Source organism: Ranitomeya variabilis, chromosome 4, assembly GCF_051348905.1.
Source record: "Ranitomeya variabilis isolate aRanVar5 chromosome 4, aRanVar5.hap1, whole genome shotgun sequence".
Classification (NCBI taxonomy): Eukaryota; Metazoa; Chordata; class Amphibia; order Anura; family Dendrobatidae; genus Ranitomeya; species Ranitomeya variabilis.
This window is the reverse complement of record NC_135235.1, coordinates 417,417,729-417,561,907: the sequence shown is the minus strand read 5'-3', so window position 1 is coordinate 417,561,907 and position 144,179 is coordinate 417,417,729. Positions and strand designations below refer to the sequence as shown.

At 44.5% G+C, this 144,179-nt stretch overlaps 2 protein-coding genes across 2 annotated transcripts; both read left to right on the top strand.

Annotated features, from left to right (window-relative positions):
- The first annotated feature begins 1,439 nt into the window (after positions 1-1,439).
- MRPL12 (mitochondrial ribosomal protein L12) lies at positions 1,440-16,896 on the top strand. Its single transcript, XM_077251328.1, has 5 exons — positions 1,440-1,619; positions 6,843-7,020; positions 12,041-12,124; positions 12,217-12,354; positions 16,454-16,896. The coding sequence occupies exons 1-5, from the start codon at positions 1,555-1,557 to the stop codon at positions 16,568-16,570; spliced, it is 582 nt and encodes a 193-aa protein (XP_077107443.1). The 5' UTR covers positions 1,440-1,554; the 3' UTR covers positions 16,571-16,896.
- Positions 16,897-90,444: 73,548 nt separating this feature from the next.
- SLC25A10 (solute carrier family 25 member 10) lies at positions 90,445-125,836 on the top strand. The gene is made up of 11 exons (XM_077251327.1): positions 90,445-91,052; positions 96,210-96,329; positions 105,775-105,889; positions 117,556-117,604; positions 119,510-119,551; positions 120,594-120,637; positions 120,720-120,790; positions 122,091-122,183; positions 124,688-124,765; positions 124,848-124,904; positions 125,016-125,836. The coding sequence occupies exons 1-11, from the start codon at positions 90,963-90,965 to the stop codon at positions 125,115-125,117; spliced, it is 861 nt and encodes a 286-aa protein (XP_077107442.1). The 5' UTR covers positions 90,445-90,962; the 3' UTR covers positions 125,118-125,836.
- Positions 125,837-144,179: the final 18,343 nt, after the last annotated feature.

Sequence of the window (144,179 nt, the reverse complement as noted above, 5' to 3'; positions counted from 1 at the left end):
GGCTGTGTGACAGTCACAGCACATGCATGGAGAGCCCAACAAACAGGCTCTCCATGCATGTGTCGTTACTGTCACACAGCCGCGGCACGTGTCTGATCAGCAGGAGCGCTCCAGGTATCCGGGTTCCTCTGCAGCATAGTCGGTAAGTGCTATAGCTTGCAGAGTAAGGAGGGAGACTATCAAATTCGCTCATCTCTATTACTAGGCAGGGTTCACATTGCGTCAATCGCAATGTAACGGATGCGTTAGCGCACCCATTGACTGCCATCATGTAGAGCATTGCTAATGCATGTCATAATCGGCATGCGTTAGTGATGTGCCGCCATTCTGTGACGGACTCTCGGACGCGGTCTGCAGCGTTTCCGGGTCCGTTACCGCTAGCGAAGGTGGAGCATCTGCGTTATCGCGATTGCATAACGCCATCTTTAAAAGGCACTAAGGTTGGTGCAGTCTGTTTAATGCATGCGTTGAACGGATTGCACCAACACAATATGAACCTGCCCTTAGTAAGCAATGGATCCATGAGACATGGGAGCAAATTCGAATTTGTAGTGATTTTTTTATTTTTTTATTTTTTTTTAGGAACCCCCCTTTACTTGTATGGCTGAGACTGATCTCCAAACACCAATCAGAATAGGAGCAGCTCTGAGTTTCACAAATCTCACACATGGACCCATGTTTTTGACGGATATGTACAGATCCATGAAATTTTATGGGACCGCACACGGACAATATAGTCTCAATGCCAGCTCCTGGGGGAAGTTACGGTTTATGGCTATGTAAGAGGCGAAGCAGGGAGTGGGGCTCACGATTTCATCTCATCGTTCCTTAACAAACTACCAGCTTTATTATTATTATAAAGAAGTATTGGTAAGTGTGAGAACCAGGATCAGGAACTATGGCGGTGGGCCTAGGCACTGCAGACTGGCATGGCATAACCTATGGCACTACAGTGGGGCACAGTGAGGGAAGCTTCGGGGGGATCTGACACTATGGAGGCAGGAGATGGGCTGCTACAGAAAGGAGACAGAAAAAAGGGCGAATGTCACTGATCAGGACTCGCCCTATGATCTGCAGAGATGACTGGGAACGATTGTGGAACTACTCCTCCCAGCATGTCCTCCCCATTCTTCAGCTCATACTAGGAGCTGTAGATACGTTTCTCTGCCCTGTCGCCCTCCAGTCATTATTTGGGGTAGGTACAACGCCTACCGTGCCCTGACAGCTGCAGACCCTTGAAGGCATGCTGAGAGTAGTGGTGTTTCGCCCTCTACCTATTCTCCAGAAGTTGGGAGATGTGGAGGACATGAATCACCAGGTCAGAGCGGTGATGGCTTCACCTCGTCCTGCCTCTGCTCTTCCACTAGCCCTCAGCTGCATGTGACGTCTACTGTGCGCGACGCTGGGAACAATAAAGTTTTCCTTGTCAGGCCGCCGGCGCCGTGCATTGTGGGTAGGTCACAGTGTGGAGGACTCCATGTGTTGCAGCCGGTGACAGCGGGAGCAGTGTGTGTAGCCGTGGTGTCCCGGTAGTGTGCCGCTCAGCCTGTAGCCATGTTTCCCGCCGCCCGCTGCTGCTGCTGGAGACTGCGGAGCGCCGCGTCCTCCTCCCTGTGCAGGTAATGGTGGGATGAATGGCTGCATGGACCGGGGGCATGGACCGGGGGAGTCCGGGACTAGAGGAGCTGTACTGGGAGGTCGGACACTGCCCTACAGGGGCTATAGGAGGACTGAAGTGTGTGGGGAGAGCGAACAGGGACGTGCTATAAAGCAGAGGTGTCAAACTGCATTCCTCGAGGGCCGCCAACAGGTCATGTTTTCAGGATGTCCTTAGCATTCCACAAGGTGCTGGAATCATTCTGTGCAGGTGATTAAATGATCACCTGTGCAATACAAGGAAATCCTGAAAACATGACCTGTTGGCGGCCCCCGAGGAATGCAGATTGACACCTCTGCTGTAAAGAGTGCTGGTGGAGAACGGGTTACCGGAGGAGCCCGGGAGAAAAGTAATGAGCGCTAAGACATGGAGCTATTTTTTTTTTTTTTTTTTTTTTTAAATCAGGGCTAATAAGCATTTGTATTGGGAAATATATGCAAAGCATATACAAATACATGAATATATTTCACTATAAAGATGCTTTTTAGCCCTGTCTTTAAAAAAAAAAAAAGCTCCATCTCTCTTAGTGTTGGTTTCTGATACGCCTTTTTTGGGCCATGTGATATGGGATTGAGGATATTGGTGTAGTGATAAAATAAAACATCCCATATAAACAGGTGTATATTATATTCCCTGAGCTTTATAGGTGGGGAATGAACATGGGATATATGTAGAGAATAGGAGAATGGACACATATCCCATATAAACAGGTGTATATTATATTCCCTGTGCTTTATAGGTGGGGAATGAACATGGAATATATGTAGATAATAGAGGAATGAACACATATCCCATATAAACAGGTGTATATTATATTCCCTGAGCTTGATAGGTGGGGAATGAACATGGAATATATGTAGATAATAGGAGAATGGACACATATCCCATATAAACAGGTGTATATTATATTCCCTGAGCTTGATAGGTGGGGAATGAACATGGGATATATGTAGGTAATAAGGGAATGAACACATATCCCATATAAACAGGTGTATATTATATTCCCTGAGCCTGATAGGTGGGGAATGAACATGGGATATATGTAGATAATAGGAGAATGGACACATATCCCATATAAACAGGTGTATATTATATTCCCTGAGCTTGATAGGTGGGGAATGAACATGGGATATATGTAGGTAATAAGGGAATGAACACATATCCCATATAAACAGGTGTATATTATATTCCCTGAGCCTGATAGGTGGGGAATGAACATGGGATATATGTAGATAATAGAATGGACACATATCCCATATAAACAGGTGTATAATATATTCCCTGAGCCTGATAGGTGGGGAATGAACATGGGATATATGTAGGTAATAGGAGAATGGACACATATCCGATATAAACAGGTGTATATTATATTCCCTGAGCCTGATAGGTGGGGAATGAACATGGAATATATGTAGATAATAGAATGGACACATATCCCATATAAACAGGTGTATAATATATTCCCTGAGCCTGATAGGTGGGGAATGAACATGGAATATATGTAGATAATAGGAGAATGGACACATATCCCATATAAACAGGTGTATATTATATTCCCTGAGCTTGATAGGTGGGGAATGAACATGGGATATATGTAGGTAATAAGGGAATGAACACATATCCCATATAAACAGGTGTATATTATATTCCCTGAGCCTGATAGGTGGGGAATGAACATGGGATATATGTAGATAATAGAATGGACACATATCCCATATAAACAGGTGTATAATATATTCCCTGAGCCTGATAGGTGGGGAATGAACATGGGATATATGTAGGTAATAGGAGAATGGACACATATCCGATATAAACAGGTGTATATTATATTCCCTGAGCCTGATAGGTGGGGAATGAACATGGGATATATGTAGATAATAGGAGAATGGACACATATCCGATATAAACAGGTGTATATTATATTCCCTGAGCCTGATAGGTGGGGAATGAACATGGGATATACACTCACTGGCCACTTTATTAGGTACACCTGTCCAACTTCTTGTTAACACTTAATTTCTAATCAGCCAATCACATGGCGGCAACTCAGTGCATTTAGGCATGTAGACATGGTCAAGACAATCTCCTGCAGTTCAAACCGAGCATCAGTATGGGGAAGAAAGGTGATTTGAGTGCCTTTGAACGTGGCATGGTTGTTGGTGCCAGAAGGGCTGGTCTGAGTATTTCAGAAACTGCTGATCTACTGGGATTTTCACGCACAACCATCTCTAGGGTTTACAGAGAATGGTCCGAAAAAGAAAAAAAATCCAGTGAGCGGCAGTTCTGTGGGCGGAAATGCCTTGTTGATGCCAGAGGTCAGAGGAGAATGGGCAGACTGGTTCGAGCTGATAGAAAGGCAACAGTGACTCAAATCGCCACCCGTTACAACCAAGGTAGGCCTAAGAGCATCTCTGAACGCACAGTGCGTCGAACTTTGAGGCAGATGGGCTACAGCAGCAGAAGACCACACCGGGTACCACTCCTTTCAGCTAAGAACAGGAAACTGAGGCTACAATTTGTACAAGCTCATCGAAATTGGACAGTAGAAGATTGGAAAAACGTTGCTTGGTCTGATGAGTCTCGATTTCTGCTGCGACATTCGGATGGTAGGGTCAGAATTTGGCGTAAACAACATGAAAGCATGGATCCATCCTGCCTTGTATGGAGCATCTTTGGGATGTGCAGCCGACAAATCTGCGGCAACGGTGTGATGCCATCATGTCAATATGGACCAAAATCTCTGAGGAATGCTTCCAGCACCTTGTTGAATCTATGCCACGAAGAATTGAGGCAGTTCTGAAGGCAAAAGGGGGTCCAACCCGTTACTAGCATGGTGTACCTAATAAAGTGGCCGGTGAGTGTATGTAGATAATAGGAGAATGGACACATATCCGATATAAACAGGTGTATATTATATTCCCTGAGCTTGATAGGTGGGGAATGAACATGGGATATATGTAGGTAATAAGAGAATGAACACACATCCCATATAAACAGGTGTATATTATATTCCCTGAGCCTGATAGGTGGGGAATGAACATGAAATATATGTAGATAATAGAGGAATGAACACAGATCCCATATAAACAGGTGTATAATATATTCCCTGAGCGTGATAGGTGGGGAACAAACAGAATATATGCAGATTATAAAGGACTGAACACACATCCCATAAACATAAATGAACATCAGCCGTAAATCACATAAAAAATGGCGACTCAACCATAAATGTTACAAGGATAGGAGAACCATGATTCAAAAAATAGCCAAAAAAGTAGACCAAAAATACAAAATTTATTGAAAACACATAATTTCCATATACATAGTATTACCATATGAGAAAAAGTGACAGATTTGTGACTAAATCCATTGATAGAATAGTGACCTAAAAGCACAGTCCGGGACAGTAACACAATAGATTGTTAACTCATGAACATACAGCAGATGTGCTGTCAGCAAGTGCACATAAGAATGTTTACTGGTATCAAAACGGCCTGGCTTAATAGTATAAGCGCATGAATTAGTGCTATTATAATAGCCATGAACCGATACAGGTACGTGACCTGAAGCCAGACGGGACCTCTATTCCACTCCACATGGGTAATTAAACCTTTTTATCTGCATTGTGTGCACATCGGTTCATGGCTATTATAATAGCACTAATTCATGCGCTTATACTATTAAGCCAGGCCGTTTTGATACCAGTAAACATTCTTATGTGCACTTGCTGACAGCACATCTGCTGTATGTTCATGAGTTAACAATCTATTGTGTTACTGTCCCGGACTGTGCTTTTAGGTCACTATTCTATCAATGGATTTAGTCACAAATCTGTCACTTTTTCTCATATGGTAATACTATGTATATGGAAATTGTGTGTTCAATAAATTTTGTATTTTTGGTCTACTTTTTTGGCTATTTTTTGACTCATGGTTCTCCTATCCTTGTAACACATCCCATAAAACTGCTTTTTGACTTTTTCTTGTTTAGATAGGGAATGGACACGGAAAAAGTATAATCTGTAGTAAAATAAGCACAAATCCCATATTAACAGATGTATACTGAATTCTCTGTGCTTGTTAGGGGGAATGAACATGGAACACGCGCAGCACTAATACTACTTAATAGAACACATGCATAGTGCCACCAGCTGCAGTGGTGCTGAATCGCCCCTTTTAAAAGATACGGATTTTTGCTTCCATTAGTTGTGTGGAAATGTTGCTCTACACAGGACAGGATAAATACAAAGGCAAACATTCAACACCTGATGGGTTTCATGCATGTGTCTTATAGATTGGTTACATGAGATGGGTAAAGCGCTGTCACACATGGAGTATAGCAGCATTTCCTGCACCCAGTGTCAGATTGGGGAGGAATTAGCTCTTTTTTTAATTATCGTTGATAGCTGACATCTACCAAAATTTTCAAAAAATTAAATCAATTATTCAAAAGTGTAAACGATATGGAATGTGTTCATTCCTCCATACTTATTCCATATTCATGCCTCACATAACAAAAGTCCATATGCCGCACATCTGTTTAGATGGGGAGTGTGTTCTTTTCACTACAATCTGCATGTACTTCATGTCAAGGAAACCTATTAGATCTTTATTTTGGTACCAATAAGTTATGTTTATGCTTTTTATCAATTTATTTTAGTACATCCCAATTGCAGCAGCTCTTATCCTGTGCTGCGCTCTGTTACGTACTAAATGCCATAGTGAACTGTAACACAGGCATTGTAGTCACAGCATGTAATACCTGCTAATCATTTAGATAATGGTGCCTAATAACTGCCAACCTGTGGCTGCTCGGCTGAGAGGTTGGCTTCTTCTAGCCAATGCAGTGGAAGTGAGTTAAAGGGGTAGTCAGGTCTGTAGGATAAGTCGATCAATATCAGATAGGGGGGACGACACCCAACACTTTAATTGATCAGCTGTCATTAGTTTTGACGGAGTTCAAATGTAAACATTGAATGGAACTGCTCTGCATAGCTCTGGTCAGTGCATAATGATCGCTGTCAAGTACTGTACCCCCATTCTATGAAATGGATATCAGCGGAGATGTGGGGGTTCTGGGTGTCGGACCCTGTGCTGCTCACAGATGGGGTAGCAAAAACCTGGTGACAGATTCCTTTAGCAGTTCTAATACCTGGTGCTGATAACTGGTTCTTGTTGTTGGATAGGCTAGAGTTATCCGCAAGGCGGTATCTACAGACGTCAAGCGCACTTCACAATGAGCCATTACCCAGCCCGGCTTTGGACAATGCACCCAAAGTATACCCTCCAAAAATTCAACAGCTGGTAGACCAAATAGCGAGCCTCACTCTGCTGGAAGTTTGTGACCTCAATGAACTACTTAAGGTGGGTACAATATATTACCGTATGTATAGAGTTACATAATGCCAATGTATTCCATGACCCATTTAAAAGTGTTCATTGGCACATGATGGTAGGGAGTGGACCTTTCTACTTCTATGATAAGAACATACATGGCCGTATATTAAAAGCCAAGATGCTTCAAATAGAATCAGTTCTGCCTCTGGTTAAAGGGAATCTGTCTCCACATTTGACCTATCTAAACTATTAATATGGGCATACAGGTAATAGACAGGTGAAAACAGTCCTCCCTATGTGTCTCATATCAGATGTGGTGTTGCTGAGAAATCATCTTTTATTTCTTTATATTAATGACCTCTTCCAGGCTCCGGGGAGGGCAGTGCCTGGAAGATAACTCTGCCCCCAGAGATTTTTACATGGAGGGGGAGTTCCCAGTGTGAGGCAAGTAACTAACACAGGACAGGAAAAGTGAAATTTGTCTTCTTGCAAACACATTTTTTGCTTCTCTCTGAGCTCTGCTGTATTGCAACACTATTGCAGCCCTGTCTGCCTGTGAGCTGGAAGCTGAAGCCGAGAGGAACCTGCAGATGTGTCAGGTATAATCACACACAGCTCTGCAGTGAGATCAGGAGAGCAGAGAGCGGACATTGCACATCACACTGGTAACCATTACATATCACACTGGTAGCATTGGTAACCATTACATAGCACACTGGTAACCATTACATAGCACACTGGTAACCATTACATAGCACACTGGTAACCATTACATAGCACACTGGTAACCATTACATAGCACACTGGTAACCATTACATAGCACATTGTTAATCATTACATGTCACACTGGTAGCATTGGTAACCATTACATAGCACAATGGTAATGCTGGTAACCATTACATATCACACTGGTAACCATTACATATCACACTGGGTAATGCTGGCAACCATTACACATCATGCTGGCAACCATTACACATCATGCTGGCAACCATTACACATCATTCTGGTAATGCAGGTAACCAATATATATCACATTGGTAACCATTATACATCACGCTGGTAATGCAGGTAACTAGTACACATCACACTGGTAACGCAGGTAACTAGTACACATCATGCCAGTAACCATTACACATCACGCTGGAAATGCAGGTGACCATTACACATCATGCTGGCAACCATTACACATCATGCTGGCAACCATTACACATCATGCTGGCAACCATTACACATCATTCTGGTAATGCAGGTAACCATTACATATCACACTGGTAACGCAGGTAACTAGTACACATCATGCCGGTAACCATTACACATCACGCTGGTAACGCAGGTAACCATTACACATCACCCTGGAAATGCAGGTGACCATTACACATCACGCTGGTAACCATTACACATCTTGCTGGTAACGCAGGTAGCCATTACACATTACGCTGGTAACGCAGGTGACCATTACAGATCATTCTGGTAATGCAAGTAACCATTACATATCACACTGGTAACCATTACACATCACGCTGGTAATGCAGGTAACTAGTAACTGGTAACACAGGTGACCATTACACATCACGCTGGTAAATCCACCTAAGGCTATTTGCACACGTTGCTGAATTGCCGCGGAAATTTCCGCGGCAATTCCGCAACTCCCTGCAGCGGGTAAAACGCATGTAGAATTGGCATGCATTTTCCGGCTAAACACTAGCGTTTTACAAGCGTAATTAGCTTGCAGAATGCTAGCATTTACCAAGCAATCTGTAGCATCGCTTGAAAAACTGATTGACAGGTTGGTCACACTTGTCAAACATAGTGTTTGACAAGTGTGACCAACTTTGTACTATTGATGCTGCCTATGCAGCATCAATAGTAAAAAGATACAACGTTAAAAATAATAAAAAAAAAATAAAAAAAATCATGATATCCTCACCTTCCGGTGTCCTCGGCAGCCTTCCCGCTCCTCTCGATGCTCTCGTTCCCAGTAATTCCTTGCGACAATGACCTGTGATGACGTAGCATCACACGAGACCACTACGCCATCACAGGTGATTGTCGCAAAGCATCACTGGGAACGGGAGCTGCCGGAAGCAACGCTAAGGCCTGGGCTGGATCCGGGGGCTGCCAGAAGGTGAGTATATAACTATTTTTTATTTTAATTCTTTTTTTTACGGGATATAGTACCCAGGGCCTGGAGGAGAGTCTCCTCTCCTCCACACCCGGTACCATCCGCACATAATCCGCTTACTTTGCGCATGGTGGGCATAGCCCCATAGCCATCAGTGCATTCCTATGTGTGCGGAATCGCCGCGATTCCACACAAAGAATGAGCATGCTGCGTATTTTTCCGCTATGCGATTCCGCCGCGGAAAAATACGCAGCATTAGCACAGCATTGCGGAATCCCATGGAATTCAATGGGCTGTGTTGTGTATGTGTTTTCGCCGCGAAAAACCGCAGCAAAAACTCATACAAACCGCAGCGTGTGCACATAGCCTAAATGTATAATAAGCTCTGCAGGCAGAGTTATCTTCCAGGCAGCATCTCCCCAGAGCCTGGAAGAGGTCATTTATATAAAGTGATAACAGATGATTTCTCAGCAACACCACATCTGACATGAGACACACAGGGAGGACTGTTTTCAGCATTCTATAACCTGTATGTCCATATTAGTTAGGTTGGATAGGTCAAGTGTGCGGCCAGATTCCCTTTAATCCCATAATCTCCCCACTAAATGGCTCTGATCTAGTAGAGATGGGCGGACACCTGGATGTTCAGGTCCGGCGGGTTCAGCCAGTTACAAAAAGATTGGGTACCAGAACAGTACCCTAACCCCATGCACTTGAATGGGGGACCTGAACATCCAGTGTTTGCTGCTCTGTCATGTACATGACAGTGCAGCAAACACCGCTTTTGATCATCGTGAAATCATCCCCGCTGGTCAGAGCCGCGATTCCCACTCTGTCAAAAGACAGCGTGAGTGCTCAGCTGTGATCGGAGATATAAAGTTTACCTCCTGTCACTGGTGTCAGCTTATGGGACAACTGCTCCCATCATCCAACACTTGCTGCCGCTAATAACAGTGAAAACAGGAGCAATGGATAGGAGTATTCATCAGCCGCTCCTGTGCTGTAAATAAATAATAAAAAAAAAAAATGGCTGGGTTCCTCTGTATTTTTGTTGACCAGCCAGGCAAAACTCACAGCTGGGGCTGTAACCCTCAGCTGACAGCTTCAGCAAGGCTAGTTATCAGGAATAGAGGGGTCCCCATGCTGTATTTTTAATTATTTAAATAATCTAAAAAAACATTGTGGGGTTCCCCCCATTTTTGACAACCAGCCTTGCTAAAGCAGACAGCTGGGGGCTGGTATTCTCAGGCTGGTAAGGGGCCATGGATTTTGGCTATTGGCCCCTCCCAGCTTAAAAATAGCAGCCCGCAGCTGCCCAGAAAAGGCACATTTATTAGATGTGCCAATTCTTGTGCTTTGCCTGGCTCTTCCCACTTGCCCTGTAGCGGTGGCAAGTGGGGTTAATATTTGTGTGGTTGATGTCACCTTTTGTATTGTCAGGTGACATCAAGCACACGGGTTAGTAATGGAGAGGCATCTATAAGACACATATCCATTATACTCCTATAGTTATATGGTAAATAAAGGCTTTTATTAGAAGTAAAACACAGTTTTTTGTTGTTGTTTTTTTAAATAACAAACACAGTTATACTCGCCAAACGCCTATTCCACCAAAGCCCTCAAACTCCTGTAATAAAACTAAAATAAAAAAACAATATACCATACCTCTCTGTTGTTCTGTCCCACGGCATAATCCATGTCTGAGGGAAAACAAGTTTTCAACCTGGACGGTGCCAAAATGCGACCGTCCAGGCTGAGAACCACTAATGAATGAGCTGCTGCAAGCGCAGCCTCAGTGACTGGCGGTGATGTCATCGAGGTTACCTTCAGTCACTGAGGCTGCGTTCCCAACCGGGCTGAACTGCCGAGACCTCGGTGACCTCGCCGCTAGCACCATGAGAAAAAGCTCCTTTGTTTTTGATACCTGGTATTTGGCTTTGACAAAACTTTATTGATACAATCATGTGTGAATTGCATGAGTTTCCAAGGCGGAAATCCGCTAAAAACATACATGAATTTTTTACCTGCAGATTTTCTGCATGTAATGAGTCTATGGGAAAAATCTGCATATAAAACTCAGCGTGCCTGCAAGAGACATTGATATGTTGTGGATGTGAAGCACGCACCGCAGGTCGGTTTGTGCTGACAAACTTTCTATATTCTGTAATGAATGTGGACATGTATTTACGGAAAACGCATCGAGGGAAAAAATCCCATCTCTACCACCCCTACCCTGCCTAATATCTGAGTGTAAAGGTTCATGGAAGGCACACTACATTACACGCAGCAGGAAATATTTGCAGGTTTTTGAGTGTGTCCAAATGTTGCGGATTCAGTACAGATTTCACAGTTTGCGGTGCAGAAGCCATATTTCTTACACACGGATTTTACTTGGGTCATGTTCACACATACAGGATTCTTTTAGGATTTAGGTGCAGATTCTGAGGCTGAATCCTGGCAGAAATGCTCACATTCTGCAGGTAAAGCATGTGAATGAGATATTTTACGCTCTCATGGCCTTGGTACAAAAGAAAAGTGCAAAATAATGAATAACATTGATAAATATAAAATCCAAGTGTTCATAATTTTCTGCGGATGGACACAAGTTAGTTTCATTCCATTATAGTAAGGACATATTTGCATACCAATCCATGGCAGTCATCAGATTTCAGGTGCAGATTGTCAGTTAATCAGTGCTGTGGAAGCATGACTTTTCGTCCTAATTGTGTAGTACAGGACATAACCTGTAGAGGTCACTGTGACTCGTGACATCCAAGGCTTGTTTTCTTTTCTGAAAAGCTGTGTCCAAGTAGCTGATTGACTGGTGCCCGTTAAGGCTCCAAGTTTCCTCTTCACCAGTGAGCCATATAGGATTGCTGGCTTGTATACAGAGTTCTGATTTTTTTATTTTTGTCCTCTAGAAAACGCTGAAGATTCAGGATGTTGGTATGATGCCAATGGGGACAATGATGCCAGGTGCAGTTGGTGCCTCAGCGCCTGCACAGGTAATTATGCACTGAAGAATACATTTAAGATCTGTAAGTAGTCTGATGATAAGGATATAAATATTTTGAATGTTGTCTTGGGGTTAATGCAGGCGACAGATGAAGAGGAAGCGCCAGTAAAGAAAGAGAAGACACATTTTACTGTAAAATTAGTAGAGGTGAATGCTACAGATAAAGTCAAGCTCATCAAGGAAGTGAAGAACTGCGTGCAGGGCGTAAATCTGGTTCAGGTAAGGATAGGGCCTTGGTTGGGGTTATTTGCTTGGCTTTTATGTTCCTCGTGTATTTTATGACAAGATAAAATAGGCTGACTGCTTTAGGTACAAACAAGTAAAAATTCTAGCGATCTTTACAAAAAGAGAACGAGGTAGAGGATATGTGGGTGCAGATAGTGGGTGCATAAGGATGAGTAGAGGGGGTCATGTTCTGAGGAATAAAGTACAATTGGGATAGGAAAGGGATCAGGGAATGTGACCGGCTGCCTAAACAGTGTATTTTTATGGCGTACTGAATGGGAAGCTGTTAGCGGAACAGGACCTATTGCCTAACCCTTTCTCGGGATGATAACTTTTTTGATATAGTCATGTGCAACTCTCATGCGCTTATGATGTGTTTCCACCATGAAAACACACACTAAAAATGCATGTGCGTTTTTTACTAGTACTAGGTCTTAGGACAGGGCCATGTATAAGGAGCAGGCTCAGGAGCTGAGCCTGCCTCAATACTACAGGCATCTGCCTAACTACAACTGCTGGAGCGCAGCCAGTCGCTGTAGTTTAACTACTTAAATGCTTCTTCTGTAAATCTAAGTGGCAGTGAAATGACACCAGTGTAGTAAACATTTCCACATGACACGATTGCGGAGGAATGTGTTACAATGGCACCTGCGTGCCTACTGGAGGCGCAGTTGCCACCATTTTTGGTCCTCCTGTGAAGCCTTTGCATGGTTGGGACGGGGTTAAATAATGCTTTTATGGTAAATGTCTTTTTGTTTTCCCACTAGCACAATACTATTAAATAGAAACAAATAGAAATGTTGTAATTTTCACACTGGCCGCTCCAGCATTTTTAGACTTCGTCCTTTTCTTCCTCTTTCCCGACACAAACGTAGACACAAGGAGCAGCTTCATCTTTTCTACTACATCCTCTAATGAGCCTGTGCAATATTCCTTGTGAGCTGGGCCAGGTGTGAGACCACCGATTGTGATGGGTGGACCCTACATTACCAGCTGGGAAGAGGGGTTACCTTTGTAATCCTGCTTTGCTAAGGATTCTTGATGGCTACTGTCTGAAAGGCCAGGAGTTGGGCTAAGCTACCACTACTAGTATTGGGTGCGTTTCTGATGTTACAGCTTTCCCTGGCATTTATGAGCTTAGTTAGGTCACTTTTTTACATGCATTTGCATCTCGTTTTTATTCTGCTGAAATTTTTCTCTGTCATTTTTTAAATAAAACTGCTTTGTGTTGGACACTTCCTGTTATTTAGCTTTGATAACATTTTGATAGTCGTGTATTATTTATTTTTAGTGCCATTGCTTCTTTAGTGCTGTACATGTAAAAAGGGTTACATATAAAATATGAATATACAATACAATGAACAACATAACCATGATAGATTGGTACAGACAAGAGCGGGCTCTAGTCTGGTGGGCTTACAGGATTACCAGTAGTTCTAGTGTGGAAAAGTACTAAAAATGCATATTCAGATTTTCATCATCTCATTTAAGTCTATGGGTAAAATCCACAAATAAGACACAGATTTGCTGAAAATAAAATGGATTTCAAAAACACAGCTCAGGTCAGATTACGTTGTGTTTTTAACATGCACACTGGGGCTGTAGGATTTACATAGGCCTTCTTCACATTGCTGGAGCTGTAATATACTGTGTGTTTTGCACAATGAAAATGCAGTGTCAAAAACTCACCAAATACTCATCATGGGACTGCAGCCCCAGGGCCAGTGTGAAAATTGCAAAACTACTCATTTATTTTTTTTTTAGTAAAGTTTTTGGTGTTAGGGAAAAAAAATTAAACAAAATTATTAGGAAAATACACGTCACACAAAAACTTGATTTAAAGGGAACCTGTCACAATGAAAATGCAGCTGGTGGTGCTGCAGGCGTGATGTTATAGAGCAAATTGACAGCTGTCTTTGTAGAAGAGTACATGTATAGAGACCTGGCCATCACTGATGGGACCAAAAATCCGAGAATGAGCAGAGGATTAAAGGATGAAACCCCAGGTCATTCTGAATCTTTTCTCAGAATACTATGTCCACTTATTCTGCTCCCTCTCCTCCATAACATCATGTCAGCAGATTGGTCTGCATTTGCATTGTGACATGTTCTCTTTAAGCAAGAATTAAACAATAGATAATTTTCTGATGATCGCTTCTTTTTAATACTGGGTGTTAGGAGCTTATTTGAATGATCAAGGTATCCATTTCTTTAAAGGGTCAGTGGTGGTGCAACACCCTGCACCAACCACCAGTGTCAGCGGTGACTAGATGTGATCAGATGCAAAGGTGCATAGAACAGCTGCCAACATAGTGGCCAAAGCTGGGTACTACACATCCACTTAAACCAGCTCATTAATTTCTTCTTGCTCTGTTAGCACATGCAGTGTTCACAACTGAACACTGAAGGGCATGCAATGAAAGATTACGTCCTGACACCAGTGCCAGAGTTAGGATGCACTTTGTGGGCGGAGTTTGTATGGCCCCGAAGAATGGTAAAAATATCCAAATGGCACATCCCCACCAACCTGGTATTGATCACCTGTCCGAAGAATAGGCCGTCAATATAAAAGTACTGGACAGCCCCTTTAAAGAAGACCTTTCACCAAATTTTTCATGTTGAACTGCACACATAATGTAATAGTGGCTGCAGAGCGAAATAAAATGTTTTTGTTTTTAAATTTTGCCTCTGTTGCTGAGATCGTGACAATCAAGTATTTGACACCGAGAGCGAACACCTATTTGGATTTAAAGGGGTTGTCCACTACTAGGACAACCCCTTCTCTTTCTGAATGTTTGCTCCCGTTAAAATAAAAGCACTTATACTCGCCTCCGGTGTCAGCACATCAGGGCGTATGTGAGATTTATGTCATGTGAGCTCTGCCCCAATCAGCGCTGGTGTCTTCACTTTCGGACATGTATGTAATCAAGAAGTAAGTGAGAGCTACAGCTCGCCGCTCACTTCCTCCTGATTACTTATATGTCCAAAGGTGGGGACAGCGACACCAGCTCTGATTGGTTGCGGGACTCGCTTAACTTCAGGTGAGCCCCAGGTACACGAGTGCTGACACTATTGCAACTGCGCTGGCCCAGGAGTTGTGTATGAGTTTTTCTTTTAATGGGGGCAAACATTCTGATCAAGAAGGGGTTGTCCTATTAGTGTTATCAAATAGTTTTCACTGGAGGCATGTACTTCTACCTGTATGATGCTGAACAATCATAAACAGGCAGCAATACTCGAAAGTAAGAGGACCGTGCCCCCATCACAGCTTAGAGGAGATTTCTCCATGTGTGAGACGGGTAATGACTGCCCTGATATCCTGGTCTAACCTCCTGTGTGAGACAGTGTGGTGAAAGGGACAGTGCAGCTCAGCTTAGCTGTGTCACATTACAAACCCCTCTTATAAGCTCTCCTGATAACTGAGTGTGCCAGTAATCACACTTATTTCTGCTGTGCTTAAGCAAGCTGTAATCCCTTTTCAGTGAGAACAGAAGAGTAACTTCCCTGTTCCTGGACTCCTGAATTAAACTATGACCGCCTGCTCTGATCTCACTGCAGAGCCACTACAAGTTGAGCACAACAGACGCAAGTGAGATACTGAGCCTTCTGAGCTCTTATCCCAGGATAGACAGTGTAGGGGACAGTACAGCGGAGCTGACAGTGCTAGGAGAGGAGGAGAACTGATAGAAGGATTTGTAATGTGACACACCTAAACTCCGCTTACCATATATTTATTTTTTTTAGTCTTTTTTCAATGTGAGTATGGGACACAAGGCCATTTTAAAGGAATGCTTTCAAAAGCCAGCTTCTCCCAGGTGATCATAACAAGTCCCTGGAGCGTGACAACCACCCACACCAGAATGAGAAGGCTCCTGGTGTCAGACTTGGCAGCACAACTCCCACAGATTACACATTAATGGCATGGCTGTAAAATCTAAGGTTAAATCTGAATTTGTAAACCCTTCACCCTGCTCACCGAAGACATTGTTACGTATGAGCAGTAGAGTGTGACATTACGGTACATGATCCCATGGTACACTGTATACACAGCTTGCACGGTCTAAGAAAAAAGTTTCTTGTTTCATCTAAACAGGCCAAGAAGATGGTGGAGTCTCTTCCGCAGGAAATCAAGGTGAATGTGGCTAAAGAGGAAGCGGAGAAGATGAAGTCTGCCCTGGAGGCTGCAGGGGGGAAGGTAGTGCTTGAGTGAAGCACTTGGACTCTTTAAGACATTTACTATGGGTCATTATTTCGGGTTTACTTCCTCACTCCTCGGACTCCAAAGACCCTGACGTGGCTCACCAAGGACATAGGCAGAATGTGTGTCCTTGTGGCCAACACCTGAAATTATGGGAAAGCTGCTGTAAGGTCTTCCATCAAGGTTAATGATGGGAACAGCGTTACTGTACATGGTCAGGATGGGGTACAGTTTGTCCCCCTTTCCTCCATGTACGTTGACCTTTTAAAGCATTTCATCAATAATCAATTGTTTAAAGCTTATCTAATCTTGTTTTATACATTAAACTCTTACCTTGAGGCCGCTCCCTTTTTCTTGTTGCATTGCTTCTTTTAGGTCTCTACTATATGTGTGTACATTGGACTAAGCACTTAAAGGCAAAATCCACTCAATACTGTAAAGCCATGGCAAAAGCTGCATTCAGAATGGTACTGGTTTCTGCCACCACTATATCAGTGGTCGGAACCATGGATACCTAAGGTCCTGCAATGTCTGCACGTTGTCTGCCTCCTGCTCCAGCAAATGGTCGAACGAATGAGGAAGGAAAAGACTTCTCCATAGGTGACTATAATGTGCTGTGTGCATCCATCCATCACTATAGACTGAGGTTCTGCAGCAGCTGAGGTGTATTATGTGATATATACAGTATGTAGCTATACACACACACACATCACAGTAGACTTCACAGTACGCATATGTCAGGGCTGATGTGGAGACATGTGAGACTCTCACCACTGTGGATGTGCTGCTTTCCACAGATGAGGACACTGCTGTTATTTCTAGTACAGGGGCATATTACTGACAGCCAATGATTGTGCGGTGGGTAGGTCTTGGCGGTGCCAGCTCTTAGCTGTGAAGCTTGGTAGAGCCGCAGGTAAACAAAGTGGGTGCCGGAATGAAGTAACATTCAGGAGGACCAAAAGCCCAAAACAAAAAATTAAATTTATAGGGGGGGTTGAATATTACAATACAGCACAGATTGGCTTAAAAAAAAATCTGGCTTTTGTGGTCGGACAATCCCTTTAACGTGCAGACTTCATTATTATCAGTGGTGTCTGCCCCACCAGGAATGTTGCTATAATCTTAGCCTGGAGTAACGTTTCTGGCGTAAACCACACCGCCACTATTTGACAGACTGGAGTAGCCACACCTCGCTCACACTTATTTTGGTGGAGGTGCTCGACACTGGCATGAAGACGCCAGAAGTGGCAACTTCACCTTTTCATCGTTTTATTTTTTACGCCAGAAACCTGTTGTAAATACTCTGGTTAATCTGGGCCTTAGATTTTAATGTTATGCATGCACGTAATGTGAAAAACATTTGTCCAGTAAATTGAGCATTGTGACCTGTGGCAAATCAATTTATGTGGATGTTATTGCGGATTGCACCCTTTACAATGTAAAATGTGAAAACGACTTTATTTTATTTTTTTTACAAATATTGTTTTTTTTTTTCTTCCCTACTAGTATAGAAAAAATTAAGCCTGTTGGTATTACCGTCATTGTACGGACATGAAAAATCAGGTTATTTTTACCGTGCAATGAACATCATAAAAACAAAATCCAAATAATGGATTAATTGAGGGGGGGGTTGTTTTTCGCCATTTCATTGCGCTTTTCCCCCTTTTTCATAAGACATTTTACCATCATGAATGGTGTCATTCATAACTTATAACTCCTCCCAAAAAAATACACTCCTTTATGTATGAAAAATAGTCATGACTCTATAAATAAGATAAAGTGCAAAAACTAATTGGCCATGGCAGAAAGGGGATTAGAAAAATTCCAATTTCAGGAATGGGAGGGTGAATACTGCCGGTCATTGTTAGGCACCAGCCTTCCGCATTCCTAGTCACACAGCCTCTTACAGATTTATTCTAATTTCTTGCTGCAGAAATAGTTGCATGAAATCCCAGATTTTGTGAAAAGCTCTGCATATGCGTCTTAAAAAAATAAAAATAAAAAGTTGCACACGGCATTGTCTACACATCTGCCATGATTGCCTACTCCTATAAGCAGAGACGCTATTATCTGATGCCAGCTGTGCCGAATGACCCACTTGTTACTATCGCCCTTCCCATACTGCATCACACGAAACTAGGTTACAGAAACAATACAAGATTGGTGGGGTCCGGCCCACCCTCTCCTCACCTTACCACGTGTAGAAGCTAACTGTGTACATGGATGAAACGTCAGCTCTGTACAATTAGCAGTCGCTGTAAGGACTGCAGATGAGCTCCTATTCTCTTTATAAGGAGCTGATCTGAATATTTGGAACAAGAGGGTCCTAAAAGTTGTCTAATCTCCTTGTTTATTAACTCCTTCCCCTCATAAGATAGAAGATGTAATATATCTGGTTCCTATATGGAGCGAGCTCAGGGGCCGAGCCCGCCCCATGACAGCCATAGCTGGCACCTGCCTGTAACTATGGCAGCTAGAGCATGATACAATCGCTGTAGTTTAAACACTCAAATGTCATTATCAATCTCTGACTCCAGCATTTAAGTTAGGTCAGTACTGGTGGAGGCAATCCGTCTTCCACAGGATACCCCGTGCTGCTACCATGGGGAACCGATGGCTTTTCATGGCAGCCGGGGTCCTGGTAAAGGGAGCCAATTAAGTCTTGAGCCTAGCCTGTGAGTCAACTTCATAAAAGAACATCTTTTTCACTATATACTAATATATAAAAATTTTGTTTTTTTACGAACTTCTAACCACTATAGTTTTTTTTTTTTTATAGAAGTTTATCACTGTAATAATATTTTTTCTGAAAAATCGCATTGCCCAGACATTTTTGCAGCACAATGAGCGCACTAAAAACAAAAACAAAAAAACAAACATTTTTGTGCACAATTCCACCACACTTGGAATTTTAGAAATGATAAAATGAAGGGTGCCGGTGAAAACCACTCATCCCACAAAAAATAAGCCCTCATATGGCTATATCAATGTAAATAAAAAAGTTACGACCCTGGAAAGAAGGGGGAAAAAAAAAATGAAAGCACAAAAATGGAAAATCACTTTGTCGCAAATGGGGTTAAACTGGCTGTATTCAAGCCAGTATGGTAGTGGTGCTGCTGGTGGTGTCTGATATTTATTAGGAGGATTAAGCATGCATGTTTTTTTTGCAGAAATGGGGAAATTTACAGCATTTTTTTTCTGGGATAAAAATAAATTAGGAAATGCTGTGGTTTTAATTCTGAAGTCTTACCCTAACTGCATTCATATCTTTCTACAGGAGGCTTGGAAAACCCTTCTGCCCAATTCTTGGTTTTAGTGGTGATCCCTAATGTGGGACCACACCATAGCATAAGAGTGGTGATACAAATTACACTGCTCAAAAAATAAAATAAAGGGAACAGTTAAACAACACATTGTAACTCCAAGTCAATCACACATCTGTAAAATCAACCTGTCCAGTTATTAAGCAACACCGATTGTGAATCCATTTCTTCTGCTGCTGTGCGAATGGAACAGACAACGGGTAGGAATGATAGGCAATTATCAAGACGACCTCTATAAAGGAGTGGTTCTGCAGGGGGTGACCGCAGACCAGTTCTCTGTTCTCATCCTTTTTTACTGTTTTTTTTTTTCCAGTCACACTTGCATTTTGTCATTGATCTCACTCCCAACATGTACAGTAAAATAAGGAGGTGTCTACAACCCACAGAAGTTGCTCAGGTAGTGCAGCTCATAAAGGATGGCACATCAATGCGAGCTGTGGCAAGAAGGGTAGCTGTGTCTGTCAGCACAGTGGCCAGAGCATGGAGTAGAGACCAGGAGACATGGAGGGGGCCATAGGAGGGCAACCACTCATCAGCAGGACCACTAATTCCTTTGTGCAAGGAGGAGCAGTGCTAGAGCCCTGCAAAATGACCTCCAGCAGGTCACTAACATCCATGTGTCTAATTAAACTGTCAGAAACCGATTTCATGAGGGCCCAACACCATGCAGGGTGATTGGCATTTGCCAGAGAAGACCACGATTGGCAGCTTCAACATTGGTGCCCTGTGCTTTTAACGAATGAGAGCAGGTTCACATTGAGCACGTGACAGAGTTTGGAGATGCCGTGGAGAACATTCTGCTGCCTGCAACATATTCCAACATGACCGGTTTGGCAGTGGGTCAGTAATAGTGTGGGGAGGAATTTCTTTGGAGGGCCGCACAGTCCTCCATGTGCTCGCCAGAGGTACCCTGACTGCCATTAGGTACTGGGATGAGCTCCTCACACCCCTTGTGAGACCATATGCAGGTTCACTGGGCCCTGGGTTGCTTCTGATGCATGATAATTAGTGATGAGCGAATATCCTCGTTAATCGAGATTTCTCGAGCACGCTCTGGTGACCTCCGAGTATTTCTTAGTGCTCGGAGATTTAGTTTTCATCGCAGCATCTGAATGATTTACATCTGTTAGCCAGCATAAGTACGTGTGGGGGTTGCCTGGTTTCTAGGGAATCCCCACATGTAATCTAGCTGGCTAAGAGATGAAAATCATTCAGCTGAGGTAAGGAAAACTAAATCTCCGAGCACTAAAAAATACTCGGCGGTCACCCGAGCATGCTCGGGTAATTTCGAGTAACGAGTATATTCGCTCATCACTAATGATAATGCTAGGCCTCATATGGATGAAGTGTCAGTAGTTCCTGCATGATGAAAGCATTGATGCTTGTTCCACACACCAGAAGCCAACCAAGCACATCTGAGACATTTCTCATTCCATCCACCAACACCACATTGCACCACAGACTGTCCAAGAGTTGACTGATAATTTGATCCAGGTCTGGGAGGAGATCCCTCAGGAGAACATCTGCCGCCTCACCAGCAGCAGGTCCAGGCGTTGTAGGGAGGAAATACAGGTACGTGGAGGCCACACACTCTACTGAGCATCACTTGCTTATCTTGAGGCATTTCCTTATCTTGAGGCATTTCCACTGAAGTTGGATCAGCCTGTAATTAAAGTGGAAAATCAGAGTGAGTATTATTCCAAATCCAGACCTCTGTGGGATATTAATTTTCATTTACATGGATCATTTTTATGTTTTATTGTTCTCAACACATTCCGCTATGTAATGAATAAAGATTTGCAACTGGAATATTTAATTAAGAGATACCTAAGATGTGGTATTTTATTGTTCCTTTTATTGTTTTGAGCAGTGTATAAGAATTGTGAAGAATAAATGATTGTGTATTTTGGGACCTGGACTGTCCAAAAATACACATGATTAAATTGTGGCCACATCACTGGGGCTGACGCAATAAGCAGTACACTCTGTATTAATGCTTACATCTGCATTTCTGCCTATAATATGGGAAACTTTGTAGATAGATTCTGTAATCGATATTTTGTGTCTATTTTGCACAGGCCTGCACAACATATGGCCCGCCGAAGAATGTTGTGTGCCCATGGAGCTGCCTGGGAAACACCACTCCCTCTTTCCTAAATTCAAATATATTTGCGTCTTTCACATTTGAATACTATGTTGCCCCAGGGCAGGTGTAGCGCAGTGCTTGTCATCCTCGAGCCGGACGTGCATCGGTGTGATGAGGCAGCACGATGCTACTGGTACCAGACCGCAGAGATGGGGAGGATGCGGCAGGTACCAGTAAATGCTCCAGGAGGAGCAGAAGTAGAAGTTTGTTGTTACTTTCCAGGGAACAATATGGGGGCCATTATGGGGAACAAGGGGCAAAGGGGGATATTAATGGAGCTCTAGGGGGACCTTTTGCGGCAATTTGGAAGATTCGGGGGATATTATAGTGTATGGTGGGGGGCTTTTTGCAGAGAGTCAGTGTGAGGGAGATACGCAGTTTGGGGGACATTATGGAGAAGGGCTGTGTTTTGGGAATATTATGGAAAGGAGCAGTGTGGAGATGTTATAGAGATGGGCTGTGAGTTGAGGGACATAATGGAGAAGGGGTAGTATGGGGGATACTATGGAGAAAGGCAGTGTGAGGGGCAATTATTTATTCAGGGATGCAGCATTGGAGATATTTTTATTTATGGGGCAGTATAATGATACTTTATTTTTAAGGGCACCATGTCGGAAAGTGCTGCAGAAGGCGAAGAAGGGGGAAGTCTGCAAAGAAAAGACCTGGACATGAAATCTCATCAATGCATCTATACTACATGGAGACAAAAGGGATAGGAACGACTTGATTCAAAGAAGATGTCACCTATGAGGTCATTGATGACATAATGGGAATTGTAGGTTTAAAGTAATACAATTACTTCATTTGCGTACCACCCCCCCCACCCCCACCCATTAGCCTAGGGGGGTGGAAGAAGTCATTAGCATTATGAAATAAAAGACGATTTCTCAACAAGAAGACGGAAGATATAGACATACAGGTAGGACTAGTTTTACCATTCTATCACCTCTATACCCATATTAATAGGTAATATACGGTGTGTCCCAGGGGGTGACAGATTCCCTTTAACCATCTAAGTAACTTTGATTTTTGCTGTGGTATTCCTCCATATAGTAGAAGCAATCAGATCATCGCAGGTTCAAGTCCCCTAAAGGAATGATGAAAAACATTGAAAAGGTATAAAAAAAAAGTTTTAACATGTACAATAAAAAAAATAAAAGTTTGAATCGCCTCTTTTCCCCCATTTAATTATTTAAAAAAAATACACGTCCAGAAAAGTTTAGTCTATCAAAATATAGAAATATTTAAATCAATCGGTAAACAGAACAAAATTTAAAATGACAAAATTGTGTTTTTTTGGACCACAAAAATGCTGTAAGCAGCAATGAAAATGTAATGTCTATAACAAAATAATATCAATAAAACACCATTTCACCCTGCAAAAAATAAGCCCTCAAACAGGTCCATCGAAAAGAAAAATGAAAATGTTACATTAGATGCACTAAAAAAAGTTACTTGGTGTGTTGTCTATGGGGCTGTAACTGTGTTGCAGCCCCGTACTTATTTTCTGAGTGGTGGCAGAGAATTCACCAAACAAAGTGGGGTTATCCTTATCCCGGGTATGCTGATATGTATGTGGTGGAGTGTGTGCCCTGGCCAGGGCTATTGCATGGTTGCATGTGTGCGTCACTCTGCCTTTGTACATCACATCTGTCCGTGTGTTGTTGGGTAGATTGAGTTCCCCATGGCGCTTTGAACTTAGATCATTAATCTGCCTGAGAACCGTATTTTTGTTATTATACACACCTAATTTAGTGTTGTAGTGTCATGTAGGTGCACGATATAGATAACTGGCACGTACGGTGATTGAAGAACCATGTAGTTATCAGGCACAGGCATATTATCGAGCTGATATGTGCCCAAGCATGGGGTAGATTGTTCCCCTTGTGGGCGCATGTGCAGCTCGCGGTTATCAGGGATATGAAAAATATCCTCCCACCCTGGTGGGCTATTTGCCTATATGTCTGGGTACCGTACTGGTGCTTCCAATGCCTTGTGGCTTGTTCATCTGATGACATTCTACATACATTTGGTGCTGGCGGTTTCCATGGTCACCAGATCCGGGGCATGGCCGTACTGCGCATGTCCTGATGCTCACGCACAGTATTCTGGGACTTTGCTCTGCCAGCGCCTGCGCACTCTATCATCCACAACGCCGGGTGGAATCTCTGCCACCGCCATGCCCCTATACAGCTGATAGGCGCTCCTCCCATCACCTGGGACTTCAAATATCGGGGAAGAACGTGAGTAATATCACATTGACCTTGAGAAAGACGCCGTGTGCGTTGATACGCGTGGGTCTTTCACCCACACAGCTTTGCTGATTCTGACATGCCTGTTGATTGAGGATCGTTTTTCTGAGGGTTTGCACTGGGGCTGGGTAAGAGTCATTCGAGACTACTAAGTAAGTCATAGGTTGTTGGGGATTTTGGTGTTATATTCCCACCAGTTATTAGTGCGTGTGGCGTACCGGTGCCTACCCGATTGCCCAATATTTTGGTAAAGTAACCCTCATGGTGCACTCATATACAGGGGATACTTTGTCAGATTCAGTTGTGATTTATGCTAAATGATGTTAGAGGATATGCATTAGCTGTGTAAGGTGTATAGTTTTTGCAGCATTTATCTGCTAATTGGTTGGACCCATTATTTCAAATTGTGTTTTTAGATGTTTTTAATTGTCTTTGTGTACGTTGTTCCTTGAATAAAGACTTTTTCTACCATTAGCTATGTTGTGGTGATCCCTATTTTTGTGCATACGCTTGCTCTTGTTGTTGTTATTGTCTATTGATATGCACATGGTGATCCCCTTTTTGTATGAAGATTTGGATGGTGCCCGCTCAATAAAATATTCATGTATACTAAAAAAAGTTTTCTACAAATTTCAGATTTTTTTTCCCCACTGAAACAAATAAAAACTGGACAAATTTGGTATTATGTAATCATACTGATGAGGAGAACCACATTGCCAGATCATTTTTATCACACGATATATGCCGTAAAAACAATTCCAAAATATCAATGTCAGAATTACGAGTTTTTTTGTCATTTTTTCCCATTTTCCAGTCCACAGTGTGGTAAAGTGAGTGGTAGTATTGTTCAAAAATACAACTCGTCCCGCAAAAAACTCCCTCATGTCTATATGGACAGAAAAAATCCAAAAAGTTACGGCTATTGGAAGAAGGTGAGGGAAAAAATGGAAACGCAAAAACAGAAACTGTCCATGTAGGGAAGGGGCTTATGTTCTGGCTGATTGGTGTAAGTTCTCCTCATCAAGCACCAAGCTGCCTAAAGAGAAAACAAACATCCACAATTACATGGTAATGGGGACTTGTAAATGTATTGATCTAAGTTCATGGTTGTAAAACAGGAAAACTTGTAGATAAGAGGTCCGAACCCTCTGGAGATATATCATTTACTATTTCCTTACAAACAAGTTTTTCTGGTAGGAAAAAAAAATATGTGAAGAAAAAAAGTTTAACCAGCTCACCATATCCTGTATTCTGTAATCCATGGAATAACTTTCTGACCAAAATGTGAAGTATGAAGAGCAAACAGGAAAAATTCCAGCTTCTGACAACAATTCGTAAAAATATAAAAATACTTTATTAGAAACAATAACAATTCCAAAAAACTCAAAGCATATTGCAGGGAGCAGGAAACAACATGATGACGCGTTTCAAACGCTAACAGCGTACTTCCTCGAGGCCTGATGGGAATTTTTTTTTCCCATCAATCCAAAATCCGCAATGAATGAAGTTATTTGGACAAAAAAATGACATGATGTAAAAACCGTGAATAAAGAAAATGAGTGATAAAAGCAAAAAAAAAAACACAAGAAAAACAGAATAAAATTGAACAATCAAAAATCAATACAGACAAAACGTGTACATAAATAAATTTAAAATAGTCTAATAATGTTCATTAATTCTAATTTTCATGCTACGACTAGTACAACCAACAATTTAAATGATGTACATTAAATACAGTAGATAATATTTTTAGTATTACAATTGAAAAAATGGTTTTATCACATCGGTTTGTGTATTCTCAACGTTGGGAAAAGGTTTTGCATGGCCTAGCATACATGTTTTGCAGCGTGTTGCTCCACAGCGAAAAACCCTTTGGAGCTGAGTCAAGTGATCATGGGTTTAGAGGAATTGAAAAATCTGGGAGATAAAACATTACCTAGAGAAGGAGATTTTTTTGCAACAATATCACACCGGTATTGCAGAATAGAGAATCTCATCTTCATGTAATAATGGCAAATATTTATTAATTATCCATTTTATGGTAAAAAATTTAGAACTACATTGTAATGATAAAACAGGTTTTGGTGAACTAGCATTAGAAGTTTCCGTTTTTTTATTATATTGCATTAGTTGAAGTCTGTCCTTGTTCTGGGTAATATTAGAAGCACGTTCTTTATTAGAAGCACGTTCTAACATCCATTTTGGATATCCCCTGTCGAGAAGTCTATTCTCTAAATTCACCAATTCTTTGGATTAAACGGAATCAACACTGCAGCTTCTGCGAACTCTAGTAAATTCGCCAACAGGTATTGACTTTATAATATGTTTGGGGTGACCGCTGGCTGCATGGAGAATTATATTCCCAGCTTTGGGTTTCCTATAAATTGCAGAGATGTTCGAGGCCAGTAAATAGCAGATTTCAGATTTTTATGAATTATTGCCATAAGCTGGCATTTTTCCTGTTTTCTCTTTAGGAAAAAAAATATACCTTTAAAGACAATAACACCAAAGATTGGGAGATACAACTGGAGCGCCCGCCAGGGCTTAGGGAATACTCGGGAACCTGGCTGGTTCTTAAAGGGATGTGTCACGGTGGCAGTGAAACGGTCCATGGCCCTGGGCGTCCAATAAAAGGGTTTGAAGTGAATGGGAATAAAGTTTGTTCATGATGCCACCAGTGGTATTCGGCAATAAAGGTGTTAGCCGACTCTGCTTCAGAGCCCACTGGGGCTGATGGTGATGCAGCAGAGTTGGTACAGCTCTCCACAGGTAGAGCTAGACCCCAGGGCAGCTGTAGTGTTAAGGGTGATGATGGTGCTTGTGGTAGTGGTAGTAGCTGTGGTGCAGGGTGGATGGCGCAGTAAATAAATGTGAGGACACAGCGTGGTGCAGTTTCCAAGTTCTTAGTTGCCCCAGCGGGGGTGCTGTGTCCTTCAGGTCTGTGGTCCAGCCAGCTCTCAAGCAATTCGGGTGCACTTTCCAGAACCCTCTTTCTTATGTTCCTTTGTCTGGCCGTCTCACTACTCTGGCTTCCAGCCTTCTGCCTTGCAACTTCACACAGTGTCCCAACCCTGCAGCCTCGGACCTTGTTGGGCGACGTCCTCTGAGTCCCCTTGCTCCTATATGGCTGCCTTTTCAGCGAATGAGTGTGGATGTGGCTATGGCACATAGAGACACCACAGCCTCCGGTTAGCTAGCTGAGTCCTTAGTTTCTCCACTAGTTAGAGGGCCGGTCCCTCACTGCGACCTGGTTCCTTCACCGACCACGCCAGTGGATACGGGCCCCACGGATGGATCTCTCACTATCCGTGCCCCTGGAACTCCTTCTTTCAGGTCTTTCTGTCGAGTCACTTTTCCTTCAGTTCTTTCTGTCTTTTCTTGTTCTTCAGTTCTCTCACTTTCTAGGAACTCCTCTCTGTCTGCCAGGAGCTGCAGACCCCCACGTCTGCTCAGCTTCACTCCTCTTACAAACTCCGCCTAAGCTGATGTTCCTTGACAAACTCTCCTCACAATCTCTCTGTAGCCCCCTCTGACTGGGAGCTCCTTCTTAGCACATCTTTCTGCTTCACTCTGTCCTCTCACAATCTGACTAACTTTCCCTCCTAATTAGCTCATCCTCTACCTACCCCACCCAACACCCTTTCTTATCCAGCTGAGCCCTGACTGAATTGTCTGTGTTGGATGTAGGGTGCTGTGCCGTGCCCCCTCCTTACCTGAGAGCAAAGTATCACACCTCTGAGTGAGGTGCAATACTCTGTGGCGACTGGACCCTCAGGGCGCCACACAACAAAACAACAAGTCCACAGGTGCTACAAGACCTAGAGCACGTATTCAATACCCTCTGAGCACGGCAGGCTAAGGGGAGTCATAACACAATGTAAAAACAACTCATAGGATCATTGAATGTTAGAGTTGGAAGGTCATCGCGTCCTACCTCCTGCTCAATGCTGGATTCACTAAACCATCTCAGACAGATGTCTGTCCAGTCTCTGTTTGAAGACTTCCATTGAAGGAGAACTCACCACCAACCTGGAAGGTTTTGAAAGTAATTCATGCTTTAGGCCTCAGACATGTCACTCCATAGCAATATGAATCCGATTTCATAAAAGGATCTTTCTTTTGGATTCTACATGAATCCAGAATCTGCTTTAAAGAGGGCATGTCACCAAGAGCTCATAGGGTCTACTCCACGTTAAATGGTTAGTATTTATAAGTAAAACCACCCACCTTATGTGGTTGTTTGACACACAACAATTATATACAAATATTATAAAGCCTGAATACCAGATGCACAGCTTCCAATAAACAGTAAATTAAATGCAGGATAGGAAGTAGTTTCTGCGCTCTCAGGAATACGACACAACTATTTGTAATAGAATTGTAGGTTTGTTGTCAACTCTGATTAGAGTCCACTGACTCCTTCTTCAGGACAACCATACATAAACAATTACAGGCATACAAGGTAAGGCACTAGATTCTCTGGTGGCGTGTCTCTAGGCTGCTCTGTATAATTACCCCATGAGCCTCACCCCCTTAGTAAAGACCATCAAAATTATCACTGAGTAAAAAGCCCATGTCTCTGGAACCATATGGTAGATTGAAAATGGATTTGAAAGGGGGTCTCATAGTCTTTATGTGAATAACAATCCCATTTTCCATTCACTATCTATGGTAACAGTGGTCATGGTCACTCATGTTCACTACATCTCTCACAAATCCACAGAAATGAATGTTGTAGTGGTTACGCATGCAAACTACAGCTCCATCCACACAACCTTTGACATTTCCATTCTTATGATCGGTGGGGGTTTCAGTGAACACACCTTCATCAATTACAGATTTATCACTTATCCTGCATTTAGGTGGTATAAGGGTATGTTCCCACAGTTAGTAAACGCTGCGGGTTGGACACTGCATACATCCGCAGTGGCCAGATGTTACAGCATAGTGGATGGGATTTCAAGAAATCCCATGCCTACTATGCGCGCACAGACGCCCGTGGTTTCCTTGCGGAGATGGACATGCGGCGCATCTTTCCAGACCGCAGCATGTCTATTTATCTTGCGGATAAATTTCACCAGTCCAATGTATTGGACGTGGTGATTCCGCAGGGTTCAATGAACACATGCGGAATCGCCTGCATTCAAAAGCCGACAGCGCTTTGGACGCAGTGGACATGTGCTGCATCCAAAGCGCTGCCTAATATTGAATGTGTGGACATACCCTAAATGCTGTCAGAGGAATTACCTGGTCACCTGGTTTTTGCTGCCTGATCTATGGTCAGCATTATTACAGCCACGTATGTTTTACTCCGAAATCTTGCTGTGTTTCAGAGAATACGTACAGTCATGGCCGAAAGAGTTGGCACCCTTGAAATTGTTCCAGAGAATAAAGTATCTGTCCCAGAAAATTATTGCAATTACACATGTTTTGTTATACACATGTTTATTTCCTTTGTGTGTATTGGAACAACACAAAAAAACAGAAAAAAGGCAAATTGGACATAATTCAACACAAAACCCCAAAATGGGCAGGACAAAATTTTTGGCACCCTCAAAATAATATTTAGTTGTACACCCTTTGGAATAAATAACGGCAATCAATCACTTCCTATAACCATCAACAAGCTTCTTACTCCTCTCAAATGGAATTTTGGAGCACTTCTCTTGCAAACTGCTCCAGGTCTTGCATATTTGAAGGATGCCTTCTCCCAACAGCAATTTTAACATCTCTCCACAGGTGGTCAATGAGATTTAGATCTGGACTCATTGCTGGTAACTTCAGAACTCTTCGGTGCTTTGTTTCTATCCATTTCTGGGTGCTTCTTGAAGTATACTTGGGGTCATTGTCCTGCTGGAAGACCTATGACCTAGGATGCAAACCCAGCTTTCTGACACTGGGCACTACATTGTGACTCAATCCATTGGTAATGTTCATATTTCATGATGTCTTGCACACAGTCAAGGCACCCAGTGCCAAAGACAGCAAAACAACTCAAAAACATCTTTGACCCACCACTTAATTTGACTGTAGGTACTGTGTTCTTTTCTTTGTAGGCCTCATTCCATTTCCAGTAAACAGTAGAATGATGTTCTTTACATTCTTTACCAAAAAGCTCTATCCTGGTCTCATCTGTAAATAAGACCCTTTGTCAGAAGGATTTTAGCTTACATACTTACCTTTTGGCAAACTGCAGTCTAGATTTTTTTTGTCTCTGTGTCAGCAGTGGGGTCCTGCTGGGTCTCCTGCCATAGCGTTTAATTTCATTCAAATGTTGACGGATAGTACGCAGTGACACTGGTGTACCCCGAGCCTGCAGGACAGCTTAAATTTCTTAGGAACATGATTGGGGCCTATCCTGTGTTGCAACCTTTCATTATTTTTTCTCAGCCATCCAGGGATATCCGCTATATCGCCATGGGTTGTAAACTTCTTGGTTATGTTGTGGACAAAGGAACATCAAGAACTCTGGAGATGGACTTGTAACCTTGATATTGTTCATATTTTCAATAATTTTGGTTCTCAATTCCTCAGACAGTTCTCTTCGCCTCTTTCTGTTCTCCATGCTCAGTGTGGAACATACAGACACACAATGTACAGATTGAGTCAACTTTTCTCCTTTTTATCTGGGTTCAGGTGTGATTTTCATATTGCCCACACCGGTTACTTGCCAAAGTTGAGTTTGAATGGGCATCACATGCTTGAAACAAAGTTGTTTACCCACAATATTGGAAAGGTGCCAACAATTTTGTTTGGCCCATTTTGGGGGTTTAGTGTGAAATTGTCTGATTTGCCTTTTGCCCTCTGTTTTTTTTTGTGTTGTTTCAATGCACACAAGGGAAATGAACATATGTAAACAAAACATGTGTAATTGCAATAATTTTCTTGGGAGAAATACTTTTGGAACAATTTCAAGGGTGCAAACACTTTCGACCATGACTGCACTTAGAAACACCGGATGCTGACTATGCGTCTCCCCTAGACAGACAAGTTTCTCCTTTGTGTGTGTACAGGAAGAGACTTGCCAGACTAGGGAAACAGCTGCCGAGGCGCCACCTTGGACTAGTCATGAAAGACTCAGTCACTGGTCAGCATTTCAATATGCGTTTTCTCTGAAATGGTACAACATTAAAGCAGTCAGTGTCTGATTCTCTCTGCCCGTGGTTTGCTGCAGTATGACTCTCCTATCCGGTTCCCTTTAAGGCTTTCATCAGACAAACCTCTACATGTTAGGTGTCTCTTTCCCGCAAATTCTGTTTTTAGTAAAACATGGTTTTTATTCTCCTATTCGCAGAAAATCAATAGAAAGTTTATTCATACATTATAATATTTTTAGCGATTGCTGATGAAGATTTTGGGATCTGCTCCCAAAATTCGTGTCCAAAAAAGGTTTGTGTAAACATACTCCTGTCATATGCCTGGGGGCTGTTTGCCAAACTCAGAGAACCATCTGGCCTATGCCGCAAAGATTGATTGCCTGTTGGGTTTCTTGGTAATAAATAGACCTAATACTCCTAGACTATCACCACTACTCTGGTTGGCGAGATTGGTTTGGAGGCAAGTAAAAAAGGTAATCCACTTTGATGGAATTATAGCCGAAATGCCTCTATGGGATAATGACTATTTCCCGGGGCTACTGAATCACCCATCTGCTCAATTCTGGATATCACATGGTGTCCTGTCGGATAATAATGTTTATGAACAAGGAACCTTAATACCCTTTGAACAATTGCAACTTAGGTATGATATCCCAAGACCTCAATTCTTTCGCTATTTGCAACTCAGATCAGCGATTCAATCTCACATGCACAGCATAAATAGGACACAAATAATATCATCCTTCCCACTGATAGGGATCCTTAAATCACAGGGACCCCGTGGTCTTATCTCCGCACTATACACATATATGCTATCCGTGGACGCTGACTCTGCTCTATTGTCAGTTAGAGAAAAGTGGAAACTCCTGATACCTGATCTTCAGAATGAGGATTGGGAGATGGCTCTTGAGTCCCCAACTAAGGTATCCCCTTTGGCTAACGATAAAATGATACAAATGTATATAATACACCAATCATATTTAACCCCGCTACGATTATTCAAAATTGGGTGGTCTCAATCTTCAGAATGCCTCAGATGCCTTACAGGGGAGGCAGATTTTATACACATGATATGGGGATGTCCAGTTATTCTCTCTTTTTGGAATGAGGTAACTTTATTGTTGACCTCTCTTGTACATATTCCCGTCCCTCTGAATCCATTAGTGTGTTTATTTGGGGTACTAGAAGAAGAGCTGTGGGGACACCATATTCAAATCTAGTTGAGAGAAACACTTTTCCTGGCAAGGAAATTAATAGCCTTAATAGCCTTACGCTGGATGGGCAATACGCCTCCATCGCTCAGGGCCTGGATTGAGCTGGTAAATTCAATCATACCATACGAACGAACCTTATACCAGAATAGGGGCTGTTTAGAGAAATGTAATAAAATTTGGGATGTATGGAACTCGTCGTACCTTACTATGTCCTCACGTAGTTGATGGCCTAGCTCCAATATGATAGAGCTCACGGCAAAATGTGCACTGTTCACGCTGCACTTCAGTGTTGTTTTATTAATGTGGTGGGGATTGTCTTGGCAGTAAAATAGATTTTTTTGTTTTAGGGTTTTAAGTACTTTAGACATACTGTAATATTTTAAGTTTATATGAACCGGTCTATGCATTGAGATTTATATTAATGAAAACTCATTATATACTTTTACTGCATTCTTTATGATTATCGTGAGTGTATTTGGGTGGACCTGGATATATGCAAACCATGTATGTCTATTTGGTCTTTTTTTTGTTATTGTTGTTGTTTAATAAACGAATTAAAAAAAAACATACTCCTGTCATGTTCCTCCTTTACAGAACAATTTGCACTCACACAATTGCTAAATGATGGAACAAGTGGGAGAAGACAATGTTGCATACTTCAGTACTTGGATGGCATTTCAGCTGGGCCCACTAGCACTTAACCACTCGTGTGTTTGGCAGTGCTGACTCTAGTGTAGATCTGTGGCATAACAACGGACTTTATTTGCAGGTCTGAGACCCTCCAGTTACATTTACATACCATCCATGTGGGGTAATAATGAGCAGTTGGCACTGTATATAAGGATACCATCCATGTGGGGTAATAATGAGCAGTTGGCACTGTATATAAGGATACCATCCATGTGGGGTAATAATGAGCAGTTGGCACTGTATATAAGGATACCATCCATGTGGGGTAATAATGAGCAGTTGGCACTGTATATAAGGATACCATCCATATGGGGTAATAATGAGCAGTTGGCACTGTATATCAGGATACCATCCATGTGGGGTAATAATGAGCAGTTGGCACTGTATATAAGGATACCATCCATGTGGGGTAATAATGAGCAGTTGGCACTGTATATAAGGATACCATCCATGTGGGGTAATAATGAGCAGTTGGCACTGTATATCAGGATACCATCCATATGGGGTAATAATGAGCAGTTGGCACTGTATATCAGGATACCATCCATGTGGGGTAATAATGAGCAGTTGGCACTGTATATAAGGATACCATCCATGTGGGGTAATAATGAGCAGTTGGCACTGTATATAAGGATACCATCCATGTGGGGTAATAATGAGCAGTTGGCACTGTATATAAGGATACCATCCATGTGGGGTAATAATGAGCAGTTGGCACTGTATATAAGGATACCATCCATATGGGGTAATAATGAGCAGTTGGCACTGTATATAAGGATACCATCCATGTGGGGTAATAATGAGCAGTTGGCACTGTATATAAGGATACCATCCATGTGGGGTAATAATGAGCAGTTGGCACTGTATATAAGGATACCATCCATGTGGGGTAATAATGAGCAGTTGGCACTGTATATAAGGATACCATCCATATGGGGTAATAATGAGCAGTTGGCACTGTATATCAGGATACCATCCATGTGGGGTAATAATGAGCAGTTGGCACTGTATATAAGGATACCATCCATGTGGGGTAATAATGAGCAGTTGGCACTGTATATAAGGATACCATCCATGTGGGGTAATAATGAGCAGTTGGCACTGTATATCAGGATACCATCCATATGGGGTAATAATGAGCAGTTGGCACTGTATATCAGGATACCATCCATGTGGGGTAATAATGAGCAGTTGGCACTGTATATAAGGATACCATCCATGTGGGGTAATAATGAGCAGTTGGCACTGTATATAAGGATACCATCCATGTGGGGTAATAATGAGCAGTTGGCACTGTATATCAGGATACCATCCATATGGGGTAATAATGAGCAGTTGGCACTGTATATCAGGATACCATCCATGTGGGGTAATAATGAGCAGTTGGCACTGTATATAAGGATACCATCCATGTGGGGTAATAATGAGCAGTTGGCACTGTATATAAGGATACCATCCATGTGGGGTAATAATGAGCAGTTGGCACTGTATATAAGGATACCATCCATGTGGGGTAATAATGAGCAGTTGGCACTGTATATAAGGATACCATCCATGTGGGGTAATAATGAGCAGTTGGCACTGTATATAAGGATACCATCCATGTGGGGTAATAATGAGCAGTTGGCACTGTATATAAGGATACCATCCATGTGGGGTAATAATGAGCAGTTGGCACTGTATATCAGGATACCATCCATATGGGGTAATAATGAGCAGTTGGCACTGTATATCAGGATACCATCCATGTGGGGTAATAATGAGCAGTTGGCACTGTATATCAGGATACCATCCATATGGGGTAATAATGAGCAGTTGGCACTGTATATAAGGATACCATCCATGTGGGGTAATAATGAGCAGTTGGCACTGTATATAAGGATACCATCCATATGGGGTAATAATGAGCAGTTGGCACTGTATATCAGGATACCATCCATGTGGGGTAATAATGAGCAGTTGGCACTGTATATAAGGATACCATCCATGTGGGGTAATAATGAGCAGTTGGCACTGTATATAAGGATACCATCCATGTGGGGTAATAATGAGCAGTTGGCACTGTATATAAGGATACCATCCATATGGGGTAATAATGAGCAGTTGGCACTGTATATCAGGATACCATCCATGTGGGGTAATAATGAGCAGTTGGCACTGTATATAAGGATACCATCCATGTGGGGTAATAATGAGCAGTTGGCACTGTATATAAGGATACCATCCATGTGGGGTAATAATGAGCAGTTGGCACTGTATATCAGGATACCATCCATATGGGGTAATAATGAGCAGTTGGCACTGTATATCAGGATACCATCCATGTGGGGTAATAATGAGCAGTTGGCACTGTATATAAGGATACCATCCATGTGGGGTAATAATGAGCAGTTGGCACTGTATATAAGGATACCATCCATGTGGGGTAATAATGAGCAGTTGGCACTGTATATAAGGATACCATCCATGTGGGGTAATAATGAGCAGTTGGCACTGTATATAAGGATACCATCCATGTGGGGTAATAATGAGCAGTTGGCACTGTATATAAGGATACCATCCATGTGGGGTAATAATGAGCAGTTGGCACTGTATATCAGGATACCATCCATATGGGGTAATAATGAGCAGTTGGCACTGTATATCAGGATACCATCCATGTGGGGTAATAATGAGCAGTTGGCACTGTATATCAGGATACCATCCATATGGGGTAATAATGAGCAGTTGGCACTGTATATCAGGATACCATCCATGTGGGGTAATAATGAGCAGTTGGCACTGTATATAAGGATACCATCCATGTGGGGTAATAATGAGCAGTTGGCACTGTATATAAGGATACCATCCATGTGGGGTAATAATGAGCAGTTGGCACTGTATATAAGGATACCATCCATGTGGGGTAATAATGAGCAGTTGGCACTGTATATCAGGATACCATCCATATGGGGTAATAATGAGCAGTTGGCACTGTATATAAGGATACCATCCATGTGGGGTAATAATGAGCAGTTGGCACTGTATATCAGGATACCATCCATGTGGGGTAATAATGAGCAGTTGGCACTGTATATAAGGATACCATCCATGTGGGGTAATAATGAGCAGTTGGCACTGTATATCAGGATACCATCCATATGGGGTAATAATGAGCAGTTGGCACTGTATATAAGGATACCATCCATGTGGGGTAATAATGAGCAGTTGGCACTGTATATAAGGATACCATCCATGTGGGGTAATAATGAGCAGTTGGCACTGTATATAAGGATACCATCCATGTGGGGTAATAATGAGCAGTTGGCACTGTATATCAGGATACCATCCATATGGGGTAATAATGAGCAGTTGGCACTGTATATAAGGATACCATCCATGTGGGGTAATAATGAGCAGTTGGCACTGTATATAAGGATACCATCCATGTGGGGTAATAATGAGCAGTTGGCACTGTATATAAGGATACCATCCATGTGGGGTAATAATGAGCAGTTGGCACTGTATATAAGGATACCATCCATGTGGGGTAATAATGAGCAGTTGGCACTGTATATCAGGATACCATCCATATGGGGTAATAATGAGCAGTTGGCACTGTATATCAGGATACCATCCATGTGGGGTAATAATGAGCAGTTGGCACTGTATATAAGGATACCATCCATGTGGGGTAATAATGAGCAGTTGGCACTGTATATAAGGATACCATCCATGTGGGGTAATAATGAGCAGTTGGCACTGTATATAAGGATACCATCCATGTGGGGTAATAATGAGCAGTTGGCACTGTATATCAGGATACCATCCATGTGGGGTAATAATGAGCAGTTGGCACTGTATATCAGGATACCATCCATGTGGGGTAATAATGAGCAGTTGGCACTGTATATAAGGATACCATCCATGTGGGGTAATAATGAGCAGTTGGCACTGTATATAAGGATACCATCCATGTGGGGTAATAATGAGCAGTTGGCACTGTATATAAGGATACCATCCATGTGGGGTAATAATGAGCAGTTGGCACTGTATATCAGGATACCATCCATATGGGGTAATAATGAGCAGTTGGCACTGTATATAAGGATACCATCCATGTGGGGTAATAATGAGCAGTTGGCACTGTATATCAGGATACCATCCATGTGGGGTAATAATGAGCAGTTGGCACTGTATATCAGGATACCATCCATGTGGGGTAATAATGAGCAGTTGGCACTGTATATAAGGATACCATCCATGTGGGGTAATAATGAGCAGTTGGCACTGTATATAAGGATACCATCCATGTGGGGTAATAATGAGCAGTTGGCACTGTATATAAGGATACCATCCATGTGGGGTAATAATGAGCAGTTGGCACTGTATATCAGGATACCATCCATATGGGGTAATAATGAGCAGTTGGCACTGTATATGAGGACACAGATACCTATACTGGATTAAAGGGGTTGTCTAGCTCCGCTCACTTCTGCATTAGGCAATGAGGAGTTATGATGTTGCATCTACATATAACTGTTTTGACATGTACAAAAAGGGCAGGTATAGAGCTGGTGATCACATGTTCACTGGATGAGGAGGAGGAAGCACGGTCAGTGCTTCTGCTTCCTAATCTATCTACACAAGTCTATATATACAAGATAAGCGCTGTTTCAGAGCACAGCATACAGAGCTGTAGAAGGTAAACATGGTAATAAAACATGTTTATCTTCTCTCTGAGAAATCAGGCTGTATCTGATAGCCAGTTCACCACCACTACAGCTTCATGATCGTCTGCAAGGTGGTTACAATGCACTGATGCTTCACAAGGTCAGTGCAAATATAAGTGTGGACTATCCGGAAATCTAAAATCTATGGACAGTCTAGAAGTAATTAAAGAACCACTATATAGTAGACAAACAGTTAAACCCTCACTGATGTAATATTGATGGCATTTCCCAAGAAGCCTTCAATTGTTAAGGGTTTGTTTACCCCTTTAAATGTGTAGCACAATTTACTTTGAGAGTATGGAGTGTATGACAATGTTGTTGGTGTATTTTTGGAGGGCATTGTGTGGAACAGCAGGTATTAATGGGGTAGTCCATTACCTATGTCCTAACTTTTTTTTACACCCTAACCACTTTTGTAATTAGCTTTATTATACAATTCCCTACACTTTTTCCCTATTTAGCTAATCCCTAAATGTGTTTTTTTACTATACTTCCTGTGATGTTTCATTTGAAGGGAGTCTTAAACAGAACATCACAGGAGGCTGGGACTGCACTCATTCCCTGCAAGTGTCTACTGCCCATCTTGGAACAAGACATTGCAGTTTTAGAGGCTGTGGAGTGGCGCTGGAGTCACTAAGGTCTGTGTCCCCTCATGTCTTCTTTCATGGTGAGAAGCAGAGTGTGGGCGCTGCATTTACCTCTCCCATAGCTTCTACCACCATGGATCCAGGGTATCTTCAGGGGGAGGCAATGCAAGAAACTGTAGTAAGTAACTGCAGCGCTGCCCCTTGTGATGTCCTGTTCCAGGAGGGGCGACAGATACTGGGGAAAAGTGAGTGCAGCCCCAGCTACCTGTGACATCCTGTTTGAGACTCCTCTCAGACAAAAGATCACAAGGAAGTGAAGTAAAAAGAAACACATTTAGGAATGAGCAGGATAGGGAGAATAGCAAGGTATTGTATAATAAAGTTCAATACAAAAATGGTTAGGGTGTAAGGATAGATATTTAGAAAGGACATTTTAGGTTCCAGACCACCCGTTTAAGAACATCACTGCATTTTCCTTGCAGTATCAAACTGTGGATTAATTGTGTCAGTAATAATAAGAGTCATGTGGTCTCAGACACAGAAGTTTTGTTCTGATGTGAGAAATACTCTTCTGTATCTTTTATATTACAATGGACTTGCAATAAAGATTACCGCATCTTAAACCATGGTTTACTGGACTTCAAACTATCACTGAACCTTATAATGTAATGTAAAGGGATTGTCTAGACACGATATATCGAAGACATAACCACAGGATAGGTCATCAATATCACATCAATGGGGTCCGGTAGCCAGCAGGCAATCTTTGGCTGCAGTGGTGACACACTGGCCAAAAAATGAAGAGTGGATTCAGTCTTTTTTCCCCATGTTTTCATTGCTTAAAAGGTTTGTACCAAAGATTGGAGGTTATCACCTATCCATGGAGCCTTCTGATCCTTCCAGATTTGCCACATCTACATTAAGGAAAAATGGACTTTTGACATAGAGCAGCTGTCATATTTCCATGTACAGCAGCAATAGGGTGGGCCCCTAGAGTGAACTCCATCTGTGGGCCTTGAGCCCCCCAGTCCAACGCTGTACTACAGTGTATCACATTAATGAGTTCACAGTCACATAACTAGGCAGGTATAAGAACTTCCTATATCGCTTCAATCAGACTTTACAGACTGACTACCACTCCTATTTTCAATGTGCTTCAAAGCTAAAGCAGTATTACAATGCTATCCAAGTCGGGCCTTTATGTGACCCTCTATGGAATGAACTTTGAACGCCGACCTTCTATCTCTACACTGTAAAGCATAGAATGACACTGCCTGGCCGGCCCCCATCTTTTATACTGGCTGCAGTAATCCCCCTTATTGGGTGCGCTAAACTCTGTGATATGATAGCTGCAGAGCACAATGGGTAATGCCCGGCCACGTCTGACATGATTAGTCTGCTCTGTTACTTTTCAGTAGACAAGACTAGTTTGGCACTGCCCGCGGCAAGCTGGCCTCCGTATCGCTCCAGATGACTGACCAGTGTCTTCTATGTGTGCACATTATGACAGACCTGTCAATTACCTGGAACAGCATGGGGTTCTTGAAGAGGACTCAGCCAGCACTGAATGACGATTCAAGGCAAGTACAGGTGGTCGGTGCACCCTTGGCATGGCCAAATATTTAAGAGTGCCTTCCCACCTGCTTGTTTCCCCTCCATCTCCACCCCTCTCTTCTTTGAATGACAGCTCTTGCTTCATAGAGTCTGAGAAGGGAGAAATTAAATGGAAAACAAGCAGGTGGGAAGGTGTACTTAAATGTTTGGCCACACCAAGGGTGTGTGAGCAGGTTGCGGGATGCAGTAACGGACCGGAGGCAGAGCAAGGGTTAACAAGTTTAATAACAGGGGAATACTCCACGAAGGGAGGCAATGGGTTAAACAGTTCTTGTGAAACACTTATATCAGAAGTTCCTCAAACTGTGACGCTTGCTGGGAAGTCAATGGCACCGGCAACAGCTGACGCGGTATCTTTTCCTATGGGTTCCTGTGGGCATCAATGCCCTGTCTTCTGGTGGCAGTGGTTGGTCTCTGGTACCTTCCACTGAGCCTAGTCCATATACTGCAGTGGCTGACAAGGGTATGGGCCACAGTCCTATACGAGCCCAAAATGGCTCTGCAAATATACACTGCTGAAGTCAGGGTCTGCTGTGAGCGGGAAAGTATGAGCTGATAATGTGGGTTATGCAAGTCTGTCCAGCAATCGGTTCTCTCCTTGCGGCATGTGCGCTGTACTCACGGTCATGAAGCACACGGCACCTCGATCTCTGTCAGCTACTGGGCGCGCTGCACTCTTCTCTCTATGCTGCGCGCCGCCTGCTTCTGCCAAGACTGAAGCGTCGACAACCACTGGTGTGCTCCTTCTCTGGTGGGGTACTGCACCTGATCGCTCTCTGGCAGCACACTCACAGTACTCACTCACCCGGAACGTTTCCCATCTCGCTCCATGGTGACCAACGGGCACCCTGCATTTCTCTCCTCACAGTCTCTGTAAGTGGCAGCATGGATAATAAAGCATGGGCCTGCACTGCACGGATGTTCCGGGGTCGCAGCACTCGCTGGTCCCTGCTGCTCACTATCTGTTTCCGCCAAGCATTTCTCTGAGCCGCTGCTGAGCGCACAGCTCAGCGCATCGGTCCCTCTGTCTGGACTGCTAGAGAGTATGCCCGCCTTCTGTCCTGGCAGCTGTCCCTCTGTACACGGTGGGGCCCTGTTGCAGCGCCAGTGCTCAGTGGGGAGAGAAAGCGGAGCGCGCCGCTCGCCTGACTGCGTGCTGCCCTCCGTTCACGCCAAAGTGCTCTGCTGCACGCGCTTTCTCCTTTTATATCTAGGACAGGAGGAAGGTCCCGCTCACTATTGCTTCCCCCTGGGAACAGGAGATGCAGCCTCGACAGTTCCGGACCCAGCAAGCAGGTACCCATGGAGCGGTCGTCCCCCTTACAGGTACACCGAGCACCAGTATTTAGTTTGAACAGTCATTATGCGCTGGCAGAGTCCTTTAACCTATGTTTTCTCAGAGTGTTAGAGAGAAAAGCATACCTAGGTGCACTTAAAGGTGTGGAGCGGCCCCCAGACACAGGACGACGGGGTACTCGGTATCGGGTCTCTCGGTTCTGAGGATGTCACGATGGCCCGACCCGGTCCGTGGTCCTGCTAAGGGGCGCCCAATAAAAGGTGTAGGTGGTGGTGTAGGTCGCAGCAAATAACGAGGACACAGGGTTGCAGTCTCTTTACCTCTTTACTGAAGGCTTCGGCATCCACAATCCAGAGCACTGCTAACAGGGCTGGCTGAGACCGGCCGGTCCGAAGGCACATCCAGAGTTCCCTTTACAGGTGGAAATCAGTGTCCTTCCTACCAGCGCCTGTGTGTTGTAGTACCTCCCTGCTGAGCACCACGGGATAGTCCTCACAACTGTCATGTATGTTTCTGTTCTTTCTCTCTCCGTCCCCCAGATGATATGGATAGGACACACCCGTATGATGGGGGTAGGCCTGGAGTTATTTTATAGGGACCCTAGAGACGACCCTCTCCCACAATTGCCTCCGTTGTCTACGTTAGGTGTAAAGGTGAGACAGCCAACCTAAAGTTAACTGCCCGGCCGTAGTTCAAAGTAATGCGTAGAGTCTCTTACTTCCTCGGCGTTCCGGCCGCCGGCTACGCGCCTCAGAAGGATGTTGCTGATCTTGGGGCACGACTCCTTCTGGTTCTATCTCCTTTGTGCTGTGATCCCGTTTCTCACTTCTCCACAATATGCTTCGCTTTGTGTCCTTTCTTAGGAGTCTGCCGCTATAAGGCTCAGGCACGGCTCCGTAACGATCTGTCCTTTTCTAGGGCTCTGTCAGGATCCCACCCCTGACAGGTCCTCTCCCGAACTCTCCCCAGCTACTTTCTTCCTGACTTCCTATCCAACCCCCAGTTTTACCCAAGTGTGAGGAGTGGCCTAGTAGATAGGACCTTTTGCTCCCCCTGGCGGCCGGAGTGTGAAGTGTAATGTGTGTCTGTGATACCTGCAAGGTGAACGCTTTTAGTGCAATCAGACGTACCATCACTCCCTTTAGTGGCAGAGCGACAGTACTGCAACGACCAGGACTCTGGGGCGCTGCAGGTGCTTCTCATAAAATTAGAATGTCATCAAAAAGTTAATTTATTTCAGTTCTTCAATACAAAAAGTGAAACTCATATATTATATAGAGTCATTACAAACAGAGTGATCTATTTCAAGTGTTTATTTCTGTTAATGTTGATTATGGCTCACAGCCAATGAAAACCCAAAAGTCATTATCTCAGTAAATTAAAATAATTAACAAAAACACCTGTAAAGGCCTCCTAAGCGTTTAAAACATCCCTTAGTCTGTTTCAGTAGGCTCCACAATCATGGGGAAGACTGCTGCCTTGACAGATGTCCAGAAGGCAGTCATTGACACACTCCACAAGGAGGGTAAGCCACAAAAGGTCATTGCTAAAGAAGCTGGCTGTTCACAGAGTGCTGTATCCAAGCATATTAATGGAAAGTTGAGTGGAAGGAAAAAGTGTGGTTGAAAAAGGCGCGCAGGGATAACCGCAGCCTTGAAACGATTGTTAAGAAAAAGCCATTCAAAAATTTGGGTGAGATTCACATGGAGTGGACTGCTGCTGGAGTCATTGCTTCAAGAGTCACCACACACAGATATATTAAGGAGATGGTCCACAAGTGTCGCATTCCTTGTGTCAAGTCATTCATGACCAATAGACAACGCCAGAAGCGTCTTACCTGGGCCAAGGAGAAAAAGAACTGGACTGTTGCTCAGTGGTTCAAGGTGTTGATTTGGGAAATCAAAGTCCCAGAGTCTGGAGGAAGAGTGGAGAGGCAAACAATCCAAGCTGCTTGATGTCTAGTGTGAGTGATGGTTTGGGGAGCTATGTCATCTGCTGGTGTAGGTCCACTGTGTTTTATGAAGACCAAAGTCAGTGCAGTCGTCTACCAGGAAATTTTAGAGCACTTCATGCTTCCTTCTGCCAACAAGCTTTTTGGAGATGGAAATTTCATTCTCCAGCAGGACTTGGCACCTGTCCACACTGCCAGAAGTAACAATACCTGGTTTAAAAACAACAGTATCATTATGCTTGATTGGCCAGCAAACTCGCCTGACCTTAACCCCATAAAGAATCAATGGAGTATTGTCAAGAGTAAGATGAGAGACACCAGACCCAACAATACAGATGAGCTGAAGGCTGCTACCAAAGCAACCTGGGCTTCCATAACACCTCTGCAGTGCCACAGACTGATTGCCTAAATGCCACATGACATTGATACAGTAATTGATGCAAAAGGAGCCCAATATTGAGGGCATTTACTGAACATACATTTTAGTAGGCTAACATTTTGGATTTTAAAATCATTTTTCAAGCTGGTGTTATAAAGTATTCTAATATACTGAGATAATGACTTTTGGGTTTTCATTGTCTGCAAGCCATAATCTTCAACATTAACAGAAATAAACACTTGAAATAGATTGTTTGCTCGTAATGACTCTATATAATACATGAGTTTCACTTTTTGTATTGAAGAACTGAAATAAATTAACTTTTTGATGATATTCTAATTTTTGAGAAGTACCTGTATGTGGCCAGGCTCCAAGTCATGCTGCCTGTGGTTTGGGCAGCATGAAGTGACTGACGGGTGTGCCGTAAATGTCTGTCTTTACGACACGAGTTACTCTCACTAGTAAGTTCCCTTGGTGAAATGTCACATAATGTGGTTACCATTTAACAGTCTTATTAGTTGTAGTGTTCACTCGATGTGGTCTGTACGTGCAGCCATTCCGGATAACTAGTCTGTTTACATGGGGGTGCAGGATTTTTATGGGGAGAATGGACCGGCCAAATTCTAATTTATTGTATAGTGATAATGAGCTCAGTAAATGTAACATCCATGGCTTCTAACGAGTGCAACTTAGAAATCAAGCAGATGATAATATCATTTATGGAGGACAAGATTTTCCGCTTGTCATCACGTTCCACTGAAGTACAGTACAACATTTCTTGAGTCTTGAAAGGCTGATAATAGGGAATAACAGAATTATTAATGTCACCTAAACAACTGTTCTACTGATGAAACCTATACCCACTGACAAACACTAATTAGGTGAACTGGATTACAAAAATAACATCCAAGGGAGTGAGGGGTGGAGAACGCACATGACACGTATCGTCTTGGGAGAACCTGTGACCTTGGGCCAAACATTCTATATACATTTACAGCAGGCTCGAGGTGGAAGCTACGACATTGAGTAGATTCCTAATTACCAGGTTGTGACTCGTTCCCTTTCAGGCTGGTAAATATATAAAGGAAAAACCAAACAAAATGTAGCAATTATATTCAACATGAAGAAGACATTCTGATAAAAAAGTAGAGACTTGTAGGATAAATTACGGCGAACCTGTCACATTGTACATGCAGTCTGATCTGGGAACAGCAAGATACAGAGAAGCCGAGCGGAAGGATATATAGGCAAGTGGGACAGGATTCAGTATAACAGTAGGGTCACACGATCGTGTAAAATATCGCTCACACTTGCATCCAGAAAAGTGAGACAATTTTTTTCTCTCACTTGTCATCCATGTACAATCAGTTGTTTTTACAGCAGCTATTAATCATTTACCATTACCATGTTACGGAATTGTACTGTATCTGTAAATATCGGATGTTATACTATGACATCCATATGGCATCCGATTTTTTTTTCCGCACCCATAGACTTGACAGGGCGAGTCTCATCCGATTTATAGAAGAAACCAGTGCATGTTGCTATATTTTCACATGCAGAAATATCACTCATCTGCACTGCCCCATTGAACAACATTGGTCCGAGTGCTTTCCGTTTTTTTTTCATGGACACTATCGAAAATATGGTAGTTTGAACTAACGCTAACGTCCTCTTTATTCATTGAAACCCTGGTATTTGTATGAGTCCAGTGGGCGGTCCTACTTGTGATTGACAGCTATCTCTGCAAGCACTTTTATACAGGGAAGACTGTCAATCACTAGTAGGACCGCCCACTGGACTTGTATGTATACAAACACCAAGGATTTCACTGAATAAAGTGAAAGTTCTACTGAAACATTTCCCACAAAAATGTCTATCCATCTGCTCAGCTCCTGCTCTATAATACGTGGCCTACAGATCAGATACCATTTTACTTGTCAGGTTCCCTTTACTAAACTCAGACCACTGAAAGTTTGGCATTTCTGTTATTTTCCCTGTGTCATTCACTGTAAGGAAATGCTTCTCTGGCTCAGATAAGGTGTACATATATTGCTGCTATCAATGCAATTAGGCTGCTTGACTGGCACCGTTACAGGACGCTGGGCTTGGATCTATGCAGGACTATTTTACGGTATTTCTTCAAGTGCCGTTAGGAGGATAGTGCTTTAATATAGGAATTGTGGCTCACATTGCTAACGGGAATCTGTCAGCAGGTTTTTGCTACCTCATCTGAGAGCAGCCTGGAGTAGGCAAAGAGGAGATGAATCCAGCAATGTATCACTTAGCTTACAGGGTGCAGCCATTCTGACACAATCAGAGTTTTTAGATTTAGCAATACAGCATAGCTAAGGAATCTAATCCCGCCCACACCATAGCTAACCCCGCCCACATCAGTCTTTGCATATACAATGTCTATAGACAGTGAGGTGCTTATCACTTGAGGGGGCGTGTCTGACCAGGGCTCATGTGACCAGCTAATCACAGCAATGATAAACTAAAACAATAATTGTAAGCTTGATAAGCGAGGCATCACTGAAATCTGTGTTTTAATTCCTACCACATGCTGTCTTCAGATTACATAGCAAAATCCTGCTGACTGATTCTCTCTAAGGGGCTATTATAAAAACATGAAAGCTAGCCTTGTTATGGTGAATTGTGGTTACTTATGGTACAGTACCCATGTTAGCTATGGTATAAAGCACATTTCTGTTTCTGTTATGGGGAAATCACAGGGACACAATAGTCAGCTCTAGCATGGGGTCAGTATGGTTGCCTCTGTTAAAGGCAACCTGTCAGCTTGGAAATGCAGGAGATTTCATAGAGCTTGAGGATCTGAACAAATTGGTGAATGATGTATTATTTTGTGTGAAAACATTTAGTAAACCTTGTATTTTCTTCAATAACTGCTCTTTTTGTGCTCGCAGGCCCAGTGGGCGGTCCTAGTCAGTGACTGATAGCTATTTCCATATGCAGATTTACACCGGGAAAGCTGTCAGTCACTGGTTAGCATCATCCATTGGACTGCTATACATACAAACATCGGGGATTTAATTGCATAAAGTACAAGGCTTTTCCCAATGAACTGTATATCAATCAGTGCAGCTCCTCCTGCTCTATATCATGCCACTGGTGGACTACACTGTATTTCCAAGCTGACAGGTTCCCTTTAATTGTATACAATGGCTGTCCCTCATAGACATGTTATGGCGAAAATATTGTGGATGTGGCATGTACCTGTCCCTCTGTAAAATCTTCACAAGTATCGCAGGCAGCTGGAAAACATAAAACCTGCTGTAGTAAAAAATATCCAAATCTATAGATTGAAAATACTGCGTGTGGATATAGTATTGCCTACAGCTCAGGACTGGATGTTCTGTAAACTCCAGGTCACAAACACTACGTACCAAGTAAACAAGTGCAGGTAAAATATAGGACAGAGGTAGGCAGCTGTCCAACAAGTTCCGGCTTATGCGCAGATAGCGTGAATGATGTGCTAGTACTTGTAGTTCTAACATCACTATAGTAGTTAACCTGAGAAAATCAAACATCTGAAGCTGCCTGCAGAGATTGGCTAGTATTCTGGTGTTATCAAAACTGGCGCTGTGACTCTAAGGGTATGGTCACTCTGTGCTCTCCAGTGCAATATACTACATGGCTGTGTTATATACTACGTGGGCTGTGTTATATACTACGTGGGCTGTGTTATACGCATACGCTATTTGGCTGTGCTATATTTCTCTGCTGTATCTGTGCATCATGAATCGTGGTATGTGTTAAAGAGGGGAGCCTGCTGAGATTTCTTTCGCCCGGGGCCCTCAAAAACCGGGAGCCAGCCCTGGCTTCACTGATTGGTCACGCCCGGCCGAGAACAATCAGCGTCAGGTGCAGTCCGCCCGTGAATTGGCACGGAATTTGAACCACGCTTCGCTAATTGGTCACGGTCGGCTGTCTGAATCCTGTGTATAAATAGCATTATTCTGAAAAATTCATAAATAAACTACATACATATTCTAGAATACCCGATGCGTTAGAATCGGGCCACCATCTAGTCTACTATATAATTGTCTAAGGGTCACTTCCGTCTTTCTGTCTGCCTGTCTGTCACGGAAATCCCTAGTCGCTGATTGGTCGAAGCCCACATTCTCAAAGCCCTAAGGAGAAAGCTGGCACCTAGCTCAGCAGGGGGGGGGGGGGGTGTCAAGCCTCAAAGGCTGTGAGTGACAGATCTCACACCTTGACCAGCTCAGAGGTTGCTTTCAATATAGAGCTCTGCTGAAGCTGCAGACACCTCCACAAACATTCCAAAAACATAATTCCATAAGGAGTTATGAAGATACTATATGTCCTAGCTGCACATTGCGTACATTTCCAAGATCCCCTGATCCTGGCTAACACCCGCCTGTGTCTCGGCCCGTTCTATCACCCAGGGGTATGGAGATACATAGAAAAGTTATTAGCAACCAGATAGAAAAGCTGTGCTTGGTGTTAAAAGGACATGGCCGGATCCGATGGCACCAAAACCGCCTCCCAAGGACTGTTCATTCAGGAGTTATGACTCATCTTAGGTTGTAAAGTTTTTAGCTGCTAGAAGCAAGGGCCCAGAGGGCAAGAGGGGAGTGACCCAAAGGGGTTAAATGCTTGTGTAAAGGATGGCCTATTGCTATTTCTCTGGTGGGGGTCGCAACAACATATCGTGTGGAGGGAAGTCAAGGAACAGAGGAGCCCATATGCCTCCCATGTGACAGCCCCTCTCCCGAAAGCCAAGCCTTTCATCTACTGGTAACTGATCCACATATTCTGCTTTTATCTTTTGTCCTACCACTAATGTATATGTGTATTCATCTTATATAGTGCATTGTTTAATGTGCCCTTAAGGCGATTAAATATATAATTTAACCTTGGATTGCACTTTTATCTTGTTCCACGAATCCACATGTCTGTTTCGAGGGGGCTGGTTTCTGGCCTGATACAATCCCGTTAATATACTAGGATTATATCTAACGAGGAACTGGTGGCAGTCCTACCAGGCTGGCAGCACCCTGTATCACTGTTTCTAGTTAAAGGAGCTTCTCAGTCTGTTAGGCTTGTGACCGAGTGTGGTGCCATGTCAGTGACTGTGAGGGCCACATCCTCTCACTGCCAGTGTGAACAGGGGATGTCTGTACAAAGCTGACCCTACAAGTCCCCAGGGGTTGCGGAACATCACGCTGGTGAAACTGGGGAGACCACACTACGTGTTCTGTCTGACGCAATAGTGACGTCAGGCGGGGTGGCGAGATGCGGGTTCATCACAATGGGTTTCACACACATTGCTGTACCTGCCTTTTTTCACCAAAAAAGTGACAGCTACGTTTTTGCTGCTTATTTGCACTTACTCATTGCTTTTATATGGGGGAGAAAAAATGCAGGAAAAATGCTGAAAGAATTGATATGCTGCAGCTTTGAAAAAAAGTACATACAGAACTCTTATAGAGCAAAACCACATATTATTGCAATAGATCCTGACAACGATCAGGTCCATGTGTGTGCAAAGCAGGACTAATCACACCCCATCATTATACTCACATAGGGAAATCTACACACCAAAATGATACCAGGGGCCATAATGTACAGAAAATTGCAAAACTTTATTAATTAAAATTGCCAATAGTTCAGGTGCAAAGGGGAAGATGTGTAATAGATATAACATACATAATAAAACATTGCAACATTATGGGCGCGCACAGGAAAGTGGTATGGAAATGAGGAATGAACCTTGCCTCACTACAATCAAACAATATTTAACCAATCACATGTCTAGTACCAATGGGGATTAATTATTATTCCACCCCTACTGTGCCCTATATGGATGTCATAGTAAATATATACACAAAATACTATTAATCAAAGTGGATCCATATTTACCCGTAATCAAGGACAATCAGGGGCACACTCCACACCACTAACCCAGCGCATCCGCCCGTTTCGGACCTTCCTTCTTCGAGGGGGCCTGCATCTCCATGAAACATCCCGTCTTTTATACCTTTGCCGCATAATGCGATCCAACGGTCGGCGTCACGTGATGACAGGTCCTAGTGGACACCGCCCACCACAATGAGATGCCAAAAGCCGCCCAGCGGTGCGGAGACAGGGAGAACACGCGCGTACAGGCAGGGGATATCGTAGCTTAATGCTACCATAGCATAATACCAACACATGTAAACATATCACAGCTAGAGCCCGCAATAAAGATCAAAAGTGCTAAACAAAAACAATAGGAAGATAACAAGGATAGTTCATATACAATACCAACATATATAACAACATATACAGTGATCACAAAAACGACAATGAAGACTATATGTAAAGAGCATAAGATTGTATAATAAGACCATGGAATTCATTTAAGGTAAAGATGCAAACAATTCTGCCTTCATTGTATTTCCATTTATTATCTTCTCCACATCTCGTTTATGCTCAACGTTGACACTCAATTAGCAGTCACATTTTGATGAGGGAACAAACGTATAAGCGGAACTATAATACAAACAATTAAAAACAATTATAAAATATGCAGCACAGGGTAACGATTACAATGTCCGAGAAGGCCAGATCAAACAGTCATGATGCAGATGAGACATAGATCACAGAAATGGAGCAAAGCTGATATTTTCGTTGAGTCCAGATGGATGGACCGTGTCAAGTGTCCAAATCCATCTGGACCCTAACTGGGCCAATCTTTTAGAGGCTCCACCACCACGGATGCCAACATCAATTTTGTCAATACCACGGATCCGAAGGAGGGCACCATCGCAGTTATGGTAATCCTTAAAATGGTGGGGAAGCGTTTTTAACATGGATGTGTCTAATTGGGTTGCTGCAGCAACAAAGCCACGTATATGCTCCCTGATACGTATCTTAAACTGTCGTGTAGTCAAACCCACGTAGATTTTATTACAGGGGCATGCGGCATAATAGATTACATTTTTATCTGTACATGTAATCCGTTTTTTAATTTCAATTGTCGTGATCCACTGGCGTTAATAAAAGCGCTGCAGCGGTTGATGTTGGGGCAAGCCACACATCGGCCACAAGGGACACAGCCACATGTGCCCGTCATTGTATCCAAAAAAGTAGTTACTGGTTCACTAACATAGTGACTATGGACCAAATGGTCCCATAGATTTTTTGATCGCCTCGCTGTGATGGATGCCCTCTCTGGGAGGAATCTGGAAATTATCGGATCGGCTTTAAGGATGTGCCAAGATCTATCCAATGCCTTTCTCATATGTGGAAAGTGAGAATGGAATTTTGTTACAAAACGGACAACATCCTTATTTTTATCAGCCCTAGCCCCATATAGTAGTGTCTGTCTAGATGAAACCTTGCCCTATTAAAGGCTTTTTTTAATCTTGCGATTACTATACCCCCGCTGGATCAACCGACCCTTAAGGTCTTCTGCTTGTCTCAAAAAATCGTCATCAGTTGAGCAGAGCCTGCGGAGGAGCAGAAATTGCCCAGTGGGGATGGATTGAATCATATGGCCAGGATGGGAGGAAGTAGCGTTCAGTAGCATGTTGGTTGAGGTAGGTTTACAAAAGATGTCTGTTTGTATCTCCCCACGCCTGTCCTTCTTGAGTGTCACATCCAGGAATTCTAAGGCGTCACTATCATATTTGTAGGTGACATAAATATTCTATAGGCCAGCCACCCGCCTTAGCAGATCACCCGTGTCTTTAAGGAATGATGGCAAACCTTCTACTAAGGGCTGTAATTTAGAATCTATCCATTTATTAATGTTCTCCAAGAAGTTCCCCCTGCCTGAGATGAAAGGACGACCCGGGGGCGCCTGCGCGTCCTTGTGGATTTTTGGCAATAAATAGAAGGTGGGGATTGTGGGTTCAGTCACCACCAATGCTGTAGCCAATTCCTTGGTGATCGTCCCCACCTCCCTAGCCTTATTGATGATAGTCTGTAGTTGTGTGGAATAGGCGGACAAGGGGTTAAAGGTAAGTTTTTTTTAATAACAAGTGGGGTTGTTTAATTGGCGAAAGGCCTCATTTTCATAGTGGACCTTTGGCCACACCACAATGTTACCCCCCTTGTCCGCCGATTTAAATTTCACATCCGGTAACTCCAGAAGGGCGCACAGACGCTCTCTTTCTTTTTTGGACAGGTTGTCACACTGGATATAACGTGGAATTTCCAAAAATTCCTTAGTCACAATCTGAACAAACAAATCCACATTTGGACATGAAGACGGGGGGGGACTTCTTGGATTTAGGGCGAATTGTTGATGGCACCTTACCTCCCTCTGGGGTATTATGTTCAATAGCCAATTCCTCCAAAGCGCGTAGCGCTATCTGTTCTTCCTCTGTGGGGAATAATTCAACAATTTTACCATCAAAAAAATATTTTTTAAGAATCAATGAACGTGCAAACATATGCAGGTCCTTTACAGCCATTAAGGCATCAAATGGTGCAGCTGGTGAAAAAGATAGACCCTTTTCCAATAGTGCCAAATCCATATCAGTAAATCTATGTTTATTAAGGTTAATTACCTTATTGTCACGTCTCTGATAGTCAGGTGAAAGGTACTCGTGTCGTCTATATGGTTGAAAGTTATGATCCTTCTGCCTCCTTAAGGATATTCCCGACCTAGTGGTCATAGATGGACCAGAAATCTCAGAATGGTCACTCACTGACAAGACAGAGGACTGTGACGCTGTACATCTAATTTGTTGTCCCTGTGGCGTAACCTTCCTCCATAAGTATACACGATTATTTTCATAATCCCGTAAATCTCTGTTTAACTTCTTTAATTGGGTTTCATTAATTTTTTTAACAACACCCTCCAATATTTTCTCCATCTGATTGTTGAAACTCGCAAATTTTTCGGGAGTACCGCCCACTCTAAGTTCATATTCCGCAACGGTGCCCTCCTTAGGATCCGCGGTAGTGACAAAATTGATGCTGGCATCCGTGGTGGTGGAGTCTCTAAAAGATTGGCCCAGTTAGAGTCCAGATGGATTAGGACACTTGACATGGTCCATCCATCTGGACTCAACGAAAATATCAGCTTTGCTCCATTTCTGTGATCTATGTCTCATCTGCATCATGACTGTTTGATCTGGCCTTCTCGGACATTGTAATCGTTACCCTGCGTTGCATATTTTATTATTGTTTTTAATTGTTTGTATTATAGTTCCGCTTATACGTTTGTTCCCTCATCAAAATGTGACTGCTAATTGAGTGTCAACGTTGAGCATAAACGAGATGTGGAGAAGATAATAAATGGAAATACAATGAAGGCAGAATTGTTTGCATCTTTACCTTAAATGAATTCCATGGTCTTATTATACAATCTTATGCTCTTTACATATAGTCTTCATTGTTGTTTTTGTGATCACTGTATATGTTGTTATATATGTTGGTATTGTATATGAACTATCCTTGTTATCTTCCTATTGTTTTTGTTTAGCACTTTTGATCTTTATTGCGGGCTCTAGCTGTGATATGTTTACATGTGTTGGTATTATGCTATGGTAGCATTAAGCTACGATGTCCCCTGCCTGTACACGCGCGTTCTCCCTGTCTCCGCGCCCCTGGGCGGCTTTCGGCGTCTCATTTTGGTGGGCGGTGTCCACTAGGACCTGTCATCACGTGACGCCGACCGGTGTCGCGGTTGCCTGGGAGACGTGCGCGTCATTTCCGGCCGGGGCCGCAGCTTCCGGTTTCGCGATGATGCTCCGTTGGATCGCATTATGCGGCAAAGGTATAAAAGACGGGATGTTTCATGGAGATGCAGGCTCCCTCGAAGAAGGAAGGTCTGAAACGCGCATCGGGGCGGACGCGCTGGGTTATTGGTGTGGAGAGTGCCCGATTGTCCTTGATTACGGGTAAATATGGATCCACTTTGATTAATAGTATTTTGTGTATATATTTACTATGACATCCATATAGGGCACAGTAGGGGTGGAATAATAATTAATCCCCATTGGTACTAGTCATGTGATTGGTTAAATATTGTTTGATTGTAGTGAGGCAAGGTTCATTCCTCATTTCCATACCACTTTCCTGTGCGCGCCCATAATGTTGCAATGTTTTATTATGTACTGTATGCTATATCTATTACACATCGTCCCCTTTGCACCTAAACTATTGGCAATTTTAATTAATAAAGTTTTGCAATTTTCTATACATTATGGACCCTGGTATCATTTTGGTGTGTAGATTTCCCTAATTGAAAAAAAGTAGCAGTTTTCCAATCAGTCAGGAAATAAAAAATAAAGTGTGTGCATTAGATTTCTAAAATCTCATAGCTTTTGGTACTGTAAAAAGCAGCTTTTAATTTGCATTAAAAAAATGCAGCAAAAAAAGCAACATGTGAACATAGCCTTAAATAGGTGTGTTTTCGATGCATTTTTGGTGCTGATTTTTCCTCACTCCTTAGGCTGCTGTCACACTAGCAGTATTTGGTCAGTATTTTACATCAGTATTTGTAAGCCAAAACCAGGAGTGGAACAATTAGAGGAAAAGTATAATAGAAACATATGCACCACTTCTGCATTTATCACCCATCCTGGTTTTGGCTTACAAATACTGATGTAAAATACTGACCAAATACTGCTAGTGTGACGGCAGCCTCAGTATGAGGGAAATCTGCAGCAAAAAGAATTGACACGCTGCAGATTTGAATCTGTGGGGAATAAAAAAAGCAATGTGTGCATGAGACTTCAAGATTCTCATTGACTTTGCTGTCATCAAGAAACCCTTTACAGTTTGTGACAAATCTGTGCAGAAAAATATGTGACAAATCTGCGTGTGCACAAACCCTAAGGGCTCATTCAGACAAGTGTATTAAAGGGAACCTGCCAGCAGATTTTGCCGATATAAGATGCGGCCACCGCCTTTCATGGCTTATCTACAGCATTCTATAATGCTGTAGATAAGCCCCCGGTCCGACCTGAAAGATAAGAAAAATAAGTTATATTATACTCACCTAGGGGGGCAGTCTGGTCCGATAGGTGTCGGAGGTCCGGCACCTCCCATCTTCTTGCGACGCTGCCCTACTGCTTCTTCATTGCTCCCCGTCATCGGGGAATCGCGTAATTCTCTGCCCTGTTGAGGGCAGAGCCAAGTATTGCAGTGCGCAGGCACTGGGAAAGGTCTGAGACACCCGGCGCCTGCGCACTGCAGTACTTTACTCTGCCCTCAACAGGGCAGAGAAGTACACCTGCGCAGGAGCGCCACTGCTGGGGAGCGATGAAGAAGCAGGAGGGCAGCATCGCAAGAAGATGGGAGGTGCCGGACCCGGACCTGCGACACCCATTTGACCGCACCGCACAGGACTGCCCCCCCCCGGGTAAATATAATATAACTTATTTTTCTTATCTTTCAGGTCAGATTGGGGGCTTTATCTACAGCATTATAGGATACTGTAGATAAGCCCTGAAAGGCAGTGGCCGCATCTTGTAGCGGCAAAAACAGGTGACAGGTTCCCTTTAAACATTGTTGCTGGGCTTGTTTTTATAGTATCTGACTTGATAAAGTCTGTATTGTGACTGAAACATCGCATTTCTTTTTCTGCAAGTTTTCCCACCTACAAAGAATGCAGAGGCCTGTAATTGTTATCATAGGTACACTTCCACTGTGAGAGACAGATTCTAAAAAATCCAGAAAATCACATTGTATGATTTTTACATAATTAATTTGTATCTTATTGCATGAAATAAGTATTTGATACAATAGAAAACCAGAATTTAATATTTGATACAGAAACCTTTGTTTGCAATTACAGGGGTCAAACGTTTCCTGTATTTCTTGACCGAGTTTGCACACACTGCAGCAGGTATTTTGGCCCACTCCTCCACACAGATCTTCTCCAGATCTTTCAGGTTTTGGGGCTGTCACTGGGCAACATTGAGTTTCAGCTCCCTCCAAAGATTTTCTATTGGGTTCAGGTCTGGAGACTGGCTAGGCTACACCCGGACCTTGCAATGCTTCATACGCAGCCACATCTTAGTTGACCTGGCTGTGTGTTTCAGGTCATTGTCATGCGGGAAGACCCAGTCATGACCCATCTTCAAAGCTCTTAGTGAGGGAAGGAGGATGTTGGCAGAAATGTCACGATACATGACCCCATCCATCCTCTCTTCAATACGGTGCAGTTGTGCTGTCCCCTTTGCAGAAAAACACCTCCAAAGTATGATGCTTTCTCCACCATGCTTCACGGTTGGTACGGTGTTCTTGTGGTTGTACTTATCCTTCTTCTTCCTCGAAACACGGTGAGTGGAGTTGACACCAAAAAGTTCTATTTTGGTCTTATCTGACCACATGACTAGGGTTGAGCGATACCGTCCGATACTTGAAAGTATCGGTATCGGAAAGTATCGGCCGATACCGGCAAAGTATCGGATCTAATCCGATACCGATACCCGATACCAATACAAGTGAATGGGACACAAGCGCGGCCGGCGCTGTATGCCCAGGCTTGATGCGGCGTGGGAGGGCTCTGCGGCGTGCTGGGGGGGTCTATGCGGCGTGAGGGGGTCTAAGCGGCGTGCTGGGGGGTCTATGCGGCGTGAGGGGCTCTCTGCGGCGTTCTGGGGCGTCTATGCGGCGTGCTGGGGGATCTATGCGGCGTGAGGGGCTCTCTGCGGCGTTCTGGGGCGTCTATGCGGCGTGCTGGGGGGTCTATGCGGTGTGCTGGGGGGTCTATGCGGCGTGCGGGGGTCTCTGCGGCATGCTGGGGGGTCTCTGCGGCGTGCTGGGGGGTCTCTGCGGCGTGCGGGGGTCTCAGCGGCGTGCTGGGGGGTCTCTGCGGCGTGCGTGGGTCTCAGCGGCGTGCTGGGTGGTCTATGCGGCGTGCGGGGGTCTCAGCGGCGTGCTGGGGGGTCTCTGCGGCGTGGGGGGGGGTCTCTGCGGCGTGGGGGGGGGGGTCTCTGCGGCGTGTGGGGGGTCTCTGCGGCGTGCGGGGGTCTCAGTGCGGGCATCGTCCGATGGGACTACAAGTCCCATCAGGCTATGCCTGCTACACTGACAGTGATTGACACATTAGCCAATGATGGGACAGTAGTAGTCCCATCATCCGGCTAATGTGTTGAATGAAAAAAAAAAAAAATACTCCATACATACATTCTACATACATACATACAGTACATTCATACATTACATACATGACATACATTACATTAAACATAGATTACATACTCACCATTACTTGTCATTTTGATCCCCGAAGCCAGTGTCATCTATAAAAAATGTGAAAAAAACAAACAACCAATATACTCCCTGTCCGCAGAAATCCACGAGTGTCCCACGACGATCTCCCGTGGAGAGCAGCAGCATCAAATAATGCGACCGCTCTCTAGGGGCTCAGAAACACAATGACGGGAGGAAGGTATCCTTCCGCCACTGTATTCCTCCGCCGCTGTAAAAAAAAAAGTCCCTAGTCTCACTTTATGGCATTGCTGTATGAGACATTTTCCCATGCAGCAATTGCCATAAAGTGACACTTTGAACTCAGGTAACCTCAGTGATGCACTGCAGGAGCCATTGTCTCCTGTCAGTGTGTCACTGAGGGTCCTATAGAGCAGTGACGTCACCCGATGTCACTGTTCTATAGGGGAGATCATCGTGGGACACTCGTTATTAAATGGACTACGGCGGACAGGTAGTATGCGGTTTATTATTTTACGTTTTTTGCAGGCGCTGAAGTATGGTAAGTATGGTGAAATGAAGAATATTAAAATACTTTTTCCTAATGTGTGCGTGTTTTATTAACCCTTTTCTTACTATTGGATTAATAACGGATAGGCGTCTTATTGACGCCTCTCCGTTATTAACCCGGCTTAATGTCACCTTACGATAGCAAGGTGACATTAACCCCTTATTACCCCATATCCCACCGCTACACGGGAGTGGGAAGAGAGGGGCTAAGTGCCGGAATTGGCGCATCTTACGGATGCGCCATTTTCGGGGCGGCTGCGGACTGGTATTTGTAGCCGGGGGGGGGGGCCAATATCCATGGCCCCTCTCTAGGCTATGAATATCAGCCCGCAGCTGTCTGCGTAGCCTTTCTGGCTATAAAATATAGGGGGACCCCACGTCATTTTTTTGGGGGGTCCCCCTATTTTAATAGCCAGTAAAGGTTACGCAGACAGCTGCGAGCTGATATTCATAGCAGGCTACAAATATTGGCCCCCGGCCGTCGGCTTTCCCCCTCTGGCGCAGAAAATTGCGCGGGAGCCCACGCCGTTTTTTTCCATTTTTTTTTTTTTTTAAATTCAACGCTCATAAAGGCCTCTTTCACCCTTGCGTCAGTACGGGTCCGTCGCTATGCGTCGAGCCGACATACCGACGCACGTTGTGAAATTTGTACACGACGTGGGCAGCGGATGCAGTTTTTCAACGCATCCACTGCCCATTCTGAAGTGCGGGGAGGAGGGGGCAGAGTTTCTGCTGCGCATGCGCAGTAGAAAATGGCAGACGCGACGGACAAAAAAGTTCACTTGAACGTTTTTTCGTGCCGACGGTCCGCCAAAACTCGACGGATCCGTTGCAGAACGGACGCGACGTGTGGCCATTCGTCGCGATCCGTCGCTAATACAAGTCTATGGGGAAAAAAAATGCATCCTGCGAGCACATTTGCAGGATCCGTTTTTTTCCGCCAGATCCGTTTTTTCAGTCGGATCCGTTGTTTTCCGCCAGATCGGTTTTTTTCCACCGGATCCGTTTTTTTCCGCCAGATCCGTTTTTTTTACATTGGATCCGTTTTTTTCTGCCAGATCTGTTTTTTTCCACCGGATCCGTTTTTTTCCACCAGATCCGTTTTTTTTCCGCCAGATCCGTTTTTTCCTGAAGGATCCATTTTTTTCCGCCAGATCCGTTTTTTCTCATAGAGTAGTAATAGCGCCAGATTGCGCCTGATGGCCACACATTTCATCCGTTTTTTGCAGGATTCGTTAAAAAAAACTGTTTCCGCCGGACGGAAAACTCATAGGAACGTTTTTTGTCCGTTATTTTTCATGCATGTTTCCATTCAAATCATGCACATTTTCCGTTTATTTATTTTCCAAAAACCTCATCAAAACCTGCATCAAAACTGCATGAAAAACCGCACCAAAAACCTGCATCAAAAACAGCATCAAAAACCGCACCAAAAACCTGCATCAAAAACCGCACCAAAAACTGCATCAAAAACCGCACCAAAAACTGCATCAAAAACCGCACCAAAAACCTGCAGCAAAAAAGCACCAAAAACTGCATCAAAAACTGCATCAAAAACCGCACCAAAAAACTGCAGCAAAAAACTGCAGCAAAAAAAGCACCAAAAACTGCATCAAAAACCGCATCAAAAAGCTACATCAAAAACAGCACCAAAAACTGCACCAAAAACTGCATCAAAAACAGCACCAAAAAACTGCAGCAAAAAAAGCACCAAAAACTGCATCAAAAACCGCATCAAAAAGCTACATCAAAAACAGCACCAAAAACTGCATCAAAAACCGCACCAAAAACCTGCAGCAAAAAAGCACCAAAAACTGCATCAAAAACCGCATCAAAAACTGCACCAAAAACTGCATCAAAAACCGCATCAAAAAGCTGGAGCAAAAAAAGCACCAAAAACTGCATCAAATACTGCACCAAAAACTGCATCAAAAACCGCACCAAAAACCTGCAGCAAAAACTGCATCAAAAACCGCATCAAAACTGCACCAGTTTTTTATGCAGGTTTTGATGCAGTTTTTGGTGCAGTTTTTGATGCAGGTTTTGGTGCTGTTTTTGATGTAGCTTTTTGATGCGGTTTTTGATGCAGTTTTTGGTGCTTTTTTGCTGCAGGTTTTTGGTGCTGTTTTTGATGCAGTTTTTGGTGCTTTTTTGCTGCAGGTTTTTGGTGCGGTTTTTGATGCAGTATTTGGTGCAATTTTTGATGCGGTTTTTGATGCAGTTTTTGGTGCTTTTTGCTGCAGGTTTTTGGTGCGGTTTTTGATGCAGTTTTTGGTGCAGTTTTTGATGCGTTTTTTGATGCAGTTTTTGGTGCTTTTTTGCTGCATGTTTTTGGTGCGGTTTTTGATGTAGTTTTTGGTTCAGTTTTTGATGCAGTTTTTGGTGCTTTTTTGCTGCAGGTTTTTGGTGCGGTTTTTGATGCAGTTTTTGGTGCTGTTTTTTATGTAGCTTTTTGTTGAGGTTTTTGATGCAGTTTTTGGTGCTTTTTTTGCTGCAGGTTTTTGATGCCGTTTTTGATGCAGTTTTTGGTGCTTTTTTGCTGCAGGTTTTTGGTGCAGTTTTTGATGCGGTTTTTGATGCAGTTTTTGGTGCTGTTTTTGATGTAGCTTTTTGATGCGGTTTTTGATGCAGTTTTTGGTGCTTTTTTGCTGCAGGTTTATGATGCCGTTTTTGATGCAGTTTTTGGTGCTTTTTTGCTGCAGGTTTTTGATGCAGTTTTTGGTGCAGTATTTGATGCAGTTTTTGGTGTTTTTTGCTGCAGGTTTTTGGTGCAGCAAAAAAGCACCAAAAACTGCATCAAAAACCGCATCAAAAACTGCATCAAAAACCGCAGCAAAAAGCACCAAAAACTGCATCAAAAAACGCATCAAAAACTGCACCAAAAACTGCATCAAAAACCGCACCAAAAACCTGCAGCAAAAAAAGCACCAAAAACTGCATCAAAAACTGAACCAAAAACTACATCAAAAACCGCACCAAAAACATTGCAGCAAAAAAGCACCAAAAACTGCATCAAAAACCGCATGTTTTTGGTGCGGTTTTTGATGTAGTTTTTGGTTCAGTTTTTGATGCAGTTTTTGGTGCTTTTTTTGATGCAGGTTTTTGGTGCGGTTTTTGATGCAGTTTTTGGTGCAGTTTTTGATGCGGTTTTTGATGCAGTTTTTGGTGCTTTTTGCTGCAGGTTTTTGGTGCGGTTTTTGGTGCAGTTTTTGATGCAGTTTTTGGTGCTTTTTTGCTGCATGTTTTTGGTGCGGTTTTTGATGTAGTTTTTGGTTCAGTTTTTGATGCAGTTTTTGGTGCTTTTTTTGCTGCAGGTTTTTGGTGCGGTTTTTGATGCTGTTTTTGATGCAGGTTTTTGGTGCGGTTTTTCATGCAGTTTAGTTTTGATGCAGGTTTTGATGAGGTTTTTGGAAAATAAATAAACGGAAAATGTGCATGATTTGAATGGAAACATGCATGAAACATAACGGACAAAAAACGTTCCTATGAGTTTTCCGTCCGGCGGAAAGTTTTTTTTTTACGAATCCTGCAAAAAACGGATGAAATGTGTGGCCATCAGGCGCAATCCGGCGCTATTACAACTCTATGAGAAAAAACGGATCTGGTGGAAAAAAATGGATCCGGCAGGAAAAAACGGATCCGGCGGAAAAAAAACAGATCTAGCGGAAAAAAACGGATCCGGTGGAAAAAAACCGATCTGGCGGAAAACAACGGATCCGACTGAAAAAACGGATCTGGCGGAAAAAAACGGATCCTGCAAATGTGCTCGCAGGATGCATTTTTTTCCCCATAGACTTGTATTAGCGACGGATCGCGACGAATGGCCATTCCGTCCGTTCTGCAACGGATCCGTCGAGTTTTGGCGGACCGTCGGCACGAAAAAACGTTCAAGTGAACTTTTTTGTCCGTCGCGTCTGCCATTTTCTACTGCGCATGCGCAGCAGAAACTCTGCCCCCTCCTCCCCGCACTTCAGAATGGGCAGTGGATGCGTTGAAAAACTGCATCCGCTGCCCACGTCGTGTACAAATTTCACAATGTGCGTCGGTACGTCGGCTCGACGCATAGCGACGGACCCGTACTGACGCAAGGGTGAAAGAGGCCTTTATGAGCGTTGAATTTAAAAAAAAAAAATGGAAAAAAACGGCGTGGGCTCCCGCGCAATTTTCTGCGCCAGAGGGGGAAAGCCGACGGCCGGGGGCCAATATTTGTAGCCTGCTATGAATATCAGCTCGCAGCTGTCTGCGTAGCCTTTACTGGCTATTAAAATAGGGGGACCCCCCAAAAAAATGACGTGGGGTCCCCCTATATTTTATAGCCAGAAAGGCTACGCAGACAGCTGCGGGCTGATATTCATAGCCTAGAGAGGGGCCATGGATATTGGCCCCCCCCCCCGGCTACAAATACCAGTCCGCAGCCGCCCCGAAAATGGCGCATCCGTAAGATGCGCCAATTCCGGCACTTAGCCCCTCTCTTCCCACTCCCGTGTAGCGGTGGGATATGGGGTAATAAGGGGTTAATGTCACCTTGCTATCGTAAGGTGACATTAAGCCGGGTTAATAACGGAGAGGCGTCAATAAGACGCCTATCCGTTATTAATCCAATAGTAAGAAAAGGGTTAATAAAACACACACACATTAGGAAAAAGTATTTTAATATTCTTCATTTCACCATACTTACCATACTTCAGCGCCTGCAAAAAACGTAAAATAATAAACCGCATACTACCTGTCCGCCGTAGTCCAATTAATAACGAGTGTCCCACGACGATCTCCCCTATAGAACAGTGACATCGGGTGACGTCACTGCTCTATAGGACCCTCAGTGACACACTGACAGGAGACAATGGCTCCTGCAGTGCATCACTGAGGTTACCTGAGTTCAAAGTGTCACTTTATGGCAATTGCTGCATGGGAAAATGTCTCATACAGCAATGCCATAAAGTGAGACTAGGGACTTTTTTTTTACAGCGGCGGAGGAATACAGTGGCGGAAGGATACCTTCCTCCCGTCATTGTGTTTCTGAGCCCCTAGAGAGCGGTCGCATTATTTGATGCTGCTGCTCTCCACGGGAGATCGTCGTGGGACACTCGTGGATTTCTGCGGACAGGGAGTATATTGGTTGTTTGTTTTTTTCACATTTTTTATAGATGACACTGGCTTCGGGGATCAAAATGACAAGTAATGGTGAGTATGTAATCTATGTTTAATGTAATGTATGTCATGTATGTAATGTATGAATGTACTGTATGTATGTATGTAGAATGTATGTATGGAGTATTTTTTTTTTTTTCATTCAACACATTAGCCGGATGATGGGACTACTACTGTCCCATCATTGGCTAATGTGTCAATCACTGTCAGTGTAGCAGGCATAGCCCGATGGGACTTGTAGTCCCATCGGACGATGCCCGCACTGAGACCCCCGCACGCCGCAGAGACCCCCCCCACGCCGCAGAGACCCCCCCCCCACGCTGCAGAGACCCCCCCCCACGCCGCAGAGACCCCCCAGCACGCCGCAGAGACCCCCGCACGCCGCATAGACCCCCGCACGCCGCTGAGACCCCCCAGCACGCCGCTGAGACCCCCCAGCACGCCGCTGAGACCCCCCAGCACGCCGCATAGACCCTCCAGCACGCCGCATAGACCCCCCAGCACGCCGCATAGACCCCCCAGCACGCCGCATAGACGCCCCAGAACGCCGCAGAGAGCCCCTCACGCCGCATAGATCCCCCAGCACGCCGCATAGACGCCCCAGAACGCCGCAGAGAGCCCCTCACGCCACATAGACCCCCCCAGCACGCCGCATAGACCCCCCCAGCACGCCGCAGAGCCCTCCCACGCCGCATCAAGCCTGGGCATACAGCGCCGGCCGCATAGAATAATGAGATCCCTGGCAGGCCCGCACAGACCCCGCCCGCACAGAGACACGCAGTCTCCGCCCACGCACCGCCCACTTTACATTATAGTGATTTTAGCACTGTGGGGACTTCCGATTCCGATACCCGATACCACAAAAATATCGGATCTCGGTATCGGAATTCCGATACCGCAAGGATCGGCCGATACCCGATACTTGCGGTATCGGAATGCTCAACACTACACATGACCTTCTACATGCCTCCTGTGGATCATTCAGATGGTCATTGGTGAACTTCAAACGGGCTTGGACATGTGCCGGCGTGACAAGGGGGAACTTGCATGCAGGAATTTAATCCATCATGACATAGTGTGTTGTTATTAACGGTAATGTTTGAGAATGTGGTCCCAGCTCTCTTCAGGTCATTGACCGGGTCCTCCTGTGTAGTTCTGGGCTGATTCCTAACCTTTCTCAGAATCATCCTAACCCCACAAAGTGAGATCTTGCATGGAGCCCCAGAACAAGAAAGATTGGCAGTCATCTTGTGTTTCTTCTATTCTCTAATAATTATGCCAACAGTTGTTCCCTTCTCATCAAGCTGGTTGCCTATTATCCTGTAGTCCATACCAGCCTTGTGCAGGTCTACAATTTTGCCCCTGGTGTCCTTACACAGCTCTTTGGTCTGGGCCATGGTGGAGAGTTTGGAGTGTAATTGAGTGGTGGACAAGTGTCTTATACAGAAAACGCGTTAGAACAAGTGCGCTTAATACAGGTAATAAGTGCAGAGCAGGAGGGCTTCTTAAAAAAAACTAACAGGTCTGTGAGAGCCAGAATTCTTGCTGGTTAGTAGGTGATCAAATACTTATTTCATGCAATAAAATGCAAATTAGTTATGTAAAAATCATACAATGTGATTTTCTGGATTTTTTAGATTCTGTCTCTCACAGTTGAAGTGTACCTACAATAAAAATTACAGACCTCTCCATTCTTTCTAGGTGGCAAAACCAGCAGTGTATAAAATCCCCACTGTAAGTGAGAAGTTGTCAAAAGGAAGCATCAAGCCAGTGGAGTGGTGCATGAGAGAACTGCCAGGATTACCCTTTAAAATGTAGGTGCACACAGGACAGATCTGTTATACACACTTCTACAGGTGCTTCTCAAGAAATTAGAATATCATCAAAATGTTAATTTATTTCAGTTCTTCAATACAAAAAGTGAAACTCATATTATATAGAGTCATTAGAGTCTGTTAATGTTGATGATTATGGCTTACAGCCAATAAAACCCCAAAAGTCAGCTCGTCTGCATTGTTGGGTCTGATGTCTATCATCTTCCTCTTAACAATACGCCATAGATTCTCTATGGAGTTAAGGTGAGGCGAGTTAGCTGGCCAATCTAGCACAGTGATACTGTTGTTTTAACACCAGGTATTGGTACCTTTAGCAGTGTGGACAGGTGCCAAGTCCTACTGGAGAATGAAATTTTCATCTCCAAAAAGCTTGTCGGCAGAGGGAAGCATGAAGTGCTCTAAAATTTCCTGGTAGACGGCTGCACTGACTTTGGCCTTGATAAAACATAGTGGACCTACACCAGCAGATAACATGACTCCCGAAACCATCACTGACTGTGGAAACTTCACACTAGACCTCAAGCAGCTTGGATTGTGTGCCTCACCACTCTTCCACCAGACTCTGGGACCTTGATTTCCAAATGAAATGCAAAATTTACTTTCATCTGAAAACAACACCTTGGTCCACTGAGCAACAGTCCAGCTCTTTTTTCCTTGGCCCAGGTAAGACGGTTGTGACGTGGTCTATCGGTCATGAGTAGCTTGACACAAGGAATGCAACACTTGTAGCCCATATCCTGGATATGTCTGTGTGTGGCGGCTCTTGAAGCAATGACTCCAGCAGCAGTCCACTCCTTGTGAATCTCCCCCAAATTTATGAATGACCTTTACTTAACAATCCTTTCAAGACTGCAGTTATCCTGATTGCTTGTGCACCTTTTTCTACCACACTTTTTCCTTCCAGTCAACCTTCTATTAATATGCTTGGATACAGCACTCTGTGAACATCCAGCTTCTTTAGCAATGACCTTTTGTGGCTTAACCTCCTTGTGGAGTGTGTCAATGACTGCCTTCTGGACATTTGTCAAGTCAGCTGTCTTCCCCATGATTTTGCAGCCTACTGAAACAGACTAAGGGACCTTTTTAAATGCTTAGGAAGCCTTTGCAGATGCTTTTTGTACATTATTCTAATTTACTGAGATTATGACTTTTGGGTTTTCATTGGCTGTAAGCCATAATCATCAACATTAACAGAAATAAACAGAAAGGTGGCTCAGTGGTTAGCACTGCAGCCTTGCAGCGCTGGGGTCCTGGGTTCAAATCCCACAAAGGACATCTGCAAGGAGTTTGTATGTTCTCCCTGTATTTGCGTGGGTTTCCTCCGGGTTCTCCGGTTTCCTCTCACACTCCAAAGACATACTGATAGGGAATTTAGATTGTGAGCCCCAACGGGGACAGCGATGATGTCTGTAAAGCGCTGTGGAATTAATGGCTCTATATAAGTGAGTAAAATAAATAAATAAATAAACACTTGAAATACATCACTCTATTTGTAATGACTCTATATAATATTGAGTTTCACTTTTTGTATTGAAGAACTGAAATAAATTAACATTTTGATGATATTCTAATTTTGTGAGAAGCACCTGTATGTCTGTCTTTCTCTACTTAGCAAAATTTACTCACAAATTTATTTTGATATTTATGCCCAACCCCGAGGATGCCCAGAAATGCCCCCAAAATGCAAATCTCAGTGAAATCAAAATAATTAACAAGTGTGTCCTTTTTATTTGGCAGGGCCTACCAGAATCCATGCACTTGTCACAAAAACAGCTCTGTTCACACAATGGTAAGGATTCTCAGTCACGCAATTGGGTTTCACAAATTGCAGAGAACATGTACACAGGAGAATACCTGCCCACAGGAGGATACTAAGTGTGCACACAGGAGAATACCTGCCCACAGGAGGATACTAAGTGTGCACTCAAGAGAATACCTGTCAACAGGAGGATACTAAGTGTGCACTCAGGAGAATACCTGTCAACAGGATACTGAGTGTGCACTCAGGAGAATACCTGTCCACAGGAGGATACTAAGTGTACACTCAGGAGAATACCTGTCCACAGGAGGATACTAAGTGTGCACTCAGGAGAATACCTGCCCACGGGAGGATACTAAGTGTGCACTCAGGAGAATACCTGGCCACAGGAGGATACTAAGTGTACACTCAGGAGAATACCTGTCCACAGGAGGATACTAAGTGTGCACTCAGGAGAATACCTGCCCACGGGAGGATACTAAGTGTGCACTCAGGAGAATACCTGGCCACAGGAGGATACTAAGTGTTCATAGAGGAGATTACCTGCCCACATGAGGATACTAAGTGTGCACTCAGGAGAATACCTGTCAACAGGAGGATACTAAGTGTGCACAAAGGAGAATACCTGTCAACAGGATACTAAGTGTGCACTCAGGAGAATACCTGTCCACAGGAGGATACTAAGTGTGCACTCAAGAGAATACCTGTCAACAGGAGGATACTAAGTGTGCACAAAGGAGAATACCTGTCAACAGGATACTAAGTGTGCACTCAGGAGAATACCTGTCCACAGGAGGATACTAAGTGTACACTCAGGAGAATACCTGTCCACAGGAGGATACTGAGTGTGCACTCAGGAGAATACCTGTCCACAGGAGGATACTAAGTGTGCACTCAGGAGAATACCTGCCCACGGGAGGATACTAAGTGTGCACTCAGGAGAATACCTGCCCACGGGAGGATACTAAGTGTGAACACAGGAAAATACCTGGCCACAGGAGGATACTAAGTGTTCATAGAGGAGATTACCTGCACACATGAGGATACTAAGTGTGCACTCAGGAGAATACCTGTCAACAGGAGGATACTAAGTGTGCACAAAGGAGAATACCTGTCAACAGAATACTAAGTGTGCACTCAGGAGAATACCTGTCCACAGGAGAATACTAAGTGTGCACACAGGAGATTACCTGCCCACGGAGGGATACTAAGTGTGCACACAGGAGAATACCTGTCCACAGGAGAATACTAAGTGTGCACACAGGAGATTACCTGCCCACGGAGGGATACTAAGTGTGCACTCAGGAGAATACCTGTCCACCGGAGAATACTAAGTGTGCACACAGGAGATTACCTGCCCACGGAGGGATACTAAGTGTGCACAAAGGAGAATACCTGTCAACAGGAGGATACTAAGTGTGCACTCAGGAGAATACCTGCCCACAGGAGGATACTAAGTGTGCACAAAGGAGAATACCTTTCCACAGGAGGATACTAAGTGTGCACTCAGGAGAATACCTGTCCACAGGAGGATGCTAAGTGTGCACTCAGGAGAATACCTGCCCACGGGAGGATACTAGGTGTGCACTCAGGAGAATACCTGCCCACGGGAGGATACTAAGTGTGAACACAGGAAAATACCTGGCCACAGGAGGATACTAAGTGTTCATAGAGGAGATTACCTGCCCACAGGGGGATACTAAGTGTGCACTCAGGAGAATACTTGCCCACAGGAAGATACTAAGTGTGCACACAGGAGATTACCTGCGAGAGGAGGATACTAAGTGTGCACACAGGAGAATATCTGCCCACAAGGGGATACTAAGTGTTCACAGAGAAGAATACCTGCCCACGGGAGGATACCAAGTGTGAAAACAGAAAAATACCTGGCCACAGGAGGATACTAAGTGTTCATAGAGGAGATTACCTGCCCACAGGGGGATACTAAGTGTGCACACAGGAGATTACCTGCCCACGGGTCAGCAGGTATTCTCCTGTGTACACACTTAGTATGGGCAGGTGGATACTAAGTGTGTACACAGGAGAATACCTGCTGGCAGGAAGATACTAAGTGTGCACACAGAAGAATATCTGCCCACAGGAGGATACTAAGTGTTCACAGAGGAGAATACCTGCCCAAAGGGGATACTAAGTGTTCACACAGGAGATTACCTGCCCACGGTGGGATACTAAGTGTGCACAGAAGAGAATACCTTCCCACAGGGGGATACTAAGTGTTCATAGAGGAGATTACCTGCCCACATGAGGATACTAAGTGTGCAGTCAGGAGAATACCTGTCCACAAGGGGATACTAAGTGTTCATAGAAGAGATTACCTGCCCACAAGGGGATACTAAGTGTGCACACGGGAGATTACCTGCCCACAGGAGGATGCTAAGTGTGCACACAGGAGAATACCTGTCCACAGGGGAATATTTAGTGTTCACAGAGGAGAATACCTTCCCACAAGGGGATACTAAGTGTGCACACGGGAGATTACCTGCCCACAAGGGGATACTAAGTGTTCACACATGAGATTACCTGCCCACGGGGGGATACTAAGTGTGTACAGAGGAGATTACCTGCTCACGGGGGGATACTAAGTGTGTACAGAGGAGAATACCTTCCCACAGGGGGATATTAAGTGTTCATAGAGGAGATTACCTGCTCACAGGAGGATACTAAGTGTGCACTCAGGAGAATACCTGCCCACAAGGGGATACTAAGTGTTCACACAGGATATTACCTGCCCACGGGGGGATACTAAGTGTGTACAGAGGAGAATACCTTCCCACAGGAGGATACTAAGTGTGCACTCAAGAGAATACCTGTCAACAGGAGGATACTAAGTGTGCACTCAGGAGAATACCTGTCAACAGGATACTGAGTGTGCACTCAGGAGAATACCTGTCCACAGGAGGATACTAAGTGTACACTCAGGAGAATACCTGTCCACAGGAGGATACTAAGTGTGCACTCAGGAGAATATCTGCCCACGGGAGGATACTAAGTGTGCACTCAGGAGAATACCTGGCCACAGGAGGATACTAAGTGTACACTCAGGAGAATACCTGTCCACAGGAGGATACTAAGTGTGCACTCAGGAGAATACCTGCCCACGGGAGGATACTAAGTGTGCACTCAGGAGAATACCTGGCCACAGGAGGATACTAAGTGTTCATAGAGGAGATTACCTGCCCACATGAGGATACTAAGTGTGCACTCAGGAGAATACCTGTCAACAGGAGGATACTAAGTGTGCACAAAGGAGAATACCTGTCAACAGGATACTAAGTGTGCACTCAGGAGAATACCTGTCCACAGGAGGATACTAAGTGTGCACTCAAGAGAATACCTGTCAACAGGAGGATACTAAGTGTGCACAAAGGAGAATACCTGTCAACAGGATACTAAGTGTGCACTCAGGAGAATACCTGTCCACAGGAGGATACTAAGTGTGCACTCAAGAGAATACCTGTCAACAGGAGGATACTAAGTGTGCACAAAGGAGAATACCTGTCAACAGGATACTAAGTGTGCACTCAGGAGAATACCTGTCCACAGGAGGATACTAAGTGTACACTCAGGAGAATACCTGTCCACAGGAGGATACTGAGTGTGCACTCAGGAGAATACCTGTCCACAGGAGGATACTAAGTGTGCACTCAGGAGAATACCTGCCCACGGGAGGATACTAAGTGTGCACTCAGGAGAATACCTGCCCACGGGAGGATACTAAGTGTGAACACAGGAAAATACCTGGCCACAGGAGGATACTAAGTGTTCATAGAGGAGATTACCTGCACACATGAGGATACTAAGTGTGCACTCAGGAGAATACCTGTCAACAGGAGGATACTAAGTGTGCACAAAGGAGAATACCTGTCAACAGAATACTAAGTGTGCACTCAGGAGAATACCTGTCCACAGGAGAATACTAAGTGTGCACACAGGAGATTACCTGCCCACGGAGGGATACTAAGTGTGCACTCAGGAGAATACCTGTCCACCGGAGAATACTAAGTGTGCACACAGGAGATTACCTGCCCACGGAGGGATACTAAGTGTGCACAAAGGAGAATACCTGTCAACAGGAGGATACTAAGTGTGCACTCAGGAGAATACCTGCCCACAGGAGGATACTAAGTGTGCACAAAGGAGAATACCTTTCCACAGGAGGATACTAAGTGTGCACTCAGGAGAATACCTGTCCACAGGAGGATGCTAAGTGTGCACTCAGGAGAATACCTGCCCACGGGAGGATACTAGGTGTGCACTCAGGAGAATACCTGCCCACGGGAGGATACTAAGTGTGAACACAGGAAAATACCTGGCCACAGGAGGATACTAAGTGTTCATAGAGGAGATTACCTGCCCACAGGGGGATACTAAGTGTGCACTCAGGAGAATACTTGCCCACAGGAAGATACTAAGTGTGCACACAGGAGATTACCTGCGAGAGGAGGATACTAAGTGTGCACACAGGAGAATATCTGCCCACAAGGGGATACTAAGTGTTCACAGAGAAGAATACCTGCCCACGGGAGGATACTAAGTGTGAAAACAGAAAAATACCTGGCCACAGGAGGATACTAAGTGTTCATAGAGGAGATTACCTGCCCACAGGGGGATACTAAGTGTGCACACAGGAGATTACCTGCCCACGGGTCAGCAGGTATTCTCCTGTGTACACACTTAGTATGGGCAGGTGGATACTAAGTGTGTACACAGGAGAATACCTGCTGGCAGGAAGATACTAAGTGTGCACACAGAAGAATATCTGCCCACAGGAGGATACTAAGTGTTCACAGAGGAGAATACCTGCCCAAAGGGGATACTAAGTGTTCACACAGGAGATTACCTGCCCACGGTGGGATACTAAGTGTGCACAGAAGAGAATACCTTCCCACAGGGGGATACTAAGTGTTCATAGAGGAGATTACCTGCCCACATGAGGATACTAAGTGTGCAGTCAGGAGAATACCTGTCCACAAGGGGATACTAAGTGTTCATAGAAGAGATTACCTGCCCACAAGGGGATACTAAGTGTGCACACGGGAGATTACCTGCCCACAGGAGGATGCTAAGTGTGCACACAGGAGAATACCTGTCCACAGGGGAATATTTAGTGTTCACAGAGGAGAATACCTTCCCACAAGGGGATACTAAGTGTGCACACGGGAGATTACCTGCCCACAAGGGGATACTAAGTGTTCACACATGAGATTACCTGCCCACGGGGGGATACTAAGTGTGTACAGAGGAGATTACCTGCCCACGGGGGGATACTAAGTGTGTACAGAGGAGAATACCTTCTCACAGGGGGATATTAAGTGTTCATAGAGGAGATTACCTGCTCACAGGAGGATACTAAGTGTGCACTCAGGAGAATACCTGCCCACAAGGGGATACTAAGTGTTCACACAGGATATTACCTGCCCACGGGGGGATACTAAGTGTGTACAGAGGAGAATACCTTCCCACAGGGGGATATTAAGTGTTCATAGAGGAGATTACCTGCTCACAGGAGGATACTAAGTGTGCACCCAGGAGAATACCTGCCCACAAGGGGATACTAAGTGTGCACACAGGAGAATACCTGCTGACAGGAGGATACTAAATGTGCACAAAGGATATACTACCATAGAAAATTTGCGAACAAACACCCAACAAGAACCATATTATAAATGCTTTATTGAATAAAAATACAACATGATATAAAAAGGCCAGGGAGGGAAGTAGAAAAACACTCAGGTCACAATGTGCACCATGAAACGGCCAGAGGCACCAGCATGTGGACCATGTGGGAAAAAATTAATTCAAGTATGAGATCCTAAAAAAGGACTCCTAAGTGGGCCATCACAGGAATAAGTAAGTTAGCATATCCAATAGCACAACAACAATGGCCGCTATTGGAAATAAGAATGTGATTACCTGCTCAGGCACGGATTACACCACAGTCCACAGCTAGTACCAACCCCAACGCGCGTTTCGGCGTGATGAGCCTTTCTCAAGGGGTAACAAGTAAGGGAAAGTAGCAGACTTAAAATAGGAAACACCCACCAATCACCGCTCAGTGCAGCAGCTGAATAATAGAAAACTAATCCGTATATGTTCAAAAGGTGATGTCAAACATGTGCCCTTTGGCCATGTTCCCATGGCAATGGATCACGCAAGGCGGCACCAGCATCACATAATACTATAGCAGACGCTGCACATTGTACAAGAAATCCTGTAGCCGCCATTGTTCATGTGCCGTCCACCAGTGATGACGCGTAAATCACCGCGGCAACAAAGAACGCTGGGCGGCGCCGGCGTCTGACGCCTATTGTTCACGTGCCGTCCACCAGTGATGACGCGTGCATCACCGCGGCAACCCATGACGCTGGGCGGCGCCGGCGTCTGACGCCCAGAGGGAGGGAACAAGTCACTCCCCCTGCAGCGGAGGAGACGCCGGAGACCGGACAGCTGACCGAGAGCCACGGCGCACACGCGTCAAAGTGGGGGGCACGTGACACCGTAATATCTGCGGCAATAAATATATGGTATAATGAGCGTAATCCATTATAACTAAATTATACCAATGTAGGTAACCACCTAAATAGGCACATAGATGTACTGGAATCTTATAATAATACCCACAAATTTATACAGCAATTAGATACAATATTATAGCAAAATACAGAGATAACAACAGGTTATACACGTGATACTCAAAATTGAATTCAAATATTCCAACAGCCATATATGTTGTGCAGGGACGGTAATCAGTCCATCCAATAGTGCATAGAATGTCCAAACGAAGTAGCTGGCATGCATTCACCAAACGGAGAGAAAGTGGATGTTTACTAGATAAAAATATATAAAACAAAGGTTAAAAACAAAGAAAACGCCTATATGTGCACATGGATAGTGGAAAATATTATAGAAATTATTGTAGAATAGGCCCGAGAGAGAGAGATAACACACTCATAGAAAAGGAACAAAGCTAATTGTTTCATTTAGCCCTTTGGGCTAGACAGTGTCCAAAGCCCAGATCCACCTTGTCTCACAGCGTGCCAATTTCTGACTCAGGTTCCCCCCACGAATCCCAGGGGTGATGATATCAATTCCCCTGACCCTGAGGAGGGAACTGTCACAGTCATGGTGGATTTTAAAATGCCGTGGTATAGTCCTGAGCGTGGCTACGTCCTCCTGGCCGGCCGCCGCCTCAATCCCCAAAACATGCTCACGCACCCGCACCTTAAATTGGCGAGAGGTCATGCCAATATATATTAGATTGCAGGGACAGGTCGCAAAATAAACCACATAACGTGAATTACACGAAATGTGCTTCCAAATATCATATGTCTTAGTACCTGCAGAATTAAAAAAGGTGCGGGTACGCTCGACATTAGGGCAGGCGACGCACCGGCCACAAGGAGTGCAGCCACACGCAGGACGACCCATATCCAAAAAGGTGGATTTAATTTCACCTTGGTAGTGGCTGTGTACAAGGTGGTCCCGAAAATTTCGTGAGCGTCTAACTGTGACACTGGGGGTAGCGGGCAACAGTTGATTTAAAATAGGATCAGTCTGGAGGATCGGCCATGCCCTTTGGAGACAATTTCTCATTCGTGAGAATTGAGCATGATAGTTCGTGATAAATCTTATTTTTTGATTAAATTTCGGGGTTTTCTTTTTATAGAGCAAAGATTGCCTGGTGGCATATCTTGCTCTATTGTATGCTCTCTTAATGGAGCGTCCACTATAACCCCTATCACGAAATCTCACGCTCAAATCTTGTGCTTTAGATTTAAAGTCATCCTCATCGGAACAAATCCTGCGTAGACGCAGGAATTGTCCGATCGGAATAGAATTAATGAGAGGCTTCGGGATACTAAGTGTGCACAAAGGAGAATACCTGTCCACAGGAGGATACTAAGTGTGCACTCAAGAGAATACCTGTCAACAGGAGGATACTAAGTGTGCACTCAGGAGAATACCTGCCCACGGAGGGATACTAAGTGTGCACAAAGGAGATTACCTGCCCACAGGTGGATACGAAGTGTGCACACAGGAGAATACCTGCCCACAGGTGGATACGAAGTGTGCACACAGGAGAATACCTGCCCACAAGGGGATACTAAGTGTGCACTCAGGAGAATACCTTCCCATAGGGGGATATTAAGTGTTCATAGAGGAGATTACCTGCCCACATGAGGATACTAAGTGTGCAGTCAGGAGAATACCTGTCCACAAGGGGATACTAAGTGTGCACACTGGAGAATACCTGCTGACAGGAGGATACTAAGGGTGCACTCAGGAGAGTACCTGCCCATAGGAAGATACTAAGTGTGAACACAGGCAAATACCTGACCACAGGAGGATACTAAGTGTTCATAGAGGGGATTACCTGCTCACAAGGGGATACTAAGTGTACATACAGGAGATTACCTGCCCACGGGGGGATACTAGGTGTGCACACAGGAGAATACCTTCCCACAGGAAGATACTAAGTGTGCGCACAGGAGAATATCTGCCCACAGGAGGATACTAAGTGTGCACACTGGAGAATACCTGCCCACAGGAGGATACTAAGGGTGCACTCAGGAGAATACCTGTCCACAGGGGGATACTAAGTGTACACACAGGAGAATACCTGCCCACAGGAGGATACTAAGTGTTCACAGGGGACAATGCCTGCCCACAAGGGGATACTAAGTGTGCACACAGGAGATTACCTTCCCACAGGAGGATACTAAGTGTGCACACAGAAGATTATCTGACCCCAGGAGGATACTAGGTGTGCACACAGAAGAAGGAGGATATTATCTCTGCTCGCAGAAGGGGGATACGAAGTGTGCATGTCACGATTCACACTGTGACCGTCACCCCTACGTCACGGATTGGGGTGACCTTAGGTCAACAGACGGCTATCACATGTGCAGGGGGGCTTATCTTAGTTATCCCTCCACTGCTAACAATGTGATGAAAACACACACAAGGTTATTGACCTATCAATTTACAACAGGGGCTTATTTTAGTTAACCCACTGCTCTTCAATATACCACAAACTGCAGGGATTTATGTATATCCCGCTTTACAGTTCTGCTTGAAAACTTGCAGCTCTCTGGCGCCCCCTTTACCCTCAGGTCACATTAGGTACTGCACCTAAGGTAATTAGTCACCAGAAAGGCTGCATGCTATGTATTGGCTACTGGGCACGCTGCAGCGAGGGCGATATAACTACTCCCACTCAGGCAGGAACAATAATTATCAATGCCGCCGTCACTACAATGACTCCCAAATACACAGAACAAGGTATGCTGCCACCAGCTTCGATTAAACGGGTCCAAAGCTAACCCAAAACAGTAGCGTAATTCTCTTCAGAAGACTTAGGGTACGTTTTAGAGCAGGAAGAACGAAATTAGTAATTTACATATTTTACTCCGAAAGATTAGGCAGTGTTTATCAATATATTACAAGGATGTTACAGTAAGAGACAATTGAAAATATGTACAAAGAAATTATAAAATAACAGAGGTTAAATGAGAAATTAACACTTACATGTGTTCAGATCTTTTCAGGCAAAACCAGGCTAGTGGGCGGAGCTCCAAATATCCCAGTTCATCAGGGCTGGCAGTAAGAGCTCTTCAGGTAAGACAACTGCTGGGTGCCTGGTAGAAAACTTATAAACTGCAGCCCTGTGACATCACTAACAGGGATGGTTTTCCCAGACCCTTCCCTTTCCTCAGACTTACCAAATTTAACACAATTTCTTATAATGCTCATATCTCCGCTCCACAACATGTCAGAATCACAGCACACCCCTCATTCTTCTTATTTTACAATTGGCTTTCTATTGGTACCAAATTCGGGCTCGTTGGGATGCCCGGTTTCGGAGAAATCCGTACTCTGTACCTGTTGGGCTCAGAGGCTCGCGCTTACTGTGGCCGACAGATCCGCCGATGGAGATTCACAAAATGGACTTATTATTTTCCTAGCCTAAATTGTTGGCCCAATATCTTACTATAATAGAACAAAGGACTTCCTGTCTTTAGAAAAATTCTATACCAGTTGATTCTAGATGGCAGGAGGGAGAGTGAGCAATGTAGGGAGATCAGCTTACAGCTCCAAGCGCAATAAAAATTCTTCTTTTAGGGGCATGAGGGGTTTGGGATCTACACATACACATCTCAGAAACCCAGAGAGAAGGGGGGTTTTAGCCCACAGCATGGGTGCTAACAGGCAAAGCTACAAAATCATTACATTTCATACATTATCGTGACACCTCCCCTTTTGGTCTGCACTACGGAGGCAGAACCCCTCGGTATGCCTCCATGCGCACCTCAGTAGGTTCACCCTGGCTGGACAGTCCATCTGCATTGCCATGCTCCCTGCCCATTTTGTGTTCAATGGTGAAGTCAAACTGCTGAAGGGCACGGCTCCAGCGTTGCAACCTGCCATTGTTTCCACACATGGCGTTTAGCCAGAGCAGAGGGTTGTGGTCGGTCACCACAGTGAAGGTGGGACCGTACAAGTAGGGCTGCGAGCGCTGCAGGGCCCAGACTATGGCCAGGCACTCCCTCTCGATGGTGGAGTAGGCCACTTCCCTCGGCAGAAGTTTCCAGCTCAGGTATAACACGGGGTGCCCTTGGTCCTCCGAGTCAACCTGGCTGAGCACAGCACCGAGGCCAAACTCACTGGCATCGGTCTGCACCAAGAACGGTCGACTGCTGTTGACTGCTTTCAACACAGGGGCATTGCACAGTGCTGTTTTCAATGCCTGGAAGGCCCCCTCAGAGCCGTCGGTCCAGTTGATGATGTGGGGTAGCTTTTTCCTGGTGAGGTCAGTCAAGGGTTTTGCCAGGCTACTATAGTGCTGTACGAAGTGCCTATAGTACCCTGCAGTGCCCAGGAAGGACATCACCTGTTTCTTGGTCCTGGGGGTGGGCCAGTTCACGATTGCTCTCACTTTTTCAGGCTCTGGCTTTAGGGTGCCCCCGCCTAACCGGTGCCCTAGGTAGTGGACCTCACTCATGCCCATCTGGCACTTTCCCAGCTTGATAGTCAGTCCGGCTCGGTGAATTCGCCTTAGCACTTCCTCAAGATGCTGCAGGTGTTCCTCCCAGGAGGAACTGAAGATGGCAATGTCATCCAAGTACGCCACCGCATACTTCTCCAGTCCCTGAAGCAGGAGGTTGACCATCCACTGGAAATTGGCAGGGGCATTCTTCATGCCGAAGGGCATGACTGTGGACTCGTACAGTCCAAAGGGTGTGATAAAGGCGGACTTCTCCGCCTCGGGGATCAGGGGAATCTGCCAGTATCCTCGACTCAGATCCATTATGGTCAGGTAATCTGCGCCAGCTAACCTCTCAAGCAGCTCCTCGATGCGCGGCATTAGGTGCGCGTCAGGGGCTGTGATGGCGTTGAGCCCCCTGTAGTCTACACAGAACTGGGTGGACCGGTCCTTCTTGGGCACGAGAACTACAGGTGAGGCCCTCGAGCTCTTTGACCGTCGAATCACCCCCAGCTGTAACATCTCATCGATCTCCTGGCGCATAACCTGCTGCACCAGGTTGGAGATTCAATGGGTGTTCGCCGTAGTGTGGCATGATTCCTGGTGTCCACCTCATGGACTGCTAACTCAGTCCTTCCAGGTCAGTTGGAGAACACGGCCCGGAAGGGTTCCAGCGTGGTTTGCAACTGCAACCGCTGGGGTTCGGTTAAAGAGGCGCTTACCTCCATGTCCTCAATGGACCCACCGGCCTTGGCTTGGGCCAGCATGTCCAGGAGGGTGTCTTCCTCCCTGTCTTCGGGCAAGCTGCAGACCGGTAGGACGAAAAGTTCACGTTCATGATGAGCCTTCATCATGTTGACGTGAAAGGCCTTTCGCCTATCCCAAGCGTGGTCAAGCGTGACCACGTACAATAGGTGACTGGGTTGAGCTGTTGGTGGATGACGTACGGGCCTTCCCAGGCTGCCTGAAGTTTATCCTTTGGTACAAGGACCAGCACCCACACCTTCTGACCCACGTGGTTGGTCCGCTCCCGGGCATTCTGGTCGTAACAGTGCTTCTGATCAGCCTGAGCCTGCGTCATGTTGTCATGCACCAACTGCGTCTTGTCACTGAAACGCATGACATACTCCACTATGGACACTTAAGAAGGGTTCGGCTCCTCTTCCCAGGATTCCCTTACCAACCCAAGGGGTCCCCGGACTCACCTGCCGTACAGGAACTAGAAGGGGGAGAACCCCGTTGAGGCCTGCGGAACCTCTTGGTAAGAGAATAGCAGGTGTGGGAGGTACCGCTCCCAGTCGTGCCCTTGGGTCTCAACCAGCATGCGTAGCATCTGTTTGAGGGTACCATTGAAGCGTTCACACAAGCCATTGGTCTGTGGTGATACGCACTCGATACCAGGTGCTTCACCTGCATTCTCTTACAGAGAGCCTCCATTAGGCGAGACATGAATTAGGTCCCTTGATCAGTAAGCATCTCCCTGGGAAATCCTACACGTGCAAAGATAGCCAACAGGGCATCCGCCACCTTATCTGCCCTAGTTGACGACAGAGCTACTGTCTCTGGGTACCGGGTAGCGTAGTGTAGCACAGTAAGGATGTATTGCTTGGGGACGGCCAGCGGGCCCACAATGTCCACCACGATCCTCTGGAAATGCTCCTCTATCACTGGCAAAGGGATCAGGGGAGCCTTAAGAGCAGGCCCCGCCTTCCCCACTCTTTGACAGGTGGTACAGGAGCGGCAGTAGTTTGACACATCTGTCCCATCTTAGGCCAATAGAAGTGTTGAGACAGCCGGGCCTTTGTTTTGCTGATCCCCAAGTGTCCAGCTAGCGGGATCTCATGGGCAATCCGTAACAACTCACCCCGGAATTGCTGCGGGACGACCAGCTGTCTTTCCCTCAACCACTTCATTTGCGATTTTCCGCGTACTGTCTCCCGATACAACCTTCCTCGTTCCCAGAACACCCTCTCCTTATCAGTCACGGAGGTGGGCATCTTGGCGAGTTGTCTCAAACTCTCTAGGCTCGCATCTGCACGTAGAGCGGCCTGAAACTCCTGGCTAGGGGAAGCCAGGAGCCATGTCAGGGTCCCTTCCCCACGGGAACCTTCTGGGACCAGCTCTGGGTCCATCTCTGGTTCAGTCACAATGATGACTGAGGAGGGTCCGGAAGGCAGACAGTTATCTGTGTTCCGGGCACTCTGACTGCGGGTGACAGCAGCTACGTAGGCTGTCTCCCCAGGGATTTCCGCAGACCCATCAGCCGGCGCTGCTATGGGCTCTACCTCCCCTTCCACCCCCATTACCTCAGGAGCAGTGCTACTTATGGGCCAGTTACCTTCCTCGGTGGCACTGGTCAATTTCATGGCATCACCTTTCTCACGGTTCCCATGCATCTCCCCATTTCCTGTAGCACTGACACTTGCCCCTGCTAGGGGTTCCTCAGCCGTCTCACTCTGCAGAGCGACGGGGCTGAGCATTCCTGTACCTATGGACACATCAACTTTCACAGAAAAATCATTATCAGGTTCAGATGGCACATTTACATCATTTTCATCACCAATCCTAGGGAAAAAATGGTTATCAGATGCATCATTACTGGATAAAGCATGGTCAGGTAATACATGCGATTTCCCATCATCATCAGGGTTCACGTTACCCTTATTAGCAGATTGGGGAGGGGGTGTCAGGAACGTAGTATGCAACCATCCTCCCCAAATCAGTCCCCGACAAAACATCAGTGGAGAAATTATCAGACAGCCCCACTTCCTTCACCCCGCTCCCGGCACTCCAATCAATATAAACCCGGGCCATTGGCAAGGGACAGCTGATGCCCCCAATCCCGGTGACAGTTAGGGTTTTCCCCAGAATGATATCTTCAGGGGCCGCCAGTTCGGGTCGGATGAGGGTCCATTCAGCCCCGGTGTCCTTGAGGCCTGTAGCGACATGGCCTCCCACGGTGACGTGCTGTACGTTGTCAAACACCCTCCCAGCCACACCACCCACCAAAAGAACTGCTGCATTAGGCCCTGGGGCCTTGGCTGGGGGGTTCTTCTGCTTGTCTGGACAGTGGGGACTGATATGGCCAGTTCGCTTGCAGAAGAAACACTGGCGAGGGTCGGTGGTAGGTCTGGTGCTGTTGGCCACGGGGACAGGACCTCTGGTGTGTTGGCTGGCAGGGGTACTGGCATTGGTTGCAGGCTTACCCCCTCTCCAGCCGGTGGTGACTGGCTTCCGCACTTCCGATCTACGGTTGGCCTTATAGGCATCGGCAATCTGTGCTACTTTCAGCACGTCTTTGGGTTCTCTGTCCATCATGAACTGTCGCACCTCAGCTGGGCCAAGATGGAAGAACTGGTTTTTGATCATCAGGTCTCCCAGCTGCTCAAAGGTGGTCACTGACAGTCCATGGATCCACTGGTTAAAGCGGGTCCTGAGTCCACACACCACATCGCCGTAGCTGTTGTGTGGGCCACATTGGAGGTTCCGGAACTTTCTACGGTACACCTCGGGTGTAAGCTGGTACTTGGCTATCAGGGCCTGCTTGATGGCCTCATAGTCACCATCGTGTTCTTGAGGGAGGGCAGCAAACGCCTCCAGAGCTTTGCCTCTCAGCCCTGGGATCAGGTATCGTGCCCATTCTTCTGTAGGCAGCTGGTACTGTCTGCAGGCTTTCTCAAAGGCCCGCAGAAAAGTGTCCAAGTCCCCGTCCTTTTCCATCACCGGAAAGTGCTCGAGCCGGGGCTTTGGTATCTGAGCGCTGCTGGGCTCACGGCTCCGGGCGGTGGAGGGCATTAACCCCTGCCGGAGCATCTCCAGTTCATATCCTCGCTGGGCTTGGTGCTCTGCTCTCTCAGCCTCCCGCTCGGCTCGCTGGGCCTCTCGCTCGGCTCTCTCCTCCTCTCGGAATTGCAGGACCAGCTGCAGTCGTCTCTCTGCGTCGTCTGCAGAGCATTGTTGCAGAGCCAGCTGCAGGCGGAGGTCCGCGCTTCCCTGGTTGCAAGTAGGGCCGCCATTGAGTGGTTGGACCTCTGCGGCGGCACCATTTTCGCTGGTGCCGGGATCTGCGGCCACTGGGCTCTAAGAGCGGTCTACTTCAAATTGCACCAGTTCAGCGACTATTTCAGCCTTGGATTTGCCACAGGAGTTCAGGCCATGGTACGTGCATATCCCAGCAAGAGTGTCCTTGTTCTGCTGGGTGTACCAGGCTTCTCCTTTCGCAGCCATGGTTGCTGCCAAATAAAAGAAAGGATAGAAAAACGAAGAGAGAGTGAGGGGATAACTACTAGTACACACAATTGTCTCAGGACTAATAAACACTGAGTTCGTTCTCCAAACTTATTTGCGCAGAGTCCTCGCAAGAACTTTCCAAGTCTTTAGTGAGAGGAATGATTGCTCAAACCAGATCACTAATGCTCTAAGATCCCACCGTGCTGTCACCAATATGTCACAATTCACACCGTGACCGTCACTCCTACGTCACGGATCGGGGTGACCTTAGGTCAACATATGGCTATCACATGTGCAGGGGGGCTTATCTTAGTTATCCCTCCACTGCTAACAATGTGATGAAAACACACACGTTATTGACCTATCAATTTACAGCAGGGGCTTATTTTAGTTATCCCACTGCTCTACAATATACCACGAACTGCAGGGATTTATGTATATCCCGCTTTACAGTTCTGCTTGAAAACTTGCAGCTCTCTGGCGCCCCCTTTACCCTCAGATCACATTAGGTACAGCACCTAAGGTAATTAGTCACCAGAAAGGCTGCCTGCTATGTACTGGCTACTGGGCACGCTGCAACGAGGGCGATATAACTACTCCCACTCAGGCAGGAACAATAATTATCAACGCCGCCATCACTACAATGACTCCCAAATACACAGAACAAGGTATGCTGCCACCAGCTTCGATTAAACGGGTCCGAAGCTAACCCAAAACAGTAGCGTAATTCCCTTCAGAAGACTTAGGGTACGTTTTAGAGCAGGAAGAACGAAACTAGTAATTTACATATTTTACTCCGAAAGATTAGGCAGTGTTTATCAAAATATTACAAGGATGTTACATTAAGAGGCAATTGAAAAGATGTACAAAGAAATTATAAAATAACAGAGGTTAAATGAGAAATTAACACTTACATGTGTTCAGATCTTTTCAGGCAAAACCAGGCTAGTGGGCGGAGCTCCAAATATCCCAGTTCATCAGGGCTGGCAGTAAGAGCTCCTCAGGTAAGACTAACTGCTGAATGCCTGGTAGAAAACTTATAAACTGCAGCCCTGTGACATCACTAACAGGGCTGGTTTCCCCAGACCCTCCCCTCTCCTCAGACTTACCAAATTTAACACAATTTCTTATAATGCTCGTATCTCCGCTCCAGAACATGTCAGAATCACAGCACACCCCTGATTCTTCTTATTTTACAATTGGCTTTCTATTGGTACGAAATTCGGGCTTGTTGGGACGCCCGGTTCCGGAGAAATCCGTACTCTGTACCCGTTGGGCTCAGAGGCTCACGCTTACTGTGGCCGACAGATCCACCGATGGAAATTCACAAAATGGACTTATTATTTTCCTAGCCTAAATCGTTGGCCCAATATCTTATTATAATGGAACAAAGGACTTCCTGTCTTTAGGAAAATTCTATATCAGTTCTAGCTGATTCTAGATGGGAGGAGGGAGAGTGAGCAATGTAGGGAGATCGGCTTACAGCTCCAAGCGCAATAAAAATTCTTCTGGTAGGGGCATGAGGGGTTTGGGATCTACACATACACATCTCAGAAACCCAGAGAGAAGGGGGGTTTTAGCCCACAGCATGGGTGCCAACAGGCAAAGCTACAAAATCATATTACATTTCATACATTATCGTGACAGTGCACATAGGAGAATATCTGCCCACAGGAAGATACTAAGTGTGCACACAGGAGAATACCTTCCCACAGGTAGATACTAAGTGTGCACACAGGAGAATACCTTCCCACAGGAGGATACTAAGTGTGCACACAGAAGATTCAAACAGAGGCTGCACAGACATCTGTCTGGGATGATTTAGTGAATCAAGATTTAAGCAGGGAGTTGGACCAGATGACCCAGGAGGTCACTTCAAACTCTAGCATTCTATGATTCTCTATGATTCTATGATTACCTGACCACAGGAGGATACTAAGTGTGCACACAGAAGGAGGATATAATCTCTGCTCGCAGGAGGGGAATTGTTGTGAACTATATTTGTTGGCTCCCTCTTGTGGTCACTAGCGGTATGGCACTTGGATTATCCTTCCCCAGGTTGATACCCACCTGGTTCGTTAGGCCTTGGGTGTTCCTTTTTAGACTTCCTGGAAACTCAGTCTAGTGCTTGGAATCGATGTAATCAGTCTATGTCTGTTTTCCTCCTGACTCCTGGTCCCTGAGTTTTGCAAGATAAGCTAAGTTCTGCTTTCTTATTTTTGTCCTTTTGCATTTGCTCTTATTTTGTTCCAGCTTGTTCAAAATGTGATTTCTGTTTTTGCTGGAAGCTCTAGGGGGCTGATATTCTCCCCCCACACCGTTAGTCGGTGCGGGGGTTCTTGGATCTTCAGCGTGGATATTTTTATAGGGTTTTTTGCTGACCGCATAAGTCTTCTTCCTATTTTCTGCTATTAATTAGTGGGCCTCTCTTTGCTAAATCTAGTTCATTCTTACGTTTGTCTTTTCTTCTTACCTCACCGTTATTATTTGTTGGGGGCTTGTATATTTACTTTGGGGTCTTTTCTCTGGAGGCAAGTGAGGTCTTATTTTCTCTGAAAGGGGTAGTTAGTTCTCCGGCTGGTGCGAGACGTCTAGAATCAACGTAGGTACGTTCCCCGGCTACTTCTAGTTGTTGTGTCAGGATCAGATATGCGGTCAGCCAAGTTACCACTTCCCTATGAGCTGGTTTTTGTGTTTGCGGACTTAGCTGGAACTCCTGAGATCCTCTACCACTAGGATCATAACAGTATTCCAGGCCCAAAAAGAGAATATTTAATGCATTGCTGAAGCGGGATTAAAAGAAAAAAAAGTTCTGAGTTTTTTTTTTCTCCTTCCCCTTTTTCTCTGAGTGGCTTGAAGCCCTGCTGCAGACATGAATGTTCAGACTCTGATTACTAGTGTGGATCAGCTTGCTGCACGAGTGCAGGGCATTCAGGATTTTGTTACTTGTAGTCTTATGTCAGAGCCTAAGATACCTATTCCTGAGCTGTTCTCTGGAGATCGATTTAAATTTAGGAATTTTAGGAATAACTGTAAATTGTTTCTATCTTTGAGACCTCGTTCGTCTGGAGACTCAGCTCAGCAAGTTAAAATTGTTATCTCCTTCTTGCGTGGCGACCCTCAGGATTGGGCCTTCTCATTGGCGCCAGGAGATCCTGCATTGGCAAATATTGATGCGTTTTTTCTGGCGCTCGGATTGCTTTATGAGGAGCCTAATCTTGAAATTCAGGCAGAAAAAGCGTTCCTGGCTATCTCTCAGGGCCAGGATGAAGCTGAAGTGTATTGCCAAAAATTTCGGAAATGGTCCGTGCTTACTCAATGGAATGAGTGTGCTCTGGCCGCAAATTTCAGAGATGGCCTTTCTGAGGCCATTAAGAATGTGATGGTGGGGTTTCCCATCCCTACAAGTTTGAATGATTCTATGACTCTTGCCATTCAGATTGATCGGCGTTTGCGGGAGCGCAAATCTGCTAATTCTCTGGCAGTATTGTCTGAACGGACACCTGACTCAATGCAATGTGATAGAATTCAGACTAAAACTGAACGACAAAATCATAGACGTCAGAATGGGTTGTGTTTTTACTGCGGTGACTCTACACATGTTATCTCAGCATGCTCTAAATGCCTAACAAAGGTTGTTAGTCCTGTCGCCATTGGTAATTTGCAGCCTAAGTTTATTTTGTCTGTGACTTTAATTTGCTCATTGTCTTCCTACCCTGTTATGGCATTTGTGGATTCTGGTGCTGCCCTGAGTCTTATGGACTTGTCGTTTGCCAAGCGCTGTGGTTTTGTCCTGGAGCCTTTGGAAAATCCTATTCCTCTTAGAGGAATTGATGCTACGCCATTGGCGGAGAATAAACCGCAGTATTGGACACAAGTGACCATGTGCATGACTCCTGAACATCGGGAGGTGATTCGTTTTCTTGTTCTGCATAAAATGCATGATTTGGTCGTTTTGGGTCTGCCATGGTTACAGACCCATAATCCAGTTTTGGATTGGAAGGCTATGTCTGTGTCAAGTTGGGGTTGTCGGGGAATTCATTGCGATTCCCCGCCGGTCTCTATTGCCTCTTCTACTCCTTCTGAAGTTCCGGAGTATTTATTGGACTATCAGGATGTATTCAGTGAGTCCAGGTCCAGTGCCCTTCCTCCTCATAGGGACTGCGCTATAGATTTGATTCCTGGTAGTAAATTTCCTAAGGGACGATTATTTAATCTATCTGTACCTGAGCATGACGCAATGCGTTCTTATATAAAGGAGTCTTTGGAGAAAGGACATATTCGTCCATCTTCTTCCCCTCTTGGTGCGGGATTCTTTTTTGTGGCCAAGAAAGACGGGTCTTTGAGACCTTGTATTGACTATCGGCTTCTGAATAATATCACTGTCAAATTTCAGTATTCTTTGCCACTATTGTCGGACTTGTTTGCTCGGATTAAGGGTGCCAGTTGGTTCACCAAGATAGATCTTCGTGGTGCGTACAACCTTGTGCGCATTAAGCAGGGAGATGAATGGAAAACTGCGTTCAATACGCCCGAAGGTCATTTTGAGTACTTGGTGATGCCTTTTGGGCTCTCTAATGCTCCTTCAGTGTTTCAGTCCTTTATGCATGACATCTTCCGGAAGTATCTAGATAGATTTATGATTGTTTATCTGGATGATATTCTGTTTTTTTCTGATGATTGGGATTCTCATGTAAAGCAGGTCAGGATGGTGTTTCAGGTTTTGCGTGATAATGCTGTTTGTGAAGGGCTCAAAGTGTCTCTTTGGAGTGCAGAAGGTTTCCTTCTTGGGTTTTATTTTCTCCCCTTCTACTGTGGAGATGGACCCAGTCAAGGTCCGAGCTATTCATGATTGGACTCAACCCACGTCTGTTAAGAGTCTTCAGAAGTTCTTGGGTTTTGCTAATTTCTACCGTCGTTTTATTGCTAATTTTTCTAGCGTTGTTAAACCTTTGACGGATATGACCAAGAAAGGTTCTGATGTTGCTAATTGGGCTCCTGCAGCCGTGGAGGCTTTTCGGGAGCTGAAGCGCCGGTTTACTTCGGCGCCTGTTTTGTGCCAGCCTGATGTCTCACTTCCCTTTCAGGTTGAAGTGGATGCTTCTGAGATCGGTGCCGGAGCTGTTTTGTCGCAGAAAGGCCCTGGTTGCTCTGTGATGAGACCATGTGCTTTTTTCTCTAGGAAATTTTCGCCTGCTGAGCGGAACTATGATGTTGGTAATCGGGAGTTATTGGCCATGAAGTGGGCATTTGAGGAGTGGCGTCATTGGCTCGAGGGAGCTAAGCATCGTGTGGTGGTCTTGACTGATCACAAAAATCTGATGTATCTCGAGTCTGCTAAGCGCCTGAATCCTAGACAGGCTCGTTGGTCGTTGTTTTTCTCCCGTTTTGACTTTGTGGTCTCGTACCTGCCTGGTTCAAAGAATGTGAAGGCTGATGCTTTTTTTAGGAGCTTTGTGCCTGACTCTCCCGGCGTCTTAGAGCCAGCTGGTATTCTTAAAGAGGGAGTAATCTTGTCGGCCATTTCTCCTGATTTGCGACGTGTGTTGCAGAGATTTCAGGCTGGTAGACCTGACCCTTGCCCACCTGATAGATTGTTTGTTCCTGATAAATGGACCAGCAGAGTTATCTCTGAGGTTCATTCCTCGGTGCTGGCAGGGCATCCTGGGATTTTTGGTACCAGAGATTTGGTGGCTAGGTCCTTTTGGTGGCCTTCCCTGTCGCGGGATGTGCGTTCTTTTGTGCAGTCCTGTGGGATTTGTGCTCGGGCTAAGCCTTGCTGTTCTCGTGCCAGCGGGTTGCTTTTGCCCTTGCCCGTCCCGAAGAGGCCTTGGACGCACATTTCCATGGATTTCATTTCAGATCTTCCGGTGTCTCAAGGAATGTCTGTCATCTGGGTGGTGTGTGATCGTTTTTCCAAGATGGTCCATTTGGTGCCCTTGCCTAAGTTGCCTTCCTCTTCCGATCTGGTTCCTTTGTTCTTTCAGAATGTGGTTCGTTTGCACGGCATTCCTGAGAATATCGTGTCTGACAGAGGATCCCAGTTTGTGTCCAGATTCTGGCGATCTTTTTGTGCTAAGATGGGCATTGATTTGTCATTTTCATCTGCCTTTCATCCTCAGACTAATGGCCAAACAGAGCGAACTAATCAGACGCTGGAGGCTTATTTGAGATGTTTTGTTTCTGCGGATCAGGATGATTGGGTGACCTTCTTGCCATTGGCTGAGTTTGCCCTCAATAATCGGGCTAGTTCCGCTACTTTGGTTTCGCCATTTTTCTGCAACTCTGGTTTTCATCCGTGTTTTTCCTCGGGTCATGTTGAACCTTCTGACTGTCCTGGGGTGGATTCCGTGGTGGATAGGTTGCAGCGGATTTGGAATCATGTGGTGGACAACTTAAAGTTGTCACAGGAGAAGGCTCAGCGTTTTGCCAACCGCCGCCGCGGTGTGGGTCCCCGACTTCGTGTTGGGGATTTGGTTTGGTAGTCTTCTCGGTTTGTCCCTCTGAAGGTTTCCTCTCCTAAGTTTAAGCCTCGCTTTATTGGTCCTTATAAAATTTTGGAAGTCCTTAATCCGGTGTCTTTTCGTTTGGATCTTCCTGTGTCGTTTGCCATTCACAATGTGTTCCATAGGTCTTTGTTGCGGCGGTACGTTGTGCCTATGGTTCCTGCTGTTGAGCCTCCTGCTCCGGTGTTGGTTGAGGGCGAGTTGGAGTACGTGGTGAAGATCTTAGATTCTCGTCTCTCTAGACGGAGGCTTCAGTATCTGGTCAAATGGAAGGGCTATGGTCAGGAGGATAATTCCTGGGTGGCCGCCTCTGATGTTCATGCGGCCGATTTGGTTCGTGCCTTTCACGCTGCTCATCCTGATCGCCCTGGTGGTCTTGGTGAGGGTTCGGTGACCCCTCCTTAAAGGGGGGGTACTGTTGTGAACTATATTTGTTGGCTCCCTCTTGTGGTCACTAGCGGTATGGCACTTGGATTATCCTTCCCCAGGTTGGTACCCACCTGGTTCGTTAGGCCTTGGGTGTTCCTTTTTAGACTTCCTGGAAACTCAGTCTAGTGCCTGGAATCGATGTAATCAGTCTATGTCTGTTTTCCTCCTGACTCCTGGTCCCTGAGTTTTGCAAGATAAGCTAAGTTCTGCTTTCTTATTTTTGTCCTTTTGCATTTGCTCTTATTTTGTTCCAGCTTGTTCAAAATGTGATTTCTGTTTTTGCTGGAAGCTCTAGGGGGCTGATATTCTCCCCCCACACCGTTAGTCGGTGCGGGGGTTCTTGGATCTTCAGCGTGGATATTTTTATAGGGTTTTTTGCTGACCGCATAAGTCCTCTTCCTATTTTCTGCTATTAATTAGTGGGCCTCTCTTTGCTAAATCTAGTTCATTCTTACGTTTGTCTTTTCTTCTTACCTCACCGTTATTATTTGTTGGGGGCTTGTATATTTACTTTGGGGTCTTTTCTCTAGAGGCAAGTGAGGTCTTATTTTCTCTGAAAGGGGTAGTTAGTTCTCCGGCTGGTGCGAGACGTCTAGAATCAACGTAGGTACGTTCCCCGGCTACTTCTAGTTGTTGTGTCAGGATCAGATATGCGGTCAGCCAAGTTACCACTTCCCTATGAGTTGGTTTTTGTGTTTGCGGACTTAGCTGGAACTCCTGAGATCCTCTACCACTAGGATCATAACAGGGAATATCATCTCTGCACACGGGGGAATTTATCTTAGCACATGAGGCTGTTATCTCTGCACACATGGGGGACCTTATCTCTGCACACAGGGGGGGGGGCGTTACCTTTGCACACAAGGGGGACGTTTTCTCTGCACACAAGGGATATTATCTCTGCCCACAGGGGGGACGTTATCTGCACACAGGGGATATTATCTCTGCCCACAGGGGGAGATTATCTCTGCACACAGGGGGATGTTATCTCTGCACACAGGTGATATTATCTCTGCCCACAGGGGGGAGATTATCTCTGCACACAGGGGGATGTTATCTCTGCACACAGGGGAAGATTATCTCTGCGCACAGGGGGATGTTATCTCTTCCCACAGGAGGGAGATTATCTCTGCCCACGGGGGGGAGATTATCTCTGCACACAGGGGGAGATTATCTCTGCACCCAGGGGGGCGTTATCTCTGCCCACGGGGGGATTATCTCTGCACTCAGGGGGACATTATCTCTGCACACAGGGGGACATTATCTCTGCACACGGGGGGGGACGTTATCTCTGCACACAGGGGGAAGGTTATCTCTGTACACAGCGGGGACATTATCTCTGCACACAGGGGGGTTATCTCTGCACACAGGGGGGAGATTATCTCTGCACACAGGAGGGGGTTATCTCTGCACACAGGGGGGACGTTATCTCTGCACACAGGGGGGAGATTATCTCTGCACCCAGGGGGGCGTTATCTCTGCCCACGGGGGGGGGGGGATTATCTCTGCACTCAGGGGGACATTATCTCTGCACACAGGGGGACATTATCTCTGCACACAGGGGGGACATTATCTCTGCACACGGGGAGATTATCTCTGCACATAGGGGGGAGATTATCTCTCCACACAGGGGGGGTTATCTCTGCACACGGGGAGATTAACTCTGCACATAGGGGGGAGATTATTTCTGCACACAGGGGGGTTATCTCTGCACACAGGGGAGACTATCTCTGCACATAGGGGGGGTTATCTCTGCACACAGGGGGGGATGTTATATCTGCACACAGCGGGGAGATTATCTCTGCACACAGGGGGGGTATCTCTGCACACAGGGGGGGGGTTATCTCTGCACACAGGGGGATGTAATCTCTGCGCACAGGGTGATATTATCTCTGCACACGGGAGGTTATCTCTGCACACAGGGGGAGTGGGTGGATCACGTGGCAGCACGGTATACACCGCTGGAGCTGACGTGCACTGCTGCAGGTCACACGTAGCCCGGAATAACCCCCACAATCCATTGCACGCAGTGGGTGACAGTCTGGGACCGCACAATTACATGCAGCTTGTGACCTAGGACCCTAACTGCAGAATATACAGCCAGTACTCTGCAGCCACTGTATAGGAATGCTGGGAGTTGTAGTTTCCCAGCAGCTGCAGTCCCATGTGACAGGCCAGGGCCGCACTGTACTGGCTATAGATGACACGTGGACGTGTTATTTTGGACTGGGCCCCCTCATCCACAGCACGAACCATCCCAACACGTCTTTAGAAGCAGACCGATGCCCGTACTCGGTGACCTTTCACCAATTCCCACACCATGTGTTGTTCCCCGGTGGGCCCCACCTCCTGGCAGCGCCACTTTAACATGCTGAGTCTTGTGGTTTGACAGTAATGTGGGCGGGGCCTTGTACTAGTCTTTCTCCTATTGGTCCCGGCGCAGTAGACCAGACCCCGCCCCTGGCCCTTGGACTGTCCGGCGCGGCCGGATTTTGGGGAGAAGAAGGCTGAGGGATGGCGGAGCGGAGGATCTCCCGCTGGTACTTCGGGGGCCTGGCGTCCTGCGGGGCAGCATGCTGTACCCACCCGCTAGACCTTATAAAGGTGAGCGCCGGGCATCTGGAAGATGGCTCCTCATACGTGTGCAGCGTGCATCTGTGCAGGGCATGTGTGACCCCTGCTAGGGCTGTGTGTATGGCAGCCATATAGTCCTGTGTAGTACAGAGATGGACGAGGCTGCACACTGACATGTATAGGACGACACTGCGCACACTGACATGTATAGGACGACGCTGCGCACACTGACATGTATAGGACGACGCTGCGCACACTGACATGTATAGGACGCTGCGCACACTGACATGTATAGGACGCTGCGCACACTGACATGTATAGGACGACACTGCGCACACTGACATGTATAGGACGACACTGCGCACACTGACATGTATAGGACGACACTGCGCACACTGACATGTATAGGACGACACTGCGCACACTGACATGTATAGGACGACGCTGCGCACACTGACATGTATAGGACGCTGCGCACACTGACATGTATAGGACGCTGCGCACACTGACATGTATAGGACGACACTGCGCACACTGACATGTATAGGATGCTGCGCACACTGACATGTATAGGACGCTGCGCACACTGACATGTATAGGACGACACTGCGCACACTGACATGTATAGGATGCTGCGCACACTGACATGTATAGGACGCTGCGCACACTGACATGTATAGGACACTGCACACACTGACATGTATAGGACGAGGCTGCACACTGACATGTATAGGACGCTGCGCACACTGACATGTATAGGACGACACTGCGCACACTGACATGTATAGGACACTGCGCACACTGACATGTATAGGACGAGGCTGCTCACACTGACATGTATATGACACTGCTCACACTGACATGTATAGGACGCTGCGCACACTGACATGTATAGGACACTGCGCACACTGACATGTATAGGACACTGCGCACACTGACATGTATAGGACGAGGCTGCACACTGACATGTATAGGACGAGGCTGCGCACACTGACATGTATAGGACGAGGCTGCGCACACTGACATGTATAGGACGACACTGCGCACACTGACATGTATAGGACGACACTGCGCACACTGACATGTATAGGATGACACTGCGCACACTGACATGTATAGGACGACACTGCGCACACTGACATGTGTAGGACGCTGCGCACACTGACATGTATAGGACGACACTGCGCACACTGACATGTATAGGACGACACTGCGCACACTGACATGTATAGGACGACACTGCGCACACTGACATGTATAGGACGACACTGCGCACACTGACATGTATAGGACGACACTGCGCACACTGACATGTATAGGACGACACTGCGCACACTGACATGTATAGGACGACACTGCGCACACTGACATGTATAGGACGACACTGCGCACACTGACATGTATAGGACGACACTGCGCACACTGACATGTATAGGACACTGCGCACACTGACATGTATAGGACACTGCGCACACTGACATGTATAGGACGAGGCTGCGCACACTGACATGTATAGGACGAGGCTGCGCACACTGACATGTATAGGACGAGGCTGCGCACACTGACATGTATAGGACGAGGCTGCGCACACTGACATGTATAGGACGAGGCTGCGCACACTGACATGTATAGGACGAGGCTGCGCACACTGACATGTATAGGACGAGGCTGCGCACACTGACATGTATAGGACGAGGCTGCGCACACTGACATGTATAGGACGAGGCTGCGCACACTGACATGTATAGGACGAGGCTGCGCACACTGACATGTATAGGACGAGGCTGCGCACACTGACATGTATAGGACGAGGCTGCGCACACTGACATGTATAGGACGAGGCTGCGCACACTGACATGTATAGGACGAGGCTGCGCACACTGACATGTATAGGACGAGGCTGCGCACACTGACATGTATAGGACGAGGCTGCGCACACTGACATGTATAGGACGAGGCTGCGCACACTGACATGTATAGGACGAGGCTGCGCACACTGACATGTATAGGACGAGGCTGCGCACACTGACGCATATAGGATGAGGCTGCGCACACTGACGCGTACAGGATCTGGTTCTATTGCTGCACACAGCCTGTCTATTCTGTCTACAGATTTGGACCATGTGAACATCTGTACAACCTATTGAATAACATTGGTCCGCGTGCTGTCAGTTTTCTCACTGATATCACTCCCACCAAAAACAGCAGTGTGAACTCGGCTTAACAGTTAATGTATTTCTGCAACACATATACTGACTACATATAGGACACTGTACACACTGTCCGTATAGAGGATGGGTATATTAACGCACACAGTGTACACAGTGTAAGAGCCGTGTGTGTAGTGCAGGGATGAATATGTGCTTTGTACACAGAGGATATAATGATCCTGCGCTCACCCCTGACATCTCAATGAATGACTTTGACGTGTGTGCAGCAGCCGTGTGTGCCTGCCTGTGTCTGGAGAGGTATTTTTGTGTGCATTGCCCCCATTCAGGGTCAGCAGCTTGGCATGCTGGCACATCCATGTTCTGGGGAGAGAGGATTTGGTCATCTTTACTGTTTGTGTGCAGATGTAGCAGAGCTGAGGTTGGCATAGTGTTCCCTCTGGTTTGGCATACTGGATTATCTAATCTCAATGAGTTCCCGCTACTCAGAGGAAATGAGCTCTGCTACATCCGTACATGAGGAGGCATGACATGCGTTATAAGGGGGCTGGGCTGATGAAAACTAGTCTGTGTCTGCTTTTCAGAGTTGTAGTGTGTGTTTGTATGACAGAGCTGGGAGTCTGAATGTTTGAATAGTAGAGATCTGTGAATGGGGAGCAGAATCGTATGTGTATGGCTGGCAGAGTGGCGTGTGAGTGGATGCGGAGCTGTTAGTGGATGCGGAGCTGTTAGTGGATGCGGAGCTGTTAGTGGATGCGGAGCTGTTAGTGGATGCGGAGCTGCGCGCGCGTGTGTGTGTGTGGATGCGGAGCTGCGCGTGTGTGAGTGGATGCGGAGCTGTGTGTCAGCGGGTGGTGGGGTGAGATGATGCTTTGCATACTTCTGCGTCCTTTTCACGGAGTTGCTCTGATGCTGTGTCATTGTTACTAGGCTGGATACAGGAATAAATCAGGATATCAGCTTTGGCCTGCGCTTATCTACAGGACACTTAGTGGTAATATAAGGGCCCGTTACTGTCTGTGGCCCCGTGCCCATCAGTCTGACTGCTCACTGATTGCCTCCTGCTTCCACTTTTCACGCCTTGGTCCTTGCCCGTCCATTACAAGAGCTGAATTTCGGTAAATGGAGCCGTGGTCTCAGGAGTCACTAATATTTCATTCACACAGGGATCTTTAGGAACTGCATTCCTGTAATCAGTGGGAACCCCAGTGATGATCCATTTACCACCTGTCCTGTAGATAGGTGATGTACGTTGATTATCCCCTTAGGCCATGTGCACACGTTCAGGATTTTTCGCGTTTTTTCGCTATAAAAACGCGAAAAAAACACTTACATATGCCTCCTATTATTTACAGGGTATTCCGCATTTTTTGTGCAAATGTTGCATTTTTTTCCGTGAAAAAATCGCATCGCGGAAAAAAAAGCAACATGTTCATTAAAAATGCAGAATTGCGGGGATTCCGCACACCTAGGAGTGCATTGATCTGCTTACTTCCCGCACGGGGCTGTGCACACCATGCGGGAAGTAAGCAGATTATGTGCGGTTGGTACCCAGGGTGGAGGAGAGGACTCTCCTCCACGGACTGGGCACCATATAATTGTTAAAAAAAAAAAAAAGAATTAAAATAAAAAATAGTGATATACTCACCCTCTGATGGCCCCCGAAGTGTTCCCGCCTCTCCGGTGCATGCTCTCTCTTCCGTTCCTATAGATGGTGTGGTTCAGGACCTGTGATGACGTCGCTGTCTTGTGATTGGTCGCGTGACCGCTCATGTTACTCACGCGACCAATCACAAGCCGCGACGTCATCGAAGGTCCTGAACCACACCGGCATCTATAGGAACGGACGCCGCTGAGGAGATCGGCTGTCTGCAGGTGAGTATAACCATTTTTTTATTTTTTTTATTATTTTTAAACATTCTATCTTTTACTCTTGATGCTGCATAGGCAGCATCTATAGTAAAAAGTTGGTCACACTTGTCAAACAGTATGTTTGACAAGTGTGACCAACTTGTCAGTCAGTTTTCCAAGCGATGCTACAGATCGCTTGGAAAACTTTAGCATTCTGCAAGCTAATTACGCTTGCAGAATGCTAAAAAAACCGCGAAAAAAACGCAAAAAAAAATGCGGATTTCTTGCAGAAAATTTCCGGTTTTCTTCAGGAAATTTCTGCAAGAAATCCGGACGTGTGCACATACCCTAATGAACATGTTGCTTTTTTTTCCGCTATGCGATTTTTTCGTGGAAAAAAATGCAACATTTGCACAAAAAATGCAGAATACCCTGTAAATAATAGGAGGCATATGTAAGCATTTTTTTCGCGTTTTTATAGCGAAAAAAACGCGAAAAATCCTGAACGTGTGCACATGGCCTTAAGGATGGTGTTGAACATGTAAAGGGATTGGTGAGCTTGAAGTGAGGAGGCACGATTGGCATCTCTGGCAGTTCTGCTGGTGCAGTGAGGGGGCACGGTTGGCAGCTCTGCTGGTGCAGTGAGGGGGCACGGTTGGCAGCTCTGCTGGTGCAGTGAGGGGGCACGGTTGGCGGCTCTGCTGGTGCAGTGAGGGGGCACGGTTGGCGGCTCTGCTGGTGCAGTGAGGGGGCACGGTTGGCAGCTCTGCTGGTGCAGTGAGGGGGCACGGTTGGCAGCTCTGCTGGTGCAGTGAGGGGGCACGGTTGGCAGCTCTGCTGGTGCAGTGAGGGGGCACGGTTGGCAGCTCTGCTGGTGCAGTGAGGGGGTACGGTTGGCAGCTCTGCTGGTGCTGTGAGGGGGCACGGTTGGCAGCTCTGCTGGTGCTGTGAGGGGGCACGGTTGGCAGCTCTGCTGGTGCAGTGAGGGGGCACGGTTGGCAGCTCTGCTGGTGCAGTGAGGGGGCACGGTTGGCAGCTCTGCTGGTGCAGTGAGGACGGAGCTCTGCATGTTGCTTCTACAATGACCTTTGTGCTGGTTTCTCCGTAGTAAGAATGCCCATGTGTTTTATTGCCCTGTGTCACCTGTCTGCCTTTGTCTTACTTCCAGGTTCATCTGCAGACACAGCAGGAGGTGAAGATGAGGATGACTGGCATGGCCGTTACTGTGATTAAAAATGACGGCTTCTTTGCTCTGTATAACGGCCTGAGTGCATCACTGTTCAGACAGGTGAGAGGATCTGCTGAGCCACCCATCACCACCAGGAACCTTGTCAACACGTCCAGGTCACGTCTCCACTGATCACCACATTATTACTGCGGTGCTGACCACCGTGCTGTTGTATGGTACTCCATAACTATAAGTCTGTCATTTCCAAATGCCAATGTGAAAGCCTAAAAGATGTCTTGCTGCATAATGGCAATGTTCAACCTTCAATTACAGTTGGTTTTGTAGTCCACATGAAAGAAACCTATGACTATATGAAACAGCTGTTGAGGTGCCTGAACTATGACCACCATTTGTGGCTCCTTTGTGGTGATATAGTAACATAGTTATTAAGGTTGAAGGAAAACTTTAAGTCCATCTAGTCCAACCCATAGCCTAACCTACCATGCCCTAACATGTTGATCCAGGGGAAGGCAAAAAAAACCCATGTGGTAAGAGTAAGCTCCACCATGGGGAAAAAAAATTCCTTCCCGACCCCACATACGGCAATCAGACTAGTTCCCTGGATCAACGCCTTATCAAGGAATCTAGTGTATATACCCTGTAACATTATACTTTTCCAGAAAGGTATCCAGTCCCCTCTTAAATTTAATTAATGAATCACTCATTACAACATCATATGGCAGAGAGTTCCATAGTCTCACTGCTCTTACAGTATAGAATCCGCGTCTGTTATTATGCTTAAACCTTCTTTCCTCCAGACGTAGAGGATGCCCCCTTGTCCCTGTCTCAGGTCTATGATTAAAAAGATCATCAGAAAGGTCTTTGTACTGTCCCCTCATATATTTATACATTAACATAAGATCACCCCTTAGTCTTCGTTTTTCCAAACTAAATAGCCCCAAGTGTAATAACCTATCTTGGTATTGCAGACCCCCCAGTCCTCTAATAACCTTGGTTGCTCTTCTCTGCACCCGCTCCAGTTCAGCTATGTCTTTCTTATACACCGGAGACCAGAACTGTGCACAGTATTCTAAGTGTGGTCGCACTAGTTACTTGTATAGAGGTAAAATTATGTTCTCCTCTTGAGCATCTATGCCTCTTTTAATGCATCCCATTATTTTATTTGCCTTTGTAGCAGCTGCCTGACACTGGCCACTGAATATGAGTTTGTCATCCACCCATACTCCCAGGTCTTTTTCATTGACTGTTTTGCCCAGAGTTTTAGAATTAAGCACATAGTTATACATCTTATTACTTCTACCCAAGTGCATGACCTTACATTTATCCCCATTAAAGCTCATTTGCCATTTATCAGCCCAAGCTTCTAGTTTACATAAATCATCCTGTAATATAAAATTGTCCTCCTCTGTTTTGATTACCCTGCAGAGTTTAGTGTCATCTGCAAATAATGAAATTCTACTCTGTATGCCCCCTACAAGATCATTAATAAATATGTTAAAAATAAGAGGGCCCAATACTGACCCCTGTGGTACCCCACTGCTAACCGCGACCCAGTCCGAGTGTGCTCCATTAATAACCACCCTTTGTTTCCTATCCCTGAGCCAGCTCTCAACCCACTTACACATATTTTCCCCTATCCCCATTATTCTCATTTTATGTATCAGCCTTTTGTGTGGCACCGTGTCAAAAGCTTTTGAAAAGTCCATAAACACTACGTCCACTGGGTTCCCTTGGTCCAGTCCGGAACTTACCTCTTCATAGAAGCTGATCAAATTAGTCTGACATGAACGGTCCCTAGTAAACCCGTGCTGATACTGGGTCATGAGGTTATTCCTCTTCAGATACTCCAGCATAGCATCCCTTAGAATGCCCTCCAGGATTTTACCCACAGTAGAGGTTAAGCTTACTGGCCTTTAATTACCGAGTTCAGTTTTTGTCCCCTTTTTGAATATTGGCACCACATTTGCTATACGCCAGTCCTGTGGTACAGACCCAGTTATTATGGAGTCTTTAAAGATTAAAAATAATGGTCTATCAATGACTGTACTTAGTTCCTGCAGTACTCGGGGGTGTATCCCATCCGGGCCCGGAGATTTATCAATTTTAGTGATTTTTAGACGCCGCCGTACTTCCTGCTGGGTTAAGCAGGTGACACTTAATGGGGAATTTTTGTTATCACTGATCAATTTGTCTGTCATGGGATTTTCTTGTGTAAATACTGATGAAAAAAAGTCATTTAGCATATTGGCTTTTTCCTCATTCTCATCCACCATTTCACCCAGACTATTTTTAAGGGGGCCAACACTCTCATTTTTTTAGTTTCTTACTATTTATGTAGTTAACCCCTTTACCCCCAAGGGTGGTTTGCACGTTAATGACCGGGCCAATTTTTACAATTCTGACCACTGTCCCTTTATGAGGTTATAACTCTGGAACGCTTCAACGGATCCCGGTGATTCTGACATTGTTTTCTCGTGACATATTGTACTTCATGATAGTGGTAAAATTTCTTTGATATTACCTGCGTTTATTTGTGAAAAAAACGGAAATTTGTCGAAAATTTTGAAAATTTCGCAATTTTCCAAATTTGAATTTTTATGCAATTATATCACAGAGATATGTCACACAAAATACTTAATAAGTAACATTTCCCACATGTCTACTTTACATCAGCACAATTTTGGAACCAAAATTTTTTTTTGTTAGGGAGTTATAAGGGTTAAAAGTTGACCAGCAATTTCTCATTTTTACAACACCTTTTTTTTTAGGGACCACATCTCATTTGAAGTCATTTTGAGGGGTCTATATGATAGAAAATAACCAAGTGTGACACCATTCTAAAAACTGCACCCCTCAAGGTGCTCAAAACCACATTCAAGAAGTTTATTAACCCTTCAGGTGTTTCACAGGAATTTTTGGAATGTTTAAATAAAAATGAACATTTAACTTTTTTTCACACAAAATTTACTTCAGCTCCAATTTGTTTTATTTTACCAAGGGTAACAGGAGAAAATGGACCCCAAAAGATGTTGTACAATTTGTCCTGAGTACGCTGATACCCCATATGTGGGAGTAAACCACTGTTTGGGCGCATGGGAGAGCTCGAAAGGGAAGGAGCGCCGTTTGACATTTCAATGCAAAATTGACAGGAATTGAGATGGGACGCAATGTTGCGTTTGGAGAGCCACTGATGTGCCTAAACATTGAAACCCCCCACAAGTGACACCATTTTGGAAAGTAGACCCCCTAAGGAACTTATCTAGATGTGTGGTGAGCACTTTGACCCGCCAAGTGCTTCACAGAAGTTTATAATGCAGAGCCGTAAAAATAAAAAATCATTTTTTTTCACAAAAAATATCTTTTCGCCCCCAATTTTTTATTTTCCCAAGGGTAAGAGAAGAAATTGGACCCCAAAAGTTGTTGTCCAATTTGTCCTGAGTACGCTGATACCCGATATGTGGGGGGGAACCACCGTTTGAGCGCATGGCAGAGCTCGGAAGTGTAGGAGCGCCATTTGGAATGCAGACTTAGATGGATTGGTCTGCAGGCGTCACATTGCGTTTGCAGAGCCCCTAATGTACCTAAACAGTAGAAACCCCCCACAAGTGACCCCATATTGGAAACTAGACCCCCCAAGGAACTTATCTAGATGTGTTGTGAGAACTTTGAACCCCCAAGTGTTTCACCACAGTTTATAACGCAGAGCCGTGAAAATAAAAAATCTTTTTTTTCCCCACAAAAATTATTTTTTAACCCCCAGTTTTGTATTTTCCCAAGGGTAACAGGAGAAATTGGACCCCAAAAGTTGTTTTCCAGTTTGTCCTGAGTACACTGATACCCCATATGTTGGGGTAAACCCCTGTGTGGCCACACGGGAGAGCTCGGAAGGGAAGGAGCACTGTTTTACTTTTTCAACGCAGAATTGGCTGGAATTGAGATCGGACGCCATTTCGCGTTTGGAGAGCCCCTGATGTGCCTAAACAGTGGAAACCCCCAGTTATAACTGAAACCCTAATGCAAACACGCCCCTAACCCTAATCCCAACGGTAACCCTAACCACACCTCTAACCCAGACACACCCCTAACCCTAATCCCAACCCTATTCCCAACCGTAAATGTAATCCAAACCCCAACCCTAACTTTAGCCCCAACCCTAACTTTAGCCCCAACCCTAACTTTAGCCCCAGCCCTAACCCTAGCCCTAACCCTAGCCCTAACCCTAGCCCTAACCCTAGCCCTAACCCTAGCCCTAACCCTAGCCCTAACCCTAGCCCTAATGGGAAAATGGAAATAAATAAGTTTTTTTAATTTTTCCCTAACTAAGGGGGTGATGAAGGGGGGTTTGATTTACTTTTATAGCGGGTTTTTAGCGGATTTTTATGATTGGCAGCCGTCACACACTGAAATACGCTTTTTATTGCAAAAAATATTTTTTGCGTTACCACATTTTGAGAGCTATAATTTTTCCATATTTGAGTCCACAGAGTCATGTGAGGTCTTGTTTTTTGCGGGACGAGTTGACGTTTTTATTGGTAACATTTTCGAGCATGTGACATTTTTTGGTCGCTTTTTATTCCGATTTTTGTGAGGCAGAATGACCAAAAACCAGCTATTCATGAATTTCTTTTGGGGGAGGCGTTTATACCGTTCCGCGTTTGGTAAAATTGATAAAGCAGTTTTATTCTTCGGGTCAGTATGATTACAGCGATACCTCATTTATATCAGTTTTTTATGTTTTGGCGCTTTTATACGATAAAAACTATTTTATAGAAAAAATAATTATTTTTGCATCACTTTATTCTGAGGACTAACTTTTTTATTTTTTCGCTGATGATGCTGCATGGCGGCTCGTTTTTTGCGGGACAAGATGACGTTTTCAGCGGTACCATGGTTATTTATATCCGTCTTTTTGATCGCGTGTTATTCCACTTTTTGTTCGGCGGTATGATAATAAAGCGTTGTTTTTTGCCTCGTTTTTTTTTTTTTTTTTTTCTTACGGTGTTTACTGAAGGGGTTAACTAGTGGGACAGTTTTATAGGTCGGGTCGTTACGGACGCGGCGATACTAAATATGTGTACTTTTATTTGTTTTGTTTTTTTATTTAGATAAATGTATTTATGGGAATAATATTTTTTTTTTTTTTTTTTTCCACATGTGGGAATTTTAAAAAAAACTTTTTTACTTTGTCCCTGGGGGGGACATCACAGATCGGTGATCTGACAGTGTGCACAGCACTCTGTCAGATCACCGATCTGAATCACAGTGCTGCAGGCTTACCAGCACCTGCTCTGAGCAGGCACTCGGTAAGCCACCTCCCTCCCTGCAGGACCCGGATGCCGCGGCCATCTTGGATCCGGGACCTGCAGCGAGGAAGGAGGTAGGAGACCCTCGGAGCAACGCGATCACGTTGCTGCGGGGGTCTCAGGGAAGCCCGCAGGGAGCCCCCTCCCTGCGCGATGCTTCCCTATACCGCCGGCACACCGCGATCATGTTTGATCGCTGTGTGCCGGGGGTTAATGTGCCGGGGGCGGTCCGTGACGGAATAGTACGTCCAATGACAGAAAGGGGTTAAAGAATATTTTGGGATTATTTTTACTCTCTCTGGCAATGAGTCTCTCTGTCTCAATTTTTGCCTTGATTTGCTTTTTACAGAATTTATTTAATTTTTTGTATTTATTTAATGCCTCATCACTACCTACTTCCTTTAATTCTCTACATGCTTTCTTTTTGTCACTTATTGCACCCCTTACAGCTCTATTTAGCCATAGTGGTTTCCTCCTATTTCTAGTATGTTTATTCCCATACGGTATATATTGTGCACAGGTCCTATCCAGGATGCTAATAAACGTCTCCCATTTTCTTTGTGTATTTTTATGTCTCAGGATATTGTCCCAGTTAATTGCACCAAGATCATCTCTCATCCGTTGGAAATTTGCCCTCCTGAAGTTTAGTGTCCGTGTAACCCCTCTACTACACATCTTATTAAAGGATACATGAAAACCAATTATTTTGTGATCGCTATTCCCCAAGTGACCCCCAATCCTGGTGACTTAGTCACTAAGGGTATGTTTCCACAGTCAGTAAACACTGCAGGTTTGACATTGCGTTCATCCGCTGTGTCAAACCCGCAGCGGCGAGATGTTACAGCATAGTGGATGGGCTTTGAAGAAATCCCATCTCCACTATGCGTGCAGGGACATCTCCGGCTGATTGCAGGACATTTTTACTCCCTGGCTGAAGTGAATGTCAGAGAGGCCAGTCTCTTTTATCATAGTAATTCTCTTGCATGACTATCCCACTCACACAGAAAGCAGCAATTTTTGTGTATCCACCCTGGAGACCAAGAGGGCAACCACCTTTTAAGGGTATGTTTCCACGGGCAGGAACCGGCAGTGTTTTGGACGCAGCACATGTCCGCTCCGTCCAAAGCGCTGTCGGCTTTTGAACGCAGGTGCTTACTGAACCATGCGGAAGCTCCGCGCCCAATACATTGGACGGGCAGTAGTCCCATCAGCTGACACCAGAGCGCTCGCGGTCTTTTGAAAGCGTGGGAACCACGGCTCTCTGACCGGCGGTAATGATTTCACTGCCGATCAGAAGCTGTGTCTGCCGCCCTGCCATGCACATGACAACGCACCAAACACCCGCTGTTCAGGCAGCTTAACTCAAACAGTAGCAGGGATTCCCTGGTGAAGTCCGTGTCCGTACCCGAAAAGTAGGTGTTCGGTACGGACGGAGAACTTTGCTGTTCGGATTCGCCCATCTCTATAATTAACTCTCTTACATTTAGTACTTTGGTTGCCCACTTTGAACCCTCTGCTGCTAGTTCTTTATTGTACATTGGTCCCCCAAGCTGTACACAATATTCTATTAGCGGTGTGACTAATGCTTTGAGGTAGAAGGACGTTCTTGTCATGTGCCTCTTTTGATGCCTTCCATTATCTTATTTGCTTTGGCAGGAGCTGCCTGGCACTGGTTACATCAGCTCAGTTTACTGTCGATTAGTGAAACCTAAGTGTTTTTTCATACTAACTTTTCACATTGATTTCCCATTTAGTATGTAGCGGTAATTTACATTTTCCCTCCCAAGGGCATAACCTTTTATATTTATCAGTGTCAAAGCTCATTTGCCACTTCTACGCCCATCAGCAGTAGATTTTTCCTTTCTGTGTTAATTATTTTACACATTACCTTACCCAATCTCTCCTGGGGTTTTACTCCATTTCCCTAATTATAATTAAAATGACTACTGATCCCCCAAAGACTGTATAATGTCTGATCCCTCAGGACTGCTGCTCCATACTTGTTAATAATATAATATGTAGTGTACAGCATAAATGAGTACACTCCCTTTTGAAAAGTAAGATTTTAGTCAATATCTTACTGGACACAAGGACAGTTTCCAATATTTTGACAAGACAGAGTTTCATAGAACCCATAACATGAAAGTAAGGTTAATAAGGCAACTTTCATTACAAAATCTTCAGTTTGGCTCAAATTATTTGATGCAAAAATGAGTACACCCCACATCAAAAACTACTTCATTTAGTATTTTGTATGACCTTCATGATTTTTTTTAAGGACAGTTTTTTTTTTGTTGTTGTTTTTTTCTCCATTCTTCAAGAAAGACCTCTTTGAGAACCTTGATGCTAGATGGTTGAGGTGATGCTCAATATGTCTGTTTAGAACGCCCCTTAGGTGTTTGGTTGGGTTCATATTAGAAGATCGACTTATACTTGGCCACTGAATCACTTTCACCCTGGTTTTCAGTAATGCAACATTGGTCTAAGATGTGTGTTTTGGATCATTGCCATGTTAGAAACGTGCACGTCTACCAAGGGTACGGAGTGACGGTAGTATTTTTTCTTCAATTTTGAGCAGTACATCTGTGATTCATGATGCCATCAATGAAATGTAGCTCCCCTACACCAGCAGCACTCATGCAGCCAAACATAAGGACACTATCACCACCATGTTTCACTGTAGGCACCATGGATTTTTCATTGTACCCGTCAGTTCCAAAAACCTTTTATATTGGAATCATTACTTCATAGTAGTCTTAATATTCTTCAGAATGGACCCTAGTAAATTGTAGTTGGACTTTTTTGTACATGGGATTTAAGAGATGTTTCCTTTGTGGATGACACCCATGCATGCCATTACTTTGCAGTATATGCCGTATTGTGTCAATGGAAACTCGCCCCGGTTTGGCTTTCTGCTTCACCTAACTGCAGTGAACTTGCATGTATATTTTCTTCAACTTTTCTAATCAGAAGACATTCCTGTTTTGATGTTAACTTCTGTGGTCAGCCTGGATGTCTCTGGTTGCAGTTACATCTTTGTTAAATTTTTGAATCACTATTGGTACTTATTCTGACTGATGTGAAGCTTTTCTGATCTCCTTGTAGGCTTCACCTTTCTGGTGTAAATAATTTTCTTCATTGGGTCTTGTGACATTTCTCTTCCATGTGGTACCATGAAATGGGAATGGGATTTTCTTTGTTATAGGGAACTTGTCACCAAGTTTGGCCGATATGCGATACGGCCACCACCTTTCAGGCCTGATGTACAGCATTCTATAATTCTGTATATGTGCCCCAAACCCCATCTGTAAGAGAAGAAAAATAACTTTTATTATACTTAACTGCAGGGTGGTTTGGTCTGAGGGGTGTAGAGTTCTTGATCTGGCGCCTCCCATTTTTTAGAAGCCCGTCCTCCTTCTTGCTTTGTGTGGATGTTTTTTTCCCTGCGTCATTCACACAATCTACTCCGCGTCGCGCTCCTGCGCAGGCTTACTTCTATGCCCTGTTGAGGGCAGAACAAAGTGCTGCACTGCGTGTGCGCCAGAGCTCTTTGACATTTCCAGGCGCCTGCGCACTGCTGGGACACGTCATCCACACAAAGCAAGAAGGACAGCATCGCAAGAAGATGGGAGGCGCCAGACCAAGAACATCCACACCCCTCGGACCGGACCACCCGCAGGTGAGTATAATAAAAGTTATTTTTCTTCGCTAACAGCTTGGTTTGAAGGCTTATTTACATCATTATAGAATGTTGTATATCAGCCCTGAAAGGTGATGGCCTTACCTTATATTGGCCAAACCTGGTGACAGATTTGCCTTAGGTAACACTCTTTTATAGTCTACTGTCAGCTGAACACCTGGTTAATGAATAATTAGCCTTACCTGTGGTTGAATTCTAGGTTTATGAAAATTTTGTAGTCTATACTTAATCTTTGCTCCTAATACTTTCATTAGGGTGTACTCATTTTTCCAACATGGTCTTGAATTAATTTATTAGGAAAATTACTTTTTGGGGTGTGCTAAATAACAAATCTTATTTGCAATAAATGACCAACATTTGTGGGAGTATTTTACCGTATGGTATCCCATAGAAAATTGCTCTGAAAGAAAACTGTTGGGGTGTACTAATTTATGCTTTATTATATTCATATATCTTATTAGTGTATACTGCTACAATATACTTTCTCGGGACAGCTGGATACATCCTATTAATTTTCACTTGCACCTCTCTTCCCCTACAGATCACTTACTCCCTTACCCGTTTTGCCATCTATGAGACAGTGAGAGACCGCCTGGCACAGGATAACAAGGGCCCACTTCCATTCTACCAGAAGGTGCTGCTGGGGGCATTTGGGGGTAAGTCCATTCACCGTTGTGTATGGCATAAATCAGTGATAAGGTCTTTAATCAAAGCTTGGGTTGTGTTGATGGCTCTGTTGCCATACTATTACTTAAAAGAAGCACAAGAACTGAAAATTGTGGAGTTACCCTTACATTTAAAGGGGAAGTACTCTATGCCTTGTTTTAATGGAATAAATACTACTGTTTCATTGCAGGCAGGGGTTAATGTAGACATAATTTTCCTTTTTTTGTATTGGAGTCCTAGGATTCTAATTATCATTAGAATAAATTTTAGAATCTATATGCATACACAGTACATATAAAAGGGATTATAATTCTAAATGCTGATGTTAATCTATTACCACGGTGACCATATAATAATCCAGATTCTGTAGTTAATGATCTTGTATTTATCCAGGAAGCAGAGTGCAGCAGGAAATACTTTACCGCTGACGATAATAAGATCTTCTCACCCTTCAACATTGATATTGCTACACCTAGAAAAGGAAACGTTGTGCAATTGTGGAAATCACAGGATGTATAGAAATGTTAATGAGATGCAAATTTTGAAAAAATGGAAACCTTTTGAATACTTCCTGATTAATTTAGTATGAGCTTCACGTGCAGAAATCCCCGCACTTACACACCATGGCTGCTATTAGTGAGGTTATTAATTGTTGTCTGAGGAATGTTCTGCGCTGGATGCACAAATCATCAAGGTCCGCTGCTGGCAGCTTCCTCTGCAATTACCGACCAATGATATCCAAGAATGAGAAACAAGTCCGGAGACGCTGCAGATCATGATAGCACATTTAGGCCATGCCGGCTACTCACAGAAGCACGAGCAACATGCAGCACATGGCATTGTCATGCTGAAAACAGTCTTCTGGGACACCTTGGCAGTGTCTCCGGACTTGTTTCTCTTCACGTACATCTGAAACATCATTGGTCGGCAGTTGCAAACGGAGCTGTCAGCAGTGGATCTTGATGATTTCCGTGCCCAAGTGCATTCAGCCTGGCAGGACCTTCCTCAAACAACCATAAATAATCTTATTGGTAGCAGATGAGGCTGGAAGTGTGGGGATTTCTGCACATAAGCGCTCATAGTCCATATTGAACAAATCAAGATATTTTCAAAATGTTGTTTCTATTTTTTTCATAATTTCCATATCCTTATCATGTCTGTCCATCCTGTGATTTCCATACCTCCACGACTTTGCCATCTTGGTTTTGCAGTTACCATGTTGAGGAGCGTATATAGCCAAGGATTGTTAAATAGGCTTGGGCAATAGTTAAAGTACATGGGGGTCTATAACTCAACTTGGAATGTATTCTGTTCCATCAGCAGCAGCCTGTGAGTCCGGGGGGGGGGGGGGGTCTCTTATATATTTTCCTGTCTTTCCTTTTTTAAATCTTGTTGTGCTTCATTCTATTAATTGTAACGTCCCCTCCTTCTCAGTTTATCATCTCGAATCCTCCCCTTTTCCATCAGCAATGAACCCTGGCCGCCCCTTTAACTCTGAGATGCGCTCCATCAGCATCTGGGCCCTTTCAAGCTGTTACCCCAGCTCCCCTGATTATCACATTCAGGGCTTATATTTTTCGGGTGCACGTAACTTTTAGTTATAGGAGCCAGGTCCCATAATCTGCAGTAATGAGCCAAAATTCGGTAGTATGGTTATCGTGGGGTAAGACCTTCCTCATTCTAAGGCTGCCGTCACACTAGCAGTATTTGGTCAGTATTTTACCTCAGTATTTGTAAGCCAAAACCAGGAGTGGGTGATAATACAGAAGTGGTGACGTGTTTCTATTATACTTTTCCTCTTACTGTTCCACTCCTGGTTTTGGCTTACAGATACTGAGGTAAAATACTGACCAAATACTGTTAGTGTGATGGCAGCCTTATGCATCTATTTCTGGGATTATAATACTCTGCAAATTGCACTTTCAGCAAAGTGGATGGGATTTCTATAAATCTCATGCCTACTGCGATTTCTTTTTTTTTCTGCACTGTAATATGACCCTCAATGCACGTTTGAGATCTACAACCTATCAATTTCTCTTGCGGGTACTCTGAGTTTAGATTAGATTTGGTAAATCCGCCGGTACAAAAGGCACATGCATTTTAGTGTGGAAACACACTAAAAACAGTTGTGTGTGTAGTAATAAAGTTTTGTCAACGCTAAATACCAGGAAGTGTCAAAAGCAGTGCAGCTTTATTTAAAACGTGACATAACAAAAAATGATGAAAAACCACAGCGTTAAAAAACATGATAAAAGCCCAAGTGAAAAACGCAAGTGACCTAATTTACTGAATAGGTGCAGGAAATCTGCAGCATCAAATGCTCATGGTGGGAACGCAGCCTTGCACGAGCTCCTTTCAATAAGGCTACATTCACACATCCGGTTTCTCATCCGAGCTCTGTCCATTTGTAAGATTGGACCGTTTTTTGTTATGGATCCGTATGTCTGTTCTGCCACAGTCGGAGCGTGTCCTATTCTTAAAACAGGATGGGGATCCCTTTTGTCTATTATTTTATACCTTCAGCTTTTAAAAATGGTTTACAAGAAAATGGATGCAAAATGGATGGCACTTAGTGAAAAAAAACAGGTCTTTTTGCTGTTGTTGAAGGTAAATGCCAACATAGATGTGTGAAACATGGAGGTGTTCGTAGCGATGATAGTTTGCTCCTACCTGGAATCCTCCATTGAGTTTTACGTGCAGGTGGCAAGAATATACACATGGGAGTGTACTGATGACAAATTATGATCTTTCTTAGCATATAAGATGCCATTAACAACAAAAAAGACGCGATCCGTGACGATGATTGCTTACAATCGGCCTAAGTGATCTCCTCCGTGGAAAAGGCCCTAGTGACCAGCGTTGTGTAACGTTCTCGTCAATGGTTGAGCTTCTCGGGGCGGTTGTCAGTGGATTAGCTTTCTGTTTCTTAAGGAATGTTTCCCAGATCTGCAAGCGCTGACTTGTAGGAATATCACTCGCCTCATGAGCAGAAGACTCGGCGTTTGTGTATGGCTGATAATTACGTGGGTGTGTTGGGTGCATTTGTGATTCGCAGAGTCCGGCCACATCTCTTCTACACCAGACTCCCATCTGTGAGCCACTCAATGGGAACAGTAGCCTCTTTCATCATACACTGCCTCATCATTATAAGGTTCTGATGATACAGGTTAATTACCACACTTATTCTATGACCATATAATGGCCACACATTATGGATGCCGTCTTAAAAGGGTTGTCCAATTGTTAACTGAAACGCCCCCTTGCAAAATAAAAACAGCATATACTCTCCCTTTGGAAAAACATCATTGCTCTGTCTGCTGGTCCATGCATGACAGTCACGTGAGCACTGCAGCCCATCGGCGGATATTGATGGGCTGCAGTGCTTACACTTTCCTTGGACAAAACCATTTCAAACCAGGGAGGTGTGATCCCTGCAGCCCATCAGCGACTGCGGATTGTCATGTGCGCATTGGAGCCTATCACACGTCACCTGCAGACATGGCACTGATATTGCTGGAACCGAACCAGACACATATAGTTTTTATTTTTCATGGGCCTCTGCTTTATTTAAAGGGGTATTCCCATCTCCAGGATCCTATCCCAATACGTAGTAGGTGTAATAATAATAATATTAGCAAATACCTCCAATTAGAAATGTAGTATAGCTCTTCTGATTCGCCATGTCTCTTTCCTCACGTAGCCGGAAGTCTCTAAGACCGTTAATTGTCCATGAGTTGCCATAGAAAACATCAGGACCACACAATCAAGATCTCGGGGTGCCAATGGGGTTAAAGAGGGAGCCCCCACACTCTGTTAACCGTCTAGATTCTGTATTCACTATTAAGGGGTTAAACGGCCATGGTCTTTGCCAAAACTGATCATGGCTGATGCAGCAAGTTGTCAGCTATAGTGTACAGCCCACAGCTGCTGGATTGTCACCTGTTGGGGGGTGCTAGTCTGTTATATTGCAGGTCCGTTTTAGGTCGTATTGGTGGTCACTAAGGGGTTAAAGGGGCTCATAATTTATTTAGTGCATTTGTCTGCTGTAAATTCACCTAAATTGGAAGGGACCTTCACCTGCTTACTTTAGATTCTGCAGCTCTTTATAGTGAGTCACCATAATTTTCTGTTGTGAGACATGTCCTGATGAATGGCGGATGTGAGTGTGCGGATTATGAGGTGAATAACTAGAATAACGAGCCACCCTCCCCACACACACTGTTCCCAACTACAGCACGGCCATCTTTGTCATTGTGCTCCGTCACACTTTTATCTTTCATTGTTCTCCAGTTGTTACCGTGATTAGAAGGAAGATCGGCATTACCTGGAGAATAATGGTGGTGGTGTAACATAAATACTGGCACCCTGTGGAAATACGTTTTAATGTAACTTATTGCTTTTTTTATGTGACTTTTCCTTTACATAATAGCTTGGGCAGCTCATTAAATGATAGTAATGGATTTCAGAATAAAGTGTATTTAGCGTTTTTTGATTTATCAAGAGCTAGTATGGTGTGCAGGTCATATTCCTAATATTCTGGGCTTTCTCCTGTACTCACTTTAGTCTCTGGAATTAGGTCTGAGGATTTCCTATGTGCAGAGGTCATGTTTTTTATTTTAACAATGCACTTCGATCCCAAGCCTAGGCAAGGATGAGCGTTGTCCATAGTTTGTAATGTTCTGACATGTACATAGACGATAGAAAATCATTGTCAATTGGAGTCACTTGATATGGTTGACATTTTAAAGGGGTTGTTTCATAAACGTAATTGATAAATGTATGATTACTGGGGCAGTGACCACTGGGATACCAGCGATCGGGGGGCCCAAAGTTACCTTGAATGTGTGACCATCACAGTGAATGGGGCTAGTGCTCCATTACATTGGGGACTTTGGGAATCCCGTTCTCCTGAAATAAGGGTTACACTTTAAAGGGGTTGCATGAGATTAGAAAAAAATGGCTTCTTATTTCCAGAAATGCCCCCGCACTTATCTATTGGTTGTGTTAGAAAAATACCATGGACAAAAGTGGTACGGTCAATGGAAATGTTTTTCTAAATGTATAGAATCCCTATAAAATGGCTGCTGTAGTTGAGCTACTTGCTGGGCAGAAGAAAGGACCAAGATCATGGGTCCAACAGTTATGGGTCAGAATGGTAGGGCCAGCTGGTGACAGATGGGTAGGACAGTGGTGGGGAATGTTACTAGCTGGGCACCGGAGCCCTTCCACAGCTAAAAAGAATGATCCTAGTAACTAATATGTTTCTGTTTTACCTGTTAGGCTGTGTTCACATGTTGCGTTTTTGCTGCTTATTTTTACGCGGGTGAAACCTGCTTTCTTGGCAATAAAGAAGCCACTTACAAAAAGCAGGTTTTGCTGCGTTTTTGTTCTCTTGTTGTGCATGCTGATAAAGTTTAGTACCCCGCCCCCCCCCCCCCCCAAGAAAAAAAAAAAGCATGACTTCCTTAGGCCGGCGTCACACTAGCGAGTTTTACGGACGTATGAGAGGTGCAGAAAATACGGATTACATACGTACAATGATTCTCTATGGCCCAGCTCCTATCTGCCGTATTTTACTGATCCCTATTACACGGTCTTGTACGGCCGTAGAAAATCGCAGCATGCTGCGTTTGTCAGCGTATTGTGCAAAAAAATCGCCAATGAAAGTCTATGGGGGCGAGAAAAATACGGATTACACACGGACCACGCGTGTGACTTGCGAGAAATACGCACCGGTGTTCTATAGAAAAGCCGGCAATTCAGTGCGGTGTACAGTAACATCACACTGACAGAATAGAATAGGTAGAATAAATGTCTACACACAGAATAGGTGTGTGTGTATATATATATATATATATATTACAGTAAACCATCTCATATCCCTTTTTTTTTGCATATTCCACACTACTAATGTTAGTAGTGTGTATGTGCAAAAGTTGGGCGCTCTAGCTATTAAATTAAAGGGTTAAATCGCGGAAAAAATTGGCGTGGGCTCCCCCGAAATTTTCTCCGCCAGAGTGGTAAAGCCAGTGACTGAGGGCAGATATTAATAGCCTAGAGAGGGTCCATGGTTATTGGCCCCCCTGGCTAAAAACATCTGCCCCCAGCCACCCCAGAACACCCTGTGTCTTATTTCATTAAAGTACTTTGTAATAATGTGTGTGTGTGTTTTATTAACCATTTCGTACTATTGGATTAATAATGGATAGGTGTCATAATTGACGCCTCTCCATTATTAATCTGGCTTAATGTAACCTTACAATAGCTAGGTGACATTAACCCTTCATTACCCCATATCCCACCACTACACAGGAGTGGGAAGAGAGTGGCCAAGTGCCAGAATAGGCGCATCTTCCAGAAGAGCCTTTTCTGGGGTGGCTGGGGGCAGATGTTTTTAGCCAGGGGGGGCCAATAACCATGGACCCTCTCCTGGCTATTAATATCTGCCCTCAGTCACTGGCTTTACCACTCTGGCGGAGAAAATTGCCCGGGAGCCCACGTCAATTTTTTCCGCGATTTAACCCTTTAATTTAATAGCTAGAGCACCCAAATTTTGCGCATACACACTACTAACATTAGTAGTGTGGAATATGCAAAAAAAGGGATATGAGATGGTTTACTGTATGTATATCATGTCTCATATCCTGTCGGGTTTGGGAAGGAGATTGCAAAAGCCGGCAATTGAACTACCGGCTTTTATGATATCTAGCGCTGAAATATATATATATATACAGGTTACCATAATGTAATGATTACAATTAAACTTTCATATATTATAGATTCATTATCCACCAACTGAAATTTGTCAGGTCTTTTATTGTTTTAATACTGATTATTTTGGCATACAACTCCTGATAACCCAAAAAACCTGTCTCAATAAATTAGCATATTTCACCCGTCCAATCAAATAAAAGTGTTTTTTAATAACAAACAAAAAACCCATCAAATAATAATGTTCAGTTATGCACTCAATACTTGGTCGGGAATCCTTTGGCAGAAATGACTGCTTCAATGCGGCATGGCATTGAAGCAATCAGCCTGTGACACTGCTGAGATGTTATGGAGGCCCAGGATGCTTCAATAGCGGCCTTAAACTCATCCAGAGTGTTGGGTCTTGCGTCTCTCAACTTTCTCTTCACAATATCCCACAGATTCTCTATGGGGTTCAGGTCAGGAGAGTTGGCAGGCCAATTGAGCACAGTAATACCATGGTCAGTAAACCATTTACCAGTGGTTTTGGCACTGTGAGCAGGTGCCAGGTCGTGCTGGAAAATGAAATCTTCATCTCCATAAAGCATTTCAGCCGATGGAAGCATGAAGTGCTCCAAAATCTCCTGATAGCTAGCTGCATTGACCCTGCCCTTGATGAAACACAGTGGACCAACACCAGCAGCTGACATGGCACCCCACACCATCACTGACTGTGGGTACTTGACACTGGACTTCAGGCATTTTGGCATTTCCTTCTCCCCAGTCTTCCTCCAGACTCTGGCACCTTGATTTCCGAATGACATGCAAAATTTGCTTTCATCAGAAAAAAGTACTTGGGACCACTTAGCAACAGTCCAGTGCTGCTTCTCTGTAGCCCAGGTCAGGCGCTTCTGCCGCTGTTTATGGTTCAAAAGTGGCTTTACCTGGGGAATGCGGCACCTGTAGCCCATTTCCTGCACACGCCTGTGCACGGTGGCTCTGGATGTTTCCACACCAGACTCAGTCCACTGCTTCCTCAGGTTCCCCAAGGTCTGGAATCGGTCCTTCTCCACAATCTTCCTCAGGGTCCGGTCACCTCTTCTCGTTGTACAGCGTTTTCTGCCACATTGTTTCCTTCCAACAGACTTACCATTGAGGTGCCTTGATACAGCACTCTGGGAACAGCCTATTTGTTGAGAAATTTCTTTCTGGGTCTTACCCTCTTGCTTGAGGGTGTCAATGATGGCCTTCTTGACATCTGTCAGGTCGCTAGTCTTACCCATGATGGGGGTTTTGAGTAATGAACCAGGCAGGGAGTTTTTAAAAGCCTCAGGTATCTTTTGCATGTGTTTAGAGTTAATTAGTTGATTCAGAAGATTAGGGTAATAGGTCATTTAGAGAACCTTTTCTTGATATGCTAATTTATTGAGACAGCTTTTTTGGGTTATCAGGAGTTGTATGCCAAAATCATCAGTATTAGGCCGGCGTCACACTGGCGAGTTTTACGGACGTAAGAGCGCAGAAACTACGTCCGTAAAACTCGCATTACATACGGCACAATTATTCTCAATGGGGCTGCTCCTATTAGCCGTATATTACGGTTCAGTATTATACGGCTTTCTACGGCCGTACAAAATCGCAGCATGCTGCGTTTGTCAGCGTATTGCGCAAAAAATTCGCTAATGAAAGTCTATGGGGGCGAGAAAAATACGGATTCCACACGGACCTGCAGTGTGACTTGCGAGAAATACGCAGCGCTGTTAGTGAAAAGTCGGTAATTCAATTGCCGGCTTTTCATTTCTCCTGCACAAACCCGACAGGATATGAGACATGGTTTACATACAGTAAACCATCTCATATCCCCTTTTTTTTGCATATTCCACACTACTAATGATAGTAGTGTGTATGTGCAAAATTTGGGCGCTGTAGCTGCTAAAATAAAGGGTTAAATGGCGGAAAAAATTGGCGTGGGCTCCCGCGCAATTTTCTCCGCCAGAGTGGTAAAGCCAGTGACTGAGGGCAGATATTAATAGCCAGGAGAGGGTCCATGGTTATTGGCCCCCCCGTGGCTAAAAACATCTGCCCCCAGCCACCCCAGAAAAGGCACATCTGGAAGATGCGCCTATTCTGGCACTTGGCCACTCTCTTCCCACTCCCTGTAGCGGTGGGATATGGGGTAATGAAGGGTTAATGCCACCTTGCTATTGGAAGGTGACATTAAGCCAGATTAATAATGGAGAGGCGTCAATTATGTCACCTATCCATTATTAATCCAATTGTAGGAAAGGGTTAAAAAACACACACACACATGATTAAAAAGGATTTTAATGAAATAAAACACAGCGGTTGTTGTAATAATTTATTGTTCTCGCAATCCATTTGCAGACCCTCGCTTGGAAAAATAATAAACGCACAAGATACATACCTTCTGGTGAACCGTCTCGTCCCACGAGGTAATCCATCTGAAGGGGTTAACAAATATTACAGGCAGGAGCCCTGCAAATGCAGCTGTGCTCCGTGCCTGTAATCCCCGGCGAATGAATGAAATGTAGGTCAATGACCTACATTTCCTTCAGTCGCGGTGATGCGCCCCCTGGTGGATGTCCTCATATGACCTGGAGCGTGGGAAAAAGTTCCCAGGCTGCAGTTCATGAGAACATCCAGCAGGGGCGCATCACCGCGACTGAATGTAAGTATAGATCACTGCTTTCCTTTCAGCACCCGGGGATTACAGGCACTAGCGAGTGGTTTATCGCAGCTCTGCCTGTAATATTAGTTAACCCCTTCAGATGGATTACTTCGTGGGACGTGACAGTTCATCAGAGAGGGTATGTATCTTGTGTGTTAATTGTTTTGCCAAGCGAGGGTCTGAAAATGGAATGAGAGAGCAATAAATTATTACAACAACCGCTGTGTTTATTTCATTAAAATACTTTTAAATCGTGTGTGTGTGTGTGTGTGTGTGTTTTTTAACCCTTTCCAACAATTGGATTAATAATGGATAGGTGTCATAATTGACGCCTCTCCATTATTAATCTGGCTTAATGTCACCTTCCAATAGCAAGGTGGCATTAACCCTTCATTACCCCATATCCCACCGCTACAGGGAGTGGGAAGAGAGTGGCCAAGTGCCAGAATAGGCGCATCTTCCAGATGTGCCTTTTCTGGGGTGGCTGGGGGCAGATGTTTGTAGCCACGGGGGGGCCAATAACCATGGACCCTCTCCTGGCTATTAATATCTGCCCTCAGTCACTGGCTTTACCATTCTGGCGGAGAAAATTGCGCGGGAGCCCACGCCAATTTTTTCCGCCATTTAACCCTTTATTTCAGCAGCTACAGCGCTGAAATTTTGCACATACACACTACTAACATTAGTAGTGTGGAATATGCAAAAAAAAGGGGGATATGAGATGGTTTACTGTATGTAAACCATGTCTCATATCCTGTCGGGTTTGTGCAGGAGAAATTAAAAGCCGGCAATTGAATTAGCGGCTGTTCAAAGATATCGCGCTGAATGAAATCTAAATACAGAATATATATATATGTGTCTCAATGATATATATATATATATATATATATATATATATATATATATATATATATATATATATATATATATATATATATATATATATATATATATATATATATATATATATATATATATATATATATATATATATAATATATACTGTATATATGTTTTCCCTAACATTTGAGCACATAAATCCATTAGATGTCGGTTTTGCAAGCCTGCGCGAAAATCTCGCAGTACGGATGGCATACGGATTACATACGGAGGATGCCATGCGCAAAATACGCTGACACACCCTGACTACGGATCACTATTTTGGGAACATTTCTCCGTATTACGGCCGTAGTACGGACGTATAATACGTGGCGTATTGTCTTACGCCGAGTGTGACGCCGGCCTCAAAACAATAAAAGACCTGACAAATTTCAGTTGGTGGATAATGAATCTATAATATATGAAAGTTTAATTGTAATCATTACATTATGGTAAATAATGAAATTTAACACTATATGCTAATTTTTTGAGAAGGACCTGTAAATATATATATATATATATATACACATATACACACACACACACACACACACACACACACACACACACATATATATATATATATATATATATATATATATATATATATATATATATTCTCTATATCTCAATGACATAGATGGATAGATAGATATACATACTGTATATATGTTTTAACGAACATTTGAGCACATAAATCCATTAGATGTCGGTTTTGCAAGCCTGCGAGAAAATCTCGCTGTACGGATGCCATACGGAGGATGACATGCGCAAAATACGCTGCCACACCCTGCCTACGGATGACATACGGATCACTATTTTGGGAACATTTCTGCGTATTACGGCTGTAAAAAACGCCGGCCTTAAGGTTGTTTGCATCAAAAACGCAGCAAAAGCTGATACCTGCTTTTCTGCATTTAACCATTGTTTCCAATGGGTGAAAAACTCTGCAAATACACTGAAAGAAGTGACACGCTCATGTTTGCAAAATTGCAGCAGTTTTCCAAATTAGTCAGGAAAATAAAACCAATGTGTGTATGGGATTTCTAAATTCTCATAGGCTTTGCTGGTACTCTAAAACCCAGCTTAAAATTTGTGGCAAAAAAAATTGCAAAAACTCAACGTGTGAACATAATCTTATGGAATCAGTATTAAGTCATTGTAGTTTTTTTATGACGTTGTCAATCTCATAAGTTATGAAAAACATCATTAAATCTGTTCATTAGATTTTAAAAATGAGCCCATTGATATTACTATATGGGCACAAAATCAGGCCTTGAGTCAGCCCATCTGCTATTTTAGTGCACAGCAGTATATGCAGTTTTTGGGGTTAGATCGTGGTGGTGGGAAGAGATCTTGCTTCCTTTTCATATTTTGTTTCCCCCTGTTATGTTTTAGGTTTTACTGGGGGATTAGTAGGGACCCCAGCAGATATGGTGAATGTCAGGTGAGTGCTCTCCCATTATTACTCAGCGTTGTCCTAGGGTCACGTGTGTGTGTGTGTGTGTGTACATAGAATTGCATTGAAAATCATGCAGCCTCCATTTGCAAATTAGGTTTATTACCAAAATTCACTAATTTTATTCTGCTTCCAATAAACCAATCAAAGAAGAACAATGTAAAGAGCTCAAGAAGACTAATTATAACAAGTGGTTTCTCCAGATTCATCGTAAAATGCCAATTTTACTGACTAATTCCATCTCAGAATTATTCATCTTCTTCATGACAAGTGTTGTTAGGACTTAGCAGAGCATCTTTGGCTGTTATGACCTACTGCAAACATGATGCCATATAGCAGATTCTGGCAGCGATCTTGAGGAATCTTAGCCCATTTCTCATGGATAATGGCCGCCAGTTCACAAAATTCTTGGGTTGTCAAGAGAGTGTTCTACAAAAGTTACGATAAGAGATCATTGTCTTGTACACCCAATGTGGAGGATCAGATAAGGTTAGGACATAATCTTTGGTTCTGTGTAGGCCGCACACAGACATTTACATGGATGTGTGAATGCACCCTTGGGCACATGCTGGAATTTCACGGCATTCACTTCTACACACCATAACTCGCAAAGAGTTATTCCAATGCTCCAAACAGTATAAACAAGTCACAGAAGTATTAGGGTTCTGTTTTGTGGCGCAATGAAACAAAACTGGAACTTTTCAGGCTTATAGATGAGCGATGAGACCAAAAAGGAAACACACTGGCAGTACCACATCACCCAATTCAAATGGAGATGGGATCAAACAAAAACTCTGGATTGTGATCTCCATATCTTGCGGTGCTCCGTTTGATATACGAGTGTATTAAATCATGGGTTCCAGAGAAAAACCAGAGAAGCGACACTCTCTACAGGCAATTTCAATAAAGGACACTTTATTTCGGTCCCAGGGTTGCACATAGAAACCTCAGTGAAATGAGCAACAGCTGTTTCACATGAGTACATGCTTCTTCTGGCTCACATGGATGAGCGGTATGTATGAAGGAACCGTTTTCTGAAAAGAACAACCTGTGTAGAGTGAAGCATGGTGATGCCTACAGTTCAAGTATGGCTGTGGCTTGGTGATGTTTAGGTTTGCTTTGCTTCCTTTGGCATTGGAAATCTGCCCCATGTGCAAAGCAAGAGGGATTCACTCAAGTATCAGGAAATCCTAGGACAAAAGGCATGACTTCTTTGATGAAGCTGAAGCTTTGACATCATTGCACCTTCCAACAGGACAGTAGTCCCAAGCATAACTGAAAAGTCCACTAGGACTTGGTTTCAGAAGAAGTTCTAGAAGATTCCGGAGTGGTCCTCACAGTTGTATGGCTTAACCTCTCTTGAAAATTTTTGATGGGATTTGAAGAAGGTGGTTGCAGCACGGAAACCCAACAATTAGTGATCTGGATATAAGTTGTATTGAGCTGTTTAAATTGTACTTGTTTGATTGGTTTATTGCAAATTGATCCTTTGTGGCACCCAGACCAGGACAGTCTTCAATGCTGCTGGCATCATCAACTAGGCATTCTAGGCTCATCTGACATTTTCTAGACCCTTGGTGTCATAACATGATTTGCACTTCAACATCATGACGTTGCCTTGCTTTGTAAAAACCTTAGGTGCCTAGTGGAGGATACCGGCAGCAGTAAAGACCGTCCTGGTCCGGCTGACTACAGAGGGCCTTGTCGAATGCCAGAACAGGGTAGCAAGAATCTTTTTGCTAATCCGTATGACATTATTTTGAGTTGGGTAATTAATACTGATTGTGGTATCTGGAATTGGGAAGTATTTTTATGTTAGTACTAGAGTGACAATATGTTAAACTGTATGGAATTTTCAGTCTGAACAATTCTTTATATTTTTTTCCTCTTCAGGATGCAGAATGATGTGAAACTGCCCGCACATCTGAGACGCAAGTAAGATGCAGTTCCAGAATTGTATGAGTGGACATGGAGATCATGGCTGCCTTGTTCAGCCTACCTACTGACATCTGCTATTCCATTGATTGTAATGTAGCAATGGGTGTGAATTTGTTAGAGATGATCATTGATTAGATTTGCTCATCTACACCATCTTCACATCCTAAGTTTGCATTCACTTTCATGTAAAGGAAGAGAACATGATGCCTTTTGTGTCACACATGAAATGTATTTATGAGCGCTATCCTCCAAAAAAGGACTGCGCACAACACACACATGAAACATGTGAATGGGGTCTAGATGACAGCGGATGCTTTGGAGATTGTGGTGTTCAAAATTGACTCACTTAAATCAATGGGACCCTTTTTTGTGTTCGTTTTTAAGTGTCTTTTGTCCAATTAAATGGACCGGTGTGACGTCTTGGACCTCCTTCGTTGTATATTGGCTTCTATTCATTAGCGTAGGTTCACATTTGCAGCTATTTACACTAAAATATAAGAGAAAGGTGTTTTCAATGCTCCATTTGCACATTTCAGAAAAACAATTACAGTAAATTGAGAGCATAAAATGGATTTTCAAAATCCACAAGTAATACTATGGACCACTATTCGGCGTTGCTATTTTTGCTACTTCTGGCATTCTGATGCCATTTTTGTCTAGTTTTGACATGATGCACGGAGCTAGTGCGGGATAGGGACGTGATGACCACCTCTTGCCATATTAATCACGGGTGACGGCATATGCTATGCCATAAGTCTTATTCCAGCAGTGACTGTAGTAGGACTTGTGGCGAGACGCACTCTTGTCTGATGCTCCTGATTCCTAAGCCTCTTCATGAGTCGGTATTGTCTGACTCCACCAATCCTATTCATTAAGACCAGCGTAAATGACGCCGATCTTGATGAATCAGGCGCACTACATTTCGGGTTTGTTGTGGATTTGTGACCAAATCCAAGCCGTGTGATCATGGCTTTAGCACGGTTTGATTTGTCTGTGCTGCTAACATTGCTCCTCACCTTATTTCTTCATGTTTCCTCAGTTATGCCCATGCACTAGACGGCATGTACCGAGTCATTCAAGAAGGTAACTGCTATATTTCTGGTGGACACAGAACACTCCCTGCACTGCGAAGGCCTTGGATAACTCATTGTTCTTGTTTATTTAGAGGGTTTCCGGAAGCTTTTCTCAGGGGCCACCATGGCGTCCAGTAGAGGAGCTCTAGTGACAGTGGGACAGGTGAGGACTATTAAGTTCTATGCATTTTCTTAGTTCTCTACCCAGGAAGCACAAACTGCTCCTTAATATCAGAAGTTTTAACCTGTAGAGGTACGTGTCACTATTACATGTTGTCTTGGAAAACAACACTTCAGGTTATCAGACATATTTGTATGTACCATTTCTTAGTTATTGTTCAGTTTCCAAGAAAACATCAACTTAAAGAGAATCTGTCAGTAGGTTTTGCTGTGTAATCCGATCATCAGCATAATGTAAGGGAAGAGACCCTGATTCCAGCGATGTATCGCTTTGTAACTAGTTGTGATAGAATCACTGTTTCTTTTCTGCTGTAGTTTTAGCAGAGCTCTGAATGCTGAGCCCTGTAACACTCCTCCCACATTGATTGACAGCTTCATGTGTAGAATGTCTAATGACCAAGCTGCCAATCAGTAGTAGGGGTGTAGTTGGACTAAGAGGCAGGAGATGCCTAGTTCTCTAGTGATAACCTACTGCTGATATTGAAACAGCAAAACACAACCCAGAAAGTGACACATCACTGGAATCAGAGTCTCTACATCATGCTGATCTCAGATCACATAGTGAAAACCTGCAGATTCTCTTAAATTAGGACATTTTATAACTTTCTTATTGCTGAGGGTCAGAGCACAGGATCCCCCACTGATTTCAAGAACCGAGGATATGAGGATCCCGATGTAAATGGAGCATGGTCCATCATGCGCACTGTCGCTTTGGTCATTCTTACTGTGGCTGCTGGTGATGGCCGAGCGCTGTGTTCGGGTGGTCTTCGGCTCTTCTATAAAGAATGAATGGCGCGTCCGTATGCATGATTGACCACCGTTCCATTCAGTCAGAGCCCCAGTGGTAGGGAAGACCTCCCATGGATAGAGGATAGCTTCCATTAACTTTAATTTTAAATGACTTGGGACCTTTATGCTAGAAGCAATACCTTTTTTGGAATGCACAATTCTAACGAATATTATTATCTTTTTACTTTGTAACCTACCCCAAATAGTTTTCTCTCATTCTGTCCGATGCTCAGTCTGAGTGCTGCATTTAGGACATTACTGATGATTTTAGTTCCCTGACACGATGAAGTATTGGCCCATCTGTGTAATAGCTAATGGCACAAAGCAACTTTGCCTGTAGTCCTTTAATCTATGTGGGGTGGTCTAGACGGGGTTAAATTCTCCCTACCACTTTTTGCATTTCTTCAAAAAAGTATCTCCCCCTTCCAATAGCTCCTAGAAACATCTGATTCCTTGTGATTAGTTTTTAATTCTGAACTATACTTGTCTTATAGCTGGCATGTTATGATCAAGCCAAGCAGCTGGTCCTGAACACGGGCTTCATGTCTGACAACATACTCACGCACTTTTTGGCCAGTTCTATTGCGGTAAGTTTTTCCCCCTCCGCTTTAATGTGCTTTGATCTCCAGTGTCTGTAGGTAACAGGTATTGCTTTATTTTCCAGCATTTCTACCTAGGGCCACTTTTCTCAAATCTGAAAGTCCATTAGCATATAGGACTCTTCTTACTTCTCAAGGTCTTGTGACTCTTCTCCGATAGGAAAGCTCCCTGCACATACACCAAACTTTGCCATAGGTTCCCCGACACAAAAACAAAAAATAAATCGCCTATCCTTTGTAAATAGGTGGTGGTCCATATCCCATGACTTTTACCAGCTATAGCCCCCTCTACGGATAAGCTCCTGTGCCTGTGCAAACAGTAAAAGGGACCTGTCGTTCTATTGATCAGATGGCGCCCGGTAGTAAGGACTACCTCCCGAGAGTAGGCCATCTATATTTAAGTCCTTGAAGACCCTATTTAAAGGATAAACACCAGGTGCAATATACTTAAGACCCTTTGTGTCCTGTGAATGTTAGAAAACCTTTTGGTGCCGCGCTTGGACTCCAGCAGTGCGTTATGTGCAGCTGGCCCACTGTGTGCTGACATTTTCTGCCCATTCTTTGGCCTTGTTCACACTTGTCATTAGGGACATTGGGTGCCTTTAAGTCTCCCATCCACATTACCGGTCAGATCCTTGCAGGCTTGAACATTGATATTGATTTACACAATACTCCTGCCATAACATGGCCTGTGGCAGTAATTGGTACCCGAAGTGTTATCATGAGGGTATAGTAGAAAGGCTGCTGTAGAAAGGGTTATTCTCCATGTCACATTGTGGTTTTATAACAGTGTACATATCTATATTAATATGGGCTAATTTTAACCTATTTATAAATCTGCCTTGTTTTGCACATCTCCCCCGGAAGGAGGCCCCTACAGGCTCTATTTATCTTACAGTTGTCATTGAAACTGTCCTGTAGTTCTAAGAGCTCTGGTGGATCTTTCGGCTGGTATCCTGCCAACATAGCTGTGCTGTGTCTATAATGGAGCTTCTACTGTGACAGATGTTGTCACTGGAAGGGGCAGTGTCTCCTTATTTATATTGTGAGAGCTCATAACAGAAAGCAGCGGTGCCGCTGTGGTAACTAAGAGGAATGATGTACTGCAGGATGGGGCTGTATACAGGAGGCTGGGAGGAGAGATGTTATACAGGATGGGCTGTATATAGAGGAGACAGAAAGGATAAATATAATGCAGAATGGGCTGTAAATACAGGAGTGCTCAGAGGAATGATGCACTACAGGATGGGCTGTGTATGGAAAGCACTGAAAAGAGAGATATAACGCAGGATAGGCTTTATATAGAGTGGGCTGAGAGGAGAGATGTACTGCAGGATGGGGATGTATACAGGGGGCTCAGAGAAATGACATACTACAGGATGGGCTGTATATAAAAGGAAAAAAAGGAGAGAGATACTGCAGGATGAGGCTCTGTAAAGAGGAGTTTGGATGGGGCTCGCTGTATAGGGGCTGAGAGTGAATAGATACTACAAGATGAGTCTCTATATAGAGGAGAATATACTACAGGAGTAGTTTCTATATAGAGGAGAATATACTGCAGGAGGAGGCTCTGTATAGAGGCAGATCTACAGCAGGAGGAGGCTCTGTATAGAGGCAGATATACAGCAGGAGGAGGCTCTGTATAGAGGCAGATATACAGCAGGAGGAGGCTCTGTATAGATGTGGATATGATGCAGAAGGCGGATATACTGCTGGTGTGGGCTCTATATAGATGAACTGAGATTAGTTGTATTGTTTTTGTTGCCTGCTGCTGAAAGACCAGTGATGTGAAATGGCAAATGTTTCTCTTTTGGTGCTTATGGCAGAGGATTGTCCTCAGCTAGATGCATCAATAGAGCAGCATTTGCAGTTTCACATCACCAATCTGTCTACAGCAGACCACAAACACAGCTCTGCACTGCATTGTGGAAGAGCGCAGGACAGCTGAGCTTTGCAAAAACCAGCTAATGATGTGAAACCATGCAGGCAGTGATACTAATGTAAATAGAAGATACAATTTTCAGGCAGCGTTTTGTACAGAGAGCACAGAAGCACAAGGCGAATTCTACGCTTGATGATAACTCAGAGAAGTGTGTCTAGTCAGGGGCACACAGAAGTGTGTGTGTGTGTGTGTGTGTGTGTGTGTGTGTGTGTGTGTGTGTGTGTTTTTTGGGGGGTGGGTTCTGCAGCACTGAGGAGAAACAAGGGCTTCTGGGAAATGTATTTTTAGCAGGTAAGAACAGGACCACTCATTCTGCTGTGTCAAGCTGAATGCACAGAAGGGCAAATGGAGATGTACATTAATACTAAGTCTGCATTTACTGGGCTTTGTGAAGAATAATGCAGTTGTGGGAATAACCCTTTTAGCAACCCCAGCTCCAATTTCTTTAACCGACGATGATTTTATCTGTAGAACCCCAATATGAAATAAATTCTGTTACTAGATCAGAAGCTAAAGTAATAGTTGCTAATCCACCTTTTTTCCAATGTAGGGCGGGTGTGCTACATTCCTATGTCAGCCCCTGGACGTCCTGAAAACACGACTGATGAATTCCAAGGGGGAATATAGGGTAAGACCTGTGTCTTTGTACAGGCAGTTGGTTTATACCTTGTTTTGGTCAATTGTAACCTCTTCTCTTTACACCCTTTTAGGGGGTTGTACACTGCGCAATGGAGACTGCAAAGCTGGGGCCTCTGGCCTTTTATAAGGTGATACAAAAATCTGGGGAGAGTTAATTATTAATTGTGATGTGAAATTGCCTTTATTATTTGTGAAACGTGATGTTCAAGGTTTTCTAACCAGCTATTTTTTGGTCTCAGGGTCTTGTTCCAGCCGGCATCAGACTTGTCCCCCACACTGTTTTGACGTTCGTGTTCTTGGAGCAGCTACGGAAATATTTTGGAGTCCGTGTTCCTGCGTAATATTGGTTGTGGGATCATGACTGATCCTACATACTCGCCATCCTGCAGCCACTACTGAGCAGGACATGTGGACCAATAATGTTCCCCGTGTCATTGTTTTCGTGCGGGAAGATGGGATCTGTGTCAGTGAAGTCGATCCCGAAGAAATGGAACAGATTGGTTTATAACAGGACTGTTCTTGTGAAAGAGAAGACCTCTCCAGGCAACTAGAGCGTAGATTAAATACAATGTGATCATCAATGTACCTTCCGAGATACCACTACTAAAAAAACTTTCCAGAAATTTTTCTATATGAAATAAGGTTGACATGAGCCAACAAACCAGACCTGTCGCTAGACCTGGATTTAGGTGCCGTAGACACACATAGCCGCAGACGTCAATAATCAGTTAACTTGTATCTGTCCAGGAGACTTGAAACAATGGAAGCAAATATGGATTATGCTCCTCTGGATCAATACAGTAATTCGTGATGCGTTTTATAATGTCCTGACCTGCTGATCGGGTTCACTGGATACATGCGTTGGCTGAGTAATTGTCTCCTCCGTAATTTTGTGTTTTATAATTAGGTAGAATAATGACTGTTTTAATGAAAAGCACTTGTGATTTGGTAAACGTATGGTTAATGTCGCCATTGGTGGAAACAATAGTGATATTCAAATCCACATCCATATTTTTCTGTAAAATAATAAAATTAACGGTCTTTATTACCGGTCACGATACTTCTTATGCAAATTGATTTATGGGATTTCCCAGGTTAAGTGATAAATACTCTTCACAGGGTCAGTTTTAGACCAAGTGTGGCCCCTGGCAAATATTACAGATGGGCCCCAAATTTTAATATAATATTTTATCACACAGAAACATTTAGGTCACATTCATACAGGCTGATTTATTCAGACCGTTACATGAGCGCAGATCGACTGACGTATGTTCAAGTTGTTCAGTGCTTCTTTACCAGATTATTTTCACAGGCTGACAAGGAACAATGGAGACAGAACATTGGCTCAGTCCTTGTATAGGATCCTGTTATGGGCAGTACGTGTTCGATGTTCACCGGACGATGTGCTGCCGAGCACAGTGTTTATTCTGGCATAAACGATCCAATCGCCTGATGAATGAGCTTTTTGATACCTACGAACTCTGTGCTACCAATTTTATACACACACACATACTTTGCATAATTTGTTACACACATTGCATATTACATACGCACACACATCACATATCCCATGATACACACGTCATATTCCTTGTTACACACGCACTAAGGGTTCACTCACTAGCGTATAGCATCTGATAATTTTCTCATGGGAGACAGTTGGATGCTATGTGCAAATGACTCTCGGCTTCTCTGCTACAAGCGTGGGTTGAGTGTTGTGCTACCGTGATCCGATTCTCTCGCGTGAGACAGCACAGGTGAGGAGAAGATGGAGAATTTAATTTCTTCATTTGTCCATTGCATGAGTCGGTGTGTATCAGATTGCATTCTGATGACATTAGAGTGCAGCACGATGTTTTGCACGCTTGTATGGCGGCGTGCCATCCATTATTTTGTGCCAATCCACAGCATGCAGCGATTTTCCTTCTCGTGCCGACTTGTCAGCACTGCTCCATAGTATAACATTGGAGCGATTGCTATCTGATAAAACGTCAGAGAGCACTCGGCTGAGTTATACCTTGGCTATACGCCAGTGTAAGAGAACCCTAATAGTCACACTCCATGCTACACACAAACACACACTATCCATGCTACATGAACAGACATGTTTTGTTACACAGACTCGGCATTAAGCATACACAGTGTAGAGGTCACACCAAACCTCGCTCCCCTTCATTTCCTCCAGCCTCCCGGGGTGAAAAACCTTTGGTCACATGACCATGATGTCACCAAAGGTCACCCTCCCGCCGATTCAAGCTTTTCTGCTGCCTGAGTTGACAATTGAAATGGTGCCTATCCCCTCACCCCCGGCCCCATCAAAAAATAAACGCAAAAACAAAACCTAAATCTGTCCACAAGGGAGTTTGTCAGCTCCAAAATCCGTATCAAATTTATCGCAGATCCTTGTAAGGATCCTGCAGTGGAAGGAGACGGCCTATAGTTTCACAATGTATAGTTTTCAAGAAAATGTTCCTTATGTTTATATACAAATGAGACCCTCCGCACCACACAGTACATGGCAGCACGCCCGCTGTTTCTCGATGCTGCTATCAGTGCCATGGACTTCGTGCCTTCAGCACGTCCTTTGTTGTTTTCCTTAAAAAAAAAAAAAAAAAAAAACCTGTCTAGTAGAAAGTGAATAATTTGATTTTGAAGCTCACAAACTCCGTATAAATTAAACATTTCTCTTGGCTGTGTGTGAATATGTATTCGCTGTGAATAAATGCCACACAAATATATATCTCGTAAATCACATACTATATACCAGCACTGACTAAATTGCACACAAATATAAGCCTGCAATGGATAAACGGTAAAGCTAATAACACGTAAGGGCTGGTTTACACGACCCGACCCGAAGCGGTAAGCCAGATGCCGACAGTGGCCCTTTAAAGGGTTTTCATCTGTTTTTATAGAGCTTTTAGGCCCTAGAGACTATGCGGCCCAACAGGTCCCTTTGCCTTATGAAAAGACTATTGCTATTAAAGACCTGTGATAGTTGGGGGCCATGAGGAAGATTTTGCAAGTTTTAAGTTACAGTACTACAGTTGCTCAGTTTGCCTCCCCTCGCCTGTCTCCTAACACTGGCCTTGCCTCTATACCTTTGTAATTACCCAATAATCTAGAATATTTTATTCTGAATCTACCAAATGCCATTAGTGTTAAATAGCCGTACCTTAGTGGTCTCCTGGTTCCAATAGCTGTTTTTTTTTTTTTTGTTTTGTTGTTCATTTCTAAAAAGATGGGTCCATGCCAAGTGGCATCATTTTGGGTACAATGTATACATTGGACTAGTTTTGTCTGTTGACTAGTGAGTGTACTCGTTGCTTGAGTTTTCCCGAGAACGCTCGGGTGACCTCCCGAGTATTTATGACTGCTCGGAGATTTAGTTTTCATCTTGGTAGCTGAATGATTTACAGCTACTGGCCAGCCTGAGTACATGTGGGGGTTGCCTGGTTGCTAGGGAATCCCCACATGTAATCAAGCAGGCTAGTAGCTGTAAATCATTCGTCATGGAATGTTGTGCCCCCACGCCGGCAGATGTTAAATATCGCTGTCAGCGTTTGACTGTGGCACTTAGAAGGTTAAAAATAGCGGGCGGAGCTCACTGCACCCGTGATTCTTTGTGGCAGGTCCTGGCTATAATGCGCAGCCATAATCGGCTGGGTATGGGGTAGGCTTACCCGGTGACCCTGCTGCATACACCCGGTTACACCTTGCTCTGCATGCACAGTCATACAGGGACGACTGTCATTCACTGAGTAGGGCCACTATGTATAAAATTAAATGTGTGTGTGTATATATAATATAGATACCAGGGATTTTAATCAATTATATGCACGTTTTACTGAAACTTTTGTCACGAAAATGTGTACCAATTTGATCAGCTCCTCCTACTCTATAACATATTTCTGCAGGTCAGATACTATTTTAACATGACAGGTTCCCATTAAAGAGGAGGTACACCTGCCTTCTTCTGTCATGTCATAGAGACATGCATTAATATCATTGGTATAGATATATACCCTCAGAACCCCACCAACTCACAATTTGTGGGACACAATGTACTGTGGATTGCATATGTATTGTATGCGGTTTTTCCCAGATACAACATGTACCCATTATAATCTATGGTGCTATTCACATGTCTGTCTTTTTCCGGTATCGTGGATGACAAGAGCTAAAGCAAGTCTATGGACCTGTGAAAAACATGTACCGCGTACGGATGCCACCCATGTGCTGGCTGTATATAACATAGCAAAAGTATAGGAGAACTTTGTAATTTACTTCTTTATCCATGCTGGAAAAACTCTGATGGTAAAAACGGACACACGGTCCGTACACTGATGGTAAAAACGGACACGGACCGTACACTGATGGTAAAAACGGACACACAGACCGTACGCTGATGGTAAAAACGGACACGGACCGTACACTGATGGTAAAAATGGACACCCGGACCGTCCACTGATGGTAAAAACGGATACACGGACCGTACACTGATGGTAAAAACGGACACATGGACCGTACACTGATGGTAGAAATGGACACACGGGCCGTACACTGATTAAAAATGTTCTTGTTAATTTAGCTTGTATGTAATTTCCTGCACGTTTTGTGCAAAATCCATATGTGATGGTTAAAAAATCGAAGTTTTTTTTTTTTTTTACATCCGGACATAAGAAATCATAAGCAGTCATTGGATTTGGAAAAATTTTCATAAACACACATTTGTGTACGTGTATATTTAGTGCTTTGTGTGTGTAGTTTACATGTATTAAGCTAATAAATAAATGAAAAAAACAACTTGGGGTCCACCCCCAATATTTGATAACCAGCAAATGTAAAGCAGACAGCTACAGGCTGGGAAGGTCCCTGGTTAATGGGCCATTCCCAGCCTAAAAATACCAGCCTACAGCTGCCCTAGAATTGGCACATCACAATTAGATGTGCTAATTATGGCACTTTCCCTTTGCTCTTCCCGATTGCCCTGCTGCGTTGGCAATCGGGGTGATGTTAATGGATGTCAGATTCAGTGAACCAAAAAGAAAAATATTAAAGCAGCACAGTTCAGGAACACTGAGTCGACTGTGATGCGTACTTTGGACAGAAGAATGCCTGACTGCCGATCACGGGTGCTCGCATGAAAAATAGAGCTGAATGGCAAACATGTCACAGAAAAATGCGGCAGCACTCACCGATCCTGGAGTGATAAGTCCTTTATTCAAGCCTGACAGACCACAACATCTTCACGGCTCGGGGGTGTGCAAGGTTACAAGGGTGTGCAGGGATCGACGATGGCCGTTTCGCGCTAAGTATAGCGCTTCTACGGGTCAATTGACCCATGGTCCAAGAGTCTGGAGGAAGAGTGAAGAGGCAACAATCCAAGCTGCTTGAGGTCTAGTGTGAAATTTCCACAATCAGTGATGGTTTGGGGAGCCATGTCATCTGCTGGTGTATGTCCGCTGTGTTTTATCAAGACCCAAGCCAGTGCAGCCGTCTACCAGGAAATTTTAGAGTACTTCATGCTTCCCTCTGCTGAAAAGCTTTTTGGAGATGTAAATTTAATTCTCCAGCGGAACTTGGCACTTGTCCACACTGCCATAGGTGCCAACACCTGATTTAAAAACAACAGTATCACTGTGCTTGATTGGCCAGAAAACTTGCCTGACCTTAACCCCATAGAGAATCTATGAGTTATTGTTAAGAGGGAGATGAGACACCAGACCCAACAATGCAGATGAGCTGAAGGCTGCTATCAAAGCAACCTGGGCTTCCATAACATCTCAGCAGTTCCACAGGCTGATTGCCTCCATGCCACACCATATTGATGCAGTAATTGATGCAAAAAAAGTCCCGACCAAGTATTGAGTGCATTTACTGAACATACATTTCAGTAGGCCAACATTTCGGATTTTAAAATCATGTTTTTAACTGGTGTTATAAAGTATTCTAATTTACTGAGATAATGACTTCTGGGTTTTCATTAGCTGTAAGCCATAATCATCAACATTAACAGAAATAAACACTTGAAATAGATCACTCTGTTTGTAATAACTCTATATATGAGTCTGAATACTTATGATCCTGTGATATTTCAGTTTTTCTTTTTTAATAAATTTGCAAAAATTTCTACATTTCTGTTTTTTTTTCAGTCAAGATGGGGGGTGCAGAGTGTATACGTTAATTAGAAAAAATGAACTTTTTTGAATTTACCAAATGGCTGCAATGAAACAAAGAATGAAAAATTTATAGGGGTCGGAATACTTTCCGTACCCACTGTATGCGTGCCTTAAAGGGATTGTCCATAGCATTGTCTGGGTCTCTTCCCAACTTTAGGGTATGTGCACACGTTGCGGATTTTGCTGCAGATCCGCAGCAGTTTTCCCTGAGTTTACAGTACCATGTAAGCCTATGGAAAACAGAATCCGCTGTGCCCGTGCTGTGGAAAACACCACGCGGAAATGCTACGTTGTTTATTCCGCAGCATGTCAATTCTTTGTGCGGATTCCGCTGCGGTTTACACCAGCTCCATAATAGGAATCTGCACAAAATCTGCAAAGAAAGTGCGGTAAATCCGCAGGCAATCCGCAGTGCGGTTTACCTGCGGATTTACAAAAACAGCTGCGGAAAAATCCGCAGGGGTTCCATCTACCTGTGCACATACCCTTAAGCATCCTCTCCCAACAGGCATGTGCCTGCTGAAGCTGACCAGTGCTTGTTGCCATTTCCAACTCCTACTGTCAGTGATTGACTGCAGCGGTTATATGACTGAAACAGCATGTACAGAACCAGAAAAGAAAAAAACAAGACTGGTGGGAGAACTCTGGGGAGCACGAAGAGAGAAGAAGCTGAGTTCATATATTAAGTATACATTATTGTTCATTTCTAGATCATGCTAGGCCAAAAAAAGTGGTGGACAACCCCAATAGTGATAGAGCTAATCAATCAAAGACCATACATTGGGAGAAGGGTGTTGTTTCCTGGTATCGCTATGTGCCCATGTTGCAGAATGTTTGCAGAATTTTCCTGAGCAAAACCAGACTCCTTTTGCAGGAAATCCGTTCGTGTTTTTTGCACATTTTTTTGCGCATTTTTCTCATTTTTTTTCCGGAGCGTCCCAATACAATTATATAGCGGCAAAATCGCCGAAATTCCGCAAAATGAATGAACATGCTGCGTTTTTTTCTGCAGTGTTTTTTTTTTTTTTGCGGAAAAAGCGCAGCATGGGCACAACAATGCGAAATTCCATTAAAAATAATGGGATGCATTTTGTAAGCGTTTTCAACACGAAAAAACGCAACATGTGCACATAGCCTAAATGTAAAATTCTGAGCCTTTATAAAGAAAAAATACTAATGAGGTTTTTAGTGTGTAAACCCATTATTAGTGTTGAGCGATACCGTCCGATACTTGAAAGTATCGGTATCGGAAAGTATCGGCCGATACCGGCAAAGTATCGGATCCAATCCGATACCGATACCCGATACCAATACAAGTCAATGGGACTCAAGTATCGGACGGTATTCCTGATGGTTCCCAGGGTCTGAAGGAGAGGAAACTCTCCTTCAGGCCCTGGGAACCATATAAATGTGTAAAAGAAAGAATTAAAATAAAAAAAATCGCTATACTCACCTGTCCGACGCAGCCGGGACCTCAGCGAGGGAACCGGCAGCGTTGTTTCTTTAAAATTCGCGCTTTTACTTGGTTACGTGAAGTCCCGGCTTGTGATTGGTCAGGGCGGGCATGTTGCCGGGACGCGGACCAATCACAGCAAGCCGTGACGAAATTACGTCACGGCTTGCTGTGATTGGTCCGCGTCCCGGCAACATGGCGCCGTGACCAATCATAAGCCGGGACGTCACTGGAGGCTGGACATGCGCGCTTTTTAAAATGCATTTTAAAAAGCGCGCGTGTCCAGCCTCCCGTGACGTCACGGCTTGTGATTGGTTAATCGCGGCCATGTTGCCGGGACGCGGACCAATCACAGCAAGCCGTGACGTAATTTCGTCACGGCTTGCTGTGATTGGTCCGCGTCCCGGCAACATGGCGCCGTGACCAATCATAAGCCGGGACGTCACTGGAGGCTGGACACGCGCGCTTTTTAAAATGCATTTTAAAAAGCGCGCGTGTCCAGCCTCCCGTGACGTCACGGCTTGTGATTGGTTAATCGCGGCCATGTTGCCGGGACGCGGACCAATCACAGCAAGCCGTGACGTAATTTCGTCACGGCTTGCTGTGATTGGTCCGCGTCCCGGCAACATGGCGCCTTGACCAATCATAAGCCGGGACGTCACTGGAGGCTGGACACGCGCGCTTTTTAAAAAGTGCGCGTGTCCAGCCTCCCGTGACGTCACGGCTTGTGATTGGTTAATGGCGGCCATGTTGCCGGGACGCGGACCAATCACAGCAAGCCGTGACGTAATTTCGTCACGGCTTGCTGTGATTGGTCCGCGTCCCGGCAACATGGCCGCCCTGACCAATCACAAGCCGGGACTTCACGTAACCAAGTAAAAGCGCGAAATTTAAACGCTGCCGGTTCCCTCGCTGAAGTCCAGGCTGCGTCGGAGAGGTGAGTATAGCAATATTTTTTATTTTAATTATCTCTTTTACACATTATTACATTAATGTTGTTGCGATACCCGATACCCGATACCACAAAAGTATCGGATCTCGGTATCGGAAATTCCGATACAGCAAGTATCGGCCGATACCCGATACTTGCAGTATCGGAATGCTCAACACTATTTATCACGGTTGATGTGGAGATTAATGGTGTATTTAGAGCTCCGTTTCAGAAGTGCAGAACTATTATAAGGGTACGTGCACACGTTGCAGATTTTCCTGTGGAATTTTCTTTGCAGATTCTTCCCTCTCTTGCCAGAAAACGCAGGTGCGTTTTTGCTGCGTTTTTAATGCGTTTTTTGATGCGGATTTGTATGCATTTTTGAAAGCAGTGCTGTCATTTCTTGTCCAGCCTCCTCTTTTACATTTGTCCAACCCACACTCCATTACACACAGATAGATAGATAGATAGATAGATAGATAGAAGGAATGAGATAGACAGATAGATTGATAGATCTATATAAAAATAGATCTATAGATACATAGATAGATCTATTCATATATCTATTTATAGATATATCTAACCATAGATACAGTATATCTATGGATAGATAGATATATGGATAGATATATCTAAGTATCTATAAATATATCTATCGATAAATAGATTTATAGATAGATATATCCATAGATATATAATAGCAAGGCCGATGTTTATTAATGAACAATATGTTTTATTTTTGAAAAAAAATGGGGAAAAAAATAGCATGGGCTCCCGTGCAATTTTCTGCTCCAGAGGGGGAAAGCCGGTGGCCGGGGGCATTATATTTGTAGCCTGGGAATGGGGTAGTACCCATGGCCCTTTCCCAGGCTATGAATATCAGCCCACAGCTGTCTGCATAGCCTTTACTGGCTATTAAAGTTGGACCCCCCAAAAAAATGACGTGGGGGTCCCCCTATATTTTGTAGCCAGAAAGGCTACACAGACAGCTGCGGCTGATATTCATAGCCTAGAGAGGGGCCATGGTTATTGCCCCCCCAGGCTACATTTACCAGCACTCAGCTGCCCCAGAAGTGCCAATTCTGGCACTTAGCCTCTCTCTTCCCACTCCCGTGTAGCTGTGGGATATGGGGTAATAAGGGGTTAATGTCACCTTTGTATTGTGTGGCGCCCCTAGGGGTATTTGCCACAAAAATAGTTATTGACACCAAATACAAATACTAAAATAGCAAGACTGCACTACCATCTCCGGCCAGAAGGGGGAGCTCCAGAGACTCCCCTTGATCTATTCTGGTCTGAGAAAAGGACTGGCAGTTGGGCTAAGGAGCTAGGAGTGAAAGGTCATACAACTGATTTTCTAACAACCCTATGACGGTTGATAAGTCAGGACCATCGACCTGAAGAGAAGGAGAATAGAGAGAAAGGACATTGTGAGAACCAGGTAGCATTAATTATTACCCAGAATAGGTGCAGAGACGGATACCGGATCCGCGGCTATATTCATTATATTTAATACAGCAACCGGAAAGACGTGAGGTGATATCGGCCTCACTAGGGTCAGGCGCAGCAACAGACACAGAGTTCAGCGGTACCCCCAGAGGGGGTAAACCGACAAAAAGGACTCGGGTTGCCCGTCGAACCAGGACCCGGGAGGGACAGATTGAGTCGGCAGCCAGTTCACATATATAGCAGCAGGACCACATGGAAACTGCGCATAATAAGAGATAGAAATCTTGACAAGGTCAGAGTAATTCAGAGTGCTCATACAGACTCCGGTGACAGTACTGATTGCTAATCCCTTCATGTTGAAGTAAACTGGTTAAACGTTTCAACGCCTCAGTCTTTCATTTGGACAATAATCATCTACTCAAGATCGGGATCATCACTACTGGGAGGATCTGCTGCTGATCAAGTAAGTGCCTGTTCCTTCACGATATCCCTTACACTGTGCATTGCCTGAGACCACAGCACTGGGTCAAGCCATTCGTGACATCCCCCTCAAGAGACAGACTTCATTGGTCTAGTGCTGGGTACCTTGGTCTCCCGGGCATCACAACTGTAAGATGACATTAAGCCCGGTTAATAATGGAGAGGCATCAATAAGACACCTATCCATTATTAATCCTATAGTAGTGAAAAGTATTTTAATATTCAGAATTTAACCATACTTGCCATACTCGATCACCTGCAAAAAATAAAAAATAATAAGCCAACCGTATACTCCCTGTCCTACGCAGTCCAATTATTAACGAGTGTCCCACGACGATCTCCCCTATAGAACAGTGACATTGGGTGATGTCACCACTCTATAGGGCCTCCAGTGACACACTGACAGGAGACAATGGCTCCTGCAGTGCATCACTGAAGAGGTTACCTGAGTTCAGGCTCTCACTTTATGGCAAAGCTGCGTGGGAATTTTCCCACACAGCAGTGCCGCATGTTCTGTATGTTGAATGTACTGTATGGTGCATGTACTGTATGTTGTATGTTTTGTATGTTCTGTATGTTGTATACTGTATGTACTGTATGTTGTATGCACTATGTTGTATGCACTGTATGTTGTATGTATTGTATGTTGTATTTACTGTATGTTGTACAGTACAGACCAAAAGTTTGGACACACCTTCTCATTTAAAGATTTTTCTGTATTTTCATGACTATGAAAACTGTACATTCACACTGAAGGCATCAAAACTATGAATTAACACACGTGGAATTATATACTTAACAAAAAAGTGTGAAACAACTGAAAATATGTCTTATATTCTAGGTCCTTCAAAGTAGCCTCCTTTTGCTTTGATTACTGCTTTGCACACTCTTGGCATTCTCTTGATGAGCTTCAAGAGGTAGTCACCGGGAATGGTCTTCCAACAATCTTGAAGGAGTTCCCAGAGATGCTTAGCACTTGTTGGCCCTTTTGCCTTCACTCTGCGGTCCAGCTCACCCCAAACCATCTTGATTGGGTTCAGGTCTGGTGACTGTGAAGGCCAGGTCATCTGGCGTAGCACCCCATCACTCTCCTTTTTGGTCAAATAGCCCTTACACAGCCTGGAGGTGTGTTTGGGGTCATTGTCCTGTTGAAAAATAAATGATGGTCCAACTAAACGCAAACCGGATGGAGTAGCATGCCGCTGCATGATCCTGTGGTAGCCATGCTGGTTCAGTATGCCTTCAATTTTAAATAAATCCCCAACAGTGTCACCAGCAAAGCGCCCCCACAGCATCACACCTCCTCCTCCATGCTTCACAGTGGGAACCAGGCATGTAGAGTCCATCCGTTCACTTTTTCTGCGTCGCACAAAGACATGGTGGTTGGAACCAAAGATCTCAAATTTGGACTCATCAGACCAAAGCACAGATTTCCACTAGTCTAATGTCCATTCCTTGTGTTCTTTAGCCCAAACAAGTCTCTTCTGCTTGTTGCCTGTCCTTAGCAGTGGTTTCCTAGGAGCTATTTTACCATGAAGGCCTGCTGCACAAAGTCTCCTATTAAGGCAGGAGTCGCACTAGCGTATTGCAGCCGATGCAATATGCTAATGACCCTCGGCTCCTGCTCTGCTGCGAGCAGGAGCCGAGTGTCATGCGTCTGTGCTCCGAGCCTCTCGCACAAAGCGGATCGAAGCACAGCTGCGGAGGAGGCAGAGAATCTAATTTCTCCATCTCCTCCACTGCTGGGGTCCGCTTATAACGCACAGCACTCGGATGATATCCGAGTGATGTGCGTTGTCTCACTTGCACCCATAGGCTCATATGGGTGCGAGTGAGCCGAGAGTCGGCCGAGTGTCCGTGACAATCACAACATGCTGCAATTGTCTCAGACCGAAGAAAACAGCTGACAAAAAGTTTGCAGCGTCCGAAGTGCGTCCGAGGTCCGGTCCTCGCTAGCGCAGATCCCTGCGCTAGCGGGAAAGATGGACGCGAACCCTAAAGAAACATTGCGTTAGCGCAATCCGCTAGCGCTATGCGCTTAACGGATTGCCCTAACTCAATGTGAACCTAGCCTAACAGTTGTTGTAGAGATGTGTCTGCTGCTAGAACTCTGTGTGGCATTGACCTGGTCTCTAATCTGAGCTGCTGTTAACCTGCGATTTTTGAGGCTGGTGACTCAGATAAACTTATCCTCAGAAGCAGAGGTGACTCTTGGTCTTCCTTTCCTGGGGCTGTCTTCATGTGAGCCAGTTTCTTTGTAGCACTTGATGGTTTTTGCCACTGCACTTGGGGACACTTTCAAAGTTTTCCCAATTTTTCGGACTGACTGACCTTCATTTCTTAAAGTAATGATGGCCACTCGTTTTTCTTTACTTAGCTGCTTTTTTCTTGCCATAATACAAATTCTAACAGTCTATTCAGTAGGACTATCAGCTGTGTATCCACCAGACTTCTGCACAACACAACTGATGGTCCCAACCCCATTTATAAGGCAAGAAATCCCACTTATTAAACCCGACAGGGAACACCTGTGAAGTGAAAACCATTCCCGGTGACTACCTCTTGAAGCTCAGCAAGAGAATGCCAAGAGTGTGCAAAGCAGTCATCAAAGCAAAAGGTGGCTACTTTGAAGAACCTAGAATATAAGACATATTTTCAGTTGTTTCACATTTTTTAAGTATATAATTCCACATGTGTTAATTCTTAGTTTTGATGCCCTCAGTGTGAATATACAATTTTCATAGTCATGAAAATACAGAAAAATCTTTAAATGAGAAGGTGTGTCCAAACGTTTGGTCTGTACTGTATGTTGCATGTTCTGTATGTACTGCATGTTGTATGTACTGTATATTGTATGTTATGTATGTTGTATGTTGTATGTACTGTATGTTGTATGTTCTGTAAGTATGTACTGTATGTTCTGTATGTTGCATGTTCTCTATGTACGTACTGTATGCTGTATGTTCTGTATGTTGTATGTTCTGTATGTATGTACTGTATGTTCTGTATGTTCTCTATGTACGTTCTGTATGCTGTATGTTCTGTATGTTGTATGTACTGTATGTTGTATGTTCTGTATGTACTGTATGTTCTGTATGTTGTATGTTCTGTATGTATGTACTGTATGTTCTGTATGTTGTATGTTCTCTATGTACGTACTGTATGTTGTATGTACTGTATGTTCTGTATGTACTGTATGTTCTGTATGTTGTATGTTCTGTATGTATGTGCTGTATGTTGTATGTACTGTATATTGTATGTTCTGTATGTTGTATGTACTGTATGCATGTACTGTATGTTGTATGTTCTGTATGTACTGTATGTTCTGTATGTTGTATGTTCTCTATGCACGTACTGTATGCTGTATGTTCTGTATGTTGTATGTACTGTATGTTGTATGTTCTGTATGTATGTACTGTATGTTCTGTATGTTCTCTATGTACGTACTGTATGCTGTATGTTCTGTATGTTGTGTGTACTGTATGTTGTATGTTCTGTATGTACTGTATGTTCTGTATGTTGTATGTTCTGTATGTATGTACTGTATGTTCTGTATGTTGTATGTTCTGTATGTTGTATGTTCTCTATGTACGTACTGTATGTTGTATGTACTGTATGTTCTGTATGTACTGTATGTTCTGTATGTTGTATGTTCTGTATGTTGTATGTTCTCTATACACGTACTGTATGCTGTATGTTCTGTATGTTGTATGTACTGTATGTTGTATGTTCTGTATGTATGTGCTGCATGTTGTATATTCCGTATGTTGTAAGTGTGCATTTGTTTTTTTTGTACACTTGAACACAGTAGCCGGATGAAGGGACTATACTGTCCCATCATCCGGCTACCTGCCACTGTATCAGGTATAGCCGGATGAGACTAGTCGTCCCATCAGATGATGCCTGCCTACATACAGACCCGCACACACACAGCCCCGCACACACTCACACACAGACACACACAGCCCCGCAATCCCCGCGATCGCGGCACAGCCCCGTGATCCCCACAGACCCCCGCGATCACCGCAGAGCCCCACGATCGCCGTACAGCCCCACGATCCCCATGCACAGACACACAGACCCACAGACACACACAAACACCCGCACACAGACACACACATCTTCCCCGCACACACAGTCTCCACCCACACACATAGTCTCCCCCCACACACTCTTCCCCCTCCCAATCTGCAGCGTTTCTCGCACCCGAACCAGCAGCAAAACCGCAGTTCCTTCAGTTCAGTTGCTTTAGATTTGACAGAATCAATGTAAGTTAATGGGTGCAGAAACGCTGCAGATCCGCAAAAAGAATTGACATTGTCCTTTTCTTAATCTGTTGCGTTTTCAGTGCCGAATTTTCCGCACCATTAGCACAGCATTTTTTTCCCCATTGATTACATTGTTCTGTAAATCACTTGCGTATCTGCAGCGTTTCTGCGTGGAAAAAACACTGCGGATCCGCAGGAAATCCGCAATGTGTGCACATAGCCTAAAGAAATCTGGTCTTTTTTGGTTTAAATGAATGTATGTACTCTCTTTCCTGCTATCTCCCTTTACTGTATCACCATCCAGGACCATATAATTATGTTTGTGTAACTAACATATAATGTGATTGATCATTAATATATAGAAGTAAACATCGGAGGCAATGCTGAATAGAAAAAGGGTAAAGAAGAAATGCATCCAAACTTTAAAATATAGCTAGTTGCAATTTTTATGACAAATCAAGCTATTAGATGTCAATTCAATAAATTCTGTCTTGGTCACCAATTCACATTTGGTGGCACGGGAAAAATGATCATGTAATTTTTTAATGCTGCCAACAGATGGCAGTGTGTGTCAAGCCAAGAAATGGATAATCCTGGACTATATTAATTTTTTACTGTGGGTCTAAGAAATAACAGGCAGGTAATTGGTAACTACCTCCCTGTTCTGCCCACCACAGATCTCTGCTGGCACAGAGTGGTCACAGACTGCTCCTACAGGCGATTCTGCAGGTTCCGCTGACATCATGTCAACAGAGCAGTGGCTTATTTTCTGACGGGGCATGACTGTCGGTCATGTTTTTTGACAGCTAGCTCACCATAGCATAACTGTGGGAAGCCTGCAGTCAATCTGCTGATGTCGGCAGTTGCGCCTCAGTGATAGAGCAGAGGAGAAGAGGAAGAGTTGCTCTGTTGATATGGAGCAGCTGTATCGCTGGTAGGAGCGGTCAGTGACTGATATAAACCGACATTGAATAGAACAGTCAGGTAGTTAGCAACTAGCTTTCAAGTACCTGCCTGTTAGGTTTTTTTTACTAAAAAATAATTTAATCCTGGATAACCACTTTAAGACTCCCTGGTATAACTGGTAATAGTCTGTGACACAGACCACCACCTACTCTATAACAATAGGCTAAACCGAAAAAAATGTACTGGAGTATAAGTTGCTATTGATTTATGAAACAAAAATTTAAACGACAGTTACTCTTTAACCCCTTCACGCAATTTTTTTGTTTTCGTTCTTTTCTCCCATTCCAAGAGCCATAGTATATAACCATAGCCATATACATACCAAATATGTATAGTTTGTTTTTAAATTCATTTAAGTGGCGAAAAAATTTCTTAAATTTGTACAAAAAGAAGTTTTTTGCGTTTGTTGCCATTTTTTCAAAGACCTGTAGTGTTTTCCGTTTGTGGCCCTAGGGCTGGGTGATGGCTTATGTTTTGCGTCCGGAGCTGAGTTTTTATTGACCCTATTATGGGTATATACAATGTTTTGATCGTCTATTATTGCATTTTATTGCAAAGTGGCAAAGTAATTTTGTCGTTTTGATTTTCTCTGTTTATTGTTTAACGATCTGATTAGTTTACTTTATATTTTGATAGATCAAACATTTCTGAACACAGCAACACCAAATATGTGTATTTCTTTCTTTTTAATTGTTTTATTTTCAATAGGGCAAAAAGGGGGTGATTTGAACTTTTGTGTTTTCTTTTTCATCCTTTTTAAAACCTTTTCTTTCACTTTTTACTTTACTTAATAGTCCCCTCAGGAGACTTGAAGCTGCGATAGTCCGATTACCTGTGCTACTCAGAGGAGTGCTACACAACTGCTATGTATAGCAAAAATTACAATCGCCTGATCATGTGACAGGGGCATTGATGTGCGGGATTTGTAACGCGCTTTTGGCCGGGTAACAGCCGCGGGTGGAGCAGTGATCCACCCACCGCTGTTAAAGGCATATGACAGAGGATTAAATCAGTCCTCATGTGCGGGGAAAGACGAGGGCTCAATGCTGGAGCCTGCATCAAGGTTGGGAACACGACATATGACGTAAATGAAGCGCCCCCAGGCGCAGGGCAATGAGGTACCCGGTACCGGGTCGCCTCTGTCTCGGTTCTGGGGATGTCACGGTGGCCCGACCTGGTCCGTGTCCCTGCTAAGGGGCGCCCAATTAAAGGTGTAGATGAGAGTTTGTCAAGTGTTCGTGACGCCACCTGTGGTACTCGGTCAGGATGACCGACGCTGCTAGGGGTCCGCCGGGGTGATGGAATGGCAGCTAGATGGTATACCTTCCCACAGGTGAAGTATGTCCCAAGGGCTTCCCTTGATGAGTAGTGGGTGATGGTGGGTGATGTAAGGCGCGATGAATAATGAGGACACAAAGGTTGCAGTCTCTTTACCTTTTACTGAAGGCTTCAAGGTCCACGGTCCAGAGCACTGCTAACAGGGCTGGCTGAGTCCAGCCGGTCTGAAGGCACATCCAGAGTTCCCTTTGCAGGTGGAAATCAGTAGCCTTCCTACTAGCGCCTGTGTGTTGTAGTACCTCCCTGCTGAGCACCACGGGAAAGTCCTCACAACTCTTGTGTATGTTTCTGATGTTCTCTCTCTCCGTCCCCCAGTTGGTATGGATAGGACACACCCGTATGAGGGGGTAGGCCTGGAGCTATTTTATAAGGACCCTAGAGATGCCCCTCTCCCACAATTGCCTCCGTTGTCTTCATAGGTGTAAAGGTGAGACAGCCAACCTAAAGTTAACTGCCCTGCCGTTATCTGGAGTAATGCATAGAGCCAGTGCTCCCTCGGTGTTCCGGCCACCGGCTACGCGCCTCAGAAGGATGTTGCCACGATCTTAGGGCACGACTCCTCCCGGTATTATCTCCTAGTGCTGTGATCTCGTTTCTCACTTCTCCACAACATACTTAGCTTCTTGTCCTTTCTTAAGATGCCGCCGCAATGAAGTGCAGGCGCGGCTCCGTAACGATCTGTCCCGTGCTAGGCCACTGTCAGGATCCCTCCCCTGACAGGGACCTCCCTGGGTCTTCCCAGCAACTCTCCCTCTAGATATTACCTGGGCCAAACCCAGTCAGCTTCTCCTCTAACTTCCTATCCAACCCCCAGTTTTACCTGTTGTGAATTCCGCTCTTGGGCTCCCTCCGGTGGTTGTAAGTGGCACTTTTGTGAGTTCTGCTCTTGGGCTCCCTCCGGTGGTTTTGAGTGGAACTGCTGCTCCTTGGATTTAGCAGTCAGCAGCTGCTTCCGCTGATCGTCTTTCTGTCTCGGCTATTTATCCTGGCTCTATCCTTCAGCCTGGGCCAGTTGTCAATGGTTCCTGCTTGGATTCACATCTCTGCTTGGATTTCCCTGATATTCTGACCAGTTCAGCAAAGATAAGTCCTTGCTTGTTCTTTTGCTGTCCACATATTGTGGACTTAATCGTTCAGCTCTTTCTATGTTTTTCTTGTCCAGTTTGTCAATATGGATTTATTCAGTTAAGCTGGAAGCTCTGGGAAGCAGATTTACCCTCCACACCTTTAGTCAGGTGTGGAGATTTTTGTAAACTCTGTGGTGGATTTTTCTAGTTTTTTAATACTGACCGCACAGTATTCTGTCCTATTCTATCTATCTAGCTAGACTGGCCTCCTTTGCTACATTCTGATTTCATTCTGCGTATGTCATTTCCCTCTCCACTCACAGTCAATATTTGTGGGGGCTGCCTTTCCTTTGGGGATTTTCTCTGAGGCAAGATAGCTTTCCTGTTTCCATCTTTAGGGGTAGTTAGTCCTCCGGCTGTGACGAGGTGTCTAGGGAGTGACAGGAACATCCCACGGCTACTTCTAGTGTTGTGATAAGCTCAGGAACTGCGGTTTGTACAGGTACCACCTCTTTATTTTTCTAAGTGCAAGATCTATCAACCATTTATCTATGGCTTTCTGGAGGACTCACTAACCCCTACGGGTTCACTTTATTGAAACTCAGTTTTCAACTTTCCCCTGTCCTCAATTCCTAGAGTACTTTATTAAACATTTTCCTATTACTAGCTAACTAACTACATGCTACTTCTATGTAAAACATTATCACTGTTCAACTTTCTTAAGGCAACATTATGGTTTAGACTAAGTGCAACAATTAGACATTCCCTTTAAGAGGGAACCAAGTCTCTTCTGAGGTAGTGCAAACTCTCAATTTGGAAGTCAGTTTAAAAGCAAGAACTTCTGTGCTGTAATCAGGAACAGTCTCTTCAAAAAGCTCTTCTTTTTGTAAAACCAGTAGAGGGCACCTATAAGAAGGTGCAAACTATGTACAAAAACAGTTTGTGAATCATTCACCGTCCATGATTCGGTAGTCTCTTGAAACAATGATGAACTTGTGCAAAAACATAAAACAACAGGGATCCCGGGTCAACAAAGGGATCCCTTTAAGAATTAACCCTAAACGGGTTTTAAGCAGCCAAACAGGAAAACAAAAAGTTAACTATTTACATTATTCATGTTTCCCAGGTTTATTCTTGCTCTGGCAGCCGTAGCTCCGCATAGACCTCACCCGGCAAGGTGGTTGGTGAAATCGGGGCCTTTAGGAACCGCTCCATACCAGTGGCCTGGTCCCAGGGTGCAAGGCGCTGGAGTCTATGGGTCCCAAGGGG

What these genes read in the sequence shown, in the direction of transcription:
- MRPL12 (XM_077251328.1), top strand. Translation starts at nt 1,555, where the DNA reads ATGTTTCCCGCCGCCCGCTGCTGCTGCTGGAGACTGCGGAGCGCCGCG. An exon ending in ACCTCAATGAACTACTTAAG is followed by an intron (nt 7,021 to 12,040) that starts GTGGGTACAATA and finishes TTTGTCCTCTAG; the next exon opens with AAAACGCTGAAGATTCAGGA. An exon ending in AGGGCGTAAATCTGGTTCAG is followed by an intron (nt 12,355 to 16,453) that starts GTAAGGATAGGG and finishes TCATCTAAACAG; the next exon opens with GCCAAGAAGATGGTGGAGTC.
- SLC25A10 (XM_077251327.1), top strand. Translation starts at nt 90,963, where the DNA reads ATGGCGGAGCGGAGGATCTCCCGCTGGTACTTCGGGGGCCTGGCGTCC. An exon ending in GTGCATCACTGTTCAGACAG is followed by an intron (nt 96,330 to 105,774) that starts GTGAGAGGATCT and finishes CTTCCCCTACAG; the next exon opens with ATCACTTACTCCCTTACCCG. An exon ending in CCCGCACATCTGAGACGCAA is followed by an intron (nt 119,552 to 120,593) that starts GTAAGATGCAGT and finishes ATGTTTCCTCAG; the next exon opens with TTATGCCCATGCACTAGACG.